General features: G+C 44.9%; 2 protein-coding genes across 4 annotated transcripts; both read right to left on the reverse strand.

Annotated features, from left to right (window-relative positions):
- Positions 1-6,598: 6,598 nt before the first annotated feature.
- LOC143810238 (adhesion G-protein coupled receptor F3-like) lies at positions 6,599-48,555 on the reverse strand. Of its 3 annotated transcripts, none has more exons than XM_077293105.1 (5): positions 47,163-48,555; positions 42,206-42,247; positions 29,757-29,810; positions 29,537-29,574; positions 6,599-7,112 (listed from the first exon to the last, which is right to left on the reverse strand). In XM_077293105.1, the coding sequence occupies exons 1-4, from the start codon at positions 48,459-48,461 to the stop codon at positions 29,551-29,553; spliced, it is 1,419 nt and encodes a 472-aa protein (XP_077149220.1). In that variant the 5' UTR covers positions 48,462-48,555; the 3' UTR covers positions 6,599-7,112; positions 29,537-29,550. The 3 variants fall into 3 exon arrangements, with proteins under 3 accessions (XP_077149220.1, XP_077149219.1, XP_077149221.1); XM_077293106.1 differs by lacking the exon at positions 6,599-7,112 and adding an exon at positions 7,616-7,674; XM_077293104.1 differs by lacking the exon at positions 29,537-29,574.
- A 415-nt stretch (positions 48,556-48,970) lies between these two features.
- On the reverse strand, positions 48,971-67,858 carry LOC143804089 (uncharacterized). The gene is made up of 9 exons (XM_077281826.1): positions 67,805-67,858; positions 67,610-67,756; positions 55,813-55,879; positions 53,000-53,146; positions 52,546-52,695; positions 50,392-50,694; positions 50,158-50,196; positions 49,526-49,599; positions 48,971-49,177 (listed from the first exon to the last, which is right to left on the reverse strand). Exons 1-9 carry the CDS (start codon positions 67,856-67,858, stop codon positions 48,971-48,973), a joined length of 1,188 nt encoding a protein of 395 aa, XP_077137941.1.
- Between the last annotated feature and the right edge of the window lie 76,321 nt (positions 67,859-144,179).

The following is a 144,179-nucleotide window of genomic DNA, read 5'->3' on the forward strand; positions in this document are numbered from 1 at the left end:
GGCCACCAGGGGGAGCGAAAGGTTCTATTTATTAGGCCACTCCTCACACTCGGGTAAAACTGGGGGTTGGATAGGAAGTTAGGGAGAAAGCTACCGGGGTTCGACCCAGAGAAGACCTGTCAGGCAGACAGGGGGAGAAGGAGGAACATCTGAGCTGTAGACAGAGGTCCTTGTCAGGGGTGAGATCCTGACAGAGACATAGCAAGAGATAGAACGTTACGGAGCTGCGCCTGCACCTCATTGCAGCAGCATCCTAAGAAAGGACACGAAGCGAAGTATATTGTGGAGAAGTGAGAAACGAGATCACAGCACAAGGAGATAACACCGGGAGGAGTTCTGCTGTAATAATTATAGGGGATAACTCAGGAGACTCTTTGCGTGGAATAAGACAACTACAGAACACAGTTTTATAAGTGGTAAAGTCTATATTATCACACGGTGATTCAAACAGGTGCAGAGAGAAACTCAAGTCCACAACACTTGGTGCAAATAATAAACGCAGCTTAGCAGTCTATAGGAAACTTCAGAGGGAAATGCAATCACGCAGAAAGTCTATGAAGCACAGTTATTCTTGAGGAAACTTGACACGAATAAATCCTTGACTTAGTCCAGACACAGATAGATATGCTTATAAGGCAGTTAAAATCATATCTTAGCTCAACCAGGGAGGCCTGGTTAATAGTCTCAGGTTATTGCAAAGCAGAAACAGCTTACATGTACAGCAAATGCAGATAAAGTGAACACGAGCAGCAGATGAAGGAGGATTACTGGAGACTTGTGTATGCAGCAGGAACTCAGAGCAGAGTAGCAGGATCACCACACAGGTCCACAGGAGCAGGTGCACAGCCAGGGAGCAATCAGAGGTCAGGAGCTGGATGCAAGGCAGAATAATCTAGCACAGACTGAAGGCTGGGGTGGAGTTTTATAGCAGGAAGACAAGTGCACATGAGACCAAAGACGCCATGTTGGAAAAGGGCAGTAATGCACAAAAGGTAAATGTTCAGAGTCCTGACACTGCCTTAAGATCGGCAACATCCTTCTGAGGCGCGTAGCTGGTGGCCGGAACACCGAGGGAGTAATAGGCTCTACACATTACTTCAAACAACGGCAGGATAGTTAATTCCAAGTTGGCTGCCCAACCTTTAACCTAATGAAGACAACGGAGGCAAATTGTGGGAGAGGGGCGTCTCTAGGGTCCCTATAAAATAGCTCCAGGCCTACCCCGTCATACGGGTCGTCCTATCCATACCATCTGGGGGACGGAGAGAGAGAAATAGAAACATACACGACAGTTGAGAGGACTATCCCATGGTGCTCAGCAGGGAGGTACTTCAACACACAGGCGCTAGTAGGAAGGCTACTGATTTCCACCTGCTAAGGGAACTCTGGATTTGCCTTCAGACCGGCCGGATTCAGCCAGCCCTGTGAACAGTGCTCTGGACTGTGGACGTTGAAGTCTTCAGTAAAAGATAAAGAGACTGCAACCTTTGTGTCCTCATTATTCATCGCGCCTTACAACGTCCACCATCACTACCTACATATCTGGGAAGCCCTGGGGACATACTTCACCTGTGGGAAGGTATACCATCTAGCTGCCATTCCATTACCCCAGCGGACCCCTAGCAGCGTCGGTCACCCTGACCGAACACCACAGGTGGCGTCACGAACACTTGACAAACTAACACCTTTAATTGGGCGCGCCTTAGCAGGGCCACGGACCGGGTCGGGCCACCGTGACATCCCCAGAACCGAGACAGAGGGACCCGGTACCAAGTACCCCACTGCCCTGCGCCTGGGGGCGATCCACTAACACCTCTCCATACTGTGCCGCCATTTCATGTTGCCCCTGTCCATATCCATTATGAGCCCCTTTTCACGCTATGCCCTCATACTGCTCACCACGCTGCCATCTTCAAACTGTAACCACTCCACACAGTGTCCCCCTAAACAGTATGATGGTCACCACAGCCACCCATATGGTATGATATCCACAACACCCCCCAAAATATAGTATGGTCACCACCACAGTATGATGTCCACCACAGACCCCCATAAATAGTATGATGTCCAAAATAGCCCTCATGTATACTATGATCCCACAACACCCCCAGTATAATGACCTTTACAGACCTACAGTATATACAGTATGGTCACCACAGCTCCTCATATAATTTGCTGTCCCTCTGCATAGCCCCTCATTTCATGGCCAAAACATACATCTCATTTCATGGCCTCCACACAGCCCCCTCATTGCATGGCCTCCTTGCAGTGCCTCTCATTTCATGCCCCCCCCTGCACAGCCCCACAGTTTATTCCCCCCATCTGCACAGCCCCTCAGTTTATTCCCCCATCTGCAAAGCCCCTCATTTTATTTGACCCCATCTGCACAGCCTTTCAGTTTATTCCCCTTATCTGAACTGAACAGCCCCCCAGCTTATTCTTCATATTTGAACAGCCCCTCAGCTTATTCCCCATCTGAACAGCCCCCACCTTATTCCACCATTTGATTAATCCCTCAGCTTTTTCTCTCTATCTGAACAGCCCCTCAGCTTTTTCTCTCTATCTGAACAGCCCCTCAGCTTATTTTCCCCATCTGAACAACCCCTGAGCTTATTCCCCCATCTGAACAACCCTTCAGCTTATTCCCCCATCTGAACAACCCCTCAGCTTATTCCCCCATCTGCACAACCCCTCAGCTTATTCCCCCCACCCGAAGAGCCCCTCAGCTTATTCCCATATCTGCACAACCCCTCAGTTTATTCCCCCATCTGAAGAGCTCCCCAGCTTATTCTCTCCATCTGAACAGCCTCTCAGTTTATTCTCCCTATCTGAACAGGCTCTCAGCTAATTCCCCCCATCTGCACAGCCCCTCAGCTTATTCCTCAATCTGCACAACCTCTCAGCTTATTCCCCTATCTGGACAGCACCTCAGCTTATCCTCTCCATCTGGACAGCACCTCAGCTTATCCTCTCCATCTGGACAGCCCCTCATCTTATTCCTCCATCTGAATAGCCCCTCAGTTTATTCCCCTCATCTGCACAACTCCTCATCTCATATAATTCCTCCCTCTGCATAGCCTCTTACCTCATTTAATCCCCCCATCTGCACAGTCACCACCTCATTTTTTTCCCCTGCACAGTAATATAAGAATTGAAAAAACAAAACAAAAACATGATACTCAAATAATTACAGCTCCCATCCACCATCTCCTCTTCTGTGAAGTGCAGCAATGGACGCTGGATGGTGCGATGTCGTCACTGCACCCGCCATCCAACATCCCCCGCGTGCTCCTTCTCTAACAGGGCATGGGCTGGAAGTGGCCTGCATCTTGCTGGAGATCCCGGTGGAGCAGGGGAGATCACTGCTGTCTGATGGATCGAATGCAATTGAGAGCAGGGAGGGAGCAATGGCCGAGGCACAGGACAGAGAGAGGGATGAGCGGTGTCGGTGACAGGAGGTAGCGCCTGAGGCAGGTGCCTACCCTGCCTACAGGCCATGATTATGCTTCTCATTTTATGCTCATCCCATGTGCAGTACCTTACCTCACCCTGGTGAGGGACCTCAGCTGTGCCAGGTCACTGTGACTGGACTCCTGGACTCAGGGGCCCTATTAACTGCCACACGTCTACATGTGCCAGTCCTGGGAAGGGGGTCAGAGTAAGGTGTATCCATGGATCCCATCGCCCAGGTAGACATACGCACAGACTGTGGTTCCGTGTCCCACCAAGTAGGAATTGTCGAGGACTTGTTTCATGCTTTTGTTTTTGGTTGAGATTTTCCTTTGTTCTGGGACTCATGGGCTGAAGCTGTAGCTCCCAGTAGTTTGGTATGTTGTCCAGAGTCGGCTATGGTAACAAAGGCACATGACATAACCGGTGAATTTCTGTTCAATGTACTGGCTGGAGAGGAGGATGAGGAAGGCTCCCCTGAAGCCAATATCCCTGACCTGGAGGAGTCTCAGGAGAAGTATGGGGCTGACCAGAGCCGGGACGTAACAGTAAAATACTCTGGAAAATGTAACTGTGTTAAATGATGTTCCCCATCAGCCAATAATTGTTTCCACATCTGGCCGGGAATAAAGATCTGTTGTGGTGAGGGACCAAAGTGAAAGGCAAGGTAAAAGAGCGCCTCTTCAAGGCACAAGAGGCACAATGCAGGGGATATAGGAAGCCCTTCCCGATGTATCATGGTCACATACTTAAATCCTGGATGGATAGGTGTTACGGAACCCCCCAGCACCCAGAATATGTTGTGCAGTTATATGTATGTATAATAGGTTCCATGTGAGATGCATGTCCCTAATGCGTCAGCCCACAGGCTGCGCCCCTGGGCAGAGGGGACAAGATATCCCCCTTCTGACCTCCCCCACCTTTGTAATTCCCACAGTAAATATCGGCAGGCTCTGGCCACCTGCGGCTATTGTAATGTATGTCTGGCCTACCGCTATTCAATTGGCCTGCCCTCTGTATCTGTGTGATATATTCTGTGTCCTGTGAGTAAAGTGTTGTCACACTGGAAATACGTGGAGAAGCAGTGATCTTTAATATGCACCCATGTAACCAAGCAATTCCAGCCAGCGTCCTTCATTCAGACTCCAGCCAAAGTGGAGTGGACCTCCTGAAACACGGGGTGGTACTGAAAGAGGTACTCCAGCACGGTAGACCCTGTTACAATAGGTATCGCTCAAAACCCCTTGCTTTTTGGCCCAGTCCGAAACCAACATTGCAGGTGTTAAAATGGCAGAAGATGTGCAGCCTTCCCATAAACAGTACGGCCAGAATCTGGTACACCATACTTGCCTGAAGTTTCTAGTATTGCTACCTATTTGCCTGCGGTTTCCCGCATTGCTACCCACTTTCCTATGGTTTCTAGAATTGCTATCTACCTGCCTACAGTTTCCATGAAGTTTTCCTGGCTATCTAAGGCTTCCAGTTCCAGTTACCCACCTGTTGTTCAGTAAATCTGTTATCTGTCTGTGATTCCAAGACTTCACAAAATTTTTAGTTTGTGTTCTATGTGTCTGCGTTCTGTGTGTTTCATTTGGCCGCTGCACAGACGCCCGTTGTCCATGTGCCCATCCGGTCTTTGGGCTTAGAGGATCCACTTCACTGAATGAGCCCGCTATTTGTAACAAGGAGGTAGTATCAAAGGAAGCGATACAGAACAGGCCACGCCCCCTTAAAAAAAAATAAACACAAGTCACAGCATTCCTGGGACTGGTAGGCTGCTACAGGAGGTTTGTCCCTAAGTTTGTTATAATAGCAGTGACTAACCGATCTCCAAAACGGTGCAAAACCAGCGATGGTTAAGTGGCCTGAGGAGACTGAGAACGCATTGCAAAAGTTTAAACTGGCCCTCTGCAACCAGTGTTGGTAGTGCACCGAATTTCTCCAAAGCAGCCAAGGGTGTGCTGTTTATGGATAGATGATTCCCATCACCCAGCTTTGGGCAGAGGGGGAGGGAATGTAGAAAAGCAGAAAAGCAGGAGCTAAGGTGCTGGATGGCCGGTTTGTGTCGGTAATATAAACTATGCCAGTAACACTAGGTTACTGAGTGGGTTTAATGTCCAGGATTCTTGATTAACCAAAAGAAAATGTTTGGGAAAAGTCGATCATACGATCCAGTACAGCGTTTACAGGCCTATTAATAACAGCAGAGTTTGCTCAGCACTGTGGATTGTGCTGAGACTGGAGAAAGACAGAGCTGATGGATAATCTGCTCTGTAAAATGAGGTGCGCTGGAGCCAAACAGATAGGTGTTTGTTTGGTGAACACGTTGAATACAAATGTGAGCTGCTGCTGGGAATATCGAGGTTGGTAAGGTTGCTGTTTATTTCTACCTGAAGGAAACAACTGTTTATGTTATCCAATGATGCTGAATGAAGGCTTTTTTCATTTTGGAGCTGTAAAGTTTATGATGGACAATTAACTGCTTGTTGTTTAGATATAAAACCCTGTTCCACGTGTATGTAAGTGGCTACCCGAGAGTGCGAACCCCTACAAGGGGCACTGTGTATGTCACTGTTATTATGGGGGCACATTGTGATATGACTAATTTTAGAATTTGTTCTAACTGCAGTCAGATTTTGTGTTTTGATGACTGTATGTTTCCCGGTCAGTCAGAGGACATGCATTGGGAATTGTGGTGTTTTTAGTGAAAAATCATCAGGTTCGATGTCATTTCTTTTCAGACCAGGGGCAGCTCCCGGCAGACACTGAACAAGCAGGAGATACTGAATACATTTTTAGTTTTGAATATTGTGTCCTCTTCCTTTAACAGTAAAATGCCAGATTTACAACTTTAGCAAAAAAGAAACTGGGAACAATTTTTAAGGAATTTCCCTTAAATTTGGCTGTATTGATATACAAAGTATCACTGTGAACTAGACAGAAGGTACCGGAGTTATTATTTTAGGTTTTTCCCTGTTATTTCTCCCTCCCCTCTGTGGATCCACAGTGTATGCACAGTCTGCTATGATTCGGGGTTTCGGTTTGCTGCACAATAATATTCTTCTGGCTTTATGTGCAGCTCATTGACATTGAGAACTTTCACAGAACAGGTTTATGTAATGAAAGGAGAAGTCGCATCGAGTCTGTATAGGTTTATTTACAGCAAAGAGGTCACAACCTGGAAATACGAGACAAGGAGAGAGGTGTCTTGCCCACTGAGCTTACAATCTACACTACAATATATAGCCAGAGATAAAAATAAGGCGTGAAGTGACCAAGGTTACAACGTGGAGCTTCCTACATTGTCAGGAAGGGTATGACAGTGCCCACTGAGTGTAGGAGGCACTGTAATGGCTGCTGTAGGTAAGCTGTTCCTCCCATGGTCCCCATCCCCTTATTGCGCTGTCCTGACCTCCTATGGGTAGGACACCAAAAGTAAGAGAAGGAACAAATCTGGAGTCACCCTAGTGCCCTTTAATCAGCCGGACAGGTGAATTTGTTGGGCTGCCCCTTCGCAGTATAGGTATGTAGCAGAGAGTGACCCTTGGACAAAATCGAGGTATAATCTATGAGAAGCATCTGGGTGGCAGCATGTAATCCTGAGGAATAGAGGTTGAGTCTGTGTTCTTGTAATGAGCTGTGGTCTGTGCACTCTGCAGAACCTGTGTCGGGGAAGAGAAAAAACAGTAAGACGGCTCATAATGTAAAACTGTCCAGTCAAGTCTAATCTAATCTGGTGTAAAAGGTAACTTTTCAGAATAAGTGGCCCTGTGTATATGAGAGAGCAGCAGCAGGAGTATGGAGGACAGCAGTACTGAGCAGGGTAGATGTGAATCCGTTAGGTAAAGACTTGTTAGAAAACTCAGCATTATCTTTCTATGTGTCCCTCTGCTTGTTTTCTCACTCTGCTCTCCTCTCCTCCTTGTAGAAAGGCTATGTAATCTGCCACCTCAAGTTCACGAGTCAAGTGGGGGAAGAAGTGTCTCACAGAAAGAAGCAGATTTAACTGATAAGATTTATTACAAAGATTCTTATATTCACCATTCCAACTGATTTATACAAAGTTTGTTTAATGTCCACTTCCCTTTCAATCAATCGGTCTTGCCTAATCTAGTGTAGTCCATTGTATTCAGCCCAGCCTGATTTAGTTTAAGTTTAATTGTTGAGTCTAATCTAATTCAGAGTAGTTTAGTGAAGTCTTCTCCAGTCATCCAATCTTCTTACCTGTAGTGGTCTAGTCTAAACAGTTTTATCCTACTCTAGTCTAAAATAATTTAATCCTCTCTTGTTGAGTGTAATCTATTCTAATTTTTGCTAGTCTAGACTAATCTATTCTAAGCTACTGTAGCCTAATCTACTCTATTCTATTAGAACCTATTCTGACCTTCTCTAGTCTAGACTAATCTAATCTTTTCTACAGTAGCATTATCTACTCTAGTCTAATCTATTCTAACCTACTGTAGACTAAACTATTCTAATTTACTCTAATCTAGTATAAGCTTGCCTAGACAACTCGAGTCTAGAGTAGTGTTGAGCATTCCGATACCGCAAGTATCGGGTATCGGCCGATACTAGCGGTATCGGAATTCCGATACCGGGATTCCGATACTTGGCGCGTATCGGATACCGGAATCGGAAGTTCCATGATTCAAAATTCAGAAATTCAGCCAATGAGAAAGATTCCAAGTGTGGGCACATCCTGTTTAGCATGGAGGGCATGAAAGTACTGGCAAGGCTGTGATTGGCTGCTGAAATGATGTCATGATGCAGTTTAAAAGTCGCTGGCGCCATTTTGCGATCACTCTGCTGTGAATTCAGTTAGTGACAGGACGCTGTTTGCTGACTGAGGGACAGTTTAGAGATAGCGATTTGCTTCTTTGTGCTTTCCAAAGGCTAATTTAGCAACCGCTGTGTTCACCTACTATTCACCTTGCTTTTGCCTTGTAGCGCTGTTTTCACAGCGATCTGCAAGGTCTCTCTGTGTGTGTGTGTGTGAGTGCAGCCCACTCTCTAGTCTGAGTGCAGCCACATAGGCCATCCATAGCTGGTTGTATTCAGTTCAGGGAGGGTGGTTCATTGCCTCATACTGTCCTTTTTTTTTTTTTTTTTTGAAGTAGTGCAGGCTGCTGCACATTTTTTCAAATAATTCCTATTAGTGTCTTTCCACCCGTCTCCATCTAATTTGTGGAAAAACACTACATAGGATAAAGTAGAGGAGGGTTTTTGGGCCTTGCAGCGCCGTTTACGGCTGTCTGCACGGTCTCCGTGTGACTGCAGCTCGCCCTGTAGTCTGTGAGCAGCCATAGCCTGGTTGTCTCCAGCTCAGGGTTGTTCACTGCGTCATACCGCCAAATCAATTTTAATTTTTTTTCAAGTACTGTAGTCTGCTGTTAATTAATTTAAAAAAATCCTATTAGTGTCTTTCCACCCGTCTCCAGCTAATTTGTGGAAAAACACTACATAGGATAAAGTAGAGGAGGGTTTTTGGGCCTTGCAGCGCCGTTTACGGCTGTCTGCACGGTCTCCGTGTGACTGCAGCTCGCCCTGTAGTCTGTGAGCAGCTATAGCCTGGTTGTCTGCAGCTCAGGGTTGTTCACTGCGTCATACCGCCAAATCAATTTTAATTTTTTTTCAAGTACTGTAGTCTGCTGCTAATTAATTTAAAAAAATCCTATTAGTGTCTTTCCACCCGTCTCCAGCTAATTTGTGGAAAAACACTACATAGGATAAAGTAGAGGAGGGTTTTTGGGCCTTGCAGCGCCGTTTACGGCTGTCTGCACGGTCTCCGTGTGACTGCAGCTCGCCCTGTAGTCTGTGAGCAGCCGTAGCTTGGTTGTCTCCAGCTCAGGGTTGTTAACTGCGTCATACCGCCAAATCAATTTTAATTTTTTTTCAAGTACTGTAGTCTGCTGCTAATTAATTTAAAAAAATCCTATTAGTGTCTTTCCACCCGTCTCCAGCTAATTTGTGGAAAAACACTACATAGGATAAAGTAGAGGAGGGTTTTTGGGCCTTACAGCGCCGTTAACGTCTGTCTGCACGGTCTCCGTGTGACTGCAGCTCTATCCGTTGTCAGTTCAGCCCCCAAAAAAGAAATAAATAATAAAGTTCACCAAACACACCAGTTACACCACTTTACATTTGTGTAGGCCACATTAACTCATATTAAAGTCTAGTCCACACTTTAGCTAATTAGTGTTTCTTATACCTGTTAGGAGGAGTTTTTCAGGAATAAGCACACAAAGCCGTTAGTACTTTTCTGCTTTTCTTTATCAGTCAACCACGATGAAGAAGGCAGTGAGTAAGGCACGTGGGCGTGGGCGCGGAGCAGGGAGGGGACGTGGGGATTCTGTGCCCGCTGCGGGCACCGGTGACTCATCAGCACCCACTTTCACGAGGGAACAGTCGTTCATGCGCAGCTTTGTCGCCGAGCGCCGTACACCGCTGCTGCGTGAAGACCAAATTGAAGCCGTTGTGGGATGGATGGCAGCTAATGCATCAACTTCCATTAGTGCCACATCCTCTCAGACACAGAGCACTGGAGAGCAGCCATCTGTCTCTTCACCACCTGCCAAATTGCCCAGGCAGACAGAGAGCCCAGGACAGGAGCCGTCTCTACTTCTGTTCTCTGAATCTCTTGGCTTGGAAACAGGGGGCCAGCCAAGCAGCATTGGAGAAATGGAAGAAGAGGCAGGGTGCAGTGATGCCCAACAGCTTTTTCTCTCTGAGTCTGAAGAGGCGGGTGGGCCAGTGGCTCCGTTCACCACATCGCAGGCCGCATCAGCTGATGATGACACTCAGGTGCCACTTACTGGTGCGTGCTCTGCTGCTGAGACTACCCGGGAGGAGCAGTTGGGGGCAGAGGGTAGTGTGGATGACGAGGTCCTTGACCCATCTTGGCGTCAGGGACAGGAAGGTGGTGGGAGCAGCTCTGAGGAAGAGATTCCCCGTACGGTCCAAAGAGGGAGAGGGAGGGGGAAGACTGCGGATCCTGCAGCCTCCGCTTTGGCACCCGTAAGGAGCATGTCTCTTCCAAAAGTCAAAAGGGGGGCTCCCAAGACTTGCAGTGCCTGGTCCTTTTTTGACACAGTTGCAGATGACATTTGCTATGTCAGATGCAAGGTGTGTCATCAAAAAATCAAAAGAGGTCAAAAAGTCGCCAACCTCAATACCTCCAACATGTGGAAACATGTGCGCAACAGGCACCCGGCGGAGTTAGACAAACACACTGAAGAGCTAGGCCAACCAACAGCGGCAGCTACCACCTCTTCAGCTCGTGTTGCCTCTTCCTCTAGCTCACACGCAGCTGGTTCGGCTTCCTCCCAGGATCGCCGTGGAAGAACCTCTGGCCCTGTTGTCCAGAGACCCGCTGTAATTCCACCCGCAGCACCACTTTCCCAGTCAACCACACACTCCCAGCCCAGTCTACAGCCATCGGTAGTACAGGCATGGGAGAAAAGGCGGCCTTTCTCGTCAAACCACCCACGAGCACAGGCTCTGACTGCAGGCATTGCCAAACTTCTGTCACTGGAAATGCTGTCATTCAGGCTGGTGGAGACTGACAGCTTCCGTGACTTGATGTCATTGGCAGTCCCACAGTACAGTGTGCCCAGCCGCTTTTACTTCAGCAGGCAAGCCGTCCCTGCCCTGCACAAGCATGTGGAGGGACACATAAAACACGCGCTACTGAACGCCGTCAGTAGCAAGGTCCACCTCACCACCGATGCGTGGACCAGTCAACATGGACAGGGGCGATACCTTTCCCTCACTGCCCATTGGGTTAATGTAGTTGAGCCGGGTACAGACCGTGCGAGTGGCGCAGGACGTGTCCTGCCCACTCCAAGGATTGCAGGAATCCATTCTGTACGCATTGACTCCTCCTCTTACACCAGTTCCTCAGAATCATCGCTGCAGGAGCCGTCACAGTCCACCTCCACATGGACCCGTGATGAACGTGTACCTGTTACGACCGACATGAGCACAGCCGTGGCCAAACGTCAACAGGCCGTCTTGAAATTAATTTTTTTGGGGAATCGTAGCCACACAGCGCAGGAGCTCTGGAATGCCATCAAGCAGGAGAGCGATGTGTGGTTTGAGCCAGCGAATCTCCAGCCAGGCATGGTAGTGTGTGATAATGGCCGAAATCTGGTGGCAGCCCTGGGCCTCGGCAACCTCACTCACATCCCATGTCTGGCACATGTGCTCAATTTGGTCGTGCAGAGTTTTTTGAGGGACTATCCGGATCTTGATGCACTGCTGCACAAGGTCCGCCTAGAGTGTGCTCACTTGCGGCGTTCCAGCACGGCAAAAGCGCGCATTGCGGCTCTGCAGCGCCGACACCGCCTGCCGGAACATCGCATCATATGTGACCTACCTACCAGGTGGAATTCCACGTTACATATGTTGGAGCGGTTGTGTGAGCAGCAGCAAGCTGTAATGGAGTACCAGCTGTATCAGGCGCACAAAAGTCGCAGTCAGCGCCGTACAGACTTCACAACCACAGAGTGGGCCACTATGAAGGATGTCTGCCAGGTTTTGCGTCCCTTCGATTATTCCACGCGGATGGCGAGTGCAGATGATGCACTAGTCAGCATGACTGTCCCCCTTATCTGCCTGCTTGAAAAATCACTGCAAGCGCTAAGGGATGATGTTGTGGAAGAGGTGGAGGATGAGGATTCACCACTTCCATCATCTTCTGGACAGTCAGCGCCACGTGGTTCCTCACAAACGCGTAGGCAGGGGACAGTTTGTGAGGAGGATGAGGAGGAGTCAATGGAGGAGGAAGACATCCGTCCAGAGGAGGGAGTTACACAATTGTCCAGTACTCAGTGTGTACAGCGAGGGTGGGGTGATGACGAGCGGGCAGAGATCACGCCTCCAGCTGGGGACAGCGTTTCTTGGGCAGTTGGCAGTCTGCAGCACATGGTGGATTACATGCTGCAGTGCCTGAGAAACGACCGCCGCATCGACCACATTCTCAACATGTCTGATTACTGGGTGTTCACCCTCCTCGATCCTCGCTACCGGGACAACGTAGAAAGCCTCATCACACCGTTGAACCGGGAGCGAAAAATGCGGGAGTACCAAGACACACTGGTCAGTTCCATCATCTTCTCCATTCCAACTGAGAGAAGTGCTGCTAGTGCATTCCAAAGCAGCTCAGTGCGTCCAGGCAGTGGTGGAGGCTCTGCACAAAGAGGGAGCAGAAGCAGTGCCTCTGCCCAAGGCAAGACCAGTATGGCCCAACTGTGGCACAGTTTTGTGTGCCCCCCACAAAAGTCTACACCATCACAGACGGCTCCAGTCAGCAGGAGGCAACGGTTCCGTCAGATGGTGACAGACTACATGTCTTGCCCTCTTGCTGTACTCCCAGACGGCTCTTCCCCTTTCAAGTTTTGGGTCTCAAAGCTGGATACATGGCCAGAGCTAAGCCAGTATGCATTGGAGGTGCTGTCTTGCCCTGCGGCCAGTGTATTATCGGAACGTGTCTTTAGTGCTGCAGGTGGTGTACTAACTGACCGTCGCATGCGACTATCCTCCGATAACGTTGACCGGCTTACTTTCCTGAAAATGAACAAGGCCTGGATCTCGCAGGAATTTGCCACTCCTCCTCCTGATTAAATAATTAGGTCACTGTATACGTTATCCAGGTCTCCTGTTGTGTTCATCTTTCAACCACCTGAACTTACATTCCTGGGCTCCAACAACGCCAGTTGAGGCTCAGAAGTGCCATCTGCACAGTCAAAACATACGACCCAGTGTTATTGGGTTTCAGTAACGTCAGCTGATCCCCAGCTGTGTAGCCGGCAATGTGTCCTGCGACCGCCACGCTGACACAACTGAAATGTAAGGGAACCTGTCCCCCCCCCCCCCCAAGGCGTTTGTTACTGAAAGAGCCACCTTGTGCAGCAGTAATGCTGCACAAGGAAAAGGTAGCTATTTTCATTATGCTCCTTGCACACGCAGAACTTAACACTTATAAAATGTGTCCACTGATACCGTAAAACCGTCCCGGAGGTGGGACTTTCCTTCGTAATATGACGCAGCACAGCTGTCATTCCTACCCCCTCGGCGCCGTGCCCCGGCTCCTCATCGTTGTTTGATTCCGTCCCGGAGCCTGCGCTGTTATGTTATCCCTTGGCCAGGCACACTTAGCGCTGCCCATCTTCTGACATCATTTGGTGTCAGGCTGGCTGCGCCTGTGCGGCCGCGCTGTCCGAGAGCCCGCCTCGCAGTGTGGTCTAATGTAATCCCACCGCGGGCCTGGGATCAGTGGCCATGCGCAGTGCATATCCTCGCCTCTCGCTCCACTCCCTACGGCTTCTTCAGACTGTGCGGTGCCAGCTGATCCGTAATAGCATGCCACGGCCGTGGCAGCGCACAGTCTGAAAAAGCCGTAGGGAGGGGAGCGAGAGGCGAGGATATGCACTGCGCATGGCCACTGATCCCAGGCCCGCGGTGGGATTACATTAGACCACACTGCGAGGCGGGCTCTCGGACAGCGCGGCCGCACAAGCGCAGCCAGCCTGACACCAAATGATGTCAGAAGATGGGCAGCGCTAAGTGTGCCTGGCCAAGGGATAACCTAACAGCGCAGGCTCCGGGACGGAATCAAACAACGATGAGGAGCCGGGGCACGGCGCCGAGGGGGTAGGAATGACAGCTGTGCTGCGTCATATTACGAAGGAAAGTCCCACCTCCGGGACAGTTTCACGGTTTCAGGGGACACATTTTATAAGTGTTTAGTTCTGTGCTTGCAAGGAGCATAATTAAAAGAGCCACCTTTTCCTTTTGCTTCTTTTGAGCTGCACAAGCTGGCTCTTTCAGCTACAAATGCCTTGGGGGGGGGGGTTAAAGGTTCCCTTTCTCCAATCAGGCTTCGGCCTACATTGTGTTCCTCTGCTTCTACTGCTGTCCCTGGGCTCCAACACCGCTAGTTGTTGCCTGGTAGTGCTGTACGCACAGTCAACAGTCGCTCCTCTGTTATTGGGGTTCAGTAACGTCAGCTGTTCCCCTGCTGTGTGTGTGGCAATCCCTCCAACCTCCTCCAACCTCATCCAAACTCCTCCTCCTCCACCTGTCCCTGGGCTCCAACACCGCTAGTTGCCGTCCAGAAGTGCTGTACGCACAGTCAACAGTCGCTCCTCTGTTATTGGGGTTCAGTAACGTCAGCTGTTCCCCTGCTGTGTGTGTGGCAATCCCTCCTACCTCCTCCAACCTCCTCCTACCTCCTCCTCCTCCACCTGTCCCTGGGCTCCAACACCGCCAGTTGCCGTCCAGAAGTGCTGTACGCACAGTCAACAGTCCCTCCTCTGTTATTGGGGTTCAGTAACGTCAGCTGTTCCCCTGCTGTGTGTGTGGCAATCCCTCCTACCTCCTCCAACCTCCTCCTACCTCCTCCTCCACCTGTCCCTGGGCTCCAACACCGCCAGTTGCCGTCCAGAAGTGCTGTACGCACAGTCAACAGTCCCTCCTCTGTTATTGGGGTTCAGTAACGTCAGCTGTTCCCCTGCTGTGTGTGTGGCAATCCCTCCTACCTCCTCCTTCCTCCTCCACCTGTCCCTGGGCTCCAACACCGCCAGTTGCCGTCCAGAAGTGCTGTACGCACAGTCAACAGTCCCTCCTCTGTTATTGGGGTTCAGTAACGTCAGCTGTTCCCCTGCTGTGTGTGTGGCAATCCCTCCTACCTCCTCCAACCTCCTCCAACCTCCTCCTCCTCCACCTGTCCCTGGGCTCCAACACCGCTAGTTGCCGTCCAGAAGTGCTGTACGCACAGTCAACAGTCGCTCCTCTGTTATTGGGGTTCAGTAACGTCAGCTGTTCCCCTGCTGTGTGTGTGGCAATCCCTCCTACCTCCTCCAACCTCCTCCTACCTCCTCCTCCTCCACCTGTCCCTGGGCTCCAACACCGCCAGTTGCCGTCCAGAAGTGCTGTACGCACAGTCAACAGTCCCTCCTCTGTTATTGGGGTTCAGTAACGTCAGCTGTTCCCCTGCTGTGTGTGTGGCAATCCCTCCTACCTCCTCCTACCTCCTCCACCTGTCCCTGGGCTCCAACACCGCCAGTTGCCGTCCAGAAGTGCTGTACGCACAGTCAACAGTCCCTCCTCTGTTATTGGGGTTCAGTAACGTCAGCTGTTCCCCTGCTGTGTGTGTGGCAATCCCTCCAACCTCCTCCAACCTCATCCAAACTCCTCCTCCTCCACCTGTCCCTGGGCTCCAACACCGCTAGTTGCCGTCCAGAAGTGCTGTACGCACAGTCAACAGTCGCTCCTCTGTTATTGGGGTTCAGTAACGTCAGCTGTTCCCCTGCTGTGTGTGTGGCAATCCCTCCTACCTCCTCCAACCTCCTCCTACCTCCTCCTCCTCCACCTGTCCCTGGGCTCCAACACCGCCAGTTGCCGTCCAGAAGTGCTGTACGCACAGTCAACAGTCCCTCCTCTGTTATTGGGGTTCAGTAACGTCAGCTGTTCCCCTGCTGTGTGTGTGGCAATCCCTCCTACCTCCTCCTACCTCCTCCACCTGTCCCTGGGCTCCAACACCGCCAGTTGCCGTCCAGAAGTGCTGTACGCACAGTCAACAGTCCCTCCTCTGTTATTGGGGTTCAGTAACGTCAGCTGTTCCCCTGCTGTGTGTGTGGCAATCCCTCCAACCTCCTCCAACCTCATCCAAACTCCTCCTCCTCCACCTGTCCCTGGGCTCCAACACCGCTAGTTGCCGTCCAGAAGTGCTGTACGCACAGTCAACAGTCGCTCCTCTGTTATTGGGGTTCAGTAACGTCAGCTGTTCCCCTGCTGTGTGTGTGGCAATCCCTCCTACCTCCTCCAACCTCCTCCTACCTCCTCCTCCTCCACCTGTCCCTGGGCTCCAACACCGCCAGTTGCCGTCCAGAAGTGCTGTACGCACAGTCAACAGTCCCTCCTCTGTTATTGGGGTTCAGTAACGTCAGCTGTTCCCCTGCTGTGTGTGTGGCAATCCCTCCTACCTCCTCCAACCTCCTCCTACCTCCTCCTCCACCTGTCCCTGGGCTCCAACACCGCCAGTTGCCGTCCAGAAGTGCTGTACGCACAGTCAACAGTCCCTCCTCTGTTATTGGGGTTCAGTAACGTCAGCTGTTCCCCTGCTGTGTGTGTGGCAATCCCTCCTACCTCCTCCTTCCTCCTCCACCTGTCCCTGGGCTCCAACACCGCCAGTTGCCGTCCAGAAGTGCTGTACGCACAGTCAACAGTCCCTCCTCTGTTATTGGGGTTCAGTAACGTCAGCTGTTCCCCTGCTGTGTGTGTGGCAATCCCTCCTACCTCCTCCAACCTCCTCCAACCTCCTCCTCCTCCACCTGTCCCTGGGCTCCAACACCGCTAGTTGCCGTCCAGAAGTGCTGTACGCACAGTCAACAGTCGCTCCTCTGTTATTGGGGTTCAGTAACGTCAGCTGTTCCCCTGCTGTGTGTGTGGCAATCCCTCCTACCTCCTCCAACCTCCTCCTACCTCCTCCTCCTCCACCTGTCCCTGGGCTCCAACACCGCCAGTTGCCGTCCAGAAGTGCTGTACGCACAGTCAACAGTCCCTCCTCTGTTATTGGGGTTCAGTAACGTCAGCTGTTCCCCTGCTGTGTGTGTGGCAATCCCTCCTACCTCCTCCTACCTCCTCCACCTGTCCCTGGGCTCCAACACCGCCAGTTGCCGTCCAGAAGTGCTGTACGCACAGTCAACAGTCCCTCCTCTGTTATTGGGGTTCAGTAACGTCAGCTGTTCCCCTGCTGTGTGTGTGGCAATCCCTCCAACCTCCTCCAACCTCATCCAAACTCCTCCTCCTCCACCTGTCCCTGGGCTCCAACACCGCTAGTTGCCGTCCAGAAGTGCTGTACGCACAGTCAACAGTCGCTCCTCTGTTATTGGGGTTCAGTAACGTCAGCTGTTCCCCTGCTGTGTGTGTGGCAATCCCTCCTACCTCCTCCAACCTCCTCCTACCTCCTCCTCCTCCACCTGTCCCTGGGCTCCAACACCGCCAGTTGCCGTCCAGAAGTGCTGTACGCACAGTCAACAGTCCCTCCTCTGTTATTGGGGTTCAGTAACGTCAGCTGTTCCCCTGCTGTGTGTGTGGCAATCCCTCCTACCTCCTCCTACCTCCTCCACCTGTCCCTGGGCTCCAACACCGCCAGTTGCCGTCCAGAAGTGCTGTACGCACAGTCAACAGTCCCTCCTCTGTTATTGGGGTTCAGTAACGTCAGCTGTTCCCCTGCTGTGTGTGTGGCAATCCCTCCAACCTCCTCCAACCTCATCCAAACTCCTCCTCCTCCACCTGTCCCTGGGCTCCAACACCGCTAGTTGCCGTCCAGAAGTGCTGTACGCACAGTCAACAGTCGCTCCTCTGTTATTGGGGTTCAGTAACGTCAGCTGTTCCCCTGCTGTGTGTGTGGCAATCCCTCCTACCTCCTCCAACCTCCTCCTACCTCCTCCTCCTCCACCTGTCCCTGGGCTCCAACACCGCCAGTTGCCGTCCAGAAGTGCTGTACGCACAGTCAACAGTCCCTCCTCTGTTATTGGGGTTCAGTAACGTCAGCTGTTCCCCTGCTGTGTGTGTGGCAATCCCTCCTACCTCCTCCTACCTCCTCCTCCTCCACCTGTCCCTGGGCTCCAACACCGCCAGTTGCCGTCCAGAAGTGCTGTACGCACAGTCAACAGTCCCTCCTCTGTTATTGGGGTTCAGTAACGTCAGCTGTTCCCCTGCTGTGTGTGTGGCAATCCCTCCTACCTCCTCCAACCTCCTCCAACCTCCTCCTCCTCCACCTGTCCCTGGGCTCCAACACCGCTAGTTGCCGTCCAGAAGTGCTGTACGCACAGTCAACAGTCGCTCCTCTGTTATTGGGGTTCAGTAACGTCAGCTGTTCCCCTGCTGTGTGTGTGGCAATCCCTCCTACCTCCTCCAACCTCCTCCTACCTCCTCCTCCTCCACCTGTCCCTGGGCTCCAACACCGCCAGTTGCCGTCCAGAAGTGCTGTACGCACAGTCAACAGTCCCTCCTCTGTTATTGGGGTTCAGTAACGTCAGCTGTTCCCCTGCTGTGTGTGTGGCAATCCCTCCTACCTCCTCCTACCTCCTCCTCCTCCACCTGTCCCTGGGCTCCAACACCGCCAGTTGCCGTCCAGAAGTGCTGTACGCACAGTCAACAGTCCCTCCTCTGTTATTGGGGTTCAGTAACGTCAGCTGTTCCCCTGCTGTGTGTGTGGCAATCCCTCCTACCTCCTCCAACCTCCTCCAACCTCCTCCTCCTCCACCTGTCCCTGGGCTCCAACACCGCTAGTTGCCGTCCAGAAGTGCTGTACGCACAGAGCCAAACACCTCGCCAATGTGTTAGTGGGGTTCAGCACCGCCAGCTGTTCCCCTGCTGTGTATACGGCAACGTGTACTGCGACCGCCACGCAGACACAACAAGTTAAATGTAAGGGAACCTGACCCCCCCCCCCCCCAGGCGTTTGTTACTGAAGGAGCCACCTTGTGCAGCAGTAATAATGCAAAGGGAAAAAGTGCCTCTTTTCGTGATGCTCCTTGCACATGCTGAACCTAACACTTATGAAATGTGTCCCCACACAGCGTTAAACCGTCCGGTAGGTGGAACTTTCCTTTGTCGTGTGACGCAGCACAGCCATCATTTTTACCCCCTTGGCGCCGTGCGCCCACTCCTCAGCGTTGTTTGAATCTGTCCCGGAGCCTGCGCTGTTAGGTTAGCCCTTGGCCATGCACACATGTTGCGCTGCCCGTCTTCTGACCTCATTTGGTGTCAGGCTGGCTGCGCCTGTGCGGGTGCGCTGGTCGAGATCCCGCCTCGCAGTGTCGTCTAATGTAATCCCACCGCGGGCCTGTGATCCGTGCCCGTGCGCAGTGCATATCCTCTCCTCTCACTCCCCTCCCTACGGCTTCTTCAGACTGTGCGATGTCAGCTGGTCCCTAATAGCATGCCACGGCCGTGACAACGCACAGTCTGAAAAAGCCGTAGGGAGGGGAGTGAGAGGACAGGATATGCACTGCGCACGGGCACGGATCACAGGCCCGCGGTGGGATTACATTAGACGACACTGCGAGGCGGGATCTCGGCCAGCGCACCCGCACAGGCGCAGCCAGCCTGACACCAAATGAGGTCAGAAGACGGGCAGCGCAACATGTGTGCATGGCCAAGGGCTAACCTAACAGCGCAGGCTCCGGGACAGATTCAAACAACGCTGAGGAGTGGGCGCACGGCGCCAAGGGGGTAAAAATGATGGCTGTGCTGCGTCACACGACAAAGGAAAGTTCCACCTACCGGACGGTTTAACGCTGTGAGGAGACACATTTCATAAATGTTTGGTTCCGCATGTACAAGGACCATAATTAAAAGAGCTAAGTTTACCTTTTCCAGCATTAGTGCTGTACACAATGGCTCTTTCAGCTACAAACGCCTGGGGGGGGGGGTGTTAAAGGTTTCCTTTCAACTTGCTCGAGTGCAGGCTTCGGCCTACACTCCGCTCCCCCTGCTCCTCCTGCTGACCCTGGGCTCTAACACCGCCAGTTTTTGCCCAGATGTGCTAGCTGCACAGAGAAAAACACCAGCCAATGTGTCAGTGGGGTTCAGCACCGCCAGCTGTTCCCCTGCTGTGTAGCCGGCAACGTGTCCTGCGACCGCCACGCAGACACAAGAACTGAAATTGAAGGGAACCTGTCCCCCCTCCCCCAGGTGTTTCTATGTTTTACAGCTACCTTGAACAGCAGTAATGCTGCATGTGTTCAAGGTGGCTCAGAAACTTATTCTCCTTGCCCATGTTGAAGTGAACACGTCTAAAATGTGTCCTCTGTGACCATTAAAACGTCCCTCAGGTGTGATTTGACTTTGTATTGACACACGCAACAAGCTCCTTGGTAGCGCTGCCCGTCTTCTGGCATCATTGTTTGGCTGGCTGCGCCTCTGCGGCCGCCCTGACCCACACAACGCCCCTCGGTGTCTTATTTATTGGGACTGCGAGGGTGTGATTGATGGGCAGGATCAGTGCATCAGTTCGCCTGTCCCTCCTCTCCTTCCGCCTTCTTCGGACTGTGCGGCTTCATGGCCGTGGCATGCGATAAGGGATCAGATGACGCCGCACAGTCTGAAGCGGGTGTAAGGACCCGAGTGTGAGAGGCCAACATATGTGCTGCGCCAGGCCCTGAATCCCAGCCCCGCAGTGTTTTAACAATGTTAAGACACTGCGGGGCTGGGATTCATGGGCATCGCGAACCGCACCGGCCGACATTACATGATGCCAGAAGATGGGCAGCGCTAACGGCGCTAGGCCAGGGGATAACACGACAGCGCAGACTCCTGTACAGCAAATAACAACGCTCAGGAGGCTGCACCCAGCACCAAGGTGGGATTCTTGACATCTGTGCTGCGTCTCATTACAAAGGGAACTCTCGCCTCCATTACACAGTTTGACTGTATAAAGGGCTAAATGTTATACGTGTTCCATTCAGCGTGTGCAAGGAGAAAAATTACAAGAGCAACCTTTGACTTGCGCAGCACTACTGCTGCATAAGCTGTGGCTCTTCTACTTTGTAACCCCTGAGGGGGGGTTAAAGGTGACTTTTGAAATCGGTTCAATTAGGCTTCGGCCTACACTCTGCTCCACCTGCAGAGCCCGGGCTCCAACAACGCTAGTTGCTGTCCGGAAGTGCTGGCTGCACAGAGCCAAACACCTCGCCAATGTGTCAGTGGGGTCCAGCACCGCCAGCTGTTCCCCTGCTGTGTAGCCGGCAACGTGTCCTGCAAAAGCCACGCAGACACAACACACCCAAAGCTGCCGCCTGTGCAGGCTTCGGCCTACACTCCCCTCCCCCTGCTCCTCCTCCTCCTGCTCCTCCTCCTGCTGTCCCTGGGCTCTAACACACCGCCAGTTTTTGCCCAGATGTGCTAGCTGCACAGAGAAAAACACCAGCCAATGTGTCAGTGGGGTCCAGCACCGCCAGCTGTTCCCCTGCTGTGCAGCCGGCAACGTGTCCTGCAAAAGCCACGCAGACACAAGAACTGAAATTGAAGGGAACCTGTCCCCCCTCCCCCAGGCGTTTTTACGTTATCCAGCCACCTTGTACAGCGGTAATGCTGCATGTGTGCAAGGTGGCTCATAAACGTATTCTCCTCGCACATGTGGAACTGAAAACACGTCTGAAATGTGTCCTCTGTGTGACCATTTAACCGTCCCGGGGGTGTGACTTTCCTTTGTAATGACACGCTGCAACCCCCTTGGTAGCGCTGCCCGTCTTCTGGCATCATTGTTTGGCTGGCTGCGCCTCTGCGGCCGCCCTGACCCACACAACGCCCCTCGGTGTCTTATTTATTGGGACTGCGAGGGTGTGATTGATGGGCAGGATCAGTGCATCAGTTCGCCTGTCCCTCCTCTCCTTCCGCCTTCTTCGGACTGTGCGGCTTCATGGCCGTGGCATGCGATAAGGGATCAGATGACGCCGCACAGTCTGAAGCGGGTGTAAGGACCCGCGTGTGAGAGGCGAACATATGTGCTGCGCCAGGCCCTGAATCCCAGCCCCGCAGTGTTTTAACAATGTTAAGACACTGCGGGGCTGGGATTCATGGTCATCGCGAACCGCAACGGCCGACATTAAATGATGTCAGAAGATGGGCAGCGCTAACGGCGCTAGGCCAGGGGATAACACGACAGCGCAGACTCCTGTACAGCAAATAACAACGCTCAGGAGGCTGCACCCAGCACCAAGGTGGGATTCTTGACATCTGTGCTGCGTCTCATTACAAAGGGAACTCTCGCCTCCATTACACAGTTTGACTGTATAAAGGGCTAAATGTTATACGTGTTCCATTCAGCGTGTGCAAGGAGAAAAATTACAAGAGCAACCTTTGACTTGCGCAGCACTACTGCTGCATAAGCTGTGGCTCTTCTACTTTCTAACCCCTGAGGGGGGGTTAAAGGTGACTTTTGAAATCGGTTCAATTAGGCTTCGGCCTACACTCTGCTCCACCTGCAGAGCCCGGGCTCCAACAACGCTAGTTGCTGTCCGGAAGTGCTGGCTGCACAGAGCCAAACACCTCGCCAATGTGTCAGTGGGGTCCAGCACCGCCAGCTGTTCCCCTGCTGTGTAGCCGGCAACGTGTCCTGCAAAAGCCACGCAGACACAACACACCCAAAGCTGCCGCCTGTGCAGGCTTCGGCCTACACTCCCCTCCCCCTGCTCCTCCTCCTCCTGCTCCTCCTCCTGCTGTCCCTGGGCTCTAACACACCGCCAGTTTTTGCCCAGATGTGCTAGCTGCACAGAGAAAAACACCAGCCAATGTGTCAGTGGGGTCCAGCACCGCCAGCTGTTCCCCTGCTGTGCAGCCGGCAACGTGTCCTGCAAAAGCCACGCAGACACAAGAACTGAAATTGAAGGGAACCTGTCCCCCCTCCCCCAGGCGTTTTTACGTTATCCAGCCACCTTGTACAGCGGTAATGCTGCATGTGTGCAAGGTGGCTCATAAACGTATTCTCCTCGCACATGTGGAACTGAAAACACGTCTGAAATGTGTCCTCTGTGTGACCATTTAACCGTCCCGGGGGTGTGACTTTCCTTTGTAATGACACGCTGCAACCCCCTTGGTAGCGCTGCCCGTCTTCTGGCATCATTGTTTGGCTGGCTGCGCCTCTGCGGCCGCCCTGACCCACACAACGCCCCTCGGTGTCTTATTTATTGGGACTGCGAGGGTGTGATTGATGGGCAGGATCAGTGCATCAGTTCGCCTGTCCCTCCTCTCCTTCCGCCTTCTTCGGACTGTGCGGCTTCATGGCCGTGGCATGCGATAAGGGATCAGATGACGCCGCACAGTCTGAAGCGGGTGTAAGGACCCGCGTGTGAGAGGCGAACATATGTGCTGCGCCAGGCCCTGAATCCCAGCCCCGCAGTGTTTTAACAATGTTAAGACACTGCGGGGCTGGGATTCATGGTCATCGCGAACCGCAACGGCCGACATTAAATGATGTCAGAAGATGGGCAGCGCTAACGGCGCTAGGCCAGGGGATAACACGACAGCGCAGACTCCTGTACAGCAAATAACAACGCTCAGGAGGCTGCACCCAGCACCAAGGTGGGATTCTTGACATCTGTGCTGCGTCTCATTACAAAGGGAACTCTCGCCTCCATTACACAGTTTGACTGTATAAAGGGCTAAATGTTATACGTGTTCCATTCAGCGTGTGCAAGGAGAAAAATTACAAGAGCAACCTTTGACTTGCGCAGCACTACTGCTGCATAAGCTGTGGCTCTTCTACTTTGTAACCCCTGAGGGGGGGTTAAAGGTGACTTTTGAAATCGGTTCAATTAGGCTTCGGCCTACACTCTGCTCCACCTGCAGAGCCCGGGCTCCAACAACGCTAGTTGCTGTCCGGAAGTGCTGGCTGCACAGAGCCAAACACCTCGCCAATGTGTCAGTGGGGTCCAGCACCGCCAGCTGTTCCCCTGCTGTGTAGCCGGCAACGTGTCCTGCAAAAGCCACGCAGACACAACACACCCAAAGCTGCCGCCTGTGCAGGCTTCGGCCTACACTCCCCTCCCCCTGCTCCTCCTCCTCCTGCTCCTCCTCCTGCTGTCCCTGGGCTCTAACACACCGCCAGTTTTTGCCCAGATGTGCTAGCTGCACAGAGAAAAACACCAGCCAATGTGTCAGTGGGGTCCAGCACCGCCAGCTGTTCCCCTGCTGTGCAGCCGGCAACGTGTCCTGCAAAAGCCACGCAGACACAAGAACTGAAATTGAAGGGAACCTGTCCCCCCTCCCCCAGGCGTTTTTACGTTATCCAGCCACCTTGTACAGCGGTAATGCTGCATGTGTGCAAGGTGGCTCATAAACGTATTCTCCTCGCACATGTGGAACTGAAAACACGTCTGAAATGTGTCCTCTGTGTGACCATTTAACCGTCCCGGGGGTGTGACTTTCCTTTGTAATGACACGCTGCAACCCCCTTGGTAGCGCTGCCCGTCTTCTGGCATCATTGTTTGGCTGGCTGCGCCTCTGCGGCCGCCCTGACCCACACAACGCCCCTCGGTGTCTTATTTATTGGGACTGCGAGGGTGTGATTGATGGGCAGGATCAGTGCATCAGTTCGCCTGTCCCTCCTCTCCTTCCGCCTTCTTCGGACTGTGCGGCTTCATGGCCGTGGCATGCGATAAGGGATCAGATGACGCCGCACAGTCTGAAGCGGGTGTAAGGACCCGCGTGTGAGAGGCGAACATATGTGCTGCGCCAGGCCCTGAATCCCAGCCCCGCAGTGTTTTAACAATGTTAAGACACTGCGGGGCTGGGATTCATGGTCATCGCGAACCGCAACGGCCGACATTAAATGATGTCAGAAGATGGGCAGCGCTAACGGCGCTAGGCCAGGGGATAACACGACAGCGCAGACTCCTGTACAGCAAATAACAACGCTCAGGAGGCTGCACCCAGCACCAAGGTGGGATTCTTGACATCTGTGCTGCGTCTCATTACAAAGGGAACTCTCGCCTCCATTACACAGTTTGACTGTATAAAGGGCTAAATGTTATACGTGTTCCATTCAGCGTGTGCAAGGAGAAAAATTACAAGAGCAACCTTTGACTTGCGCAGCACTACTGCTGCATAAGCTGTGGCTCTTCTACTTTCTAACCCCTGAGGGGGGGTTAAAGGTGACTTTTGAAATCGGTTCAATTAGGCTTCGGCCTACACTCTGCTCCACCTGCAGAGCCCGGGCTCCAACAACGCTAGTTGCTGTCCGGAAGTGCTGGCTGCACAGAGCCAAACACCTCGCCAATGTGTCAGTGGGGTCCAGCACCGCCAGCTGTTCCCCTGCTGTGTAGCCGGCAACGTGTCCTGCAAAAGCCACGCAGACACAACACACCCAAAGCTGCCGCCTGTGCAGGCTTCGGCCTACACTCCCCTCCCCCTGCTCCTCCTCCTCCTGCTCCTCCTCCTGCTGTCCCTGGGCTCTAACACACCGCCAGTTTTTGCCCAGATGTGCTAGCTGCACAGAGAAAAACACCAGCCAATGTGTCAGTGGGGTCCAGCACCGCCAGCTGTTCCCCTGCTGTGCAGCCGGCAACGTGTCCTGCAAAAGCCACGCAGACACAAGAACTGAAATTGAAGGGAACCTGTCCCCCCTCCCCCAGGCGTTTTTACGTTATCCAGCCACCTTGTACAGCGGTAATGCTGCATGTGTGCAAGGTGGCTCATAAACGTATTCTCCTCGCACATGTGGAACTGAAAACACGTCTGAAATGTGTCCTCTGTGTGACCATTTAACCGTCCCGGGGGTGTGACTTTCCTTTGTAATGACACGCTGCAACCCCCTTGGTAGCGCTGCCCGTCTTCTGGCATCATTGTTTGGCTGGCTGCGCCTCTGCGGCCGCCCTGACCCACACAACGCCCCTCGGTGTCTTATTTATTGGGACTGCGAGGGTGTGATTGATGGGCAGGATCAGTGCATCAGTTCGCCTGTCCCTCCTCTCCTTCCGCCTTCTTCGGACTGTGCGGCTTCATGGCCGTGGCATGCGATAAGGGATCAGATGACGCCGCACAGTCTGAAGCGGGTGTAAGGACCCGCGTGTGAGAGGCGAACATATGTGCTGCGCCAGGCCCTGAATCCCAGCCCCGCAGTGTTTTAACAATGTTAAGACACTGCGGGGCTGGGATTCATGGTCATCGCGAACCGCAACGGCCGACATTAAATGATGTCAGAAGATGGGCAGCGCTAACGGCGCTAGGCCAGGGGATAACACGACAGCGCAGACTCCTGTACAGCAAATAACAACGCTCAGGAGGCTGCACCCAGCACCAAGGTGGGATTCTTGACATCTGTGCTGCGTCTCATTACAAAGGGAACTCTCGCCTCCATTACACAGTTTGACTGTATAAAGGGCTAAATGTTATACGTGTTCCATTCAGCGTGTGCAAGGAGAAAAATTACAAGAGCAACCTTTGACTTGCGCAGCACTACTGCTGCATAAGCTGTGGCTCTTCTACTTTCTAACCCCTGAGGGGGGGTTAAAGGTTACCTTTGAAATTGGTTCAAGTAGGCTTCGGCCTACACTCTGCTCCCCCTGCAGAGCCCGGGCTACAACACCGCTCGTTGCTGTCCGGAAGTGCTGGCTGCACAGAGCCAAACACCTCGCCAATGTGTCAGTGGGGTCCAGCACCGCCAGCTGTTCCCCTGCTGTGTAGCCGGCAACGTGTCCTGCGACCGCCACGCAGACACAACACACCCAAAGCTGCCGCCAGTGCAGGCTTCGGCCTACACTCCCCTCCCCCTGCTCCTGCTCCTCCTCCTTCTCCTGCTGTCCCTGGGCTCTAACACACCGCCAGTTGGGGCCCAGATGTGCTAGCTGCACAGAGAAAAACACCAGCCAATGTGTCAGTGGGGTTCAGCACCGCCAGCTGTTCCCCTGCTGTGCAGCCGGCATCGTGTCCTGCAAAAGCCACGCAGACACTTGCTCTTGTACCTTCTGCTCCCCATCCTGGTTCCAGTACCGTCAGCTGGTTCCGGGCAGAGCCTTTGGCTTAGGTGCCTCCCTTTGGTATCCGAGTTCCACCAACGTCAGGTGGTCCTTGGTAGTGCTTTCAGGCACGGGTACCTCCTGCTTAGTAACCGGGTTCCAGTAACGTCAGCTGGTCCTCGGTAGTTCCATTGGCTCTTGGACCTTCGGCTACCCATCCGGGTTCCAGCACCGTCAGCTGGTTCTCGGCAGTGTCTTTTGCTCTTGTACCTTCTGCTCCCCATCCTGGTTCCAGTACCGTCAGCTGGTTCCGGGCAGAGCCTTTGGCTTAGGTGCCTCCCTCTGGGTATCTGAGTTCCACCAACGTCAGGTGGTCCTTGGTAGTGCTTTCAGCACGGGTACCTCCTGCTTAGTAACCGGGTTCCAGTAACGTCAGCTGGTCCTCGGTCGTTCCATTGGCTCTTGGACCTTCGGGTAGCCATCTGAGCTCCAGTTCCATCAGCTGGTTCTCGGCATTCTCTCAGCCTTCTTGTACCTTCTGCTGCATTTCCAAGTTCAAGAGACTAAACACGATGACCCGGAAGACCACCCCTAAGATGACGACGACACCAGAGACGACAACCACCGTGATGACGACGACCCTGGAGACGATGACCCTGAAGACCACCCCGATGACGACGACCCCGGAGACGACCCCGATGACGACGACCCCGGAGACGACGACCCTGGAGACGACGACGACCTGGAAGACCGAGAAGCAGAAGAACAAGAGGCTGCAGAACAAAGAGCAGAAGGACATTAAGCATAACACAAAATATCAGAGCAAAAAATATTATGTAAATTATAAGCAGAAGAAGACTAAGCAGTGTATGGGGGTGAGTCCGTTCCTCCTCGTGGTGCCCCTGGATAAAGCCTGATGCTGCAGGCCAAACTGAACGCGGACAAATGTAACTGTTTTGTGACAGGCAGAACGGAAGGTGTAATCTTCAAACTTTTATAGATAACAACTACGGGAATGCCTGTCACAAATAAGAATATGATGAAGAAGTAGAATATGATGAAGATAATAGTAAAATAAAAAGAATATGAACAATGTAACCCAAAAAATAATAGGTAGAAGATGAAGAAGAAGATGAAGAAGGTGAAGAAGTTGATGTCAAAGAAGCTGATGATGAGGATAATGAAGAAGAAAGCGTGGGAGAAGTAAAAAAGAAGGTGAAGGGCGTGGAAGTAGTGAAACATCAATATCTGACATAAAAAAAAAAAATAACATAGTCAAATTCTTTCTAACGCCGAACGTCATAAAAAAAAAAAAAAAATCCTGCTATTCTATTAGATTGGGCTAAACCTCTGTGCCTTTAATGTCTCCGCCACGTCCCCCAATACATCCTACATTATTCTTAGTTGTTTTCCTTCATGTAGAATGAACCTACAAGTGTATAAAGGGTTTATTTTAATTCCGATATTTTCGTCCCATTGACTTGCATTGGGATCGGGTATCGGTATCGGATTGGATTCCGATACTGTGACGGTATCGGCCGATACTTTCCGATTCCGATACTTTCCGATATCGGAAAGTATCGCTCAACACTAGTCTAGAGTAATTTAACCTTCTCTAGTTTAGTGTAATATATTCTAATCTAAGCAAGTCTATACTAATCTATTTAACCTACCCTAGTATAATGTATTCTAATTTACTCTAGTCTACTATATTCTAACCTACTCTAGTCTAGCCTAAGCAATTATATCATACTGTATCTTAATATATTCCAGTCTAATCTATTTTAATATACTTTAGTCAAGTCTAATCTACTCTAACCTATTTTAGTCTAGTCTAATCTATTCTAACTTATTGTAGTCTATCCTACTCTAGTTTAATCTATTCCAACTTACTCTAGTAGAGTATAAACTTGTTTAATCTAGTGTAGTCTAGACTAATCTATTCTAACCTACATTAGTCTAATCTAATTTCAGTTTAGTCTGTAGCCACTAAGCCTGACACCCCAATGTTTGCTCACTATGTCCTATATCAGTGATGGGGAAAGGAGCATCAAGTTCCTTATTTGGTAGATATGGGTCATATGGAAAAGAGAAGCGGACTTTGATTAAGAAATTTCCGACCTTTGATCACAGATATTGCGATATTAACAAATACTGGAAAGGACGACAGCTCACGGGTGGAGGGTCTTTTACTTTAGGGATTGGGATTTTAGATGGTGAAGGGGTGGGTGTTTTGCTGAATATAGACATATCATGGATTTTTATTTTAAGGTCTAACACCACCAAAAACCTCAGAAATAACTGCACTAACGAACCACCTGTCCTCACACTGTACTCATGGACTTCCAGGAAGCTGAGACACCAGGAGCTCTTTGTTAGGGCCCTCACACTACCGGCCCTTAGTTGGCCCTGTCCAGCCGGTGACATGGAGGAAACACTGAGGTCAATGTTCTAGTAAAATATCAATTCGGACCTTGAAGTTTCCTACAAATCACAGGCAACAACTGGTCTCCTGTACCTCAGCATCCTGGATGCCAACCACAGCTGGTCGCATCTCTGGATCTTTCTGGACGTCCACCTCTGCATTATTTTAGGGGGGTGGTATGCTGAGGTTCACTTACCATCTCCTGGATCCTTAATAGGAGCTGACGGTTGTAGCCTGGAGGAAAGTGTCACAAAAATATCAGTATGAGAAACAATATCAATACAAGCGCACCTCCAACCACCACTGGCGTGAAATGTGGCACTTGGCGGGAGGTGGGTGCACATCTATAATATTCACTCATTGCTATTTCTTTCGGAAGCCCCCCGGGTCTGACATTGTATCAGTATCTAGCTTACCGTGCTGCTGAATATGGGGGTCTTTGACATCCTCTTCTTTATCATATCCATCACCTGGAACATAAAATGCACATTACACTAAATATTTGTAATTCTAGTCTAGACTTAATCTACTCCAACATGAGCAAATCTAAGCTAAACTAATTAAATGAAGTCTAATTACATCTAGTGTAGTCTGGTTTAATGGTCTAGCCTAATCTAGCGTAAATGGGGATCTGGAAACCCCAAATACGACCAAAGATCCAGTCATGATTTGGATTAATAGTGTTATTGAACACTGATTGATATGATGCTGCTATATACCATTCTTTGTGCTCTATATCCTAATCTAGTATAGTCTGGTCTAATAGTCTAGTCTAATCTAGTGTAGTCTGATCTAATAGTCTAGTCTAATCTAGTATAGTCTGGTCTAATAGTCTAGTCTAATCTAGTGTAGTCTGATCCCCATAGAATGTAAGTCCGCAAGGACAGGGTCCTCTCCCCTCTGTACCAGTCTGTCATTGTAAATTTGTTTACTGTTAACGATATCTATAACCCTGTATGTAACCCCTTTCTCATGTACAGCACCATGAAATTAATGGTGCAATATAATCTAGTGTAGTCTGATCTAATAGTCTAGTCTAATCTAGTGTAGTCTGGTCTAATAGTCTAGTCTAATCTAGTGTAGTCTGATCTAATAGTCTACTCTAATATAGTGTAGTCTGGTCTAATAGTCTAATCTAGTATAGTCTGGTCTAATAGTCTAGTCTAATCTAGTATAGTCTGGTCTAATAGTCTAGTCTAATCTAGTGTAGTCTGATCTAATAGTCTAGTCTAATCTAGTGTAGTCTGATCTAATAGTCTAATCTAGTATAGTCTGGTCTAATAGTCTAATCTAGTATAGTCTGGTCTAATAGTCTAGTCTAATCTAGTATAGTCTGGTCTAATAGTCTAGTCTAATCTAGTGTAGTCTGATCTAATAGTCTAGTCTAATCTAGTGTAGTCTGATCTAATAGTCTACTCTAATATAGTGTAGTCTGGTCTAATAGTCTAATCTAGTATAGTCTGGTCTAATAGTCTAGTCTAATCTAGTGTAGTCTGATCTAATAGTCTACTCTAATATAGTGTAGTCTGGTCTAATAGTCTAATCTAGTATAGTCTGGTCTAATAGTCTAGTCTAATCTAGTATAGTCTGGTCTAATAGTCTAGTCTAATCTAGTGTAGTCTGATCTAATAGTCTAGTCTAATCTAGTGTAGTCTGATCTAATAGTCTACTCTAATATAGTGTAGTCTGGTCTAATAGTCTAATCTAGTATAGTCTGGTCTAATAGTCTAGTCTAATCTAGTATAGTCTGGTCTAATAGTCTAGTCTAATCTAGTGTAGTCTGATCTAATAGTCTAGTCTAATCTAGTATAGTCTGGTCTAATAGTCTACTCTAATATAGTGTAGTCTGGTCTAATAGTCTAATCTAGTATAGTCTGGTCTAATAGTCTAGTCTAATCTAGAGTAGTCTGATCCCCATAGAATGTAAGTCCGCAAGGACAGGGTCCTCTCCCCTCTGTACCAGTCTGTCATTGTAAATTTGTTTACTGTTAACGATATCTATAACCCTGTATGTAACCCCTTTCTCATGTACAGCACCATGAAATTAATGGTGCAATATAATCTAGTGTAGTCTGATCTAATAGTCTAGTCTAATCTAGTGTAGTCTGATCTAATAGTCTAGTCTAATCTGGTGTAGTCTGATCTAATAGTCTAGTCTAATCTAGTGTAGTCTGATCTAATAGTTTAGTCTAATCTAGTGCAGTCTGGTCTAATAGTCTAGTCTAATCTAGTGTAGTCTGATCTAATAGTCTAGTCTAATCTAGTGTAGTCTGATATAATAGTCTAGTCTAATCTGGTGTAGTCTAATCTAATAGTCTAGTCTAATCTAGTTTAGTCTGATCTAATAGTTTAGTCTAATCTAGTGCAGTCTGGTCTAATAGTCTAGTGTAATCTAGTGTAGTCTGATCTAATAGTCTAGTCTAATCTAGTGTAGTCTGATATAATAGTCTAGTCTAATCTAGTGTAGTCTGATCTAATAGTCTAGTCTAATCTAGTGCAGTCTGGTCTAATAGTCTAGTCTTATCTGGTTTAGTCTGATCTAATAGTCTAGTCTAATCTAGTGTATTCTGATCTAATAGTCTAGTCTAATCTAGTGTAGTCTGATCTAATAGTCTAGTCTAATCTAGTTTAGTCTAATCTAATAGTCTAGTCTAATTTAGTTTAGTCAGATCTAATAGTCTAATCTAGTGCAGTCTGGTCTAATAGTCTAGTGTAATCAGTGTAGTCTGATCTAATAGTCTAGTCTAATCTAGTGTAGTCTGATATAATAGTCTAGTCTAATCTAGTGTAGTCTGATCTAATAGTCTAGTCTAATCTAGTGCCGTCTGGTCTAATAGTCTAGTCTAATCTGGTTTAGTCTGATCTAATAGTCTAGTCTAATCTACTGTAGTTTGATCTAATAGTCTAGTCTAATCTAGTGTAGTCTGATCTAATAGTCTAGTCTAATATAGTTTAGTCTGATCTAATAGTCTAGTCTAATCTACTGTAGTTTGATCTAATAGTCTAGTCTAATCTAATGTGGTGTAATCTGATCCCCTATAGACTAGTCCAATCTAGTGCAGTCTAATCTAATATAATCTAGTCTCATCTAGTGTAGTCTGATCTAATAGTCTAGTCTAATCTAATGTGGTGTAGTCTGATCCCCTATAGACTAGTACAATCTAGTGCAGTCTAATCTAATATAATCTAGTCTCATCTAGTGCAGTTAAACAATCAGGTCTTGTATAATATGATCTAATATAGTCTAGTTTAATCTAATATAGCCTAATCTAGTGTAATCTAGTATAGCGCAGTTAAAACAATCAGGTCAAGTATGACATGATCTAGTGTATTCTAATCTAATATAGTCTCATCTAACTTAAGGTACCTTCACACGAAACGACGCTGCAGCGATAGCGACAACGATGCCGATCGCTGCAGCGTCGCTGTTTGATCGCTGGAGACCTGTCACACAGACCGCTCTCCAGCGACCAACGATGCCGACGTACCCGGGTAACCAGGGTAAACATCGGGTTGCTAAGCGCAGGGCCGCGCTTAGTAACCCGATGTTTACCCTGGTTACCAGCGTAAAATGTAAAAAAACAAACAGTACATACTTACATTCGCGTCCCCCGGCGTCCGCTTCCTGCAGTGACTGACTGACTGAGCGCCGGCAGTAGCAGGGCACAGCGGTGACGTCACCGCTATGCTGTGCTTTCACTTTCACTTTGCGGCGCTCAGTCAGTGTGGGAAGCAGACGCCGGGGGATGCGAATGTAAGTATGTACTGTTTGTTTTTTTTACATTTTACGCTGGTAACCAGGGTAAACATCGGGTTACTAAGCGCGGCCCTGCGCTTAGTAACCCGATGTTTACCCTGGTTACCAGTGTAAAATATCGCTGGTATCGTTGCTTTTGCTGTCAAACACAACGATACACGGCGATCGGACGACCACATAAAGTTCTGAACTTTATTCAGCGACCAGCGATATCACAGCAGGATCCTGATCGCTGCTGCATGTCAAACTAAACGATATCGCTAGCCAGGACGCTGCAACGTCACGGATCACTAGCGATATCGTTACAAAGTCGTTTCGTGTGGTGAAGGTACCTTAAGTCTAATAAATATAGTTTAGTCTAACTACTGTTGTCTAGTTTATTCTAATTTAAACTTTTACAAGCCAGTGTAATCTAGACCTGATTATTTAACTGAACTAAATTAGACTAGATTATATTAGACTAGAGTATATTGGATTAGATAAGAATACACTATATACTGTAATCTAATGTATTCTTATCTAATCCAATATACTCTAGTCTAATATAATCTAGTCTCATTTAGTTCAATTAAAATAAACATGTAAACATTTGTGCACCTCTGGTCAAAATTACTGTTAATGTGAACAGTTAAGCAAGTTGAAGATGAAATCATCTCTAAAAAGCCTAAAGTTAAAGATGACACATTTCTTTTGTATTTTAGTAAAAGAAAATAAATATATTTTCATCTTTTACATTTTAAAAATTACAAAAAAAGAAAATTATATAAGGATAAAAGGAAAAATATATTGCCTCCCCTCCTCCCGAGGGAGCCAATGCACAACGCGCGTCGGGGCTTTTGTTGATTCGCACAGGCACATCAACATACGATGTCATCATAATACATTTTTTGAACTGCCCTCATACTAACATCTCTCCATGGCCTGTGTCGCTGACTATTTTTCATTGTTATAATTGTACTGGGAGTTCCCCACATTAAAGACCATGGTCCTTCTTTCTGTCCTAAATTCTAACTATTTCTGCATAATTTAATAAAAGGTAGTCTAATCTAATCTAGTTTCATCTAAAATAGTCTAGTTTAATCTACTGTATTCTAGTCTAAATAAGTTTAATCTGAAATACTTTAGTTTAATGTGTTATAGCCTAGTTAAATCTATTATAGCCTAGAGATCAATTGATTGTAGTCTTGTCTTGTTTAAAATAGTATAAATAAAAAAGCTATATATATATATTATTGTCTAATCTAGCACAATCTAGTCTAAACTAATGTAGGCTACTATAATACAGGGTATTTAAAATAGTATGACCTAATGTAGTCTAGTTTTATTAAATATAGTGTAATCTACTTTAGTGAAATCTATTATTTTCTAATATAGTCTAGTCTGGACTATTGTAGTCTAGTCTACTTTACATAATCTGGTCTATTTTAGTGTAGACTAGGCTTATTTTATCAAGTGCAGTCAAGAATCAGATCTAGTCAAATATAATCTGATCTAGTACAGTCCAGTCTAATGTCATATAGTTGAGTCTAATGTCGTGTAGTATAACCTTCTTTTATCAAGTGTACACAAGATAATGATAACTAGTCTAGTGTAATCTTGCCTAATATAGTCGAATGTAATATAATATCATCCGATCTAATGTAGTCAAGATAACCAGATTTAGTGCATTTTAATATAGTCAAATCTAGTGTAGTCTAATATAATGTAATACAGACCAGTGTAGTCTAGTCTGGTCTACTCTAATAAAGTCTAGTATAATCTAGTGTAGTCGAAATAGCCAGATTTAGTCAGTTTTAATCTAGTCTAGTTTAGTTTAATATGGTCCAGTCTCATCTAGACTAATATAGTCTAGTGTAAACTATTATAATTTATCTTAATCTAGAGTAATTTAGTCTAGCCTAGGTAGTCCTGGTAGACATATATAAACTAATGTCATATATTTGCAAAGGTATTCACCCCACCTTACCGTTGTACCAATCTTGTTACATTACAACCTGTGTGTAAGTATCTTTGTGATTCAATTTCTGTGTGATGCATCAGCAGCACTAAATAGTTTGAGTTGGTGAAGTGAGAAAAATATAGACAAAAATTAAATGTATGGGATCAAATAGCTAAAAATTGGCATTTGCATATGTATTCACCCCTTTTGCAATGAAGTCTCTAAAAATTTCTGGATCAAGCAATTCCTTTCATAAGTCCCATGCTTAGTGACAGGACGCCCGTCTCCCTGTGTGCAATCTACGTGTCACATGGTCTGTCAATATATACACTTTTACCATTTCTGAAAGGCCTCAGAGTCTGTAAGGCTGGTTTCACACTTGCGTTTTTGTCTGCAGCGTTTTTTGCACAAAAAACGCATGCGTTTTTTTCCCCTATATTTAACATTGAAAACGCATGCGTTTTTTTGCACATGCGTTTGGTCGCGTTTTCAAACGCATGCGTTTTTTGTCTGCATGCGTTCATTTTCAAAAATGCTACCTGCAGTATTTTCTTGCGCGTTTTTTTGCCGCGAAAAAACGCATGCGTTTTTTCGCGGCAAAAAAATGCATTGCTGTCTATGTAAACGCATGCGTTTTTAAGCACATGCGTTTGTTTGCGTTAAAAACGCATGCGTTTTTATAGAAAAAAAACAGAAAACACACTGAAAAGCCACCCACCACCATCAAGGTGATAAAGGGATCCAAACCCTAACCCTAATCTACCCCTAACCTCACCCCTAACCGTTTAATGAACATTTTCTGACAGTCATTGCCACGTATTTAAGTGCCACGTATCATGTATTTCAGTGCCACGTGTGCCACGTGCCACGTATTTAAGTGCCATGTGCCACATATTTAAGTGCCACGTGCCACGTATTAAAGTGCCACGTGCCACGTATTTAAGTGCCACGTATTTAAGTACCACATATTTAAGTGCCACGTGCCACGTATTTAAGTGCCACGTATTTAAGTGCCACGTGCCACGTATTTAAGTGCCACGTGCCACGTATTTAAGTGCCACGTGCCACGTATTTAAGTGCCACGTATTTCAGTTGCACGTATTTCAGTGCCACGTATTTCAGTCACGTTTAGGGTTAGGGTTAGGGGTAGGGTTAGGGTTAGGGTTTTCTTGTGTTTTCTTGTGTTTTCTTGTGTTTTTCTATAAAAACGCATGCGTCTAAAAAACGCATGCGTTTTACCGCGTTTACATGCGTTTTTCACACATGCGTTTTTTTTAAAAACGCATGCAGATAAAAACGCAAGTGTGAAACCAGCCTAACACCATTAAGAAGAGGCACAACTAACCTAACCACACCATGAAAACCAAGGAGATCTGCAAACACCACCATGAAAACCAAGGAGATCTCCAAACACCACCATGAAAACCAAGGAGATCTATAAACAACACCACGAAGACCTAACAACACCATGAAGACCAACGAGATCTCCAAACAACACCAAGAAGATCAAGGAGATCACCAAACACCATCAAGAAGACTAAGGAGTTCTCCAAACGACACCATGAAGGCCAAGGCGATCTCCAAACAGCACCATGAAGACCAAGGAGATCTCCAAACAGCACCATGAAGACCAAGGAGATCTCCAAACAGCACCATGAAGACCATGGAGATCTCCAAACAGCACAATGAAGACCAAGGGGACCTCTAAACAGCACCACGAAGACCAATGAGATCTCCAAACAGAACCATGAAGACCAAGGAGCTCTCCAAACAAGGCAGGAACAAAGTTGTTGAGAAATACAAGTCAGGGTTTGGTTATAAAACATATCCCAATCTCTGATGATTCTCCAGAGCACCATCAAATCCTTTATCATCAAATGGAAAGAACATGGCACAACAACAAACCTGCCAAGAGTCCGGGCAAGGGGAGCATTAATCAGAGAGGCAGCACAGACACCAAAGGTAACCTAATCTAGGTTGAGTAGTTTTATTTAATAGTATCTGTCAGGAACATGAGGTATTTGATTGTGTATTATCGCGCACACTGAGATCTGATACATCCAAGAACAGAGAACCGACACGCTGTGGGCCAAAAAATAGTTTTCATATTCTAAGAAAAGGGGAGGTTTCTGCCCCTAAGTGATGTCACCGCAGGGGGAGTGCCTGGGTTTTAGGCTAAGAAACAAGTAGTGAAGCGAGCAGTTTTCTGGAGTCTTTTGTCTGGGGTGTAGCTGCTGGTCAGATGTATGATGTGCGGCGCCCCAGGGTCCTGGTCGTCGCAGTGGTATTGCTTTCCTCTCGGGGAGAGTGATGCTACGTTTGGAGGCAAAGAAGGATAACTGCATCCAGATATCACAAACATGCAACACATTTCACACTCCAGGCCACCAGGGGGAGCTTCTGCTCCTATTTATTAGGTCACTCCCCAGATAGGTAAAACTGGCCGCCTGTAGGGAAAGTTAGTCAGTTGCTGGCTGAGCTGAGCTCAGTTAGTTGGACCCTGACAGGGGTGGGATCCTGTCAGTGAACGAAGTAGAAAGGACACGGAGCTGTGCATGCTCTCAGAGCTGCAGCTCCTGGGAAGAGACATCGAAGGCAGAACTGTATTGCAGTGAGCATGAAGGAAGTCGTAGCAAAGGAGAGGATACCAGAAGGGGACCAGCCCTGCACAGGCTGCCTCCTTCTGAGGCACAGAACCCCGGTAGCTGGCACACCGAGGGAGTAACGACCTTTATGCCTTGTTCTAGAGACCGGCTGGACAGCTAATTGCAAGTTACCTGTCCGCCCTACACCCAGGAGGCACGGTGGCAACCAATGGAGGCCCTGTCATGCTAGAGTCCCTATAAACAGCCTCAAGCCACCAATCATAGGGGTTTGTCCTATCCTATATGGGGGACAGAGAGAAAGACACTAGATCTGTGAGGACATTATTATTATTATTATTATTTATTTACAAAGCACCATTGATTCCATGGTGCTGTACATGAGAAGGGGTTACATACAAGTTACAGATATCACTTACAGAAAACAAACTAACAATGACAGACTGATACAGAGGGGCGAGGACCCTGCCCTTGTGGGCTTACATTCTGCAGGATTAAGGGGAAGGAGACAGTAGGTTGGGGGTTTCAGGAGCTCCGGTGTTGGTGAGGCGGTAGCTTCGGTGGTGATGAGGAGGCAGCGGGGTCAGTGCAGGCTGTAGGCTTTCCTGAAGAGATGAGTTTTCAGGTTCCGTCTGAAGGATCCGAATGTGGTGGATAACCGGACGTGTTGGGGCAGAGAATTCCAGAGGATGGGGGATATTCGGGAGAAGTCTTGGAGGCGATTGGATGAGGAACGAATAAGTGTGGAGGAGAGAAGGAGGTCTTGGGAGGACCGGAGATTACGTGAGGGAAGATATATGGAGATTAGTTCAGAGATATATGGAGGAGACAGGTTATGGATGGCTTTGTAGGTCAGTATTAGTAATTTGAACTGGATACGCTGAGGGAATGGGAGCCAGTGAAGAGATTTGCAGAGGGGAGAAGTGGAGGAGTAGTGAGGAGAGAGATGGATTAGCCGGGCAGCAGAGTTAAGGATGGACTGGAGAGGTGCAAGGGTGTTAGCAGGGAGGCCGCAGAAAAGGATGTTGCAGTAGTCAAGGCGGGAGATGATGAGGGCATGCACAAGCATTTTAGTAGATTGAAGGTTGAGGAAAGGACGGATTCTTGAGATATTTTTGAGCTGGAGGCGACAGGAGGTGGAAAGCGCTTGGATGTGCGGTTTGAAGGACAGGGCAGAGTCGAAGGTTACTCCGAGGCAGCGGACTTCCGGTACGGGGGAAAGCATGATGTCATTGATTGCGATAGATAGGTCGGGTAAGGAAGATATGTGGGATGGAGGAAAGATGATGAGTTCGGATTTGTTCACATTGAGTTTGAGGAAGCGAGAGGAGAAGAAGGAGGATATGGCTGATAAGCACTCTGGGATTCTGGACAGCAGAGCGGTGACGTCTGGGCCAGAGAGGTAGATCTGGGTGTCATCAGCATAGAGGTGGTACTGGAATCCATGGGACTTTATGAGTTGTCCCAAGCCGTGTATAGATTGAGAAGAGTAGGGGTCCTAGAACAGAGCCTTGGGGGACTCCAACAGAGAGAGGGTGGGATGAGGAGGTAGTGTGGGAGTGGGAGACGCTGAAAGTGCGGTTGGAAAGGTACGAGGCGATCCAGGATAGGGCGAGATCTTTGATGCCAAAGGAAGAGAGGATCTGTAGTAGGAGGCAGTGGTCAACTGTGTCAAAAGCAGAGGACAGGTCTAGAAGGAGGAGTACAGAGTATTGTCCAGTAGCTTTGGCGGTAAGTAGGTCGTTAGTGATTTTGGTCAGGGCCGTCTCAGTTGAGTGGTGGGGGCGGAAACCAGATTGTAGATTGTCGAACAACAAGTTAGATGAGAGGTGGGAGGAAAGTTCAGCGTGGACGTGCTGCTCCAGGAGTTTGGAAGCGAATGGGAGCAGCGATATTGGGCGATAGCTGGACATGGCAGTTGGATCGAGGGTTGGCTTTTTAAGGATAGGCGTGATTGTGGCATGTTTGAACGCAGAAGGGAAGGTGCCAGAAGTTAGTGATAGGTTGAACAGGTGGGTTAGGGATGGGATAAGTGTGGTGGTGAGGTTGGGGAGGAGGTGGGATGGGATGGGGTCGAGCGCACAGGTGGTGAGGTGCGATTTGGAGAGGAGACAGTTAAGCCCCCGCTCAGTGATGTTGGATAGGGATGTTATGGGGTTTGGGCATTGGTCTGGTATACAAAGGGGTTGTGGTGGTTGAACAATGAAGACTTGTCTTGTTTGGTCGATCTTATTTTTAAATTGTGTGGCAAAGTCCTCAGCAGAGATGAGGGAGGTTGGAGGGGGCAGTGGGGGGCGAAGGAGGGAGTTAAAGGTTTTGAATAACTGTTTGGGGTTGTAGGATAGGGAAGATACGAGGGTTGTGAAGTAGGCCTGTTTAGCAGAGGTGAGAGCAGATTTAAAAGTGAGTGTTGCCTGTTTGAATGCAGTGAAATCGTCTTGCAAGTGTGTTTTCTTCCAATGCCGCTCCGCAACCCTGGACACTTGCCGGAGCTTTTTAGTGGTGTTATTGTGCCAAGGTTGTCTATAGATAAGTCGCACTCTGCCATGGACGAGAGGGGCAACCATGTCAATAGCTGACGTGAGAGTGGCATTGTGACACATTATATTCACATTATGTGAAGCCTTAGGCAGTAAGGAACTACAACACTGCAGCGCAAGGGAAGGCTACTGATTTCCACCTGGACAAGGGAACTCTGGACTTGCCTCCAAAGCGGCCGGACTCTGCCTGCCCTGTGATCTGTTGCCCTGGACTGTGGATGCTGAAGTCTTCAGTAAAGGCAAAGAGACTGCAAACATGTGTCCTTGTTCTTCTCTGTGCCTCTCACCATCCACCATCTACACACCGGGAAGCCCTGGGGATACACTTCACCTGTGGGAAGGTATACCATCTAGCTGCCATAACATCACCCCAGAGGACCCCTTAAAGCAGCGTCGGTCACCCTGACTGAATACCACAGGTGGTGTCACAAACATTCCCGTTAAAGACCTTTTCCCTTTTACACGGACGTCCCAGGGCCATGGACCAGGTCAGCCACCGTGACATCCCCCTGTGAACCGAAGGACCCGGTACCGAGTACCCCACAGCCCCATGGGGCGCTCCAGATGCATCTGGATATATGGTCATCCTTCTCCTCCACAGCCCATGGCCAGACATGAAATGAAATGATCTGAATGACCTGTAAGTGCTTTTTTCAACTTTAATCCCATTTTATTTGTAATTGTATGGTACACATGATTTGCCTTCTTTATAATATCTTTTTATACTTTGTAAACACTGCCTTCTTTTTTTTGGAATAAAATATAAAATTACTAGCTTGTCTCTCCTTGCTCTAAACAAACTGTCGCGTCCTCTGAAGTGAATTACGCTACTGATTTGGGTTGGCTCCTGACCCGTTAATCGGCGCTGGTGGCAGCATACTTTGTCCTGTGCAATCGGCCGTCTTTGCAGCGACCTGTGGCGTTGATAGTTATTGTTCCCGCCTGTGTGGGAGTAGTTATATCGCCCTCGCTGCAGCGTGCCCTATAGCCAGTACATAGCAGGCAGCGTTCCTGGCGACTAATTACCCTAGGTGCAGTACCTAATCTGACCTGAGGGTAAGGGGAAGCCAGAGAGCTGCAAGTTTCAAACCGGAACTGGGAAGCGGGATATAGATAAATCCCCTTCAGAAGGAACCAGGGGCAACCAGACAACCCCGGTTTGGGACAAATTGGTGTGAGTGGTGGGGATGATTAAGGTATCTTCCCACGTAAACCGTGACAGATTGGTGGTGATCCCGGTGGGATCCGTGACATATTGGTGGCAGCACGGTGGGATCCGTGACAATATCTATTCTTATTTCTATTTATTTAAATATTTCAGATCTCATCTAATCTAATTCAGTATGTTTTTTTTTTACTCAGTCCACTTCTGTTGGTCTCTAAACTAGTCTAATTGAATATAGTCTACTTTAGTTTAGTCTTGTCTGTAAATCTCATCTTGTCTATAAATATAGTCTAAACTGTTTTTTATTTTGCTTTGTTCTGGCCCAAGGTAATCCAGGGTGCTTTACTGAAATCTACTTCAGTCTAGATTAATACATTTTAATTTAGTTTTGTGTAATTGAACTAATCACAGCCTGATGTCTAATCTATTTTATACTAATAAATCTAGTGTAATCTAGTCTATTTTAGTCCAGTCTCATTTTTATTTCAAGTAGTGTAGTAAAAAAAAAAAGTTTAATGTCATATTTTTTAATCTAGTTTTGCCTAATTTAATCTAGTCTAATTGTATCTAGTGCAGTAAAGTTAGTCTGAATTACTTTGTAGTTTAGTCTAATCTGATTGGTCTTGTAATTGTTTAATCTAAATTATGGAGGAGAGACGATCAAGACCTTTGGTTAAACTCCAAAAATATAATTTGGAGAATGGGGAAGGAGGATGGAGAGAAGAAAAGGATGGACAGGTGAAGAATTGATGATCTTGGTAACGAATGACTATAGCATAAAACATAATACAACTGAAAATCAGTACAATATACAGCAAGTAAAATCAGAGGAGTAAAAGTAGACGACATAAGGCCACTTACCTTCTTATCAAGCAAACAGCCAAAAATAAATATGAAAAACCCCTGCGGGAGAGAAGAAGAGATCAGGACAACAGATCTCCATAAAGTCATGGACGTCTATAGTTACGATCAGTTACATTTGAAGATAAAATGGTGATGTATCTACAACTTAGGGTCAATCCATAACATACATATTAACTCTCGCTATGTTTTTAGCACAGATTTTAACTTGTTAATAAATAAATGAAAAAAACAAAAACAAACGACTTGGGGTCCCACTTATTTTTAATAACCAGCCAAGTGAAAGCCGGCAGCTGTGATCTGGTCTTATTATGCTGGGAAAAGGGCCAATATCTATTGATCTTCCCAGCCTATTAATATCAGCCCCCATCTGTCTGCTTTGCTGATTATTACATATGAAGTGGGGGAGGCCCAAAAAAAAAGGTCAGCTGGCGGCTGATATTAATAGGCTGGGAAGGTGCATGGATATTGGCCAGTTCACAGATGTCTGCTTTCCCTTGGCTGTTTATTAAAAATAGGGGGGGGCCTCACATTGTTTATTTCATTTATTTATTTATTTTACACTGTCACTCATTTGAACCACGTTGCCACCTGTGTTCCGGCGGTTATATAGGCTGGGTCACAGGTGGCGCTGGCCAATCACAGACACGCCAATACTTGGCATGTCTGTGATGGCACCAGAAGTGCCTACAGCTTAAAAGCTTGTTGATTGGCTGTGCTGCAGCCTTTCAACAAGCTTTATTAAGCATCCAAATTCCGAACAGTAACAAGGACTTCTGGGAGAAGTCCGTTTTTGGAGTTCTGCATTGGACACCAGGCGTCCGGTACAAACCCCGAACTTCACAGTTCGGGTTCGCTCATCTCTGTATAGGACACCCCTCACTGGTAATCACAGGTATCACAAGCTAGAGATATGGATTGATTGTAGATTGTAAAACTGGAGCTCGGACCATTAGGTAGACATATGACACATATTAAGAAACTAATCAGTAATTAATCAGAGTTAGAAACCAATATAACAATTCGGAGGATACAAGTTGTTACATAGTGGCATCATGCAAACATTGTAATCAGTAATATCTACCAACAGACGTCTAGAGTACAGTCACGGACAAAAGTTTTGAGACAGAAATTTTGGTTTTCACAAACTTTCCAGCTTCAATGTTTTTCCATGTTTTAATCAAATGTTTTTCGTGGTTTACTGAATATGCAAATTACCTCTTCATAGAGGAAGGGGACTTGACCTATAGTGCCACCTATTGGGGGCAGTAATCCTAAAAGTCAATATTGACCCTTTAAACGAGCCTTGCCACATGTCTAAAGGTACCTTCACACTCAACAACGTTACAACGAGAACGACAACGATCCGTGACGTTGCAGCGACCTGGATAGCGATCTCGTTGTGTTTGACACGCAGCAGCGATCTGGATCCCGCTGTGATATCGCTGGTCGGAGCTAGAAGTCCACAACTTTATTTCGTCGCTGATCACCCGCTGTCATCGCTGGATCAGCGTGTGTGACGCCGACCCAGCAATGTGTTCACTTATAACCAGGGTAAATATCGGGTTACTAAGCGCAGGGCCGCGCTTAGTAACCCGATATTTACCCTGGTTACCATTGTAAAAGTTAAAAAAAAAAATAAACACTACATACTCACATTCTGATGGCGCGCTGCTGCCGAGAGCTTCCCTGCACTGAAGGTGTCAGCGCCAGCCGTAAAGCAGAGCACAGCGGTGACGTCACCGCTGTTACTGCCGGCAATGACACATTCAGTGCAGGGAAGCTCTCGGCAGCAGCGCGCCATCAGAATGTGAGTATGTAGTGTTTTTTTTTACTTTTACAATGGTAACCAGGGTAAATATTGGGTTACTAAGCGCAGCCCTGCACTTAGTAACCCGATGTTTACCCTGGTTACCCGAGTGCTGCAGGGGGACTTCAGCATCGTTGGTCGCTGGAGAGCTGACTGTGTGACAGCTCCCCAGCGACCACACAACAACTTACCAACGATCACGGCCAGGTCGTATCGCTGGTCGTGATCGTTGGTAAGTCGTTTAGTGTAACGGTACCTTTAGGATAACCAGAAACCAGAAACTCCATTTGCAAATACCTGATTTGGGAAGTTTCCCCTTCTGAGCACAAAACAAGAGATCCAATTTGGCTGTATGAGAGGCGTCTGATTGGAGACTGCCAAGCTGGTTTAAGTAGGAACATAGGCCATGCGTTACTCCCAAGGAAAATCAGTCTGAAGAGGCTTCATCACAGAAAACAACTTTGCTGGAAGTGCAGGAATTGGCCTACAGGGGACGGAGGTAAAATTGTTTTCTTTGATGAATCCCCTCAGACTGTTTGGGACGTCTGGAAGAATGATCATCTGGAGAAGGAAAGGTGACACTACCATAAGTCCTGTGTCAGCCAGCAGTAAAGCCTAAAGGTACCGTCACACTAAACGATATCGCTAGCGATCCGTGACGTTGCAGCGTCCTCGCTAGCGATATCGTTTAGTTTGACACGCAGCAGCGATCAGGATCCTGCTGTGATGTCGCTGGTCGCTGAATAAAGTCCAGAACTTTATTTGGTCGTCCGATCGCCGTGTATCGTCGTGTTTGACACCAAAAGCAACGATACCAGCGATGTTTTACACTGGTAACCAGGGTAAACATCGGGTTACTAAGCGCAGGGCCGCGCTTAGTAACCCGATGTTTACCCTGGTTACCAGCGTAAAAGTAAAAAAAACAAACAGTACATGCTCACCTGCGCGTCCCCCAGGGTCTGCTTCCTGCTCTGACTGAGCTCCGGCCCTAAAGTGAAAGTGAAAGCACAGGCTGTTAGGGCCGGAGCTCAGTCAGTGTCAGGAAGCGGACGCCGGGGGACGCGCAGGTGAGCATGTACTGTTTGTTTTTTTTACTTTTACGCTGGTAACCAGGGTAAACATCGGGTTACTAAGCGCGGCCCTGCGCTTAGCAACCCGATGTTTACCCTGGTTACCCGGGGACCTCGGCATCGTTGGTCGCTGGAGAGCGGTCTGTGTGACAGCTCTCCAGCGATCAAACAGCGACGCTGCAGCGATCGGCATCGTTGTCGCTATCGCTGCAGCGTCGCTTAATGTGACGGTACCTTAAGACCATTCATGTGTGGGGACTTCTCATCCATGGTGGGGGCTTACAATTTTACCTAAGAACACCGCCATGAAAATAAAAAATGGGATCTATTCTTCCAAGAGTGACTTATCCAGGACAACGTGGTGATGGTGTTTTTTCCAGCATGATATAGACCAGGTCACAAGGCAAAAGTGAGAACTAATTGGTTCGATGAACAAAACATTAACATTTTAGGTCAACGGCAAGAAAACTCCCCAAATCTCAGTCTAATTGAGAACCTGAGGTCAATCCTCCCCTCAAAAAAACAGAAATTGTGATAACCTCTGAGCATTGATGTGACAAGAACAAGAGGCCAACTGTCAGGGTCTGCCCAGAAGCTGATATCCAACTGCCGGGGCGAAGGAGGAGAAGTCTGGAAACTAAAGGGCAGCCTGGGAATATTGAAATTTGACAGAAACTTCATGGATTTGTCAATAAAAGTGTAGCAACGTACGGAATGTTTATAATTGTTTATCAGTAACCATAGAAACGTCCGACTAATAGAGTGAAAACACTGAGGAGGCAAAATGTGATTACCAAAACTTGTGGTCAATCTCAAGACTTTTGGCCAGGACTTTACATGATCAGCTTCATATGATAAGTTGGTTGGGTGGATGTAGGTATAACTTTGGACGAAATAGATTAGATATGTTTTTCTTATCCCACTGATTCCCATCAACAATAGTCTAAGGATCCTTAGTCAATATTCTAAGGAGCATAGTTCATATTGGTTAGATCAGGATGCATTTTAGGATCTATATTGCAACTATAACACTTGGATCCCTCTTTTCGGTTCTACAGAACAGAAATGAACCAAGTAAACCGGAAATTATATTTGTTACATGAATCCTAAAATGTCGTCAAATCACTACATTTCCAACAGCTGCTGTCTTTTACAAGGGAAAGTGGAGCAACCACTGATAACCTTCAGGTCTACTGACTTGGGTTCATTCCAGACTCACATTTGACTTTTTTTTAACCAATGCCAAACCCCATCTCTGTAGAACCTTCTCAATCCATCCAGAATGGATCAGTTGGGTGTTTCTCACCATCTAACTCTCGAACTAGGAGGCATCGACTCCATATCAATCATTACTACACAATCCAAATATCCACAAATTCTCAGCTTTGCCTCTTTCTTCACTCCACTATCTTCCCATGCCTTCCATTTTACCAATGACCCAAGACCCTTCTAGGTCTTCTGTAAATATCCTGACATCTGTAATACTCTTCCTGTGCTATACCTGAATTTTAGAATGCTCGTTCTTGGTCAGTCAGAATGACATCTAATATTTGAATCTTTGAACATTGGTCTTTCCAAACCTTCACTAAGGGTACCGTCACACAGTGCAATTTTGATCGCTACAACGGCACGATTCGTGACGTTCCAGCGATGCATTTACGATATCGCTGTGTCTGACACGCTACTGCGATCCGGATCCCCGCTGAGAATCGTACGTCGTAGCAGATCGTTTGAAACTTTCTTTCGTCGTCTAGTGTCCCGCTGTGGCGGCATGATTGCATTGTGTGACACAGGTTGTATACGATGTGCGCACAGTAACCAATGGCTTCTACATCGCAAATACGTCATGAAATTATCGCTCCAGCGCCGTGTATTGCAACGTGTGACCGCAGTATACGACGCTGGAGCGATACTTATACGACGCTGCAACGTCACAAATCGTGCCGTCGTAGCGATGAAAATGGCACTGTGTGACGGTACCCTAATGTCTTCACTTCTTATTCTTCCTGTTCTTCTCTGCACCAATTGAGACACATGTCTAATCTAATTTCAAGAAAGCAAATTGGCAAACACTGACCTGAAGTGGATTGAGAACAACAAACAAATAGTGTAACGCCACACAGCTCCCATCTGACAATAATGGGATTCCAATAGCCCAGGTCAATCCAAACTGAGGTGTACAGAAGACTACAGCCTTCACCAGTTTCTTGATGACCTCTTCATCCTCATTGCAGCCTTCTGAGATGGACGGTCTGAGAAGTTTACGAATTACTACAAGAAGGACAAGGAAGTTTCCAGACAGAATAATGATGGTTGGGATGTTAAAAGCCATTGAAGCCCCTGAATCAGAGTCCAGCCAGCATACAGTGTCCCTCCTATAATCATTGGTAGGAGAGTAGTACAAGAAGGTTCCCACGGCAATGAGGCTGGGACATACGTAACCAAGACCAATAGAAAGACTCATAAATTCCTTCTTTGTGATATGATGGAACACAAACACCAAGCGGCAAAAAAGAAACAGACTTTGGACTAAGGTCCAGCAAAAGAAAGCTAGGAGTGAAAAATGGGTGCAGAAGGTTAGCCCTACACAAAGCCGGAGATATCGCTTAGGTGTGATATAGCTGGCGGCAATAAATGAGATGTAGCTTAGAAGAAGAAAGATGGAAGCGTTGAGTATGGCGGTATGTCTGTAATAAGCTACAAGGTTCATGGGAAACTTTAGAAGGTACACCTGGAATGTGATACACAAAATAAGAGAGAGAATGGAGATAACAAGACCTGCCATGGTGATGTAGTCAAGTGCCGAGTTGTTCTTCAGGGCATTGGGGATGTATTTTGCCATCAACACAGAAAATGATGTGAGATGATGGCAGTAACAGTGGGTTTCTCCATCATCAATTTCAGTTGTGCACCCCTCTGAAGACCAAATGCTCGTGGTGAAGTTCCAAAAAGCACAAATAGTCGTAGGGTCACAGTAATTTCCATTGGAACATTGGAAGGTCAAATTGATATTCGGGTTGTGGAAAGTTTTATCATGGACTCGTAAGACGTTGGTCATGATGTTACTCTCTACTTGGTAAACAGATTCCTCTTCTGCTTCATATTGACCCGGGAAGTCCATATTCAGGGTCGCGCAGGACAATAACAAAATGTTGACCAAACAAGTTGGATGAAAGGTTTGCTGACTGTCCTCCTGGGCCAGAGCTAAACTGATATGAGGATTAATACTTAGGGCATTCTCGTTACTCATGTTCACGCAAGGGGCCACTAAGCAATAGAACTCGATGTTTTCATAGGACACATTATAAGACGTGTTCACCAACTCCATACTTTCTAGGAGATTTTCAAAGCAGCGTAAAAGTGTTAGGCTGAGCATGGTGGATGCTTGTCTCCAAGACGTTTCATTGAGGATTTCATTGACAATGTACAGGATGTCCTAGAAAGGAGAAACCAAAAAATCAATGAGTAAGAATGGCCAACGATTATTAACATCCGTGTTATATAGAACTCAAGTATCTACTATTGGCAACATCTACAAGGTGAGCAGATCTTTAATGGATTGCTATCACAGTGGTAAGAATAGATTCCTGTAGACCTGTTGCACAATAACATATTGTTTTTCCATCTTAGACATGAAGTTCTCTTCACACCATCAGTGGTGGACAAGACATTTTCCATCCTTAGACCTCCATGTTCTTCTGCCCAGATTTCAGAGGTGGAGCACCATATCGATTGTCCATATGTTCCTGAGACCTCCTTGTTGTTCTGTCCAGATTTCAGTGGTGGAGCACCATATCCATTGTCCATATGTGGTCGCATCTTTTTGATATTTCACATTGTCTACGATTTTGGCCCAGCAGCTTCTGAGCACCTTTAGAAAATATTCTATTTGTTTCTCTTGGGAATTTCATTACTCACCATTACAGCGCCTACAGGAAAGCTCAGATTAGACTGGGCAACATTTTCTGTTATGTTCCCTAGAATATACACAATTAATTCCTTCTCATTTTTCTGAAATCCAGAAGGACCAATGGAAAAGACGTATTTCTGTAAATCTGGAATGATGCCCAATCCCATTTCTGTAGACATGTTCTGTAAGACCAAGAGACAAAAGTATTCAGAATTGTGGTGGCTCCTGAAGAACATCTGATGATATAAGAACGAAAGCTCGAACAGCTGCTATTACATGACTGTATCATTCAGTAAGGAATACAATGGGAACCCAGACAAAAAAAGGGGTGATTTACAAAGACCAGTCGATGGTACACCACCTATATTTATGCCATAGAGCACCCGTCCTTATCCTGTTTCTTGAAATAAACTCTTTCAAAAAGTTGTCTTAGCTGGAGGTGACTTGAATAAATATGCCCAAAGTCTGCAGGTATTTGAGAAGTTTCAAATTGCAAATTTTAAACAGTTTTGGCCCCATTGACAACTCACCGTAGTCGTGTGATTTAACCACTCCATCAGCTGTCTCAGGTCACTGGAATTGTAGGAGGAGGATCCGGTGGAGCCTAAATATTATGGTACATTAGTTAAACCTAATCTTAGATGTCATAGAAAATTCTAAAAATCCTTGAAGTCACTCATATCCCCCATCCCGCCCTTTTCCTCCCCTCTCTCATTTGCCATAAGGAAACAAGAGCTAGCACTCAAAGCTGCCATTATGTAAAATTGCAGTGCACAAAGAAATGTGAACCATCTTAATTAGCACGCAAGGAGTCCTCTTTATGCCCAGGTGACTGAAGGAAGATGTGTATTGTGCACAGACCAATAGCTCTACAATAGACAGGTCATTGAGGCAGGAGAAGTCCTTTTCAGGGAGTTGGACAACAAAACGATGCGGGTATTTACACATAAATAGCAAAGTGAAGGAAACCATAGGTTAGAGAGTTGTAATCTGTAGTCGCGGAGTGAAATATGCAATATGTCATCCTTGCCTTTGTCCTAAAACGTGTTTTAACTCCTTCCCATTATCTCAGGAAGGTCACATTTGGATGAGACCCTTCTGGGTTTCGAACAATTGCATAAAAATCTGTCCGCTTGGGAGGTGAGTATATAACGTCACTTACCTTCTGGCTGATCTGAATTCGCTGTCGCCAATGTCATACCTGCATTAAAGAAAGTAAAAAAAAAATTAAAATATCCCCCAAATCCCCCAAAAGATGACCTGTTCTCCGGGCCTCACCCCATTCATAATGTAGCCATATAGAGCGGCATAGAGTGTTTCAGGAGAGGACCGTCCTGAGCTTGTTGAAGGCTGTAACCACTCCACACATGGTGAATGGATGAAGGACATCTCTTACCGGAGGATCCCCCTGTGCTCCTGGTGTCTGTGGACTCCCAGTCTTGGGAGGTGCTTGAGGTGGGCCATGGACTGGAACTCTGCAGTGTTGTCTGGGCAGTGGTTGGACTTGTTTTCAGGGCTGGTGATGTTGATTTCGAGACATCCTGGTGGGTCGCGCTCAGGGTGGTCTCAGGTGAGTCTGTGGTTGTGTCCAAATCTGCAGTAGCCAGGGTGGCCGGCTCAGTGGCCTCAGGACTCGTTTCTGCCAGGATGCCTGGTCCAACGGTATCAGACGCTATGGTTGCAGTGGATAACTTGAAATCTTGAAAGGAATGTAAAAGAAAGGTCAGGAAGATAGGTAGCCATCTGTAAAGGGCTCCGAGCCGAGGAGTCGCATTGCTACACTTTATTCTTATAGATAATAATTAGTTATTTTGTATTTCTGAAATACAACGTAAATCATCTTCCCCTCCGGCCTCGTTTTCTGCAGCTCCTCGACTGCCGCTGATTGTCAGCGGCAATGTCTACAGCGGCAGAAAGTCATTATTTCTTGTAAATGCATAGACAACAAAGGGTTAATCTATGAGCGAAATATCCGGAAATCACCGCCAGTTCTTCTGACCATCCAACAGCGATGCCGAGACTATACAGGAGAAAGGAAGAAGAAAAGAACAGAGAAGGGAGGACAAAAATGAGAGGAGGGAGAAGGAGGAAGAAGGAAGAAAAGAAGGATGGAGAAAGAAGACATGAAGAAGGAGAGAGAGATATAAAAATGAAAGGTAAAAGAGAGAAACAGTATTAAAAAGGAAAGTGAAATAAAGGAGGAAAAAAATGAAGTGTAGAAGAAAATAGAATGAAAAGAAAGTAGAAAGGAAAGATTAGGAAAGAAAGACAGAAAGACAAAGTAGAAAAAGAGAAGAAGGAAAAAAAGAGAAAAGGAGAAAAAGAAAAAACAGAAAGAAAATGTAAGAAAGAAAGTGAAATAAAGGTGGAAAAAATGAAGTGTAGCTGAAAACAGACTGAAAAAGGTAGATGAAAGAAAGAAAGAAAGAAAGAAAAAGAAAGAAAGACAGAAAGAAAGAAAGAAAGAAAGAAAGATGGAAAGAAGGAGAAAAAGAAAGAGAAAAAAGAAATAAAAAAAACAGAGAGGGAAATAAAGAAATAAAGAAATAGACAAAGAAAAAAAAGAATGATATTTAAAGAAAAAAAGACAAAGAATGAGAGAGAGGAATAAGGTAATAGAGGAGTAAAAGGCAAGAGATTGAGAAAGGAAAAAATATAAGAAGAAAGAAAAAAGAAAAAGGCAGAAAGAAAGGAGGAAGGAATAAGCGAATAGAAGGCAAGGATAGAAACAAAAGAACTGAGAAGAAAAATATAGAGGAAGGAAGAAAAATATAGAGGAAGGAAGGAAGAAAAATATAGAGGAAGGAAGGAAGAAAAATATAGAGGAAGGAAGGAAGAAAAATATAGAGGAAGGAAGGAAGAAAAATAAGAGTGAAGAAGAAAGTATTGGATGAAAAGGGACAGAAAAAAGGAAGGGAGGTGGCAAGGAAGGAAATAAGGAAGGAAGGAGAAAGGTAGGGATTGGGGAAAAAGAAAGGCAGGATGGAAATAAGGAAAATGGAAAAATAAGTGAGAAAGGAAGAAAAAAGAAGAGAGGGAAAAATAGAATAAGATGAACGCTGGCTAAATGTAAATAGCAAGAGAGGAAAAGTAAAGAAAGGGTTAAAGAGAGTAAAGAGGAGAACAAGACTGAAAAGAGGGAAAGTATGAGGAAGTGGAGAAAGAGAAAAGGAATAAGAATAAAAGTACAAGAGGATGCAATGAGAAGGAAAAAAAGAAAAGATAAAGAAATAAAATGAAGGAAAGTAAAAAGGAAACTTGTAAAAGAAAGGAGAAAGAAAACATAACATATAATGGATGAAAAATGGGGGGAAAAAAAGAAGAAATTATAGAAAGATAACAGACGGGAGTACAGAGATAAAAGAAGAAAAAACAAATGTGAAATGAAAGAGAAGTTTTGATTAAATGGAGAAATGAAGGATAAAAGAAGAAGGAAGGAAGTGAAGAAGGAAGGCTCATGTAACGTAAGCGCTAATCATGAAGTCGGCTTTGACGGTTCTATCCAGGCCGGTAGCATCTGATCTTTAGAATCTGCTCGGCTACACTGTACCGACTTCCAGGCAGTAGATGGCTTTGCCGTCCCGGTCATAGTTGGCGGTAGTGGAGCACCAGGTGTACCCCTTGATGTCCAGGACGCACTGTGTCCACTGCGCCCCATTATACAGAAAAGGAAATACACAGGCTAAGTAGCTGCTGGTTCCTGCAAGACACAAAGATGATGATGACGCCAAGATCCAGAGTCGAACATTCATAGACCTCAGATCTAAGAAGCGCGGACGTTCCGCTGATCAATCCCATCAACTATGGATACATCAGGCTTACTATATTATAAATAGTATGTGAACCCCGGCATTATTCCCTCTATGCACAGACATGATCACATTAGAAAACAAGAGTCAAGGGGTGCACTGGCGGGAATCGGTAAGTAACCGTCAACCGCATGTAAGTGACCACAGCACATTGGATCCTAGGAAAGCACATTGCAATCTACAGACGTGTCTCACCCGGGCCGGTGCACCAGCTCCAGTTCCCATCTCTGTCGTAGTTTTCTGTGGTGGAGCACCAGTAGCTGCGGGTCTGACCCTCCATAGTGCACTCACTGAAGGAGTCTCCATTAGCAATAAACGGGAAGTAACAAGCAGGAGCCTTTGCTGAAAATAAAAAAAAAAGTTTTCATTTTTGTTGGTGATTATTTGGAAAGACAAATAATGTGAAGATTCCACCCATACTGGTATATCATAGATGTCTCTGAACATAAAAGTGTTTGGGAGGGTTGTTAGAATACAGTCTCAGATGTTTCCCAACCCAAGGAGACCACAGGGGGCTGTCAACAGCATTTGGTAGCAGCAAAAAAATTCTTCCCTAGCACTCTAATCTCATGTGGAAATTTCCATAATGGAATGGTTGATAGTTTTAATGACTAATGGACTCCATCGATGTGATCTTCCCAAAGACATGGACTTCCTCAATGGGATCTTCTCACAGGTCATGGACTCCAGTGATCTCATAATTCACAGTCTCCAATCATGTGATCTTCTCACAAGTCATGGATTCCTGTGATCCTATAATCTATAGACACCAGTGATGTGATCTTTCACCAGTGATGTGATCTTCTCACAAGTCATGGACTCCAATGATCTCATAATCTATAGACTTCAGTGATGTGATTTTCAGACAAAACATGGACTCCAGTGATGTGATCTCACAAGTCATAGACTGCAGTGATCTTCTCACAATTTATAGACTCCGGTGATGTGATCTTTTCTCAAGTCATGATTTGCAGTGATGTAGCCTTCTCTAAATTTATGGACTCCAGAGATCCTTTCCAAAGTCATGGACTCCAGAGATCCTTTCTAAAGTCATGGACTTTTGTGATCTTCTCTAAATTTATGGACTCCAGTGATCTTCTCTAAAGTTATGGACTCCAGTGATCTTCTCTAAATATATTGACTCCAGTGATCTTCTCTAAAGTTATGGACTCCAGAGATCCTTTCTAAAGTCATAGACTCTAGTGATCTTCCCTAAAGTAGTGAACTCCACTGAAGCCCAACATTGATGACCTTCAAAACCTTCATTGTGTTGTCACTTTTCTTCGATATATTGCAACATGAACAAGTTTGATCCTTCTCATTTGAAGATGATCATTACTAGACAGTTTTAGACCATCATGTAATATCACATTTGCCACTTGCTCTGCAGGACTAGCCTGGTGACTTGGATATCTGTTCTTCAATTTTAATGTCCGTCTTTACCTAACAGAAAACAATGTGAATGCCTGCACAGGAGACAGAACCTGGTCTGCAGCTGCAGTATTGTTCACTGCTTCCCTGGGAGATATGTAATTAAAATAATTGTGTGCCTAAAAACTGGACAAGCCATCCCAGAGGCTGCAGACATAGTCCTGAGCTCTGCCCCAGGTGGAGATAATACAGTCATGGCCGAAAGTGTTGTCACCCTTGAAATTGTTCCAGTTATTTCTCCTGGATAATTATCACAATCCCCCATGTTTTGTTATACATGTTTATACTTCATTTTATGGAACAATTTCAAGGGTGCCAACACTTTTGGCCATGACTGTATGTCTTCTCTTTTGTTCTCTTTGCACAGTTCTTTGCCGCTAGTCTAATTACTAAAGAAGGAAAGTGACCCATACTCCCCTTCCCACCTGCAGACGGGGCCGGCCTTATTTTGTGCCTATGCATAGATTTATTGTGTCACTGGCAATAATGTAACATCTGTCATAAAAAGCTGCATGTCGCACCCCAGTGTTAATATGTATTTTCCTGGGACAAGTAGAATTCTGTCTCCAATCTCACCAGGGGGTCCTGCTGGAAGCCAAGAAGAAAGGTAACATTTGGCACCTCTTAGCTCTTGCAAGAGAAATGTTAATTACGGCCTGATAGTATCTCTGTGAGAATGTTTACACAAAGGATCTCAGGAGAAAATAATATATTCATTGGGGGGCGCGGCTGTGGTCCAGTCAAAAACCAAGCAATTATGATATTAACCTGAGGGGCTGGTCTAGAAACCTGAACTCCAGACCAAAGCTATAAATTAGCGCTGTATACAGAGAATGGTGTTCACATGTGAGGGCGGCCTGAGACGTTTATGTGCTCCACCAACTCCATTCACCCCCCTCAGGGAGAAAAAGCAAACTACCAGTTAGATGATTTCCGTAAGTTTCTTCTGTTATTTTATACTGTTTTGCATAAGTTGTATGTCTTTTTATTATCATATCTTTATACCTTTTCTTACTGTAAGCACTGAACCTTTTGTTATTAAAGTATAAAACTTTAACAAGTTGAACCTTGAATGTTCTAAAAAAATCCATAGCCTAAGGTGTGTGAGCCTTATGAGTGGTAGACATTATTAGTATTAATATTTCTGGGACTCATCGCCTGTGTATTTGGTGAGTGGTGGCAGCGTGTATGAGCGGGTGTGTGGCCTGGGTCAGTGTATGATTTATGCTCCCATTACAGCATAGGACAGAGGTTGAATGCTGGACTGAGAGAGGGGAGATAGATTAACCCTTGCACGCACAACCCAAGTTACATGCTGAGAGCGGGGACGTGATAAATTAGTTACACCACGGAGTAGGGATCCGTGACACAGTTCATAAGTAGTAGTGCCACATAATGCCAAACAGTGCTCCAAAAATACAATGTAGAAGTAATACAGCCATAAAGTAAAAAGTGTGGGTGATCACACGCCTTGGACGCCAGGTCATCTGAGGCTCCCCCAACCTCCTAGATGCACACTTGTACGGTCGACCCCGGCCCGTAGACTCTACTATGATGCAATCGGGATGTGCACTTACCAGAGGCAGCTCTCTGACTCCGCTGCTGGAAATCCCAGGGGGGTTTCATTAATAAACTGAAATTGTCCTATAAGATAAAGACGAGAAAGAATGAATATTATAAATAATAATCACCCTCATCAGGTCTGAAAATTACCAGCTGGGAGTAGAGGTGGTTTGTTGGGTTTTCCAAGATGAGGTTACAATTAGGGATGAGCGAGCAGTAAAATGCTCGGGTGCTCTTTGATCAAACGGAGGAATTCCTAACACTTGCATGTTCGTTTCAAGTAACGAGTGTAATGGGAATCAATGGGAAAGACAAGCTTCTTACCGGCAGACCCTAAAAAGAGGTCTGAGGACAGTGAAAATGTTCGATAGATGGAAAAAGTGCTGGATGGAAGGAGAACAGGATGGGGAAGACCCCTAGAACCATCTCGGACTCCCAGATCACCGCTAAGAACAATGGTGTTACACTTTTACTCCTTTCCAACATTGGGCATAATAGTATGCTGATGTCGGACTCCCTCTGTTTGGTGTGGGCTCCGGAGCTGGGCGTACCTTTACCAGACACATTGGCAGATCTGGCTATGTTTTCAGAAACCGCAGAACTACCAAGTTGAGCACATGTGCTAAGCATGCTAAGTGTGTGAGATTGCCAAGCTTCACAGCCGCCACCAGGTTACACCCATTATCACACACGACCATGCCTGGTTGGAGGTTCAGAGGCAAAAACCACAAATTTGTTTGGTCGGTTATTCCTTCATGTAAGTTTGCTGCAGTGTGTGGTTTGTCTCCTAGACAAATTAGTTTCAGCAGAGCCTGTTGGCACTTCGTTGATTCAGTGCTGCAGAGCTTCCAGCTTCTGGCTGACATGAACTGAGACACCACATCGGAGATGGAGGATCAGGAGGAGCAGGAGGGGATGCAGGAAGGAGGTGGAGGAAACCCTAATAGAAGTAGGGCCAGCAATCCTCGGCATCAATAGCACATGTGCCGTGCCAGGGTGGGACTCGGCCCCAGCCTCCACAATGTTCACCTAGTGTGCCGTTAGGGAAATGTAGCATCCCTGGCCACAAGCGCTTATCCACGTGTCGGTCGTTAAGTGGACAATGCCAGTAAGTGCGTTGGTAAATGCACGGGTGATGTTCCTGGACATGTGCTGGTACAAGGGGAGAGACACCACAACAGGAGAAAAAGTGGCATTTGGGGACCGAGTATCGAGGGACGGCTGCTGCTATCAGTTGGCGGAAATTCTACGTGTCTGCCAGACTAAATGGTAATATTTCTATGCAAGCAGCCTGGAAATATGCCCATTTAGCATTTGGGCCTATGGGTGGTTGGCTGGGAACTTTCTTTTACATTCCAAGCCCTGCAGTAGGGACATCTAAACACTGTGCTGGGACAAGGTTTGGGAAGTGCCTGATGATGGTGTTTCAAAATGTGCAAGGACAGGCGCAGGGCGGGAGGCATCTGCACCAGTGTCATCGACAGGGGATTGGCAAGCTCCTAGCCCAGGGGAAGTGGCAGTCCTTTCAGTCGTCCAGCCCACCGAGTCAGGTGCTTAGATGACATGTGCTTGATCAGGCTGGTGGTGGTGAGGTTCTTAGTTGTCAGGACCCAGCTGATCTTGGCATGGTACATGTTGCAATGGCAATTTTGTTTGTCTCAGAACTCTGCAAAACAATTTTCCACCTTCTCCCTCTGGTCACCCCACTGCCTCTTCCTCTGCCTCTGTTTTGGTGCTGCCGATACCTCTCTGCCCCTCAGCGCTGCTGTCCTCGCACTGCATGCCAGCTTCTCAGGTTGGGTCGGTGACTTCATCATCTACCACCTCGTTTTCCACCACCGCACCCCTGGTACTTCTGACTTTGTGACTTGACAACAAGACTTAGAGGCAAATATGTGTCATCATTATCTTCCGTCTTATCCCAAATCTGCCGTTACCCATCATCATGTTCTTATGGCAGGGGCAGCTGTACGTTTTGTGCATCACTAAACAGCATGTCCTCCTGTCCCTCTTGGAGCATGCAGGTCGAGCATCTGCAATCAACACATGATGTTGTAAACAGCTCCTCAGAGTGTCCTTATGTGGGATCACCAGTCTCCTGGGACTCAACATGGTGGGAGGAAGGAGGATCAGGGTGAGCATTAAGTGACCCAGACTTTAGGCTGGTGAGACTGGACAGTGTGGAAGACTGGGTGGTGCTGCCAAGCTGGAAGCATTTGCTGTCCTACTGACCACCTGTTCTCACTGATCTGGCTTCAGAAGTGGTGTCCCGTGAATCCCTTCAAAGTGAGACAGGAACCTACGTGTCACGGATGGGTGTGCTTCATGTGCTACAGCAAAAGGGGTAACCGTATCTGCGTGCACCATCATCAGCACTTCCATTTCCCTGTCCCTTAATGCATTCCTTACGCATTTTGTAATTGCTAGGTCTCTTGAAACCAAGTTTATTTTTAATGCAACGAAAAAATTGGTCACCTGCGGCAATCAATGCAGTTTTTGTGGGTTTGTGCCACTGTAATGTAAAAGAAAGAGTGCAAAGGTGTATGGATGACAATCAAATTCAATCCAGAAAAAATGTTTCAATGCCTTTTTCAGTTTTAAAGATAACAGAAGAAATGTTCATAGACCACATACGTCTGAAAAATAGAAGCCTACAAAATTTTTAAAAGCTTTATTTCAGTTTTAGAGAACACAGAAATGTACTCCCCACTACATAATAGTGTATGGTTGAGAAATGTAGCCCAGGAAAATGTTACAACGATTTTTATATAACACAAGAAAGGACCGCAAAGTGCATAATACTTGATGGATCAAAATATATTACATTTTTCCAGCCCCCACAAAAAAGCTGCAGCTATATATTTGTAAAAGTACTGCACAGGTGTAATCTCTGTCTACAGACTGGATTCTGTCACTGCTCCTGCGACTCTCTCTCCCTCCCTAGGATAAATGCAGATTGTATGTGATACAAACGATTAGCCCTTAGAAGGGCTGTTAGTCTGATGGCTCAGCTTCAGCACCAGTATCTACACTACAGGCCTCTGATTCGTTATACTGTGCACACACGCAGGGCCGCCATCAGGGCATTGCTGCGGACCCGCAATGCAATAGTTAAAAGCTGCTGGCCATTCAGAGGCTGGCAGCTGATGTCAGAGTGCACATCCCCGACGTATGACGTCATTGTCATTTGCTGGCGAGTACGCGCTTGAAATGCATGGAAGGTACGTCACCACTGGACCGTGGCCAAATAAGGAGTACGTGGGTTTTTTTTAATTGAAAGTGGCAAGGCACAATATGTTTTGGGCAGCAGGATGGAGACACATGAGGCAGAATGGAGACAGATGGAGCAGGATGGAGACAGATAGAGCAGGATCATGGGGCAGGACGGAGTCAGATGGGGCATTATCATGGGTCAGGATGGAGACACATGGGGCACAATGGAGACAGATGAGCAGGATCATGGGGCAGGATGGAGACAGATGGAGCAGAATGTAGACAGATGGTGCAGGATCATGGGACAGTTGGGGCAGGAAGGGAGAACATATGTCTGGAGCCAGGAATGAGACACAAGGGGACCTGGATGGGGGATTTTATTACTGCAGTGAAGTACAGTATTTTATTTTTGAGGATTTTGTTGTGGATGGTGGATCCTGTGTTATCTGCTGTATATAGAGGTGTTATCAGTAATTGTACAGGAGGAGGTGAGCTGTGACATCACCTATTGTGAGTGATGGATCCTGTGTTATCTACTGTATATAGAGTTGTTATCAGTCATTGTACAGGAGGAGGAGGTGAGCTGTGACATCACCTATTGTGAATGGTGGATCCTGTGTTATCTACTGTATATAGAGGTGTTATCAGTCATTGTACAGGAGGAGGAGGTGAGCTGTGACATCACCTATTGTGAATGGTGGATCCTGTGTTATCTACTGTATATAGAGTTGTTATCAGTCATTGTACAGGAGGAGGAGGTGAGCTGTGACATCACCTATTGTGAATGGTGGATCCTGTGTTATCTACTGTATATAGAGGTGTTATCAGTCATTGTACAGGAGGAGGAGGTGAGCTGTGACATCACCTATTGTGAATGGTGGATCCTGTGTTATCTACTGTATATAGAGGTGTTATCAGTCATTGTACAGGAGGAGGAGGTGAGCTGTGACATCACCTATTGTGAATGGTGGATCCTGTGTTATCTACTGTATATAGAGGTGCCATCAGTCATTGTACAGGAGGAGGAGGAGGTGAGCTGTGACATCACCTATTGTGAATGGCGGATCCTGTGTTATCTACTGTATATAGAGATGTTATCAGTCATTGTACAGGAGGAGGAGGTGAGCTGTGACATCACCTATTGTGAATGGTGGCTCCTGTGTTATCTACTGTATATAGAGATGTTATCAGTCATTATACAGGAGGAGGTGAGCTGTGACATCACCTATTGTGAATGGTGGATCCTGTGTTATCTACTGTATATAGAGATGTTATCAGTCATTATACAGGAGGAGGTGAGCTGTGACATCACCTATTGTGAATGGTGGATCCTGTGTTATCTACTGTATATAGAGGTGTTATCAGTCATTGTACAGGAGGAGGAGGAGAGCTGTGACATCAGCTATTGTGAATGGTGGATCCTGTGTTATCTACTGTATATAGAGGTGTTATCAGTCATTGTACAGGAGAGGGAGGTGAGCTGTGACATCACCTATTGTGAATGGTGGATCCTGTGTTATCTACTGTATATAGAGATGTTATCAGTCATTGTACAGGAGGAGGAGGAGAGCTGTGACATCAGCTATTGTGAATGGTGGATCCTGTGTTATCTACTGTATATAGAGGTGTTATCAGTCATTGTACAGGAGAGGGAGGTGAGCTGTGACATCACCTATTGTGAATGGTGGATCCTGTGTTATCTACTGTATATAGAGATGTTATCAGTCATTATACAGGAGGAGGTGAGCTGTGACATCACCTATTGTGAATGGTGGATCCTGTGTTATCTACTGTATATAGAGGTGTTATCAGTCATTGTACAGGAGGAGGAGGAGAGCTGTGACATCAGCTATTGTGAATGGTGGATCCTGTGTTATCTACTGTATATAGAGGTGTTATCAGTCATTGTACAGGAGAGGGAGGTGAGCTGTGACATCACCTATTGTGAATGGTGGATCCTGTGTTATCTACTGTATATAGAGATGTTATCAGTCATTGTACAGGAGGAGGAGGTGAGCTGTGACATCACCTATTGTGAATGGTGGATCCTGTGCTATCTACTGTATATAGAGGTGTTATCAGTCATTGTACAGGAGGAGGAGAGCTGTGACATCAGCTATTGTGAATGGTGGATCCTGTGTTATCTACTGTATATAGAGGTGTTATCAGTCATTGTACAGGAGGAGGTGAGCTATGACATCACCTATTGTGAATGGTGGATCCTGTGTTATCTACTGTATATAGAGGTGTTATCAGTCATTGTACAGGAGGAGGTGAGCTGTGACATCACCTATTGTCAATGGTGGATCCTGTGTTATCTAGTGTATATAGAGGTGTTATCAGTCATTGTACAGGAGGAGGTGAGCTGTGGCATCACCTATTGCGAATGGCAGATCCTGTGTTATCTTCTGTATATAGAGGTGTTATCAGTCATTATACAGGATGAGGAGGTGAGCTGTGACATCACCTATTGTGAATGGTGGATCCTGTGTTATCTACTGTATATAGAGGTGTTATCAGTCATTGTACAGGAGGAGGAGGTGAGCTGTGACATCACCTATTGTGAATAGCAGATCCTCTGTTATCTCCTGTATATAGAGGTGTTATCAGTCATTGTACAGGAGGAGGAGGTGAGCTGTGACATCACCTATTGTGAATGGTGGATCCTGTGTTATCTACTGTGTATAGAGGTGTTATCAGTCATTGTACAGGAGGAGGAGGTGAGCTGTGACATCACCTACTGTGAATGGTGGATCCTGTGTTATCTACTGTATATAGAGGTGTTATCAGTCATTGTACAGGAGGAGGAGGAGGTGAGCTGTGATATCACCTATTGTGAATGGTGGATCCTGTGTTATCTACTGTATATAGAGGTGTTATCAGTCATTGTACAGGAGGAGGAGGTGAGCTGTGACATCACCTATTGTGAATGGTGGATCCTGTGTTATCTACTGTATATAGAGGTGTTATCAGTCATTGTACAGGAGGAGGAGGTGAGCTGTGACATCACCTATTGTGAATGGTGGATCCTGTGTTATCTACTGTATATAGAGGTGTTATCAGTCATTGTACAGGAGGGGGAGGTGAGCTGTGACATCACCTATTGTGAATAGCAGATCCTCTGTTATCTCCTGTATATAGAGATGTTATCAGTCATTATACAGGAGGAGGAGGTGAGCTGTGACATCACCTATTGTGAATGGTGGATCCTGTGTTATCTACTGTATATAGAGGTGTCATCAGTCATTGTACAGGAGGAGGAGGAGGTGAGCTGTGACATCACCTATTGTGAATGGCGGATCCTGTGTTATCTACTGTATATAGAGATGTTATCAGTCATTGTACAGGATGAGGAGGTGAGCTGTGACATCACCTATTGTGAATGGTGGATCCTGTGTTATCTCCGTTATATAGAGGTGTTATCAGTCATTATACAGGAGGAGGTAAGCTGTGACATCACCTATTGTCAATGGTGGATCCTGTGTTATCTACTGTATATAGAGGTGTTATCAGTCATTGTACAGGAGGAGGTGAGCTGTGGCATCACCTATTGCGAATGGCAGATCCTGTGTTATCTACTGTATATAGAGGTGTTATCAGTCATTATACAGGATGAGGAGGTGAGCTGTGACATCACCTTCTGTGAATGGTGGATCCTGTGTTATCTACTGTGTATAGAGGTGTTATCAGTCATTGTACAGGAGGAGGAGGTGAGCTGTGACATCACCTATTGTGAATGGTGGATCCTGTGTTATCTACTGTATATAGAGGTGTTATCAGTCATTGTACAGGAGGAGGAGGTGAACTGTGACATCACCTATTGTGAATGGTGGATCCTGTGTTATCTACTGTATATAGAGGTGTTATCAGTCATTGTACAGGAGGAGGAGGTGAGCTGTGACATCACCTACTGTGAATGGTGGATCCTGTGTTATCTACTGTATATAGAGGTGTTATCAGTCATTGTACAGGAGGAGGAGGAGGTGAGCTGTGACATCACCTATTGTGGATGGTAGATCCTGTGTTATCTACTGTATATAGAGGTGTTATCAGTCATTGTACAGGAGGAGGAGGTGAGCTGTGACATCACCTATTGTGAATAGTAGATCCTGTGTTATCTTCTGTATATAGAGGTGTTATCAGTCATTATACAGGAGGAGGAGGTGAGCTGTGACATCACCTATTGTGAATGGTGGATCCTGTGTTATCTACTGTATATAGAGGTGTTATCAGTCATTGTACAGGAGGAGGAGGTGAGCTGTGACATCACCTATTGTGAATGATGGATGCTGTGTTATCTACTGTATATAGAGGTGTCATCAGTCATTGTACAGGAGGAGGAGGAGGTGAGCTGTGACATCACCTATTGTGAATGGTGGATCCTGTGTTATATACTGTATATAGAGGTGGTATCAGTCATTGTACAGGAGGAGGAGGTGAGCTGTGACATCACCTATTGTGAATGGTGGATCCTGTGTTATCTACTGTATATAGAGGTGTTATCAGTCATTGTACAGGAGGAGGTGAGCTGTGGCATCACCTATTGTGAATGGCGGATCCTGTGTTATCTACTATATATAGAGGTGTTATCAGTCATTGTACAGGAGGAGGAGGTGAGCTGTGACATCACCTATTGTCAATGGTGGATCCTGTGTTATCTACTGTGTATAGAGGTGTTATCAGTCATTATACAGGATGAGGAGGTGAGCTGTGACATCACCTACTGTGAATGGTGGATCCTGTGTTATCTACTGTGTATAGAGGTGTTATCAGTCATTGTACAGGAGAAGGAGGTGAGCTGTGACATCACCTATTGTGAATGGTGGATCCTGTGTTATCTACTGTATATAGAAGTGATATCAGTCATTGTACAGGAGGAGGTGAGCTGTGATATCACCTATTGTGAATGGTGGGTCCTGTGTTATCTCCAGTATATAGAGGTGTTATCAGTCATTGTACAGGAGGAGGAGGTGAGCTGTGACATCACCTATTGTGAATGGTGGATCCTGTGTTATCTACTGTATATAGAGATGTTATCAGTCATTGTACAGGAGGAGAAGGTGAGCTGTGACATCATCTATTGTGAATGGTGGATCCTGTGTTATCTACTGTATATAGAGGTGTTATCAGTCATTGTACAGGAGGAGGAGGTGAGCTGTGACATCACCTATTGTGAATGGTGGATCCTGCGTTATCTACTGTATATAGAGGTGTTATCAGTCATTGTACAGGAGAGGGAGGTGAGCTGTGACATCACCTATTGTGAATGGTGGATCCTGTGTTATCTACTGTATATAGAGGTGTTATCAGTCATTGTACAGGAGGAGGAGGTGAGCTGTGACATCATCTATTGTGAATGGTGGATCCTGTGTTATCTACTGTATATAGAGGTGTTATCAGTCATTGTACAGGAGGAGGTGAGCTGTGATATCACCTATTGTGAATGGTGGATCCTGTGTTATCTACTGTATATAGAGGTGTTATTAGTCATTGTACAGGAGGAGGAGGTGAGCTGTGACATCACCTATTGTGAATGGTGGATCCTGTGTTATCTACTGTATATAGAGGTGTTATCAGTCATTGTACAGGAGGAGGAGGTGAGCTGTGACATCACCTATTGTGAATTGTGGATCCTGTGTTATCTACTGTATATAGAGGTGTTATCAGTCATTGTACAGGAGGAGGAGGTGAGCTGTGACATCATCTATTGTAAATGGTGGATCCTGTGCTATCAGTCACTGTAATGCTGTCTGTGATGATAATGAGAATACTGAAATGTCTTCTAAACTGCACACCATACAGTGCTAACCACTGAGCCACCATACAGTGCTAACCACTAAGCCACCACAGTGTGAATCACTGAGCCACCATATAGTGCTAACCACTGAGCCACCATACAATGCTAACCACTGAACCACCATACAGTGCTAACCACCAAGCCACCATACAGTGCTAACCACTGAGCCACCATACAGTGCCATCTACGAGTCACCCTATAGCACCGAGCCAGCATACAGTGCTATCCACCGAGCCAGCATACAGTACTAACCACTGAGCCACCATACAGTGCTAACCACTGAGCCACCATACAGTGCTAACTACTGAGCCACTATGCTGCCCCAATTTTTTTTTTTTTTTTTTTAGAGCATTCACTGTTTCTCAGGGTTTTTAAAAAATGTAGTTGAGACTTCTTTGCTATGACAGAGTATTGTGTGTGGGAATGAACACAGACATGATAATGTGCAGTTCCCGTAATATCAGTACAATATGCACCATGATAATGACACTGAATCTTCTGTTACATCATTACAGCCGATCCCATGTGTAAATGTTGCGAAGCCCAAACCCTCCATCCGCCCTCATCAGGCTGTACCCACCTGAGATTGTGCCCCCTCCTGGTGCTGGAGACACATGATGATGAGCAGACAAAGGAGAACAATCGCTGTCACCGGCCAATTCATCATTCATCACAGCTGTGAACTGTCCGCTGTCAGCATCAGTCTCCAGGTGCAGGAGCATCATGCAAATGTGCAGCAGCATCACGGTCTCCTCTATATACAGGTGCTCCTCACTACATTAGAATTTTTTAATTTCATTTCTTCTATACAAAAAGTGAATCTCCTATATTCTATAGAGTAATTACACACAGAGTCATCTATTCCACGTGTTTATTTCTGTTAATGTTGATGATTATGGCTTACAGCCAATGAAAACCCAAAAGTCATTATCTCAGTAAATTAGAATAATTAACAATAAACACCTGCAAAGGCTCCTAAGTGTTTCCAGGACATGGGCTACAAGTGTCACATTCCTTGTGTCCGGCCACTCATGACCAATAGACAATGCCAGAAGCATCTTACCTGGGCCAAGGAGAAGAAGAACCGGACTGTTGTCAGTGGTCCAAGGTGTTGTGTTCAGATGAAAGTAAATGTTGCATTTCATTTGGAAATCAAGGACCCAGAGTCTGGAGGAAGAGTGGAGAGGCCACAATCCAAGCTGCTGGAGGTCTGGTGTGAAGTCTCCACAATCAGTGATGGTTTGGGGAGCCATGTCATCTGCTGGTGTAGGTCCACTGTGCTTTATCAAGACCAAAGTCAGCGCAGCCGTCTACCAGGACATTATAGAGCCCTTCATGCTTCCCTCTGCCGACAAGCTTTTTGGAGATGGAAATGTCATTCTCCAGCAGGACTTGGCCCCTGTCCACACTGCCAAAAGTACCATACCTGGTGTAAAAACAACAGTATCACTGGGCTTGATTGGCAGCAAACTTGCCTGACCTTAACCCCATAGAGAATCTGTGGAGTATTGTCAAGAGGAAGATGAGAGACACCAGACCCAACAATGCAGACGAGGTGAAGGCTGCTATCAAAGCAACCTGGGCTTCCATAACCCCTCAGCAGTGCCACAGGCTGATCGCCTCCATGCCACACCGCATTGATGCAGTAATTGATGCAAAAGGAGCCTGACCAAGTATTGAGTGCATTTACTGAACATACATTTCAGTAGGGAACATCTCAGATTTTGCAATCATTTTTCAATCTGGTGTTATAAAGTATTCTAATTTACTGAGATAATGACTTTTGGGTTTTCATTAGCTGTAAGCCATAATCATCAACATTAACAGAAATAAACACGTGGAATAGATCACTCTGTTTGTAATGACTCTATAGAATATAGGAGATTCACTTTTTGTATTGAAGATCTGAAATAAATTAACTTTTTGATTATGTTCTAATTTTGTGGGAACCACCTGTACATAGAAAATCACTTCATGCTACTACTGTGGCACAATACTTTAATAACATTGCCATGTACCATGTAATTTTACAAGTTATGGATTATTAAATGTATACAGGATCAGAATCAATAACAACACAAGATTACATCACTAGAACCACAATTAGTACAGGAAAACATCAACAGAACCACCCATCAGTACAGAAATACATCAACAGCACCACCACCCTCAATACCCACACCCATACCCACTCAATATATCACCACAACACCCATTAGTACAGAATTACATCACTAGAACCTCCGTTAGTTCATGAGTAAATCACCAGAGTCACCATCAGTATAGAAATACATCATTAGAACTACTGTCAGTACAGGAATACATCACAAAAGCTACCATCAGTACAGAAATATAGGATCACAACCCCCTTCCAAGAAGAAAAACAGCATCACAACCCCTATCAGTGCAGGAATACATCACAATAACCACCATCAGTACATAAATACATGACCTGAACCACAATAGTACAGAAATACACCACCACAACCAAGATCAGTACATGAATACATAACCTTAACCACCATCAGTACATGAATACATTACCTGAACCACAATCAATATAGAAATATATTACCAGAACCACCATCAGTACAGAAATACACCATAAGAATTACCATCAGTACAGAAATACAGGACCAGAATCACTATCAGTACAGGAATACATAATTAGAATCACCATCAGTTCAGGATTACGTAATCAGAACCAACTTCATTACATAAATACATAAAAAGAGCCACAATCATTACAGGTATGCATCACCAGAACCACCATCAGTACATGAATACAGCACCAAACTTACTACAGCCATCAACTGTAATGTCAGGTCAGCTCCATATACAATTGTATTGCATGATCCTACAATTCCCAGTTTTTCCTGGACAATAATAAGTAGATGCTTGCTGTTATCAGTCATTATCAGACTATGGACCGTACAAGAACCATAAAACTGATGAGACACAGGCAGTATCACAAATAAACATTTACATCCAGGTACCTTAGAGGTGACATCTTTTCTGTTTGGAGTCAGTCTCCTTATTTTCTTGTCCATCATGTCCAGACATCATGATGACTTTTCACATCCACTGCAGACGTCCATCTTCTTCGGTCTTGTGTAGTGCATCCCCGTACAATACCATGAAAAATAACAGCGCCAGCCCTCTATATACATATATATATCTACACTGCTCAAAAAAATAAATGGAACACTAAAATCCCACATCCTACTTATCTCTGAATGAAATATTCCTGTTGTAAATCTTTACTCATTACATAGTGGAATGTGTTGACAACAGTAAAACCTAAAAATTATCAACGTAAAACACAACTAATATCCCACGGAGGTCTGTAGTTGGAATGATGCTCAAAATCAAAGTGGAAAATCAAATTGCAGGCTGATCCAACTTTAGTGGAAATGCCTCATGACAAGGAAAAGATGCTCAGTATTGTGTGTGGCCTCCACGTGCCTGTATGACCTCCCTACAACGCCTGGGCATGCTTCTGATAAGGCAGCTAATGGTCTCCTGAGGGATCTCCTCCCAGACCTCGACTAAAGCATCCGCCAACTCCTGGACAGTCTGTGGTGCAACGTGATATTGATGGATGGTGCGAGACATGATGTCCCATATGTGCTCAATCGGATTCAGGTCTGGGGAACGGGCGGCCAGTCCATAGCTTCAATGCCTTCATCTTGCAGGAACTGCTGACACACTCCAGCCACATGAGATCTGGCATTGTCCTGCATTAGGAGGAACCCAGGGCCAACCGCACCAGCATATGGTCTCACAAGGGGTGTTTTGTCTCCTGTTATGGTTCTCAATGGCAAGAGAACATAGCCCAGCATACATAGGAACTAGCTCTTGGAAGGATGGAAACTTAAACTGACCATGAACTAAACCTGCCGCACAACTAACAGTAGCCGGGTAGCGCAGCCCGCGTTTCATCCCTAGACGCCCAGCGCCGGCCGGAGGACCAACCAATCCCGGCAGAGGAAAATATAGTCCTGGCTCACCTCTAGAGAAATTTCCCCGAAAGGCAGACAGAGGCCCCCACATATATTGGCGGTGATTTAAGATGAAAATGACAAACGTAGTATGAAAATAGGTTTAGCAAAATCGAGGTCCGCTTACTAGATAGCAGGAAGACAGAAAGGGTACTTTCATGGTCAGCTGAAAACCCTATCAATACACCATCCTGAAATTACTTTAAGACTCTAGTATTAACTCATAACATCAGAGTGGCAATTTCAGATCACAAGAGCTTTCCAGACACAGAAACGAAACTGCAGCTGTGAACTGGAACAAAATGCAAAAAACAAACAAGGACAAAAGTCCGACTTAGCTGGAAGTTGTCTGGTAGCAGGAACATGCACAGAAAGGCTTCTGATTACAATGTTGACCGGCATGGAAGTGACAGAGGAGCAAGGTTAAATAGCGACTCCCACATCCTGATGGGAACAGGTGAACAGAGGGGATGATGCACACAAGTTCAATTCCACCAGTGGCCACCGGGGGAGCCCAAAATCCAATTTCACAACAGTACCCCCCCCTCAAGGAGGGGGCACCGAACCCTCACCAGAACCACCAGGGCGATCAGGATGAGCCCTATGAAAGGCACGGACCAGATCGGAGGCATGAACATCAGAGGCAGTCACCCAAGAATTATCCTCCTGACCGTATCCCTTCCATTTGACCAGATACTGGAGTTTCCGTCTGGAAACACGGGAGTCCAAGATTTTTTCCACAACGTACTCCAACTCGCCCTCAACCAACACCGGAGCAGGAGGCTCAACGGAAGGCACAACCGGTACCTCATACCTGCGCAACAATGACCGATGAAAAACATTATGAATAGAAAAAGATGCAGGGAGGTCCAAACGGAAGGACACAGGGTTAAGAATCTCCAATATCTTGTACGGGCCGATGAACCGAGGCTTAAACTTGGGAGAAGAAACCCTCATAGGGACAAAACGAGAAGACAACCACACCAAGTCCCCGACACAAAGCCGAGGACCAACCCGACGCCGGCGGTTGGCAAAAAGCTGAGTCTTCTCCTGGGACAACTTCAAATTGTCCACCACCTGCCCCCAAATCTGATGCAACCTCTCCACCACAGCATCCACTCCAGGACAATCCGAAGATTCCACCTGACCGGAGGAAAATCGAGGATGAAACCCCGAATTACAGAAAAAAGGAGACACCAAGGTGGCAGAGCTGGCCCGATTATTGAGGGCAAACTCCGCTAAAGGCAAAAAAGCAACCCAATCATCCTGATCTGCAGACACAAAACACCTCAAATATGTCTCCAAAGTCTGATTCGTCCGCTCGGTCTGGCCATTAGTCTGAGGATGGAAAGCAGACGAGAAAGACAAATCTATGCCCATCCTAGCACAGAATGCCCGCCAAAATCTAGACACGAATTGGGTTCCTCTGTCAGAAACGATATTCTCCGGAATACCATGCAAACGAACCACATTTTGAAAAAACAGAGGAACCAACTCGGAAGAAGAAGGCAACTTAGGCAGGGGAACCAAATGGACCATCTTAGAGAAACGGTCACACACCACCCAGATGACAGACATCTTCTGAGAAACAGGAAGATCCGAAATAAAATCCATCGAGATGTGCGTCCAAGGCCTCCTCGGGATAGGCAAGGGCAACAACAATCCACTAGCCCGAGAACAACAAGGCTTGGCCCGAGCACAAACGTCACAAGACTGCACGAAGCCTCGCACATCTCGAGACAGGGAAGGCCACCAGAAGGACCTTGCCACCAAATCCCTGGTACCAAAGATTCCAGGATGACCTGCCAACGCAGAAGAATGAACCTCAGAAATGACTTTACTGGTCCAATCATCAGGAACAAACAGTCTACCAGGTGGGCAACGATCAGGTCTATCCGCCTGAAAATCCTGCAAGGCCCGCCGCAGGTCTGGAGAAACGGCAGACAATATCACTCCATCCTTAAGGATACCTGTAGGTTCAGAATTACCAGGGGAGTCAGGCTCAAAACTCCTAGAAAGGGCATCCGCCTTAACATTCTTAGAACCCGGTAGGTATGACACCACAAAATTAAACCGAGAGAAAAACAACGACCAGCGCGCCTGTCTAGGATTCAGGCGTCTGGCGGACTCAAGATAAATTAAATTTTTGTGGTCGGTCAATACCACCACCTGATGTCTAGCCCCCTCAAGCCAATGACGCCACTCCTCAAAAGCCCACTTCATGGCCAAAAGCTCCCGATTCCCAATATCATAATTCCGCTCGGCGGGCGAAAATTTACGAGAAAAAAAAGCACAAGGTTTCATCACGGAGCAGTCGGAACTTCTTTGCGACAAAACCGCCCCAGCTCCGATTTCAGAAGCGTCGACCTCAACCTGAAAAGGAAGAGCAACATCAGGCTGACGCAACACAGGGGCGGAAGAAAAGCGGCGCTTAAGCTCCCGAAAGGCCTCCACAGCAGCAGGGGACCAATCAGCAACATCTGCACCCTTCTTAGTCAAATCAGTCAATGGTTTAACAACATCAGAAAAACCAGCAATAAATCGACGATAAAAGTTAGCAAAGCCCAAAAATTTCTGAAGACTCTTAAGAGAAGAGGGTTGCGTCCAATCACAAATAGCCCGAACCTTGACAGGATCCATCTCGATGGAAGAGGGGGAAAAAATGTATCCCAAGAAGGAAATCTTTTGAACCCCAAAAACGCACTTAGAACCCTTCACACACAAGGAATTAGACCGCAAAACCTGAAAAACCCTCCTGACCTGCTGGACATGAGAGTCCCAGTCATCCGAAAAAATCAGAATATCATCCAGATACACGATCATAAATTTATCCAAATAATCACGGAAAATGTCATGCATAAAGGACTGAAAGACTGAAGGGGCATTTGAAAGGCCAAAAGGCATCACCAAATACTCAAAGTGGCCCTCGGGCGTATTAAATGCGGTTTTCCACTCATCCCCCTGCTTAATTCGCACCAAATTATACGCCCCACGGAGATCTATCTTAGAGAACCACTTGGCCCCCTTTATGCGAGCAAACAAATCAGTCAGCAGTGGCAACGGATATTGATATTTAACCGTGATTTTATTCAAAAGCCGATAATCAATACACGGCCTCAAAGAGCCATCTTTCTTAGACACAAAGAAAAAACCGGCTCCTAAGGGAGATGACGAAGGACGAATATGTCCCTTTTCCAAGGACTCCTTTATATATTCTCGCATAGCAGCATGTTCAGGCACAGACAGATTAAATAAACGACCCTTAGGGTATTTACTACCCGGAATCAAATCTATGGCACAATCGCACTCCCGGTGCGGAGGTAATGAACCAAGCTTAGGTTCTTCAAAAACGTCACGATAGTCAGACAAGAATTCAGGAATCTCAGAGGGAATAGATGATGAAATGGAAACCAAAGGTACGTCCCCATGCATCCCCTTACATCCCCAGCTTAACACAGACATAGCGTTCCAGTCGAGGACTGGGTTATGAGATTGCAGCCATGGCAATCCAAGCACCAACACATCATGTAGATTATACAGCACAAGAAAGCGAATAATCTCCTGATGATCCGGATTAACACGCATAGTTACTTGTGTCCAGTATTGTGGTTTATTACTAGCCAATGGGGTGGAGTCAATCCCCTTCAGAGGTATAGGAGTTTCAAGAGGCTCTAAATCATACCCACAGCGTTTGGCAAAGGACCAATCCATAAGACTCAAAGCGGCGCCAGAGTCGACATAGGCATCCGCGGTAATAGATGATAAAGAACAAATCAGGGTCACAGATAGAATAAACTTAGACTGAAAAGTGCCAATTGAAACTGACTTATCAAGCTTCTTAGTACGCTTAGAGCATGCTGATATAACATGAGTTGAATCACCGCAATAGAAGCACAACCCATTTTTTCGTCTAAAATTCTGCCGTTCGCTTCTGGACAGAATTCTATCACATTGCATATTCTCTGGCGTCTTCTCAGTAGACACCGCCAAATGGTGCACAGGTTTGCGCTCCCGCAGACGTCTATCGATCTGGATAGCCATTGTCATGGACTCATTCAGACCCGCAGGCACAGGGAACCCCACCATAACATCCTTAACGGCATCAGAGAGACCCTCTCTGAAATTCGCCGCCAGGGCGCACTCATTCCACTGAGTAAGCACAGACCATTTACGGAATTTTTGGCAGTATATTTCAACTTCATCTTGCCCCTGAGATAGGGACATCAAGGCTTTTTCCGCCTGAAGTTCTAACTGAGGTTCCTCATAAAGCAACCCCAAGGCCAGAAAAAACGCATCCACATTGAGCAACGCAGGATCCCCTGGAGCCAATGCAAAAGCCCAATCTTGAGGGTCGCCCCGGAGCAAGGAAATCACAATCCTGACCTGCTGAGCAGGATCTCCAGCAGAGCGAGATTTCAGGGACAAAAACAACTTGCAATTATTTTTGAAATTTTGAAAGCAAGATCTATTCCCCGAGAAAAATTCAGGCAAAGGAATTCTAGGTTCAGATATAGGAACATGAACAACAAAATCTTGTAAATTTTGAACTTTCGTGGTGAGATTATTCAAACCTGCAGCTAAACTCTGAATATCCATTTTAAACAGGTGAACACAGAGCCATTCCAGGATTAGAAGGAGAGAGAGAGAGGAAGGCTGCAATATAGGCAGACTTGCAAGTGATTCAATTGAAAGCACACTCAGAACTGAAGGAAAAAAAAAACTGTTATGGTTCTCAATGGCAAGAGAACATAGCCCAGCATACATAGGAACTAGCTCTTGGAAGGATGGAAACTTAAACTGACCATGAACTAAACCTGCCGCACAACTAACAGTAGCCGGGTAGCGCAGCCCGCGTTTCATCCCTAGACGCCCAGCGCCGGCCGGAGGACCAACCAATCCCGGCAGAGGAAAATATAGTCCTGGCTCACCTCTAGAGAAATTTCCCCGAAAGGCAGACAGAGGCCCCCACATATATTGGCGGTGATTTAAGATGAAAATGACAAACGTAGTATGAAAATAGGTTTAGCAAAATCGAGGTCCGCTTACTAGATAGCAGGAAGACAGAAAGGGCACTTTCATGGTCAGCTGAAAACCCTATCAATACACCATCCTGAAATTACTTTAAGACTCTAGTATTAACTCATAACATCAGAGTGGCAATTTCAGATCACAAGAGCTTTCCAGACACAGAAACGAAACTGCAGCTGTGAACTGGAACAAAATGCAAAAAACAAACAAGGACAAAAGTCCGACTTAGCTGGAAGTTGTCTGGTAGCAGGAACATGCACAGAAAGGCTTCTGATTACAATGTTGACCGGCATGGAAGTGACAGAGGAGCAAGGTTAAATAGCGACTCCCACATCCTGATGGGAACAGGTGAACAGAGGGGATGATGCACACAAGTTCAATTCCACCAGTGGCCACCGGGGGAGCCCAAAATCCAATTTCACAACAGTCTCCGCCATCTAAATTGTTACCTCCATTATCTGTTTGTATAATTTGCAGTTTCTCAGCCAGTATACAGGACTTGATATATTCATACCTTTATCTGTAGTGTTTTGGCTCCCTCTAGCGGTCAGAGATATGTTGACTGTTCTATTTTTCTGCTATGTATTTTTTATGTCTGATCCTCCTTTGCAATGCATTATGGTAGCTCAGCCCACATTTCCCTCCAGTTTTCATTCACTTCCTCTAGTTTGCCTTCCAGGGAAGACGCTTACACTTCATTCCCCTTGCGATTGCATTGACGGTATGTCTTTATGTTTTTCTCTAGATATTTCTGCTCTATATTAGCCTAGCTTAACCAGTTGCACTCCTAGTTCAGTTACTAGCCTTCTAAATGTCATGCATAACGTTTATCATGTGTAATATGCATTTGTTCTATACCATGTACTGATTCTACTGATTCTATGTATATCATTGTTCACAGTTTCACCGCATCAATATACCAATACGTTTAATAAAGCACAGACTCAACCACAGTCTCCTTATTGGACCCGGTATAGCGGTTTAGCTGACTGGATAGCTACTTGGGCCTGTCTCATTTAGTGAGGACAGAACAGTGAAACGGCAGCCATCCAACTAGTGGGATTCAAGTCACCGGCTACTCAGAGACTAAATACAGCTACAGCAATCTCTGCACAGCCAAGCACTTTCCCAAGACATCATGTCTCACAAATCGCATAGAACAAGATCTGTTACTTCTGCCTCCTCAAAGACAACATCCATCAGCAGCGCGGTCGCCATTGCACGCGCAAATGCTGAAGCCGCCAAAATACGAGCGAGCTTTGCTGACCAAGAGATGCAACTTAAATTAGAAAAAGCACGCCTAGATGATGAAGAGAGAAGGACACAGTTAGAGAAGGCACGTGTGGATGCCGCCTTAGAAAGCCTAGCAGCAAAAAGGGAAGCTGCCGCAGCCCTCGCTGATGCGGAATCGCTAGAAGCCGCGCAAAGCCCCAAGCTGCATAGCCAAAGCAGTACGTCGAGTCTGGAGTTTCCACTACAAGACACACCACAACGCACATCTCAGTATGTTAATGAACTTCCTGATCCAAACTATAACCCTGAATCAGTACCAAAACAAGAATACGACGTCTCCAGCGAAGTGAGCGAGAGTCATCACGAGGCTCAGCTCCAGGACAGAAACAAACTCGAAAACGTGAGACAAAACGACTCTGCTAATGACTACCTTGCCCCTCACCAGGTAACCAATGTGGATCACCCTGCTGACACACCATACGTCAGACCGAAGCAATACGACACCGGCTGGCGCCACCCTGAGGACACTAACAGGTATGAACGCACCTCACATCACTATCAGGGCGATCCATCACCAGTGTACTCCACCGACAACCGGTTCACAACAGAATTTGCCAAGTTCTTCACACGACGTGAACTGGTTGCCAAGGGACTCATGAAATTCACTGACCAAGCTGAAGGTTACAGAGCTTGGAAAGCTTCCTTCCAAAATGTCATTAGAGACTTGGGGCTACAACACAGGGAAGAGATAGACCTGTTAGTCAAATACCTGGGAGGAGAGTCAGTCAAACACGCAGTAAGGATCAGAGACATTAATATAAACCGCCCTGAGACCGGCCTCAAAGAGATCTGGAAGAGGCTGGATGAGTGTTACGGCTCAGCAGAAGTAATAGAAAGAGCCTTGTTCAAAAGAATCGATGACTTTCCTAAAATTTCTAGCAAAGGTCTCCAGAAACTTAGAGAGCTAAGCGACCTACTAAAGGAAGTCCAAGTTGCCAAATACGAGGACGACCTACAGGGACTTGCATTTCTCGACACAGCCAGAGGTGTTAACCCTATAGTCCAGAAGTTGCCCTACAATCTACAGGAGAGGTGGCTCACACATGGTTCCACGTACAAATACAAACACAGTGTTCCATTTCCTCCCTTCTCCGTTTTTGTAGACTTTATACACCAACAAGCGAGAATTAGAAACGATCCCAGCTTTGACTTTGCAATACCATATGCCACACCGTCACCACCTGCAAATCCACGCAGAACATCTGTGGCAGTACACAAGACTTATGTTTCTCCAGGTTCTAATTACAGGTCTGCTGGCTGCTCCCAATCAGACACAAAGGTGCAGGACCCTGACAAGCAGTGCCCACTTCATCAGAAGCCTCATCCTCTCCTGAAATGCAGAGCCTTCAGAGGAAAATCTATGCCAGACCGCAGAAGCTTCCTGAAAGAGAACGGTATCTGCTACAAGTGCTGCTCATCCACAACTCATCTCGCCAAGGATTGCAAGGTCAGTGTAAAATGCACGGAATGTGGCACCACAGACCATAACACTGCTCTACACCCTGGCCCGGCTCCATGGAGTGCACAAAACACGCCAGCTGACAGTGAGCATGGCGGGGAGGAAAGGAACACTGATACAGCTATGCCAGAGATCACTTCACAATGTACCGAGGTCTGCAAAGGGACAATAGACAGTAGGTCCTGTTCAAAAATATGCCTCGTCAGAGTATACCCGAAGGGCCATAGAGACCAAGCTGTGAGACTGTATGCTATCTTGGATGATCAATGTAATCGATCCTTGGCTAGATCAACTTTCTTTGACCTATTCAACATCAAAGGGCCAAGCACTCCCTACTCATTAAAGACATGTGCAGGTACTGTGACAACAGCGGGCAGGAAAGCTACAGACTACCAAATCGAGTCATTAGACGGACAATTCTGCCTACCACTACCTACGATCATCGAATGTAACCAGATCTCAGACAACAGATCTGAAATCCCTACACCAGATGTAGCAATCCATCACGCTCACTTAAAACGAATAGCACACCTTATACCGGAACTCGACCAACAGGCCCAGATAATTCTGCTGTTAGGGAGAGATATCCTGCAGGTTCATAAAGTGAGACGTCATATCAATGGACTCCACAATGCTCCTTATGCCCAAAAGCTAGACCTAGGATGGGTCATAATTGGCAACGTATGCTTAGGACGCATGCACGCCCCATCTTCCATGACAAGTATGCTGACAAATACATTGGAGAAAGGACGACCATCTCTGTTTCAACCTTGTAACAATGAGTTCCATGTCAGGGAACTGCCACACAGCATCCAACTGCCCAATCATTTAATAGACTTTACTCACGACAGCAGCATAGTGTCGGGAAGCTATGAGGATCAGTTAGGGTGCACAGTCTTCCAGAGAACTAAACAGGACAACCAAGTGGCAATGTCGGTAGAGGACAAGTTGTTCTTAGAGGTAATGGACAAGGGACTCGTTAAAGATGAGACCAACAGCTGGGTCGCACCCCTTCCCTTCAAAACCCACAGACCACGTCTACCGAACAACAGAAATCAGGCATTACAACGTTTCTCCTCTCTCAAGCGTAATCTGCAAAAGAAACCAGAGATGAAAGATCACTTCTTCTCCTTCATGTCAAAGATTTTTGAAAACTGTCACGCAGAACTAGCTCCCACTCTCAAAGACTCTGAAGAATGCTGGTTCCTACCCATGTTCGGAGTATACCACCCTAAGAAACCAGGCCAGATCAGAGTCGTGTTCGATTCCAGTGCCAAATTCAATGATGTCTCCCTGAATGACGTTCTACTGACAGGACCAGACCTCAATAACAAACTGCTGGGAGTACTTATGCGCTTCCGTAAGGATTCCATTGCCTTCATCGCTGACATCCAGCAAATGTTCCATTGTTTCCTTGTGAGAGAGAGAGACAGGAACTTCCTAAGATTCTTCTGGTACAGAGACAATGATCCCTATAAAGAAGTCACAGAGTATCGCATGAGAGTGCACATCTTTGGCAACAGTCCTTCCCCTGCAGTCGCCATTTATGGACTCAAAAGGTCGGCTCAGGAAGGAGAAGCAGAATACGGAGCAGATGTCAGACAATTCATAGAAAAGGACTTTTATGTCGACGACTGTCTAAAAGCCATGCCTTCAAATGAGACTGCCATCAGTCTTCTCAGGAGAGCCCAGGACATGCTTGCCTGCTCGAACCTTAGGCTTCATAAAATAGCCTCAAACAGCCAAGAACTCATGGAGGCATTCCCTTCTCAGGACCTATGTAATGGTCTCAGAGACCTGGACCTGGGGTCAGACCCCGCACCAATGCAACGCAGCCTTGGGCTTCTCTGGAATCTACAGTCAGACACTTTCACCTTTCAGGTCAACCAGGAAGAAAGGCCTTTCACACGTAGAGGCGTCCTGTCTACCATCAACAGTCTGTACGATCCCTTGGGTTTCGCAGCTCCTGTTACTATACAAGGCAAGGCCCTACTAAGAGACTTAACTAGGGAAACATCTGACTGGGATGCACCTCTGCCACCTGATAAGAGGATCCAGTGGGAAGAGTGGAAGAACTCGTTAGCGGCACTCTCCAACCTGAATGTGCCAAGACCATACGCCCCTGTGCCATCTACTGAAATACAAAGCCAAAGACTGTACGTATTTGCAGATGCCTCTGTCAAAGCGATTGCCGCTGTTGCCTACCTGAGAACTGTAGACTCCAAAGGTCAGTGCCACATTGGTTTCATTATGGGAAAGGCCAAACTCGCACCACAACCAGAGCACACTATACCCAGGTTAGAGCTTTGTGCCGCAGTCCTAGCCATTGAGTTAGCAGAGTTCATCACATCCGAAATGGATATCGACCTGACACAGGCCAAGTTCTACTCAGACAGCAAAGTAGTCCTGGGATATATCCACAACGAAACCAGGCGATTCTATGTTTATGTCAATAACAGAGTGCTACGAATCAGGAGATCAGTTCATCCAAAGCAGTGGCATTACTGTTGTGAAATTGGATTCTGGGCTCCCCCGGTGGCCACTTGTGGAATTGTACTTGTGTGCATCATCCCCTCTGTTCACCTGCTCCTATCAAGATGTGGGAGTCGCTATATAACCTTGCTCCTCTGTCAGTTTCATGCCGGTCAACAATGTAATCAGAAGCCTTCTGTGCATGTTCCTGCTACTAGACAACTCCTAGCTAAGTTGGACTTTTGTCCTTGTGTGTTTTTGCATTTTGTTCCTGTTCACAGCTGCTGTTTTGTTACTGTGTCTGGAAAGCTCTTGTGAGCGGAAATTGCCACTCTGGTGTTATGAGTTAATGCTAGAGTCTTAAAGTAATTTCTGGATGGTGTTTTGATAGGGTTTTCTGCTGACCATGAAAGTGCCCTTTCTGTCTTCATGCTATCTAGTAAGCGGACCTCGATTTTGCTAGACCTATTTTCATACTACGTTTGTCATTTCATCTAAAATCACCGCCAATATATGTGGGGGCCTCTGTCTGCCTTTTGGGAAAATTTCTCTAGAGGTGAGCCAGGACTGTCTTTTCCTCTGCTAGGATTAGGTAGTTCTCCGGCTGGCGCTGGGCATCTAGGGATAAAAAACGTAGGCATGCTATCCGGCCACTTCTAGTTGTGCGGCAGGTTTAGTTCATGGTCAGTATAGTTTCCATCTTCCAAGAGCTAGTTCTCATATATGCTGGGCTATGTTCTCTCGCCATTGAGAATCATGACACATTACATACCCACAGACCAGAATCCTGCAGATCATGCAACTAGAGCAGTTGACGCAAGTCGACTAGGAAGCACAACGTGGCTGTCAGGACCAAAACTATTGTACATTGAGGAATGTTTTCCAGACACCTTTGAACTAGTAGGAGAGGACTCAGATGCTGAAATCCGCCCTCAGGTGTCTACACTTCATACAATGACCTCTGTTATCCAGCTTGGATCTTGCAGGTTCGACAGATTCTCAAGTTGGAAGTCACTTACTCGAGCTATTACCTGCCTGACTCATATAGCTCGCTCATTCAAGACCACCAGAACTTGTGGCACAGAAAAATGTAAAGGTTGGCATCTTTGTAAAAATACCTATGTTACCTCCGACTTAGAGTTCTCTAGAAATCACATCATCCTCACTGTTCAAAGAGAAACCTACTTTGCAGAAATCCAATGTCTTATCAACAAAGCTCCAATACCAGTGAGCAGCGTATTGAGAAAACTCGACCCATTCATCGACAACAGTGGCCTACTGAGAGTAGGAGGCCGACTCAAAGAAGCTGAGATGGGGTTTGTGGAGAAATTCCCTCTTATACTTCCCGGAAAATGTCATGTTGCCTACCTAATCGTACAACATTACCACAATCTGGTCAAGCACCAAGGAAGACTATTTACTGAAGGAGCCATCAGGTCTGCCGGTGTGTGGATCGTTGGTGCAAAGAGACTCATCAGTAGTGTCATCTACAAATGTATTACCTGCAGTAAGCTTCGTGGTTCGACTCAAACGCAAAAGATGGCTGACCTACCAGCAGATAGACTCAGCCCAGACCCTCCCTTTACCAGTGTTGGTCTCGATGTGTTTGGGCCTTGGTCAGTTGTTACACGTCGTACTAGAGGCGGCCAAGCCAATAGTAAATGTTGGGCAGTCATGTTCACTTGCATGTCAATCAGAGCCGTCCACATAGAGGTCATTGAGTCCCTCAACACGTCAAGCTTCATCAATGCCTTAAGACGCTTTATTGCCATCCGTGGTCCTATCAAGCACATACGCTCAGACAGAGGTACCAACTTCGTCGGTGCAGCAAAGGAATTGGGAATACAATCAAATCTAGACTATAAGACTCTTGAGAGGTTCCTCAGTGACCAAAGTTGCACATGGTCATTCAACCCACCTCACTCTTCACATATGGGAGGATCTTGGGAGCGAATGATTGGTCTAGTACGGAGGATTCTTGACTCCACTCTTCTTCAAGAAGGAACAGCGAGGCTCACCCATGAAAGCCTCATCACCTTCATGGCAGAAGCTGCAGCTATAATTAACGCAAGACCCCTGGTTCCAGTTCCTAACGACCCTGAGGAGCCCTTGCTATTGACTCCAGCTACTCTACTTACCCAGAAAACGGGACTGTCCAGTGCCCCTCCAGGAGGATTCGACGCTAAGGACCTCTACAAGCGCCAATGGAGACAGGTACAAAGTCTTGCAAATACTTTCTGGGACAGGTGGCGCAAACAATATTTGTCTACCCTGCAGCCACGTACGAAGTGGCAATCTACTAAACCTAATCTGAACGTAGGTGACCTTGTTCTTGTGAAGGACTGTCAAATTCACCGGAACCAGTGGCCACTTGGTCTAGTTACCGCAACGTTCCCCAGCAAGGATGGCAATGTCCGCAAAGTTGAACTAAGGATGACCAAAGGGAATGAACCTAAGACATTTTCCAGACCGGTATCTGAACTGGTCCTATTGTTGCCTTCGGAAGAAAGGAGTAGTGACATCCGTTGATGTCAGACGGGGAGTGTTCTGTCTCCGCCATCTAAATTGTTACCTCCATTATCTGTTTGTATAATTTGCAGTTTCTCAGCCAGTATACAGGACTTGATATATTCATACCTTTATCTGTAGTGTTTTGGCTCCCTCTAGCGGTCAGAGATATGTTGACTGTTCTATTTTTCTGCTATGTATTTTTTATGTCTGATCCTCCTTTGCAATGCATTATGGTAGCTCAGCCCACATTTCCCTCCAGTTTTCATTCACTTCCTCTAGTTTGCCTTCCAGGGAAGATGCTTACACTTCATTCCCCTTGCGATTGCATTGCCGGTATGTCTTTATGTTTTTCTCTAGATATTTCTGCTCTATATTAGCCTAGCTTAACCAGTTGCACTCCTAGTTCAGTTACTAGCCTTCTAAATGTCATGCATAACGTTTATCATGTGTAATATGCATTTGTTCTATACCATGTACTGATTCTATGTATATCATTGTTCACAGTTTCACCGCATCAATATACCAATACGTTTAATAAAGCACAGACTCAACCACAGTCTCCTTATTGGACCCCGGTATAGCGGTTTAGCTGACTGGATAGCTACTTGGGCCTGTCTCATTTAGTGAGGACAGAACAAGGGGTCTGAGGATCTCATCTCGGTACCTAATGGCAGTCAGGCTACCTCTGGAGAGCACATGGAGGGCTGTGCGGCCCTCCAAAGAAATGCCACCCCACACCATTACTGACCCACTGCCTAACCGGTCATGCTGAAGGATGTTGCAGGCAGCAGATCGCTCTCCATGGCGTCTCCAGACTCTGTCACGTCTGTCACATGTGCTCAGTGTGAACCTGCTTTCATCTGTGAAGAGCACAGGGCGTCAGTGGTGAATTTGCCAATCCTGATGTTCTGTGGCAAATGCCAAGCATCCTGCACGGTGTTGGGCTGTGAGCACAACCCCCATCTGTGGACGTTGGGCACTCAGACCATCCTCATGGAGTCAATTTCTAACTGTAGACACATTTGTGGCCTGCTGGAGGTCATTTTGCAGGGCTCTGGCAGTGATCCTCCTGTTTGTACTTGCACAAAGGCTGAGGTAGCGGTCCTGCCGCTGGGTTGTTGCCCCCCTACGGCCTCCTGGTGTACTGGCCTGTCTCGTGGTAGCGCCTCCAGCCTCTGGACACTATGCTGACAGACACAGCAAACCTTCTTGCCACAGCTCGCATTGATGTGCCATCCTGGATGAGCTGCACTACCTGAGCCACTTGTGTGGGTTGTAGAGTCCGTCTCATGCTACCACGAGTGTGAAAGCACAACCAACATTCAAAAGTGACCAAAATATCTGCCAGAAAGCATTGGTACTGAGATGTGGTCTGTGGTCCCCACCTGCAGAACCACTCCTTTATTGAAGGCATCTTGATAATTGCCAATAATTTCCATCTGTTGTCTATGTCATTTGCACAACAGCATGTGAAATTGATTGTCGATCAGTGTTGTTCCTAAGTGGACAGTTTGATTTCACAGAAGTTTGATTCACTTGGAGTTAGATTCTGTTGTTTAAGTGTTCCCTTTATTTTTTTGTGCAGTGTAGAGTTATATGTTTTCCACGTTGCACTTCTCACCTTACTTTGAGTCTGTTTTTTTAATTTTATTTATTAAAAGTTATATTTTATAAGGGTTGTTTGTTAGTAACCCTCACTGTGCTCCTTGCAAAATATATGAACCCCACACATTGTATCTCTTGTAGTACGTGCCCTCCATGCTGCTCTTTCCTTTCCATGCAGGGCCACCTCTTCAAACTGTCCTCTCACCCTGTGTCCCAACTATACTGCCCCTTCTCTATAATGGACCCCCTCATTATACTGCCCCTCCTCGGCATCCTATCCCCTTCTTGTTGTGCCCTCACAGTGCCCCCCATGCTGCCCATTCTCTATACTGGACCCCCTCATTATACTGCCCCTCCTCGGCATCCTATCCCCTTCTTGCTGTGCCTTCACAATGCCCCCCATGTTGCCCGCTCTCTATAGTGGACCCCCTCATTGTACTGCCCTTCCTTGGCATCCTATCCCCTTCTTGCTGTGCCCTCACAGTGTCACCACTCTCTATGGTTGCCCACCCCCATGCTTTATACTGCAGCACTTTTGTCTGCTGTGTATTAGCTCAGAATGTCGGGGTAGTATAAGAGCTTCGCCATCACTCCCCTCTCTTTACAGGGTGCGATGAGTCTCTCAATCTTCATCCCTGGACTGTTTCACTTATCAGGAAGTCACTTCTATTTTTAGAGGAGAAATCTCAGGGTTTAGTCAGGAAAACCCCCACAAAAGTCTGTGCTTCCCGGGGAAAGTTCTGCTGTCATCGCATAATGTTGTCCCTCAAGAAGAATCTGCAAGGCATTACAAAAGCCAAGCCCAAGGTGTCCAGTCCTGGGACAGTCTCCTCCAAGGATCTCCTCTTCTGCCTCTTCTTTACGATGACGTACATTAACATTTATCTGACTTTGATACCTATTTTTGATCTGCCTCTCAATGCTCTTTTTGCTTCTGATTTTCTTCTAACTTCTTATTATATCTCACTTTTTTCACTTCTTTCTCTTCTTGCTACTCACAATCTTCTCCTTCCTTTTTCATTTTGCTTTTCATTGTTTTCCTCTTCATCTTGTTGTCTTCTTTTTCTTTCTCCTACCTATTCCTCTTTTTTTCATCTCATTTACATGTTCAGTTCCCATTTCTCTCCTTCATTGCCTTTCCTATTATTACATTATTTTTACTCTTTTGTCTTCCTCCTCTACTTCTAGCGAGAGGTGAGTGAACAGTCCGAAGAACCTTTATTACATTCAAACCGAAAGGTCCATAAAGCAATCCAGCACACAGAGGACAAAATAGTCCAGGAACACGGATACAGTCCAGGAAGACGGATACAGTCCAGGAACACGGATACAGTCCAGGAACACGGATACAGTCCAGGAACATGACAGTACAGTAACACGGATACAGTCCAGTAACAGGATAAATGTCCAGGGAGATAAGTGTCACAATCCTCCACTTAGAGATCGATATGGCGGTGCGGCTCCAGATACTTCTCTGTGTAGGCTCCTCCAGTATTTCCAGGGTAATCAGGGTTTCTCCAAGTCTCTCTGGTGTGCTAGCCTTAGCATCAGCATCCCACAAAGGATCTATCTTAGTAGTCTCATGTCCTCCTCAGGCCCCCTCTTTATATCAAGGGGTAGGCCGACAGGTTGGACAATTTTCATGCCCCTCCCAGACCTGGAAAAGATGCCTCAGAAATGAAGGCACTGCAGGGAGTGATTTGTGGCATTTGGAGAGCAGAGGGGTCATAAATGGACAGTAAGGGAATGTCACCAGGGGTTCAACAAGAGGCATGGGCACATTCAGGCTTCAGATGGTACTTGAGCTAATTCAATTATTGAACCTTGTGTAAGGTAATTAAGGCTTTCGACAAGAAGGGGAATACACAGAAGGATATAGGGCAGCAAGACAGCACTACCAACATCAGTAACAATATGAACATAGACACCTGTAGGATGGACTACTTGCTAGAGATGGGTTGCATCTTACAAAAAATGGAAAACGCCAATTTGGTAGATGCCTTGCTAGAGTCATCAGGAGAGCTTTAAACTATAGCAGTATGGATGGGAAATATACGGCCAAGTATGCAGCTAATGAATTCTTTTGAGAACCCTGCTAAGATAAGTGGAAAGGAAGAACAAAAACATCAAACTCTGAATGAAAATAGAGGAGCAAGAGAAACTGAGTGCAAACTAAAATATGTCTATAGAAATACACAGAGCATAGGAAACAAACAAGGACAATTGGAGCAGCTAAGACAGGAAGAGAGATATGATGTCATAGGCATCACTGAATCCTGGTGGGATGATACACATGCTTGGAATACAAACCTTGAAGAATACAACTGATTTATTAGAAGCAGGATTAACAAGGAGGGAGAAAGTGTTGCATTGCATGTTAGGAAAACTTATATCTCCACAGAGATCCAAGCTTCAGAGACTGGTAGCTCTGTAGAAACTGTTTGGGTAAGAAGTCAAGAAGAGAGGAACAGAAAATATACCATTGTAGGTGCTTACTATAGGTCACCTGGGAACACTGAAGATATGGATGAACTCTTTACATCAGAAGTATATGCTCTAAAAAAAGTAAGACCTAGTGATCATTGGAGATTGTAACTATCTAGGCAGGGGCCCACTCACCATCGAGTAGACCAGCGCTCTATGGGGGCCTGGTTCCTGTGCTAGTGTGGGCGCCCGCTAATGGGTTCCCCGGCTTGTTCAGGGCCCTGGGACTTGCCAAAATTACCTCTCCCTGTTCCTCTGTGGCATCTTCCGTGTCTCATGACTGTAATGTTTAGGTCAGAGGGCACAATGACGTCACATCTGCCTGAACAGTCACATTGTAGAGAGCCAGAAGACGGCGATGCTGAGGAGTCCAAAGCAGAGCTGTGGCCAGCGAGGAGAGGTGAGTGTTTCATTTTTTTAATGTTTGGAGCAGTGTATGGGGCCCATCATACACTGGAGCATCATACATGGGGCCCATTATTCTATATGGAGGACTATGAAGTGCTTATAATACTGTGTGGAGCAATATATGGGCCCATTATTCTGTATGGAGCAATATATGGGGCTCATTATACTGTTTGGAGCATTATATGGGGTCCATTATGTTAGGTGTCGAGTTCCCGCTGCTTCACTGGGGAAATCTCGAACCCTGTCTGCTGCAGTCTTCCATTCTCCTCCAGCCGCAGTGGAACCTGCTCAGCGGAGATGTCAGTTGCAGCATCTGGCTCAGCCTGATACTGTGCAAATGGTTACTGCTGCCTTTCCAGGCTCTGCCTTTGTAACCAGTACTGGTCAGCGGCGAGCAGGCTTTTCTGGGACTAAGTCCTGCTTTTCATGCACTGAGCATGCCCACGGGAGGACCACTCATTGGAGGTTGCGGGTCACATGCTCAGGCCCTGTAGCAGCTCCTATTGGTCCACCAGGAAGGTCCTGAAGAGCTGCAACTTTCAAAGGTTCGCATGGCCGTGCGGCCATGCGCTAGTATCAAATGTGTTTGGCTTATGCCAGTGGACACTATACCACTCTATACATATGTGGTGTGAGGCTGTAGCTTTGGGACTGTACACTCAGCCAGGCAGCTAGCGTCAGTGGGGGCAATTAGCCTTGGCTTAGCATCTGGTTTCTTCATGTGCGCGATTAGCACAGAAGAGTTCCAGAGCAAGCACAACCCTAGTTAGGGTAATAGTTTTGTGTACAGCGCGACTCTGTGAGGCAACAGAGATCACTTCCAGTTCACACGGGGTGAAGCTCAGAGTTTATCCGCCGTTACTTTGCAGCAGATATCTCTGCAAGGTGGACCCCGGGCTGCGAATGCACCTTGTAGGTACCTATGTATACTCGGTGCGTTCCACTAGCCCTAACAGTATACTAGCGCCAGGGTCTGGCTAAGTAATGGCAGACAAACAGTGACTGCAGGGGTACAGCCAGCAGCTGGAGGGCAGGTTGGTGGCTCTCTCAGCTGTGGATGTTACCACAATAGCTGTTCAGGCTGCTAGCATAGCTGCAGCAACTATAACCACTGCCACCCCTGTTCGACCTTATCCCATCTCCTGCTGCCAGAGAAATACTCTGGTGACAGTAAATCATGTAGGGGTTTCGTGAGCCAGTGCGCAATACATCTCGATCTCCTGGCTGCACGTTTTCCCATAGAGCGGGCAAAGGTGGGATTCATTATTTCTCTTCTGTCGGACAGGGCGTTGGAGTGGGTATGCGGCTTTGGGAGCGCGACGATCATATGGTGCAGAGTGCTCTTCGGTTTTTGAGTACTCTGAAACAGGTCTTTTTAGGACCTCGAGTCACCCATTATACGGCGCTCCAACTGCTGGCATTGACAGGGTTCGCCCATGGTCAGCCATTTTGCCATCCACTTCCGTACCCTAGCATCCGAGCTGGAGTGGCCGGATAAAGCCCTCATACCGGTATTTTGGAGGGGGCTGGCTGACCATGTGAAGGACGCTTTCGCCACTAGGGAGATTCCCGCCACAATAGAGGAGCTCATAGCAGTATCAACTCACATTGACCTTCGTTTTAACGAGCGAAGGTTGGAGCGAGCCCAGTGTAGGCAGAGGTTTCGGCTGGCTTTCACCTTTGCCAAACCTTTGGAATCTCCGGTCCAGGCGTCTGAGTCACATGAGGTCATGGAGGTGTCACAAGCGGGATCTAAGTCCCGGACCGCTCGTGCACCTATGGTCTGTCATGTTTGCCGGCAGTCAGGACACCTTGCTTCCAGGTGTTTTCAGCGGTCGGGAAAATGTCAGCTTCTAGTGGTAGCTGGAGGAGGTAAACTAGACATGGTGGCGTTTTCCTCCAAATTGTCCTTCAAGGGGACAATTACCATAGGCCCATCCACTCTTATGTTAGAGCTTTGCGTGGACTCCGGGGCAGAGGGCAATTTTATGTTATCTGCTTTCACCCAACGACACGCAATACCCGTAGTGATGCTCACCAAACCTGTCACCGTTCGAGTGGTAAATGGGTCGACACTACCCTCACAGATTACACATCAAACCATTCCATTCACCCTTTCCATGTCTCCATCTCATCACGAGATTATTTCCCTACTAGTCATTCCCGAGGGAATTGATGAGGTCCTGTTGGGGATACCATGGCTACGCTACCACTCTCCTGGGATTCTGGAATGGAGTAAATCCTGTGAGGGTAGATGTCAGAGGGAGTGTGTTCAGGTTGCTACAACTGAGGTACCCGCAGATCTTTCCTCTCTCCCCAAGCACCATTGGCCCTATGCGGACGTTTTCTCCAAAAGGGCTGCGGAGACCCTTCCGCCTCACTGCCCCTATGACTGTCCTATTGACCTCTTGCCTGTTGCAGAGCCTCCCCAGGGTCGGGTCTATCCATTATCTCTTCTGGAGACGGAGGCAATGTACCAGTACATCCGAGAGAATCTGGCAAGAGGATTCATTAGGAAGTCAGTGTCACCTGCAGGGGCTGGGTTCTTTTTCGTGCAGAAGAATAGTTGAGAACAACATCCATGCATAGACTACAGGGGTCTTAACGCCATCACTGTTAAGAATAAGTACCCACTACCCCTGATATCTGAGCTCTTTGATAGGCTACGGGGAGCAAGGGTATTTACTAAATTAGATCTGTGGGGTGCTTATGCAGCGCCCCCACTGCCGCAGGGCCGAGGGGTACCCGGTACCGGGCCTCTGAGTCTCTGCTCTGGGGTTGTCATGGTGGCTAGGCCCCGGTCCGTGACCCTGCCGAGGGGAGCACAGTATCTGATGATAGATGGATGTGGATGGTGGTAGTGCGGTGTTGCGGCGCAGCGCCGGTCGCAGTAAATAACCAGGACACCAGGTTGCAGTCTCTTTACCTCTTTACTGAAGATCTCTGGGTCCTCAGTCCGGAATACGGTTCACCAGGCTGCGCAAGTCCGGCCGGTCCAATGGCACCTCCAGAGTTCTCTTTGCAGGTGGAAATCTGTGCCTTCCTGCTAGCGCTATGTGTTGTGGTCCTTCCCTGCTGTGCTTACGGAAAGTCCCCACAACTGTTGTGTCTGTTTCTTAAGTTCCCTCACAACTCGATTAGATGATGTTCTGCTAATCCTCCGTCCCTCCCTGATGTTACGGTTAGGACGGCACCCGTTTGACGGGTAGGCTCGGAGCTCTTCCGGGACCCTAGAGTCGCCCCTCTCCACAAGTTGCCCCCCAAGACTGCATAGGTGATTTAGGTGAGACAGCCCGCCTGAGACTGACTGTCCTGCCGTAGGTTTGAAGTATTGCCTGAAGCTGTATATAGAAATACTTCCTCGGCGTTCCGGCCACCGGTGGTTTGCGCCTCAGTAGGATGTTGCCTCGGTCTTACAGCACGACTCCTACTGGTATTCTCCTTGTTGCTTTGATCTCGTTTCTCACTCAGCACAATCTATCTCGCTTCTAATCCTTCCTTGGGCACCGCCGCTATACTGAGCAGGCACGGTCCCGTTACGCTCTTTCCTGTAGCCAGGCCTCTGTCAGGATCCCACCCCTACCCTACCGAATCTTCTCCCACAACACGCTCTGCCACAAGGTGTTGCCTGGTTCCAACCCAGTCAGCTTTCTCCGTAACTTCCTGCCTGACCCCCAGTTTTACCAGTATGTGAGGAGTGGCCTAATGAATAGAACCCTTAGCTCCCCCTGGAGGCCCGGCTGTGAAATGTATTGGTGTCTGTGATACCTGGTCAGATGAACTCCTTCAGTGCCATCAGACGTACCATAGCTCCCCTTAGTGGCGGAGCCACAGTACTGCAACGACCAGGACTCTGGGGCGCTGCACTTACAACCTGATTCACATCCGTGAGGGGAATGAATGGAAGACGGCTTTTAACACCAGGGATGGGCACTATGAGTATCTGGTGATGCCCTTCGGCCTCTGTAATGCCCCAGCCATTTTCCAAGACTTTGTGAACAACATCTTCCGGGAGATGCTCACCACCTCGGTCGTAGTCTATCTGGATGATATTCTCATCTACTCTCCAGATATTGACTCCCACCGGAGAGATGTTTGCAAAGTCTTCGACCTCTTACGGGCAAACTACCTCTACGCCAAGTTGGAGAAGTATGTGTTTGAGCAGGAGTCCTTGCCTTTCCTAGGCTATATCATCTCTGCCCAGGGATTGGCTATGGATCCTGCCAAGCTACAGGCTGTAATGGACTGGCAGGAACCCCACTCTCTTAAAGCGGTGCATTGCTTTATGGGGTTCATTAATTACTATCTCCAGTTCATTCCCCACTTCTTAACTTTGGTAGCTCCCTTGGTTGCCCTCACCAAGAAGGGAGCAAACCCCAATTTGTGGTCGGAGGAGGTCTCCAAGGCCTTTCTCACTATTAAGTCACACTTTGCTAGCGCTCCCATTCTACATCGCCCGTTTATTATGGAGGTGGATGCCTCATCCGTTGGTGCTGGAGCAGTCATCTTCCAAAAGGATGCTCAAGGTCGGAAGCATCCTTGCTTCTTCTTTTCCAAGACCTTCACACCTGCAGACAGGAATTATTCAATCGGAGACAGGGAGTTGCTAGCCATGAAGTTGGCTTTCTCAGAGTGGAGACACCTCCTGGTGGGGACTCGCTTTCCCTTCCAAGTTCTTACAGACCACAAAAATTTGGTGTACTTACAGACAGCCCAGCGGCTAAATTCTCGCCAGGCCAGATGGTCCCTGTTCTTCTCCCGGTTCCATTTCACCCTCCATTTTCTCTCGGGGAGAATATTCGTGCCAACGCTCTCTCCCGCTCCGTAGTGTCATCAGGGGAGGAGGAGGAAGAGCCTCGGCTTATTGTCTCTTCTGAGAACCTGAGAACCATGGCTCTGGTTTCGCTAGAGTCTGTGCCCCTGGGCAAGACTTTTTACCATCTAATTTGTGACCGGAGGTTCTCTCTTGGGCTCATTCGTCCAGGGTGGGTGGACATCGGGGATTATATTCGGACGAGGACATACTGGTGGGCACATATGGCTCGTGACGTCGGGGATTATATTCGGGCATGTGTCTCCTGCGCCAAGAATCGGTCTCCTCGGCAATGGCCTGCTGGGCTACTTTACGCCCTGCCGGTGGCAGACAGGCCCTGGGAGATGGTCGGGATGGACTTCGTGGTGGGCTTACCAAAGTCTCGTAGCTGCACCATTATCTGGGTAGTCACCGATCTTTTTTCTAAAATGGTGCACTTGGTGCCGTTTCCGCGGTTATCTTCTGCACGGACCTTGGCGGCGTTGTTCATTAAACATATTTTCTGTTTACATGGCATGCCTGACAAAATTGTCAGTGACCGGGGTCCCCAGTTCGCGTCTCGGTTTTGGAGAGAGCTCTGTCATTTACTCTGCATTGAGCTGAATCTCTCTTCTGCATACCATCCCGAGACGAATGGGTTGGTAGAGAGGGCCACCCAGACTCTGGTGACATACCTGCGACATTTTATCTCTGCTAGGCAGGATGACTGGGCATCCTTGCTACCTTGGGCGGAATTTGCTTTGAACAACGCCGTAGCCGACTCCACTGGGCAGACTCTATTTCTCCTTAATTACGGCCAGGATCCACGTGTTTCTGTGCCCATGCCCGTGTCATCCACTGATTCCAGAGTGGCAGACTGGGCAGTGGAGGCACGTGACATTTGGGACCGTACACAGGATGCCATCCGGGCCTCCAAGGAGAGAATGAGGGTTTCTGCTGATGCACACCAGCGCCCCGCTCCGACCTTCGCTCCTGGCGATGTAGTGTGGCTCTCCGCCCGTAACATCAGGCTGCGAGTTGAGTCCACTAAGTTTGCGCCTTGTTACATTGGTCCTTTCAAGGTTCCTGAACAGGTTAACCCTGTGGTCTACCGTTTATGGATGTATATATTGTTGTGCACTTATTTATCACTAATTTTATTCACTATTATTAGTATTATTATTAATTAGTGACACATTTTGATATAGCTTTCACTTTGCCTTGATTCTGCCATTAGTAGCTCTATATTATGAGCTATTTTTTAGCAGTTTCAGATAATTGCACTTTTATTATATATTTTTTTTATACGTGATGTATAGATTTACTATGTCACATTATTAATAATATTGGGTATATTTATTATTTTTTACACATATTTATTTGTTTATTTCATTATAGCCTATAATAGGCCCTATGGTTGTCTGTCTTTTTTTCTTTATTTATTTATGTATCTATTTTTTGTTCTTTTAATTTTTGGTTTGGGGTTATTTACTTTCATATATAGTGATCCACATGGCTTGTGTATCCTTTATAGCCCCCGTTTTTTGATATACACAAGTGCCATTATGTCCATTTGGGTTGCAGCCGCTTTTATCTAGGTTTGTGTATTTGATTCACTTTGATTCTCCTCTTTCTGCCTTTGTTAAATACCTGTTAATTCTGCAGCCTCTGCATGTGGTTTGCGCATGCGCTGGTCAGTAACGTCGCGGTGATTTCCTGCTCCGTACATACAGGAAGGCGAAGCGTTCCACGCTCGCGTTCCAAGCGCAGAGTTCCGGAAGTCACTTTTACTCAGTGACGTCCGAAGATCAGCGCATGCGCTATACGATGCCAATCATGCCGGCGCGCATAACAGCTGAGGTTGTTAGATAAAAAGGCAGAGTAGCTAGCTATAAACACTTACGCCCCCTATTTGAAGAAGCCAGTCAGGCAAAACGGCGCTGTCGGGGTCGCTGTGGAACACTTCTTGTCAGAAACATACACTCATGTAAGTTTCATTATTTAGGCATTAGCTTTAAGCACGGTTCACCTTTATAGCACCGTACACTTTTGTTCAGCCCAATATGTTATTGGGAGGCTATTCGCACTTGCGTGTATATGGAGCGCCCCCGCACCGCCGCAGGGCCGAGGGGTACCCGGAGCCGGGCCCCTGAGAGTCTCTGTTCAGTTCTGGGGTTGTCACGGTGGCTAGACCCGGTCCGTGGCCCTGTCTGTCAGTGGGGGACGTCCGGTGCAATAAGTGGTGGTGTAACGGTGCAGTTGTGAGGTGCAGGTCGCGGTAAATAACGAGGACGCCAGGTTGCAGTCTCTTTACCTCTTTACTGAAGATCTCTGAGTCCTCAGTCCAGAATACGGTTCACCAGGCTGCGCAAGTCCGGCCGGTCCAATGGCACCTCCAGAGTCCACTTCACAGGTGGAAATCTGTGCCTTCCCCCTAGTGCTATGTGTTGTAGTCCTTCCCTGCTGTGCTTACGGAAAGTACCCCACAACTGTTGTGTCTGTTTCTTAAGTTCCCTCACAACTCGACTAGATGATGTTCTGCTAATCCTCCGTCCCTCCCTGAGGTTCGGGTAGGAACGGCACCCGTTTGACGGGTAGGCTCGGAGCTCTTCCGGGACCCTAGAGACGCCCCTCTCCACAAGTTGCCCCCCAAGACTTCATAGGTGATTTGAGTTAGACAGCCCGCCTAAGACTGACTGTCCTGCCGCTGTTTGGAGTATTGCTTGAAGCTGAATGTTATTCTACTCCCTCGGCGTTCCGGCCACCGGTAGTGCACCTCAGTAGGATGTTGCCTCGGTCTTACAGCACGACTCCTACTGGTATTTCTCCTTTGCGTGATCCCGTTTCTCACTCAGCACAATCTATCTCTCTTCTAATCCTTTCTTGGGCACCACCGCTACCCGGAGCAGGCACGGTCCCGTTACGTTCGTTCTCGTTGCCAAGCCTCTGTCAGGATCCCACCCCTGACAGAGACCCTACTGTATCTTCCCCTACAACACCCTCTGCCACAAGGTGTTGCCTGGTTCCAACCCAGTCAGCTTTCTCCCACTAACTTCCTGCCTGACCCCCAGTTTACCCACTATGGTGGGGAGTGGCCTAATGAATAGCACCCTTAGCTCCCCCCGGAGGCCCGGCTGTGAAATCTATTGGTGACTGTGATACCTGATTAGATGAACTCCTTCAGTGCCATCAGACGCGCCATAGCTCCCCATAGTGGCGGAGCCACAGTACTGCAACGACCAGGACTCTGGGGCGCTGCACTCCCCCCTGGTTAAACACAGTACTCCGGGACTGGGAAGAAAAACAACAATACAAGTTAGCAAAAAGACATACAGTTTTGTTTGAGTGCAATAACAATAAGTATACTTGAACAGGCTTCCCTTTATGGGAGGTAAGGACACTTAAACGTTACAAACATGGTTAAATAACATAGCAACATGCTATAAATAATTCTTCTTACCCAACCGGGTATTTTACTAAGTGCAAAAATTGTTGAACAGTACTTTAACGTTGCCTTTAAGGACATACACTCTGAATCCACTAAAGACCTTCCTATAATCACATTATAAGGTAAATTAACTTTTTCATTCTCCTTCTTTAAATCTGCAGGACCGCCTGTCCTATCGGCACCAGACCTACTGCCTCTCCTTTCTGTTACAGGACCGCCCCGTTCAGCCAGGGCCTACTGCCTTTTCAACTTCTATACACAGTATAGATCCTAACATTCTTTCAATTTAGGACCACTGAGCCATCTTCGTATGGCTCCTAGGAGGACTCACTAACTAACCCCTACGGGCTCACTTTCTGTCCTTTGTAACACATTATTAACTCTTTTCCTAAAATGACTAACTTCCTATGGAGGACTCAGGGTTTACCTTCTATCCCCCTTTTCTATCAACATTATCAAATATCAAACTTCCATCTTTACTCTTCTTACTACCGACTATGCAGGACACTCTGTCTACCCCTACGGGCCTACTGCATCTTTCTTCTAAAAACATCATCTGCTTTTCTTTTACAACTTAACTAATCAGATACATATAACTTTTACATGTAAAGATTGTCATCACTTTCGTCCATCAAGACATTATTGCTATCCATCAATCTTAAAGCAATACAGTTCTGTGAATGTAAAACATGGAGGTCCCCTTTAAGGGAGGGGACCAAGTCTTTAAGGGGTAACATTTCTTCTCTGGCTACCAGTCTTTACTCAGCAAAGGCTCCGGTGCAGTATCTTCGCAAAGAGTCTTTAAATAAAACCAGTAGGAAGCGCCTTTAAGAAGGTGCAAACTATTTACAAAAAAAGTTTGTATCACGCACGGTCCATGATTACAACAGTTCTTTCAACTTTTGTGCAAACTCGAAGGAAAATAAACAAACAGGGATCCTGGGTCAACAAAGGGATCCATTGAAGAATTAACCCTGGACGGGTTTAGCAGCAAACAGTCACCAAACAGTTTAAGAGAGAACTATTTACATTTTCAGGTTTCCGAGGTTTATCCTTATTCAGGTGGCCTTGGCCCCTGGCCCCCGACTACTGTGGCACGAATACCAGCCGCAGGCCCCGCAGGGACCACCAGGTCACCCGGTGTCTGAATTTGAAGACTGACCCTGCTGGCAAGTTCGGGAGCTACTACAAAGCGTACCGTGGTGACAGTAATGAGATCTGGCAAACCTGGGTCAACCATGATTGGGGCCACAGGTGACACTCCCTCAGGCTCACATCGCTGAACATTCCGGGTACGCCATCCTTGTGCGTTCCAATGACGGGTGTACGTCACCTGATCCCCCTCTCGTAGTGGTTCGCCATCCCGGTCACAGCAGGGAGTTTTCACGTCGTAACTAGCAACAAAGACGTTAGTCGATAGACCCGGTTCCTGTATGGAGCCCCATCCTTTCCTTGGGTGGAAGGCCGACACAGTTCCCCGCTTTACCACGTCCTTCCCACCATGTACAAACTTCTTGCGTTGCGTCTCCCGTTGTTCAACTTCATCTCGCCGTTTCCAGTGCTGGAGCACGCATTGATTGTACTGGTCCCAGGTAAGTATTGCAATGGTGAGACCATCCCCCGGGGTCCCATCTGGCTCAACCCAGGGGGTGTCCCACCGGAGCATCACCCCGTCTGGGCCCACATCTATGGGCTCTCCCCTCTTGGTCGGTAGCGGCGGTATCAACTTCCCCATCGCGCTGGGGGTGAGGACCACCCGCTCGACTGTGAACGAATGGTTACTCTTGTGGGGAGGATCGGTCGCGAGAGCGGGACCGGGCAGGGGAGCAGGGGCGCCGTCCATACCTGCGCCTGATGTAGTTCCACCGATGTCGATCCAGTCCGTTGACAAGGACGCTGGAGTCGGCTGCAGCCCGGACCGCGGCTCCTCCAATGCGGTCTCCGGAGGCGACTCCGCCTTCTGCGACTCCTCCTCCGTTGGCTCCGAGGTCGGGATGGGTAGGTTCAGCTCCGCTGCCGGTTCCAAGGACTTCGGGTTCTCCCGTTGCAGTGGACGTGGGTCTGTCTCCGGTGAATGAGGGCAAGCCGGGACCGTTCCTCCCTCGTTCTGGCACTTGCTGTTCATTGTCAGGGTCCGATAATCGGTGGCAGTGCATGCATCGGACTCCGCCATTTCTCCAGGGCCGAGCTTCTCCGTCACCTGCTTCCCGCCGTTCCAGGTCAGGGGGTGGTCCTCTGCTTCGAGGCAGGTCACCGCTTTGCAACAAGAGGTGCAGGGGGCGGTCGCCGCTTCTGGCGCCACTTTGGTAGTCTCCTCCCATGGCACTCCCTCCTTCTTCTCTGGCGTAGCAATGGCGGCGACTTTTGGCGGGAACTTTTGGCGGTAAATGGCGCAGCACAGTCTTTGCAATAAAGTACAGTCCAAGCACAATAAATCACAGTTCCTAGGCACACATGACCTGATTCTTCAGGCTTAAGTAGATCCTGTTCGTGACGCCAAGTTGGAGCGCCCCCACACCGCCGCAGGGCCGAGGGGTACCCGGAGCCGGGCCTCTGAGAGTCTCTGTTCAGTTCTGGGGTTGTCACGGTGGCTAGACCCGGTCCGTGGCTCTGTCTGTCAGTGGGGGACGTCCGGTGCAATAAGTGGTGGTGTAACGGTGCAGTTGTGAGGTGCAGGTCGCGGTAAATAACGAGGACGCCAGGTTGCAGTCTCTTTACCTCTTTACTGAAGATCTCTGAGTCCTCAGTCCAGAATACGGTTCACCAGGCTGCGCAAGTCCGGCCGGTCCAATGGCACTTCCAGAGTTCTCTTCACAGGAGGAAATCTGTGCCTTCCCCCTAGCGCTATGTGTTGCAGTCCTTCCCTGCTGTGCTTACGGAAAATCCCCACAACTGTTGTGTCTGTTTCTTAAGTTCCCTCACAACTCGACTAGATGATGTTCTGCTAATCCTCCGTCCCTCCCTGAGGTTCGGGTAGGAACGGCACCCGTTTAACGGGTAGGCCTGGAGTTCTTCCGGGACCCTAGAGACGCCCCTCTCCACAAGTTGCTCCCCAAGACTTCATAGGTGATTTGAGTTAGACAGCCCGCCTAAGACTGACTGTCCTGCCGCTGTTTGGAGTATTGCTTGAAGCTGAATGTTATTCTACTCCCTCGGCGTTCCGGCCACCGGTTGTGCGCCTCAGTAGGATGTTGCCTCGGTCTTACAGCACGACTCCTACTGGTATTTCTCCTTTGCGTGATCCCGTTTCTCACTCAGCACAATCTATCTCTCTTCTAATCCTTTCTTGGGCACCCCATCTACCCGGAGCAGGCACGGTCCCGTTACGTTCGTTCTCGTTGCCAAGCCTCTGTCAGGATCCCACCCCTGACAGAGACCCTACTGTATCTTCCCCTACAACACCCTCTGCCACAAGGTGTTGCCTGGTTCCAACCCAGTCAGCTTTCTCCCACTAACTTCCTGCCTGACCCCCAGTTTACCCACTATGGTGGGGAGTGGCCTAATGAATAGCACCCTTAGCTCCCCCCGGAGGCCCGGCTGTGAAATCTATTGGTGACTGTGATACCTGATTAGATGAACTCCTTCAGTGCCATCAGACGCGCCATAGCTCCCCATAGTGGCGGAGCCACAGTACTGCAACGACCAGGACTCTGGGGCGCTGCATATAGCCCTTATTGTGGACATAGGAATTTTGTTTCCATGGTAAATTTTGCTCATTATATATTCCACATAGTGAATTAATTTGGAGTAGGAGATATGGAGCATTAGTGCATTTTTTACTATACTGTGACCGTTATGCCTTACTATATATTTTTACTACATTGAGTTTTTTTCCTGCTTGGATGTTGTTTCCAGTAATTTTATGAAGAGGAATTCCTGTTGAATATTACTGTTTTTTAACTATTTCTTATTAAAAATATATTTTTATGATATTTGTAACTTTTTGCCTAAGCCTCTTTTTCCTGTATAATTTATGTATGGGGAGTTTTGTTTGACATGACTATTGTGAAGTGTGCACAACACTATCTATGGACATATGATAAAACGAATGCTAGCGTAGCTGCAGCAACTTTAACCACTGCCACCCCTGTTCCGACCTTATCTCATTTCCCGCTGCCAGAGAAATACTCTGGTGACAGTAAATCATGTAGGGGTTTCAAGAGCCAGTGCGCAATACATCTCGAGCTCCTGGCTGCACGTTTTCCCATAGAGCGGGCAAAGGTGGGATTCATCATTTCTCTGCTGTCGGACAGGGCGTTGGAGTGGGTATGCCGCTTTGGGAGCGCGACGATCATATGGTGCAGAGTGCTCTTTGGTTTTTGAGCTCTCTGAAACAGGTCTTTTTAGGACCTTGAGTCACCCATTATACGGCGCTCCAACTGCTGGCATTGACCCAGGGTTCGTCCATGGTCAGCCATTTTGCCGTCCACTTCCGTACCCTAGCATCCGAGCTGGAGTGGCCAGATAAAGCCCTCATCCCGGGAATTTTGGAGGGGGCTGGCTGACCATGTGAAGGATGCTTTGGCCACTAGGGAGATTCCCGCCACAATGGAGGAGCTCATAGCAGTATCAACTCGCATTGACCTTCGTTTTAACGAGCGAAGGTTGGAGCGAGCCCAGTGTAGGCAGAGGTTTCGGCTGGCTCCCACCTTCACCGAACCTCTGGAATCTCCGGTCCAGGCGTCTGAGTCACATGAGGCCATGGAAGTGTCACAAGCGGGATCTAAGTCCCGGATCGCTCGTGCACCTATGGTCTGTCATGTTTGCCGGCAGTCAGGACATCTTGCCTCCAGGTGTTCTCAGCGGTCGGGAAAACGTCAGCGTCTAGTGGTATTCGGAGGAGGTAAACTAGACATGGCGGCGTTTTCCTCCAAATTGTCCTTCAAGGGGACAATTACCATAGGCCCATCCACTCTTATGGTAAAGCTTTGCGTGGACTCTGGGGTGGAGGGCAATTTTATGTTATCTGCTTACGCCCAACGACACGCAATACCCCTGGTGATGCTCGCAAAACCTGTGACAGTTCGAGTGGTAAATGGGTCGACACTGCCCTCACAGATTACACATCAAACCATTCCATTCACCCTTTCCATGTCTCCATCTCATCAGGAGATTATTTCCCTACTAGTCATTCCCGAGGGAATTGATGAGGTCCTGTTGGGGATACCATGGCTACGCTACCACTCTCCTCATATAGAGTGGTCCTCAGGGAGAATTCTGGGATGGAGTAAATCCTGTGAGGGTAGATGTCAGCGAGAGTGCGTTCAGGTTGCTACAACTGAGGTACCCACAGATATTTCCTCTCTCCCTAAGCACTATTGGCCCTATGCGGACGTTTTCTCCAAAAAGGCTGCGGAGACCCTTTCGCCTCACTGCCCCTATGACTGTCCTATTGACCTCTTGCCTGGTGCAGAGCCTCCCCGGGGTCGAGTCTATCCGTTATCTCTTCCGGTGACGGAGGCAATGTCCCAGTACATCCGAGAGAATCTGGCAAGAGGATTCATTAGGAAGTCAGTGTCACCTGCAGGGGCTGGGTTCTTCTTCGTGCAGAAGAATAGTGGAGAACAACGTCCATGCATAGACTACAGGGGTCTTAACGCCATCACCGTTAAGAACAAGTACCCATTACCCCTGATATCTGAGCTCTTTGATAGGCTACGGGGAGCAAGGGTATTTACTAAATCAGATCTGCGGGGTGCTTACAACCTGATTCCCATCTGTGAGGGGGATGAACGGAAGATGGCTTTTAACACCAGGGATGGGCACTATGAATATCTTTTGATGCCCTTCGGGCTCTGTAATGCCCCAGCCATTTTCCAAGACTTTGTGAATGATATCTTCCGGGAGTTGCTCACCACCTCGGTCGTAGTCTATCTGGATGATATTCTCATCTACTCTACAGAGATTGCCTCCCACCGGAGATATGTTTGCAAAGTCTTCAACCTCTTACGGGCAAACTCCCTCTACGCCAAGTTGGAGAAGTGTGTGTTTGAGCAGGAGTCCTTGCCTTTCCTAGGCTATATCATCTCTGCCCAGGGATTGGCTATGGATCCTGCCAAACTATAGGCTGTGATGGACTGGCAGGAACCCCACTCTCTTAAAGGGGTGCAGCGCTTTATGGGGTTCATTAATTACTATCGCCAGTTCATTCCCCACTTCTCAACTTTGGTAGCTCCCTTGGTTGCCCTCACCAAGAAGGGAGCAAACCCCAATTTGTGGTCGGAGGAGGTCTCCGAGGCCTTTCTCGCTATTAAGTCACACTTCGCTAGCACTCCCATTCTACATCGCCCTATGTAGATAAGCCGTTTATTATGGAGGTGGATGCCTCATCCGTTGGTGCTGGAGCAGTCATCTTCCAAAAGGATGCTCAAGGTCGGAAGCATCCTTGCTTCTTCTTTTCCAAGACCTTCACACCTGCGGAGAGGAATTATTCCATCGGGGATAGGGAGTTGTTAGCGATGAAGTTGGCTGTCTCAGAGTGGAGACACCTCCTGGAGGGGGCTCGCTTTCCCTTCCAAGTTCTTACAGACCACAAAAATTTGGTGTACTTACAGACAGCCCAGCGGCTAAATTCTCGCCAGGCCAGATAGTCCCTGTTCTTCTCCCGGTTCCATTTCACCCTCCATTTTCTCTCGGGGAGAAGAACATTCGTGCCGACGCTCTCTCCCGCTCCGTAGTGTCATCAGAGGAGGAGGAGGAAGAGCCTCGGCTTATTGTCTCTTCTGAGAACCGTGACTCCGGTTTTGCTAGAGTCTGTGTCCCAAGGCAAGACTTTTGTACCATCTAATTTGTGACCGGAAGTTCTCTCTTGGGCTCATTCGTCCAGGGTGGGTGGACATTTTGGTATCAAGAGGACATTTGAGCTTCTGGCGAGGACATACTGGTTGCCGCATATGGCTCGTGACGTCGGGGATTATATTCGGGCGTGTCTCCTGCACCAAGAATCGGTCTCCTCGGCAACGGCCTGCTGGGCTACTTTACCCCCTGCCGGTGGCAGACAGGCCCTGGGAGATGGTCAGGATGGACTTCGTGGTGGGCTTAACTAAGTCTCGTAGCTGCACCATTATCTGGGTAGTCACCGATCATTTTTCTAAAATGGTGCCGCTTCCACGGATACCTTCTGCACGGGCCTTGGTGGCATTGTTCAGAAAACATATCTTCTGTGTACATGGCATGCCTGACAAAATTGTCAGTGACCGGGGTCCCCAGTTCACGTCTCGGTTTTGGACAGAGCTCTGTCGTTTACTCTGCATTGAGCTGAATCTCTCTTCTGCATACAATCCCGAGATGAATGGGTTGGTAGAGAGGGCCAACCAGACTCTGGTGACATACCTGCGACATTTTGTCTCTGCTAGGCAGGATGACTGGGCATCTTTGCTACCTTGGGCGGAATTTGCTTTGAACAACGCCATAGCCGACTCCACTGGGCAGACTCCATTTCTCCTTAATTACGGCCAGCATCCGTGTGTCCCTGTGCCCATGCCGTGTCATCCACTGATTCCAGGGTGGCAGACTGGGCAGTGGACATTTGGGACCGCAGACAGGATGCCATTCGGGCCTCCAAGGAGAGAATGAGGGTTTCTGCTGATGCACACCGGCGCCCCGCTCTGACCTTCGCTCCTGGCAGCTTAGTGTGGCTCTCCGCCCGTAACATCAGGCTGCGAGTTGAGTCCACTAAGTTTTCACCTCATTACATTGGTCCTTTCAAGGTTCTGGAACAGGTTAACCCTGTGGTCTACCCTTATTCTGCTATTCCTCCGCACCTTGGTATCACCGACATCTTTCATGTTTCCCTCTTAAAGCCCGTCTATATGTCCCGGTTTTCCAAGTCATCTGCCGGGACATCGGGTTCATCCACGAATGTGTACGAGGTGAACTCTATCTTGGGGTGCAAGGTGGTACGTGGCAAGAAATACTATCTGGTGGACTGGAAGGGTCATGGCCCAGACAACAGAACCTAGGAACCTGTGGAGCACATTCGGGCTCTGCTGCTCATTGCAGCCTTTGAGTGTAGCGAGGCTCAAGGAGGAGCGGGCCCTAGCACTGGTCAGCGGCGAGCAGGCTTTTCTGGAACTAATTCCTGCTTTTCACGCACTGAGCATGCCTCTCATTGGAGGTTGGGGGTCACATGCTCAGGCCCTGTAGCAGCTCCTATTGGTCCACCAGGAAGGTCCTGAAGAGCTGCAACTATAAAAGGTTTGCATGGCCGCACGGCCATGCGCTAGTATCAAATGTGTTTGGCTTATACCAGTGGATACTATACCACTCTATACATATGTGGTGTGAGGCTGTAGCGCTGGGACTGTACACTTATTCAGGCAGCTAGCGTCAGTGGGGGCAATTAGCCTTGGCTTAGCATCTGGCTTCTTCATGTGTGCGGTTAGCACAGAAGAGTTCCAGAGCAAGCACAACCCTAGTTAGGGTAATAGTTTTGTGTACAGTGCGACTCTGTGAGGCAACAGAGATCGCTTCCAGTTCACACGGGGTGAAGCTCAGAGTTTATCCGCCATTACTTTGCAGCAGATATCTATGCATGGTGGACCCCGGGCTGCAAACGCACCTTGTAGCTACCTATCTATACTCGGTGCATTCCGCTAGCCCTAACACATTATTCTGTAAGGAGCATTATATGGGGCTCATTATTCTGTATGGAGCAATATGTGGGATTCATTATTATGTATAGAGCAATATAAGTGGCTCATTATTCTGTATGGAACATATGGGGCTCATTATTCTGTATGGAGCAATATATGGGGCTCATTATTCTGTATAGAGCAATATATGGGGCTCATAATTCTGTATGGAACAATATATGGGGCTCATTATTCTGTATGGAGCATTATAGTGGGCTCATTATTCTGTATGGAGCAATATATGGGGTTCATTATTCTGTATGGATCATTATACACTATGTTCCAAATTATTATGCAAATTACATTTTTATCAGATTTTCCTAAATGGTCGGTGCAAATGACAGTCAGTCTAATAAAAGTCATCACCCGTTAGATTATACATCGATACATTTTATTGAAGAAACCTCCCAATGATAACACTATAATCTCCAAAATGAATAAAAACTCAAAATGCCCTGCTCCAAATTATTAGGCACAGTAGAATTTCTAACCATTTGGTATTTGTTTTAAAAAACTGAAAAGTCTCATTTGTGGAATTTGCAGCATTAGGAGGTCACATTCACTGAACAAAAAAGCTATTTAACGCCAAAACCTCCTAACAGGCCAAGTTACATGTTAACATAGGACCCTTCTTTGATGTCACCTTCACAATTCTTGTATCCATTGAACTTGTGAGTTTTTGGAGAGTTTCTGCTTGTATTTCTTCCCTCCCAGAGCTGCTGTTTTGATGTGAACGGCCTCCCACCCTCATAGATATTTTGCTTGATGATCCTCTAAAGGTTCTCTATAGGGTTGAGGTCAGGGGAAGATGGTGGCCACACCATGAGTTTATCTCCTTTTATGCCCATAGCAGCCAATGACTCAGAGGTTTCTTTGCAGCATGAGATGGGGCATTGTCAGCATGAAGATGATTTTGCTCCTGAAGGCACATTTCTGCTTTTTAGACCATAGAAGAAAGTTGTCAGTCAGAAACTCTATATACTTTGCTGAGGTCATTTTCACACCTTCAGGAACCTTAAAGGGCCCTACCAGCTGTTTCCCATGATTCTGGACAAAACATGACTCCTCCACCTCCTCACTGACATTACAGCCTTGTTGGGACATGGTGGCCATCCACCAACCATCCACTACACCATCCATCTGGACCATCCAGGGTTGCTGTTGTGAATTTGCTTTTTGCTCCCTCTAGTGGTTACTAGTTTTTTGACTCTGGTTTTTCTGTCATTCCTTTTATCCGCACCTGGGTCGTTAGTTAGGGGTGTTGCTATATAAGCTCCCTGGACCTTCAGTTCTATGCCTGGCAACGTAGTTATCAGAGCTAGTCTGCTGTGCTCTTGTCTACTGATCCTGGTTCCAGTTATATCAGCTAAGTCTGCCTTTTGCTTTTTGCTATTTGTTTTGGTTTTGTATTTTTGTCCAGCTTGTTCCAAATCTATATCCTGACCTTTGCTGGAAGCTCAAGGGGGCTGGTGTTCTCCCCCCGGACCGTTAGACGGTTCGGGGGTTCTTGAATTTCCAGTGTGGATTTTGATAGGGTTTTTGTTGACCATATAAGTTACCTTTCTTTATTCTGCTATCAGTAAGCGGGCCTCTCTGTGCTAAACCTTGTTCATTTCTGTGTTTGTCATTTCCTCTTACCTCACCGTCATTATTTGTGGGGGGCTTCTATCCAGCTTTGGGGTCCCCTTCTCTGGAGGCAAGAAAGGTCTTTGTTTTCCTCTACTAGGGGTAGCTAGATTCTCCGGCTGGCGCGTGTCATCTAGAATCAACGTAGGAATGATCCCCGGCTACTTCTAGTGTTGGCGTTAGGAGTAGATATATGGTCAACCCAGTTACCACTGCCCTATGAGCTGGATTTTTGTATTCTGCAGACTTCCACGTTCCTCTGAGACCCTCGCCATTGGGGTCATAACAGGTTGCTCAACACTTATCAGTAAACAAGACTCTTTGGAAATTAGTCTTCATGTATGTGTGGGCCCACTGCAACCATTTCCGCTTGTGAACACTGTTTAAGGGTGGCCGAATAGTAGGTTTATGCACCACGGCAAGCCTTTGAAGGAGCCTACACCTTGAGGTTCGAGGGACTCCAGAGGCACCAGCAGCTTCAAATATCTGTTTGCTGCTTTGTAATGGCTTTTTAGCAGCTGCTCTCTTAATCTGATGAACTTGCCTGGCAGAAATCTTCCTCATTATGCCTTTATCAGCACAAACACATTTGTGCTCAGATACAGCCACAAATCTATTCACAGTACGATGATCACGCTTATGTTTTTGGAAAATTTCTAATGTTTTCATCCCTTCACCAAGGCATTGCACTATTTGATGCTTTTCAGCAGCAGAGAGATCCTTTTTCTTTCCCACGTTACTTGAAAACTGTGACCTGCTTAATAATGTGGAACATCATTTTTAAGTAGTTTTCCTTTAATTACAATCACCTGCAAAAACCAATTATCACATGTGTTTAAGATTGATTTCAGTGATCCATTGAGCCCTGAGACTCAATACCAACCACGAGTTTATTTGAAAAACAAAACAATTAAATCTTTATGACACTTAAATCCAATTTGCATAATAATTTGGAACACAGTGTATGGGGCTCATTATTCTGTATGGAGAAATATATGGGGTTCATTATTCTGTATGGAGGACTATGTGGTGCCCATTATACTGTATGGAGCAATATATGGGGCTCATTATACTGTATGGAGGACTATACTGTCTGTTTTTTCAGCTATTGTAGAATTTACAATAGATATCACTCATGTAATGTAGGAAGTAAGTGAAATTTTTGGCATTGTACTCTACCTATATATCTCGGCCATACCAGTACATCATGAATTGTGATATGTGTTAAAGGGACCCACTGAGCTTCTTTTACCCGGGGTCCACGAAAACCTGGAGCCAGCCCTGATGCTATCCTCAAATTTTGGATTACAAGAGGAGGAAGACCAGCAAAGACTCAGACTTTAAGGTTGGACTTTAGAAAGGCTAATTTTTATGGACACAGAAAGAGGGTACTAAAGGTCCAATAGCCGATGTTCTGAAGGACAGAAATGTCCAAGAAAGATGGGAGATTTTGCTAAATAAAATTCTCATTGTACAATCAGTAACAATACCGAAAAGAAGGAAGAATTGGAAGTATTTAACCAGACCATGGTGGATGAACACACAACTTAATCACTTGTTAAAAAGGAAATAAAGAAATGTATATCAGATGGAAAGACGTTGGGCATTGGGAATATCTAAAGAAGAATTTTTATGCTGTCTGCAGGGAATGTGGGGCACGAGTTAGAAGAGCTAAAGCCAGTAATGAAGTGAGGCTTGCAAGGGAGACCAAAAGCAGCAAATAAGGATTTTGGGTGTATGTCAAAAGCAAAAGGAAAGTCAAAGATGCTATAGGTTTTTTACAGGATGAAAAGGGTGAAGTGGCCAAAAATGATGCTGAGAAGGACACACTTTTATATTCCTATTTTTCATCTGGGTTCTCTAAGAAAGCAAATGTAACATCAACTGATCGTCACGGTACCATCGAAGGAATAAAATAATCCACTCTATCCATAAACAGAGAGATGGTGAGGGAACACTCATCTAATTTACATCTCCTGGGCCAGACAAATTACATCCTAGGGTACTGAAAGAGTTATCAGAGGAAATTGCAGAACCACTAGCCAGAATCTTTGAAAAATACTGGAGAACAGGAGAAGTCGCAGAAGATTGGAGAAGGGCAAATGTTGTCCCTATCTTCAAAAAAGGGAAGAAGACGGAGCCAGGAAATTACAGACCAGTGAGCCTTACTTCCATACCAGGAAACATCTTTGAACATATTTTTAAACCGCATGTATGTAAGTACCTGGATAAGAATACAGTAATGAACCAGAGCCAGCATGGGTTTGTAGCAAACAAGTCATGCCAGACTAATCTAATTTCCTTCTATGGTGGAATCACTGACTGGGTGTATTAGGGAAATGCGGTAGATATAGTATATTTCGACTTGAGCATAGCATTTGATAAAGTATCTCTTATTATCCTTATTGAAAAAATGACCAAGTATGGGATTGACAAGGCTACGATTAGGTGGATTCATAACTGTTTCAGTAATCGAACTCAAAGAGTGGTAATAAATAGTTGCACTTCCAACTGGAAGAGTGTTTCACGTGGGGTACCACAAAGCTCTATAAATGATCTAGATAAGGGAACTGAAGGTAAACTGAGCAAGTTTGCAGACCATGCAAAGGTAGGATGGATAGTTAACACTGGAGAAGTTCAGAGGAGAACTACCAGGATGGTGAGCGGACTGCAAAATTTGTCCCACCAGGAAATGTTTAGCTTGTAAAAAAGAAGGCTAAGAGGAGATTTAATAGTTGTCTACAAATATCTCAAGGGCTGTGACAGTGTAGAGGGAACATTATTATTCTCATTTGCACATGGAAACACGGGAAGCAATGGAATGAAACTGAAGAGGAGGAGACACAGATTAGATATTAGAAAAAAACGTTTTGACAGTGAGGGCGATCAATGAGTGGAACAGGCGGCCACGTGAGGTGGGGAGTTCTTCAATGGAAGTCTTCAGACAGAGGCTGGACAGACATCAGTCTGAGATGGTTTAGTGACTCCTGCATTGAGCAGGGGGTTGGACACGATGACCCTGGAGGTCCCTTCCAACTCTACCATTCTAGGATTCTATGCGAATGATACTGCACGCACCATGTCACACCACTGACACCAGTACAACATTCTCCATTTACTTCGGAATTCATGCAATATTTTCATCTTCTTCAACTTTTGTCTCTCATTGTGTTACTTTGTGACACATGTTTGCACCTATATAAAATTATAGCACACTTCAGGCCACGCTCTTTTCATTCTAAGCCATGGCACGTGCAATGTACAGTGACTACTAGAACAGATCTTGACCACTTGGCTGCATAAAGAAGGCATATTGGGAAGGAAGTTGGCAATTCTCAGTATAGATGGATACAGTTTTATTTGTAGCAAAAATACAGAGGAGACTTTACATGTGATTCCCAAAAACAGAATCTTCATAAACACTGAACCTTCGTGACACAATGAGACATGGGATAAACACAGGGAACAAACATAGGAGCTGCCGCTGTGGACTCAGCAAATACAGGTTGCATGACGCCTGCTGCTCATTTCCCTCCTGCCTGGAGTGCTCTATACACAGCGAAAACCACCGAGATGAATAAACAAAGCAGATCTATTCACATAAAAACCGAACGGAGGAAATACAATCTCCTGAATAATAAGACACATTTAATGTGATATTAGGTCAGAGTACAAATATTACACTATAATACTGCTCCCTATGTACAAGAATATAACTACTATAATAGTGCCCTCTATGTACAAATATATAACTAATATAATGCTGCTCCTATGTACATGAATATAACTACTATAATACTGCTCCTATGTACAAGAATATAACTATATTAATACTGCACCTACGTAAAAGAATATAACTACTATAATACTGCTCCCTATGTACAAGAATATAACTACTATAATACTGCCCCTATGTACAAGAATATAACTAATATAATGCTGCTCCTATGTACATGAATATAACTACTATAATACTGCTCCTATGTACAAGAATATAACTACTATAATACTGCACCTACGTAAAAGAATATAACTACTATAATACTGCCCCTATGTACAAGAATATAACTACTATAATACTGCCCCTATGTACAAGAATATATCTACTATAATACTGCCCCTATGTACAAGAATATAACTACTATAATACTGCTCCTATGTACAAGAATATAACTACTATAATACTGCTCCTATGTACAAGAATATAACTACTATAATACTGCCCCTATGTACAAGAATATAACTACTATAATACTGCCCCTATGTACAAGAATATAACTACTATAATACTGCACCTATGTACAAGAGTATAACTGCTATAATACTGCCTCCTATGTACAAGAATATAACTACTATAATACTGCCTCCTATGTACAAGAATATAACTACTATAATACTGCTCCTATGTACAAGAGTATAACTGCTATAATACTGCCTCCTATGTACAAGAATATAACTACTATAATACTGCCTCCTATGTACAAGAATATAACTACTATAATACTGCTCCTATGTACAAGAATATAACTACTATAATACTGCCTCCTATGTACAAGAATATAACTACTATAATACTGCTCCTATGTACAAGAATATAACTACTATAATACTGCTCCTATGTACAAGAATATAACTACTATAATACTGCCCCTATGTACAAGAATATAACTACTATAATACTGCCCCTATGTACAAGAATATAACTACTATAATACCGCTCCTATGTACAAGAATATAACTACTATAATACCGCCCCTATGTACAAGAATATAACTACTATAATACTGCTCCTATGTACAAGAATATAACTACTATAATACTGCTCCTATGTACAAGAATATAACTACTATAATACTGCCCCCTATGTACAAGAATATAACTACTATAATACTGCCCCCTATGTACAAGAATATAACTACTATAATACTGCTCCTATGTACAAGAATATAACTACTATAATACTGCTCCTATGTACAAGAATATAACTACTATAATACTGCCCCTATGTACAAGAATATATCTACTATAATACTGCTCCTATGTACAAGAATATAACTACTATAATACTGCTCCTATGTACAAGAATATAACTACTATAATACTGCTCCTATGTACAAGAATATAACTACTATAATACTGCCCCTATGTACAAGAATATAACTACTATAATACTGCCCCTATGTACAAGAATATAACTACTATAATACTGCTCCTATGTACAAGAATATAACTACTATAATACTGCTCCTATGTACAAGAATATAACTACTATAATACTACCCCATGTGCAAGAATATAACTACTATAATACTGCTCCTATGTACAAGAATATAACTACTATAATACTGCTCCTATGTACAAGAATATAACTACTATAATACTGCCCCTATGTACAAGAATATAACTACTATAATACTGCCCCATGTGCAAGAATATAACTACTATAATACTGCTCCTATGTACAAGAATATAACTACTATAATACTGCTCCTATGTACAAGAATATAACTACTATAATACTGCTTCTATGTACAAGAATATAACTACTATAATACTGCTCCTATGTACAAGAATATAACTACTATAATACTGCTCCTATGTACAAGAATATAACTACTATAATACTGCTCCTATGTACAAGAATATAACTACTATAGTACTGCTCCTATGTACAAGAATATAACTACTATAATACTGCTCCTATGTACAAGAATATAACTACTATAATACTACCCCATGTGCAAGAATATAACTACTATAATACTGCTCCTATGTACAAGAATATAACTACTATAATACTGCTCCTATGTACAAGAATATAACTACTATAATACTGCCCCTATGTACAAGAATATAACTACTATAATACTGCCCCATGTGCAAGAATATAACTACTATAATACTGCTCCTATGAACAAGAATATAACTACTATAATACTGCTCCTATGTACAAGAATATAACTACTATAATACTGCCCCTATGTACAAGAATATAACTACTATAATACTGCCCCATGTGCAAGAATATAACTACTATAATACTGCTCCTATGTACAAGAATATAACTACTATAATACTGCTCCTATGTACAAGAATATAACTACTATAATACTGCTCCTATGTACAAGAATATAGCTACTATAATACTGCTCCCTATGTACAAGAATATAACTACTATAATACTGCCCCTATGTACAAGAATATAACTACTATAATACTGCCCACTATGTACAAGAATATAACTACTATAATACTGCCCACTATGTACAAGAATATAACTACTATAATACTGCCCCTATGTACAAGAATATAACTACTATAATACTGCCCACTATGTACAAGAATATAACTACTATAATACTGCCCACTATGTACAAGAATATAACTACTATAATACTGCCCACTATGTACAAGAATATAACTACTATAATACTGCTCCTATGTACAAGAATATAGCTACTATAATACTGCTCCCTATGTACAAGAATATAACTACTATAACACTGCTCTTATGTAGAAGGATATAACTATTATAATACTGCCCCTATGTACAAGAATATAACTACTATAATACTGCTCCCATGTACAAGAATATAACTACTATATTACTGCTCCCATGTACAAGAATATAACTACTATAATACTGCTCCCATGTACAAGAATATAACTACTATAATACTGCCCCTATGTACAGGAATATAACTACTATAATACTGCCCCTATGTACAAGAATATAACTACTATAATACTGCTCCTATGTACAAGAATATAACTACTATAATACTGTCCCTATGTACAAGAATATAACTACTATAATACTGCCCCTATGTACAAGAATATAACTACTATAATACTGCTCCTATGTACAAGAATATAACTACTATAATACTGCTCCTATGTACAAGAATATAACTACTATAATACTGCTCCCATGTACAAGAATATAACTACTATATTACTGCTCCCATGTACAAGAATATAACTACTATAATACTGCTCCCATGTACAAGAATATAACTACTATAATACTGCCCCTATGTACAAGAATATAACTACTATATTACTGCTCCCATGTACAAGAATATAACTACTATAATACTGCTCCCATGTACAAGAATATAACTACTATAATACTGCCCCTATGTACAAGAATATAACTACTATAATACTGCCCACTATGTACAAGAATATAACTACTATAATACTGCCCCTATGTACAAGAATATAACTACTATAATACTGCCCACTATGTACAAGAATATAACTACTATAATACTGCCCACTATGTACAAGAATATAACTACTATAATACTGCTCCTATGTACAAGAATATAGCTACTATAATACTGCTCCCTATGTACAAGAATATAACTACTATAATACTGCTCTTATGTAGAAGGATATAACTATTATAATACTGCCCCTATGTACAAGAATATAACTACTATAATACTGCTCCCATGTACAAGAATATAACTACTATATTACTGCTCCCATGTACAAGAATATAACTACTATAATACTGCTCCCATGTACAAGAATATAACTACTATAATACTGCTCCTATGTACAAGAATATAACTAATATAATACTGCTCCCATGTACAAGAATATAACTAATATAATACTGCTCCCATGTACAAGAATATAACTACTATATTACTGCTCCCATGTACAAGAATATAACTACTATAATACCGCTCCTATGTACAAGAATATAACTACTATAATACCGCCCCTATGTACAAGAATATAACTACTATAATACTGCTCCTATGTACAAGAATATAACTACTATAATACTGCTCCTATGTACAAGAATATAACTACTATAATACTGCCCCCTATGTACAAGAATATAACTACTATAATACTGCCCCCTATGTACAAGAATATAACTACTATAATACTGCTCCTATGTACAAGAATATAACTACTATAATACTGCTCCTATGTACAAGAATATAACTACTATAATACTGCCCCTATGTACAAGAATATATCTACTATAATACTGCTCCTATGTACAAGAATATAACTACTATAATACTGCTCCTATGTACAAGAATATAACTACTATAATACTGCTCCTATGTACAAGAATATAACTACTATAATACTGCCCCTATGTACAAGAATATAACTACTATAATACTGCCCCTATGTACAAGAATATAACTACTATAATACTGCTCCTATGTACAAGAATATAACTACTATAATACTGCTCCTATGTACAAGAATATAACTACTATAATACTACCCCATGTGCAAGAATATAACTACTATAATACTGCTCCTATGTACAAGAATATAACTACTATAATACTGCTCCTATGTACAAGAATATAACTACTATAATACTGCCCCTATGTACAAGAATATAACTACTATAATACTGCCCCATGTGCAAGAATATAACTACTATAATACTGCTCCTATGTACAAGAATATAACTACTATAATACTGCTCCTATGTACAAGAATATAACTACTATAATACTGCTTCTATGTACAAGAATATAACTACTATAATACTGCTCCTATGTACAAGAATATAACTACTATAATACTGCTCCTATGTACAAGAATATAACTACTATAATACTGCTCCTATGTACAAGAATATAACTACTATAGTACTGCTCCTATGTACAAGAATATAACTACTATAATACTGCTCCTATGTACAAGAATATAACTACTATAATACTACCCCATGTGCAAGAATATAACTACTATAATACTGCTCCTATGTACAAGAATATAACTACTATAATACTGCTCCTATGTACAAGAATATAACTACTATAATACTGCCCCTATGTACAAGAATATAACTACTATAATACTGCCCCATGTGCAAGAATATAACTACTATAATACTGCTCCTATGTACAAGAATATAACTACTATAATACTGCTCCTATGTACAAGAATATAACTACTATAATACTGCCCCTATGTACAAGAATATAACTACTATAATACTGCCCCATGTGCAAGAATATAACTACTATAATACTGCTCCTATGTACAAGAATATAACTACTATAATACTGCTCCTATGTACAAGAATATAACTACTATAATACTGCTCCTATGTACAAGAATATAGCTACTATAATACTGCTCCCTATGTACAAGAATATAACTACTATAATACTGCCCCTATGTACAAGAATATAACTACTATAATACTGCCCACTATGTACAAGAATATAACTACTATAATACTGCCCACTATGTACAAGAATATGACTACTATAATACTGCCCCTATGTACAAGAATATAACTACTATAATACTGCCCACTATGTACAAGAATATAACTACTATAATACTGCCCACTATGTACAAGAATATAACTACTATAATACTGCCCACTATGTACAAGAATATAACTACTATAATACTGCTCCTATGTACAAGAATATAGCTACTATAATACTGCTCCCTATGTACAAGAATATAACTACTATAATACTGCTCTTATGTAGAAGGATATAACTATTATAATACTGCCCCTATGTACAAGAATATAACTACTATAATACTGCTCCCATGTACAAGAATATAACTACTATATTACTGCTCCCATGTACAAGAATATAACTACTATAATACTGCTCCCATGTACAAGAATATAACTACTATAATACTGCCCCTATGTACAGGAATATAACTACTATAATACTGCCCCTATGTACAAGAATATAACTACTATAATACTGCTCCTATGTACAAGAATATAACTACTATAATACTGTCCCTATGTACAAGAATATAACTACTATAATACTGCCCCTATGTACAAGAATATAACTACTATAATACTGCTCCTATGTACAAGAATATAACTACTATAATACTGCTCCTATGTACAAGAATATAACTACTATAATACTGCTCCCATGTACAAGAATATAACTACTATATTACTGCTCCCATGTACAAGAATATAACTACTATAATACTGCTCCCATGTACAAGAATATAACTACTATAATACTGCCCCTATGTACAAGAATATAACTACTATATTACTGCTCCCATGTACAAGAATATAACTACTATAATACTGCTCCCATGTACAAGAATATAACTACTATAATACTGCCCCTATGTACAAGAATATAACTACTATAATACTGCCCACTATGTACAAGAATATAACTACTATAATACTGCTCCCATGTACAAGAATATAACTACTATAATACTGCCCCTATGTACAAGAATATAACTACTATAATACTGCCCACTATGTACAAGAATATAACTACTATAATACTGCCCCTATGTACAAGAATATAACTACTATAATACTGCTCCTATGTACAAGAATATAACTACTATAATACTGTCCCTATGTACAAGAATATAACTACTATAATACTGCCCCTATGTACAAGAATATAACTACTATAATACTGCTCCTATGTACAAGAATATAACTACTATAATACTGCTCCTATGTACAAGAATATAACTACTATAATACTGCTCCCATGTACAAGAATATAACTACTATATTACTGCTCCCATGTACAAGAATATAACTACTATAATACTGCTCCCATGTACAAGAATATAACTACTATAATACTGCCCCTATGTACAAGAATATAACTACTATATTACTGCTCCCATGTACAAGAATATAACTACTATAATACTGCTCCCATGTACAAGAATATAACTACTATAATACTGCCCCTATGTACAAGAATATAACTACTATAATACTGCCCACTATGTACAAGAATATAACTACTATAATACTGCCCCTATGTACAAGAATATAACTACTATAATACTGCCCACTATGTACAAGAATATAACTACTATAATACTGCCCACTATGTACAAGAATATAACTACTATAATACTGCTCCTATGTACAAGAATATAGCTACTATAATACTGCTCCCTATGTACAAGAATATAACTACTATAATACTGCTCTTATGTAGAAGGATATAACTATTATAATACTGCCCCTATGTACAAGAATATAACTACTATAATACTGCTCCCATGTACAAGAATATAACTACTATATTACTGCTCCCATGTACAAGAATATAACTACTATAATACTGCTCCCATGTACAAGAATATAACTACTATAATACTGCTCCTATGTACAAGAATATAACTAATATAATACTGCTCCCATGTACAAGAATATAACTACTATATAACTGCTCCCATGTACAAGAATATAACTACTATAATACTGCTCCCATGTACAAGAATATAACTACTATAATACTGCCCCTATGTACAAGAATATAACTACTATAATACTGCCCCTATGTACAAGAATATAACTACTATAATACTGCTCCTATGTACAAGAATATAACTACTATAATACTGTCCCTATGTACAAGAATATAACTACTATAATACTGCCCCTATGTACAAGAATATAACTACTATAATACTGCTCCTATGTACAAGAATATAACTACTATAATACTGTCCCTATGTACAAGAATATAACTACTATAATACTGCCCCTATGTACAAGAATATAACTACTATAATACTGCCCCTATGTACAAGAATATAACTACTATAATACTGCCCCTATGTACAAGAATATAACTACTATAATACTGCCCCTATGTACGAGAATATAACTACTATAATACTGCTCCTATGTACAAGAATATAACTACTATAATACTGCTCCTATGTACAAGAATATAATTACTATACTACTGCCCCCTATGTACAAGAATATAACTACTATAATACTGCTCCTATGTACAAGAATATAACTACTATAGTACTGCCCCCTATGTACAAGAATATAACTACTATAATACTGCTCCTATGTACAAGAATATAACTACTATAATACTGCTCCTATGTACAAGAATATAACTACTATAATACTGCCCCTATGTACAAGAATATATCTACTATAATACTGCTCCTATGTACAAGAATATAACTACTATAATACTGCTCCTATGTACAAGAATATAACTACTATAATACTGCCCCCTATGTACAAGAATATAACTACTATAATACTGCTCCTATGTACAAGAATATAACTACTATAATACTGCTCCTATGTACAAGAATATAACTACTATAATACTGCCCCTATGTACAAGAATATAACTACTATAATAGTGCCTCCTATGTATAAGAATATAACTACTATAATACTGCTCCTATGTACAAGAATATAACTACTATAATACTGCCCCCTATGTACAAGAATATAACTACTATAATACTGCTCCTATGTACAAGAATATAACTACTATAATACTGCTCCTATGTACAAGAATATAACTACTATAATACTGCCCCTATGTACAAGAATATAACTACTATAATACTGCCTCCTATGTATAAGAATATAACTACTATAATACTGCTCCTATGTACAAGAATATAACTACTATAATACTGCCCCCTATGTACAAGAATATAACTACTATAATACTGCCCCCTATGTACAAGTATATAACTACTATAATACTTCCCCAATGTACAAGAATATAACTACTATAATACTGCCCCTATGTACAAGAATATAACTACTATAATACTTCCCCAATGTACAAGAATATAACTACTATAATACTGCCCCCATGTACAAGAATATAACTACTATAATACTGCCCCCATGTACAAGAATATAACTACTATAATACTGCCCCTATGTACAAGAATATAACTACTATAATACTGCTCCCATGTACAAGAATATAACTACTATAATACTGCCCCTATGTACAAGAATATAACTACTATAATACTGCCCCTATGTACAAGAATATAACTACTATAATACTGCTCCTATGTACAAGAATATAACTACTATAATACTGTCCCTATGTACAAGAATATAACTACTATAATACTGCCCCTATGTACAAGAATATAACTACTATAATACTGCTCCTATGTACAAGAATATAACTACTATAATACTGTCCCTATGTACAAGAATATAACTACTATAATACTGCCCCTATGTACGAGAATATAACTACTATAATACTGCTCCTATGTACAAGAATATAACTACTATAATACTGCTCCTATGTACAAGAATATAATTACTATACTACTGCCCCCTATGTACAAGAATATAACTACTATAATACTGCTCCTATGTACAAGAATATAACTACTATAATACTGCCCCCTATGTACAAGAATATAACTACTATAATACTGCTCCTATGTACAAGAATATAACTACTATAATACTGCTCCTATGTACAAGAATATAACTACTATAATACTGCCCCTATGTACAAGAATATATCTACTATAATACTGCTCCTATGTACAAGAATATAACTACTATAATACTGCTCCTATGTACAAGAATATAACTACTATAATACTGCCCCCTATGTACAAGAATATAACTACTATAATACTGCTCCTATGTACAAGAATATAACTACTATAATACTGCTCCTATGTACAAGAATATAACTACTATAATACTGCCCCTATGTACAAGAATATAACTACTATAATACTGCCTCCTATGTATAAGAATATAACTACTATAATACTGCTCCTATGTACAAGAATATAACTACTATAATACTGCCCCCTATGTACAAGAATATAACTACTATAATACTGCTCCTATGTACAAGAATATAACTACTATAATACTGCTTCTATGTACAAGAATATAACTACTATAATACTGCCCCTATGTACAAGAATATAACTACTATAATACTGCCTCCTATGTATAAGAATATAACTACTATAATACTGCTCCTATGTACAAGAATATAACTACTATAATACTGCCCCCTATGTACAAGAATATAACTACTATAATACTGCCCCCTATGTACAAGTATATAACTACTATAATACTTCCCCAATGTACAAGAATATAACTACTATAATACTGCCCCTATGTACAAGAATATAACTACTATAATACTTCCCCAATGTACAAGAATATAACTACTATAATACTGCCCCCATGTACAAGAATATAACTACTATAATACTGCCCCCATGTACAAGAATATAACTACTATAATACTGCTCCCATGTACAAGAATATAACTACTATAATACTGCCCCTATGTACAAGAATATAACTACTATAATACTGCCCACTATGTACAAGAATATAACTACTATAATACTGCCCCTATGTACAAGAATATAACTACTATAATACTGCCCACTATGTACAAGAATATAACTACTATAATACTGCCCACTATGTACAAGAATATAACTACTATAATACTGCTCCTATGTACAAGAATATAGCTACTATAATACTGCTCCCTATGTACAAGAATATAACTACTATAATACTGCTCTTATGTAGAAGGATATAACTATTATAATACTGCCCCTATGTACAAGAATATAACTACTATAATACTGCTCCCATGTACAAGAATATAACTACTATATTACTGCTCCCATGTACAAGAATATAACTACTATAATACTGCTCCCATGTACAAGAATATAACTACTATAATACTGCTCCTATGTACAAGAATATAACTACTATAATACTGCTCCCATGTACAAGAATATAACTACTATATTACTGCTCCCATGTACAAGAATATAACTACTATAATACTGCTCCCATGTACAAGAATATAACTACTATAATACTGCCCCTATGTACAAGAATATAACTACTATAATACTGCCCCTATGTACAAGAATATAACTACTATAATACTGCTCCTATGTACAAGAATATAACTACTATAATACTGTCCCTATGTACAAGAATATAACTACTATAATACTGCCCCTATGTACAAGAATATAACTACTATAATACTGCTCCTATGTACAAGAATATAACTACTATAATACTGTCCCTATGTACAAGAATATAACTACTATAATACTGCCCCTATGTACAAGAATATAACTACTATAATACTGCCCCTATGTACAAGAATATAACTACTATAATACTGCCCCTATGTACAAGAATATAACTACTATAATACTGCCCCTATGTACGAGAATATAACTACTATAATACTGCTCCTATGTACAAGAATATAACTACTATAATACTGCTCCTATGTACAAGAATATAATTACTATACTACTGCCCCCTATGTACAAGAATATAACTACTATAATACTGCTCCTATGTACAAGAATATAACTACTATAATACTGCCCCCTATGTACAAGAATATAACTACTATAATACTGCTCCTATGTACAAGAATATAACTACTATAATACTGCTCCTATGTACAAGAATATAACTACTATAATACTGCCCCTATGTACAAGAATATATCTACTATAATACTGCTCCTATGTACAAGAATATAACTACTATAATACTGCTCCTATGTACAAGAATATAACTACTATAATACTGCCCCCTATGTACAAGTATATAACTACTATAATACTGCTCCTATGTACAAGAATATAACTACTATAATACTGCTCCTATGTACAAGAATATAACTACTATAATACTGCCCCTATGTACAAGAATATAACTACTATAATACTGCCTCCTATGTATAAGAATATAACTACTATAATACTGCCCCTATGTACAAGAATATAACTACTATAATACTGCCCCTATGTACAAGAATATAACTACTATAATACTGCTCCTATGTACAAGAATATAACTACTATAATACTGCTCCTATGTACAAGAATATAACTACTATAATACTGCCCCTATGTACAAGAATATAACTACTATAATACTGCCCCTATGTACAAGAATATAACTACTATAATACTGCCCCTATGTACAAGAATATAACTACTATAATACTGCTCCTATGTACAAGAATATAACTACTATAATACTGCCCCTATGTACAAGAATATAACTACTATAATACTGCCCCTATGTACAAGAATATAACTACTATAATACTGCCCCTATGTACAAGGATATAACTACTATAATACTGCCCCTATGTAGAAGGATATCTAATATATAAAGCTGTATGTATGTATGTGTGTATGTCCGGGATTGGCATCTGAACCGTCGCAGCTACAGCCACAAAATTTTGCACAGTCACACGTCTGGACCCCGAGAGCATCATAGGCTATGTTGTGAGGTGAAATTTTAACCCCGCGTTTTCCAATTCATCAAACAATTTTGCCCCTATCTACATAATGGGGAAAAAATGAAAGGAAAAGTGTTGGAGGCAAATTAACAGCTGCCAGATGTGAACAAGGGGGACTTAAAGAATGAGAGCGATGGCGCCAAAGAGTATATACTGTACAGTTGCTAAGGTGGGGCCCCGACATGGGATAATCACCACACCACCACGGGGATATGAACACAAACACAAAATGCGCCACACACTACCACGTGCTCGAACACATATACCACCCTCAGCGCACATTTCACCACACATACACCAACCTCGCTACATCAAAGTCGAAACACAAAAGTCGCCGCTCAAAACTCGCCCCGCGCAAAACTCTCCACATGCAAAACTCGCCACATGGAAAACTCGCCACACGCAAAACTTGCATACGCGGAAAAATTGCCACATGCACAAAAGTTGCACATACTCAAAAGGCACCACACATAAAACTCGCCACGCGCAAAACTAGCTGCACACAACTTGCTACACTAACCTGTCACATGCAACTCGACACACAAAAAGTTGCTACACGCATGTCGCCACACAAAACTCATCTCACAAAAGTCGCTACATGCATGTCGCCACACGCAACTCAACACACAACTTGACACATGAAACTCGCCCTAAAACACACACAAGTCTGGTATTATCCTTCAAAAATAAAAATCTGATTAATAAGCTGACAAACTACAAGAGCAACAAATGTACCATATAGGAATCCGGCAGCTCTCAGTCACATGACCTGTCTATTATGTGTATGTGTGAGCTAATATATACTGCCAAGGGGGAGGGCTTACTGTTGGCTGGGGATTTATCAGGCTGCCAATAGCAACTAATCACAGCTCAGCTTCTATTTTGCTACAGTTAATTAATCTGAGCTCTGATTGGTTAATATAGGCAACAAAGACATTCTCAGTATAACAAAGCTAATATATGTTGTGAAATTCTTCTATTAGCTTAGTTTTTGCCTTTTAATAATTACATTTCTATCTATTTGTTTTGTGGTTTTTGTGTGCAGAATAAATTTTTGTTAACACATTCTATTTTGCTAACAGCAGTCATTAACCCGGGCGAAGCCGGGTAGTACAGCTAGTAACTATTATAATACTGCTCCTATGTACAAGAATATAACTACTATAATACTGCCCCTATGTACAAGAATATAACTACTATAATACTGCCTCCTATGTACAAGAATATAACTACTATAATACTGCTCCTATGTACAAGAATATAACTACTATAATACTGCCCCCTATGTACAATAATATAACTACTATAATACTGCCCCTATGTACAAGAATATAACTACTATAATACTGCCTCCTATATACAAGAATATAACTACTATAGTACTGCTCCTATGTACAAGAATATAACTACTATAATACTGCCCCTATGTACAAGAATATAACTACAATACAGCCCCTATGTACAAGAATATAACTACTATAATACTGCTCCTATGTACAAGAATATAACTACTATAATACTGCTCCTATGTACAAGAATATAACTACTATAATACTGCCCCATGTGCAAGAATATAACTACTATAATACTGCTCCTATGTACAAGAATATAACTACTATAATACTGCTCCTATGTACAAGAATATAACTACTATAATACTGCCCCTATGTACAAGAATATAACTACTATAATACTGCCCCATGTGCAAGAATATAACTACTATAATACTGCTCCTATGTACAAGAATATAACTACTATAATACTGCTCCTATGTACAAGAATATAACTACTATAATACTGCCCCTATGTACAAGAATATAACTACTATAATACTGCCCCATGTGCAAGAATATAACTACTATAATACTGCTCCTATGTACAAGAATATAACTACTATAATACTGCTCCTATGTACAAGAATATAACTACTATAATACTGCTCCTATGTACAAGAGTATAGCTACTATAATACTGCTCCCTATGTACAAGAATATAACTACTATAATACTGCCCCTATGTACAAGAATATAACTACTATAATACTGCTCCTATGTACAAGAATATAGCTACTATAATACTGCTCCCTATGTACAAGAATATAACTACTATAATACTGCTCTTATGTAGAAGGATATAACTATTATAATACTGCCCCTATGTACAAGAATATAACTACTATAATACTGCTCCCATGTACAAGAATATAACTACTATATTACTGCTCCCATGTACAAGAATATAACTACTATAATACTGCTCCCATGTACAAGAATATAACTACTATAATACTGCCCCTATGTACAAGAATATAACTACTATAATACTGCCCCTATGTACAAGAATATAACTACTATAATACTGCCCCTATGTACAAGAATATAACTACTATAATACTGCTCCTATGTACAAGAATATAACTACTATAATACTGTCCCTATGTACAAGAATATAACTACTATAATACTGCCCCTATGTACAAGAATATAACTACTATAATACTGCTCCTATGTACAAGAATATAACTACTATAATACTGTCCCTATGTACAAGAATATAACTACTATAATACTGCCCCTATGTACAAGAATATAACTACTATAATACTGCCCCTATGTACAAGAATATAACTACTATAATACTGCCCCTATGTACAAGAATATAACTACTATAATACTGCCCCTATGTACGAGAATATAACTACTATAATACTGCCCCTATGTACGAGAATATAACTACTATAATACTGCTCCTATGTACATGAATATAACTACTATAATACTGTCCCTATGTACAAGAATATAACTACTATAATACTGCCCCTATGTACAAGAATATAAGTACTATAATACTGCCCCTATGTACGAGAATATAACTACTATAATACTGCTCCTATGTACGAGAATATAACTACTATAATACTGTCCCTATGTACAAGAATATAACTACTATAATACTGCCCCTATGTACAAGAATATAACTACTATAATACTGCCCCTATGTACAAGAATATAACTACTATAATACTGCCCCTATGTACAAGAATATAACTACTATAATACTGCCCCTATGTACGAGAATATAACTACTATAATACTGCCCCTATGTACGAGAATATAACTACTATAATACTGCTCCTATGTACATGAATATAACTACTATAATACTGTCCCTATGTACAAGAATATAACTACTATAATACTGCCCCTATGTACAAGAATATAACTACTATAATACTGCCCCTATGTACGAGAATATAACTACTATAATACTGCTCCTATGTACGAGAATATAACTACTATAATACTGTCCCTATGTACAAGAATATAACTACTATAATACTGCCCCTATGTACAAGAATATAACTACTATAATACTGCCCCCTATGTACAAGAATATAACTACTATAATACTGCTCCTATGTACAAGAATATAACTACTATAATACTGCTCTTATGTACAAGAATATAACTACTATAATACTGCCCCTATGTACAAGAATATAACTACTATAATACTGCTCCTATGTACAAGAATATAACTACTATAGTACTGCCCCTATGTACAAGAATATAACTACTATAATTGTTATGACCCCAGTGGACAGGGTCTCAGAGGAACGTGTAAGTCTGCAAGATACAAAAATCCAGCTCATAGGGCTGTGGTAACTGGGTTGACCAAATAGCTACTCCTAACGCCAACACTAGAAGTAGCCGGGGATCATGCCTACGGTGATAGCTAGATGACTCGCGCCAGCCGGAGAATCTAACTACCCCTAGGAGAAGAAAACAAAGACCTCTCTTGCCTCCAGAGAAAGGGACCCCAAAGCAAGATACAAACCCCCCACAAATAATTACGGTGAGGTAAGAGGAAATGACAAACACAGAAATGAACCAGGTTCAGCAAAGAGAGGCCAGCTTACTAATAGCAGAATATAGCAAGATAACTTATCTGGTCAACAAAAACCCTATAAAAATCCACGCTGGAGATTCAAGAACCCCCGAACCGTCTAACGGTCCGGGGGGAGAACACCAGCCCCCTAGAGCTTCCAGCAAAGGTCAGGATACAGATAGGAACAAGCTGGACAAAAATACCAAACAAAACAAAAGCAAAAAGCAAAGAAGCAGACTTAGCTTGAAAAACAGGAACCAGGATCAGAGGACAAGAGCACAACAGATTAGCTCTGATTTCAACGATGCCAGGCATTGAACTGAAGGTCCAGGGAGCTTATATAGCAACGCCCCTGAACTAACGGCCCAGGTGAGGATATAGGAAAAGACAGACGCTCCAGAGTCAAATCACTAATGACCACTAGAGGGAGCAAAAAGCAAAATCACAACAGTACCCCCCCCTTAGTGAGGGGTCACCGAACCCTCACCACGACCACCAGGGCGATCAGGATGAGCGGCGTGGAAGGCACGAACTAAATCGGCCGCATGAACATCAGAGGCGACCACCCAGGAATTATCTTCCTGACCATAGCCCTTCCACTTGACCAGGTACTGAAGCCTCCGCCTGGAGAGACGAGAATCCAAGATCTTCTCCACCACGTACTCCAACTCGCCCTCAACCAACACCGGAGCAGGAGGCTCAGCAGAAGGAACCACAGGCACAACGTACTGCCGCAACAAGGACCTATGAAACACGTTGTGGATAGCAAACGACACAGGTAGATCCAGGCGAAAGGATACAGGATTAAGAATTTCCAATATCTTGTAAGGACCAATAAAACGAGGTTTAAATTTGGGAGAGGAAACCTTCATAGGAACAAAGCGGGAAGAAAGCCACACCAAATCCCCAACACGTAGTCGGGGACCCACACCGCGGCGGCGGTTGGCAAAGCGCTGAGCCCTCTCCTGTGACAACTTCAAGTTGTCCACCACAAGATTCCAGATCCGCTGCAACCTATCCACCACAGAATCCACCCCAGGGCAGTCAGAAGGTTCCACATGACCCGAAGAAAAACGAGGGTGGAAACCAGAGTTGCAGAAAAACGGCGAAACCAAGGTGGCGGAACTAGCCCGATTATTAAGGGCAAACTCAGCTAACGGCAAGAAGGTCACCCAATCGTCCTGATCAGCAGAGACAAAACACCTCAAATAAGCCTCCAAAGTCTGATTAGTTCGCTCCGTCTGTCCATTAGTCTGAGGATGGAAAGCAGACGAAAACGACAAGTCAATGCCCATCCTACTACAAAAGGATCGCCAGAATCTGGAAACGAACTGGGATCCTCTGTCTGACACAATATTCTCAGGGATGCCGTGCAAACGAACCACGTTCTGGAAAAACACAGGAACCAGATCGGAAGAGGAAGGCAGTTTAGGCAAAGGAACCAAATGGACCATCTTGGAGAAGCGATCACATATCACCCAGATAACAGACATGCCCTGAGACACCGGAAGATCAGAAATGAAATCCATGGAGATATGTGTCCAAGGTCTCTTAGGGACAGGCAAGGGCAAGAGCAACCCGCTGGCACGAGAACAGCAAGGCTTAGCTCGAGCACAAGTCCCACAGGACTGTACAAATGACCGCACATCCCTAGACAAGGAAGGCCACCAAAAGGATCTGGCCACCAGATCTCTGGTGCCAAAAATTCCTGGGTGACCTGCCAACACCGAGGAATGAACCTCGGAAATGACTCTGCTGGTCCACTTATCAGGCACAAACAGTCTGTCAGGTGGACAAGAATCAGGCCTATCAGCCTGAAATCTCTGCAACACACGTCGCAGATCAGGAGAAATAGCTGACAAGATAATACCATCCTTAAGAATACCAACAGGTTCAGCGACTCCAGGAGCATCAGGCACAAAGCTCCTGGAAAGAGCATCGGCCTTCACATTCTTTGAACCTGGTAAATACGAGACAACAAAGTCAAAACGGGAGAAAAACAATGACCAGCGGGCCTGTCTAGGATTCAGGCGTTTAGCAGACTCGAGATACATCAGATTTTTGTGATCAGTCAAGACCACCACACGATGCTTAGCACCCTCGAGCCAATGACGCCACTCCTCAAATGCCCATTTCATGGCCAACAACTCCCGATTGCCCACATCATAATTTCGCTCCGCAGGCGAAAACTTCCTAGAAAAAAAGGCGCAAGGTCTCATAACAGAGCAACCAGGGCCTCTCTGCGACAAAACGGCCCCTGCTCCAATCTCTGAAGCATCCACCTCAACTTGAAAGGGAAGCGAGACATCAGGCTGGCACAAAACAGGCGCCGAAGTAAACCGACGTTTCAACTCCTGGAAAGCCTCCATGGCAGCAGGAGCCCAATTAACCACATCGGAGCCCTTCTTGGTCATATCCGTCAAAGGTTTCACAATGCTAGAAAAGTTAGCGATAAAACGACGGTAGAAGTTAGCGAAACCCAAGAACTTCTGAAGACTCTTAACTGACGAGGGCTGAGTCCAATCAAGAATAGCTCGGACCTTGACTGGGTCCATCTCCACAGCAGAAGGGGAAAAAATGAACCCCAAAAAGGGAACCTTCTGTACACCAAAAAGACACTTTGAGCCCTTGACAAACAAAGAATTTTCACGCAAAATTTTAAAGACCATCCTGACCTGCTCCACATGCGAGTCCCAATTATCAGAAAAAAACAGAATATCATCCAGATAAACGATCAGAAATTTATCCAGATAGTTCCGGAAAATGTCATGCATAAAGGACTGAAAAACTGAAGGGGCATTAGAGAGCCCAAAAGGCATCACCAAGTACTCAAAATGACCTTCGGGCGTATTGAATGCGGTTTTCCATTCATCCCCTTGCTTAATGCGCACAAGGTTGTACGCACCACGAAGGTCTATCTTGGTAAACCACTTGGCACCTTTAATCCGGGCAAACAAGTCAGACAACAGCGGCAAAGGATACTGAAATTTGACAGTGATCTTATTTAAAAGCCGATAGTCAATACAAGGCCTCAAAGATCCGTCCTTTTTAGCCACAAAAAAGAATCCCGCACCAAGAGGGGAAGAAGACGGACGGATGTGTCCTTTCTCCAGAGACTCCTTGATATATGAACGCATAGCGGTATGTTCAGGTATCGACAGATTAAACAGTCTTCCCTTAGGAAATTTACTGCCAGGAATCAAATCTATTGCACAGTCACATTCCCTATGAGGAGGCAGAGCACTGGACCTGGACTCGCTAAAGACATCCTGATAATCAGACAAGTACTCCGGAACTTCCGAAGGCGTAGAAGAAGCAATAGACACAGGCAGGGAATCCTCATGAATACCACGACAGCCCCAACTAGACACTGACATAGCCTTCCAGTCCAGGACTGGATTATGGGTCTGTAACCATGGCAGCCCCAAAACAACCAAATCATGCATTTTATGTAGAACGAGAAAACGTATCACCTCGCGGTGTTCAGGAGTCATGCACATGGTAACCTGAGTCCAATACTGCGGTTTATTTTCTGCTAATGGCGTAGCATCAATACCCCTAAGAGGGATAGGATTTTCTAATGGTTCAAGAATAAAACCACAGCGCTTAGCAAATGAGAGATCCATAAGACTCAGGGCAGCACCTGAATCTACAAACGCCATGACAGGATAAGATGACAGTGAGCAAATCAAAGTTACAGACAGAATAAACTTAGGATGCAAATTACCAACGGTGACAGGACTAACAACCTTAGATATACGTTTAGAGCATGCTGAGATAACATGTGTAGAATCACCACAGTAGTAGCACAAGCCATTCCGGCGTCTATGAATTTTCCTCTCATTTCTAGTCAGGATTCTATCACATTGCATCAAATCAGGTGTCCGTTCAGACAACACCATGAGGGAATTTGCGGTTTTTCTATCACATTGCATCACATCAGGTGTCTGTTCAGACAACAACATGAGGGAATTTGCGGTTTTGCGCTCCCGCAACCGCCAGTCAATTTGAATAGCCAGGGACATGGTATCATTCAGACCTGTGGGAATGGGAAAACCCACCATAACATTCTTAATGGCCTCAGAAAGGCCATTTCTAAAATTAGCGGCCAGTGCACACTCGTTCCAATGTGTCAGCACGGACCATTTCCGAAATTTTTGGCAATACACCTCAGCCTCGTCCTGGCCCTGAGACATAGCCAGCAAAGCAAAACGCATCAATATCAGCCAATGCCGGATCTCCTGGCGCCAACGAAAAAGCCCAATCCTGAGGGTCACCCCGTAAGAATGAAATAACAATTTTTACTTGTTGAGCAGAGTCTCCAGACGAACAAGGTTTCAGGGACAAAAATAATTTACAATTATTCCTGAAATTCCTAAACTTAAATCGGTCTCCTGAAAACAGTTCAGGAATCGGAATCTTGGGTTCAGACCTAGGATTTCTGGTAACATAATCTTGTATACCCTGCACACGAGCGGCAAGCTGGTCCACACTTGTAATCAAGGTCTGGACATTCATGTCTGCAGCAAGCTTAAGCCACTCTGAGGTAAAGGGGAAAAGAAAAAAAAAAATGAGAGAGGGAAAAAAAAAACTCAAAATTTTCTTTCTTATAATCCCACTTCTGCAATGCATTAAACATTTAATACTGGCCTGGCATACTGTTATGACCCCAGTGGACAGGGTCTCAGAGGAACGTGTAAGTCTGCAAGATACAAAAATCCAGCTCATAGGGCTGTGGTAACTGGGTTGACCAAATAGTTACTCCTAACGCCAACACTAGAAGTAGCCGGGGATCATGCCTACGGTGATAGCTAGATGACTCGCGCCAGCCGGAGAATCTAACTACCCCTAGGAGAAGAAAACAAAGACCTCTCTTGCCTCCAGAGAAAGGGACCCCAAAGCAAGATACAAACCCCCCACAAATAATTACGGTGAGGTAAGAGGAAATGACAAACACAGAAATGAACCAGGTTCAGCAAAGAGAGGCCAGCTTACTAATAGCAGAATATAGCAAGATAACTTATCTGGTCAACAAAAACCCTATAAAAATCCACGCTGGAGATTCAAGAACCCCCGAACCGTCTAACGGTCCGGGGGGAGAACACCAGCCCCCTAGAGCTTCCAGCAAAGGTCAGGATACAGATTGGAACAAGCTGGACAAAAATACCAAACAAAACAAAAGCAAAAAGCTAAGAAGCAGACTTAGCTTGAAAAACAGGAACCAGGATCAGAGGACAAGAGCACAACAGATTAGCTCTGATTTCAACGATGCCAGGCATTGAACTGAAGGTCCAGGGAGCTTATATAGCAACGCCCCTGAACTAACGGCCCAGGTGAGGATATAGGAAAAGACAGACGCTCCAGAGTCAAATCACTAATGACCACTAGAGGGAGCAAAAAGCAAAATCGCAACATATAATACTGCCCCTATGTACAAGAATATAACTACCATAATACTGACCCCATGTACAAGAATATAACTACTATAGTACTGCCCCTATGTACAAGAATATAACTACTATAATACTGCTCCTATGTAGAAGGATATAACTACTATAATACTGCCCCTATATACAAGAATATAACTACTATAATACTGCCCCTATGTACAAGAATATAACTACTATAATACTGCTTCTATATACAAGAATATAACTACTATAATACTGCCCCTATGTACAAGAATATAACTACTATAATACTGCCCCTATGTACAAGAATATAACTACTATAATACTGCTTCTATATACAAGAATATAACTACTATAATACTGCCCCTATGTACAGGAATATAACTACTATAATACTGCTCCTATGTACAAGAATATAACTGGTATAATACTGCTCCTATGTACAAGAATATAACTACTATAATACTGCCCCTATGTATAAGAATATAACTACTATAATACTGCTTCTATATACAAGAATATAACTACTATAATACTGTCCCCTATGTACAAGAATATAACTACTATAATACTGCTCCTATGTACAAGAATATAACTGGTATAATACTGCCCCTATGTACAAGAATATAACTACTATAATACTGCCCCTATGTATAAGAATATAACTACTATAATACTGCTTCTATATACAAGAATATAACTACTATAATACTGTCCCCTATGTACAAGAATATAACTACTATAATACTGCTCCTATGTAGAAGGATATAACTACTATAATACTGCCCCTATTATAGCCCTACATTACTTTGGTACTGTTGCTGTAGTTCTGTCCTCATCCTGGTCACTATTACTTTGGAACGAGTTTTCTGATTATTCTTTGTGGAGTTCTAGATTCAGTGATGATGGAATCTGATTGTAGAACAGTCAAGGTCGCCCGTCTCCGTGTTTGGGATCCTCAGGAATTGGATGTTCTTATTCATCCCATAAGTCATTGTGTTGTCAGATCTTCTTTTATATAATGATCTGTCCGGCCTTGAATCTTTTCCTATTTCCCTTCTGTAATTTACTGCTCAGATCTGGTCCATTGTCAGGAACAGCCGGGAATAATTAATTAAAAAGAAAAAAATCCAGTGTGTTGTTAGTACCACGTGATGATCTTTACAGTGTGTACGGTGTGCAGTGTATGTATGACATGAATGTGTATGAGGTGCACAGTATGTATCAGGGGAACAATACAGCGGTGCTTGAACGTTTCTGATTCTTTCAGATTTTTCTACATTTCTTTACAGAATTTGATCTAAACCTCTATCAGATAAGTCCTATAAAAAGATAAATAGATCCAAATCAAACAATGGAGTCAAACATTTTATAAATGAGCAAACTGATCCCATATTACACGTCTATAAGTAATGAAAGAGACCTCATAGCAGAAGTCCTATTTGGACCTCTGCACAAGAAATCTATAGATATAATATTCAGGGGGCTCATAGAAGAGCGCATCTCACAACTTGTCAGCCCTTACAAAGTAATGTTTCCCTTATTGAAGCCACTTAGTCTTCCCACTCTGTAATATGCGGTTCCCTTCCCATAGCCCAGTAAGTACGATGCCAACAAAAGTGCCCCTCATACACAGTATGATACCCCCACAGTGAATTCCTCCTCAGTACCCACCACACACATAGTATAGTATGAAGACCCTACAGTACCCCCAGCAAAGTATCATGCTGCCACAGTGACCCCTATATATTATGATACCCCCACAGTGAATTCCTCCTCAGTACCCACCACGCACATAGTATGAAGACCCTACAGTACCCCCAGCAAAGTATCATGCTGCCACAGTGACCCCAATATAATGATACCCCACAGTGAATTCCTCCTCAGTACCCACCACGCACATAGTATGAAGACCCTACAGTACCCCCAGCAAAGTATCATGCTGCCACAGTGACCCCAATATAATATGATACCCCCACAGTGAATTCCTCCTCAGTACCCACCACACACATAGTATGAAGACCCTACAGTACCCCCAGCAAAGTATCATGCTGCCACAGTGACCCCAATATAGTATGATACCCCCACAGTGAATTCCTCCTCAGTACCCACCACACACATAGTATGAAGACCCTACAGTACCCCTGAAAAGTATCATACTGCCACAGTGACCCCAATATAATGATACCCCACAGTGAATTCCTCCTCAGTACCCACCACACACATAGTATGAAGACCCTACAGTACCCCCAGCAAAGTATCATGCTGCCACAGTGACCCCTATATAGTATGATACCCCCACAGTGAATTCCTCCTCAGTACCCACCACACACATAGTATGAAGACCCTACAGTACCCCCAGCAAAGTATCATGCTGCCACAGTGACCCCAATATAATATGATACCCCCACAGTGAATTCCTCCTCAGTACCCACCACACATAGTATAGTATGAAGACCCTACAGTACCCCCAGCAAAGTATCATGCTGCCACAGTGACCCCAATATAGTATGATACCCCCACAGTGAATTCCTCCTCAGTACCCACCACACACATAGTATGAAGACCCTACAGTACCCCCAGCAAAGTATCATGCTGCCACAGTGACCCCTCTATAGTATGATACCCCCACAATGAATTCCTCCTCAGTACCCACCACACACATAGTATGAAGACCCTACAGAACCCCTGAAAAGTATCATACTGCCACAGTGACCCCAATATAATGATACCCCACAGTGAATTCCTCCTCAGTACCCACCACACACATAGTATCTAGACCCTACAGAACTCCTGAAAAGTATCATACTGCCACAGTGACCCCAATATAATGATACCCCACAGTGAATTCCTGCTCAGTACCCACCACACACATAGTATGAAGACCCTGCAGTACCCCCAGCAAAGTATCATGCTGCCACAGTGACCCCTATATAGTATAATACCCCACAGTGAATTCCTCCTCAGTACCCACCACACACATAGTATGAAGACCCTACAGTACCCCCAGCAATGTATCATGCTGCCACAGTGACCCCTATATAGTATGATACCCCCACAGTGAATTCCTCCTCAGTACCCACCACGCACATTGTATGAAGACCCTACAGAACCCCTGAAAAGTATCATACTGCCACAGTGACCCCAATATAATGATACCCCACAGTGAATTCCTGCTCAGTACCCACCACACACATAGTTTGAAGACCCTACAGTACCCCCAGCAATGTATCATGCTGCCACATTGACCCCAATATAATATGATACCCCACAGTGAATTCCTCCTCAGTACCCACCACACACATAGTATGAAGACCCTACAGTACCCCCAGCAAAGTATCATGCTGCCACAGTGACCCCAATATAATGATACCCCACAGTGAATTCCTGCTCAGTACCCACCACACACATAGTTTGAAGACCCTACAGTACCCCCAGCAATGTATCATGCTGCCACATTGACCCCTATATAGTATGATACACCCACAGTGAATTCCTCCTCAGTACCCACCACGCACATTGTATGAAGACCCTACAGAACCCCTGAAAAGTATCATACTGCCACAGTGACCCCAATATAATGATACCCCACAGTGAATTCCTGCTCAGTACCCACCACACACATAGTTTGAAGACCCTACAGTACCCCCAGCAATGTATCATGCTGCCACATTGACCCCAATATAATATGATACCCCACAGTGAATTCCTCCTCAGTACCCACCACACACATAGTATGAAGACCCTACAGTACCCCCAGCAAAGTATCATGCTGCCACAGTGACCCCAATATAATGATACCCCACAGTGAATTCCTGCTCAGTACCCACCACACACATAGTTTGAAGACCCTACAGTACCCCCAGCAATGTATCATGCTGCCACATTGACCCCTATATAGTATGATACACCCACAGTGAATTCCTCCTCAGTACCCACCACACATATAGTATGAAGACCCTACAGAACCCCTGAAAAGTATCATACTGCCACAGTGACCCCAATATAATGATACCCCACAGTGAATTCCTGCTCAGTACCCACCACACACATAGTATGAAGACCCTACAGTACCCCCAGCAAAGTATCATGCTACCACAGTGACCCCAATATAATATGATACCCCACAGTGAATTCCTCCTCAGCTTTTGGCTCCCTGTTCCATTATTTTTGTCAACTCTATCAGCTTCCAAGATTCAGATACAAGTGAATGTGTAACGCCGGATATGGGGGAGGAGGCAATGCCAGCGATGGTAACAGGCTTCCCTCGACTCAAAGGTCTCTTGGTCTACCGTTATTAGCAGTAAGGCACTGTCCAAGAGCAAGGTGACTAATAATCTGAAAGGTCACAAAGGAACCCAAGGTCACTTCTAAGCATCTAAAGGTACCGTCACATTAAGCGACGCTGCAGCGATAGCGACAACGATGCCGATCGCTGCAGCGTCGCTGTTTGATCGCTGGAGAGCTGTCACACAGACCGCTCTCCAGCGACCAACGATGCCGAGGTCCCCGGGTAACCAGGGTAAACATCGGGTTGCTAAGCGCAGGGCCGCGCTTAGTAACCCGATGTTTACCCTGGTTACCAGCGTAAAAGTAAAAAAAAACAAACAGTACATGCTCACCTGCGCGTCTCCCAGCGTCTGCTTCCTGACACTGACTGAGCTCCGGCCCTAACAGCAGAGCGGTGACGTCACCGCTGTGCTTTCACTTTCACTTTAGGGCCGGATCTCAGTCAGAGCAGGAAGCAGACGCTGGGGGACGCGCAGGTGAGCATGTACTGTTTGTTTTTTTTACTTTTACGCTGGTAACCAGGGTAAACATCGGGTTACTAAGCGCGGCCCTGCGCTTAGTAACCCGATGTTTACCCTGGTTACCAGTGTAAAACATCGCTGGTATCGTTGCTTTTGGTGTCAAACACAACGATACACGGCGATCGGACGACCAAATAAAGTTCTGGACTTTATTCAGCGACCAGCGACATCACAGCAGGATCCTGATCGCTGCTGCGTGTCAAACTAAACGATATCGCTAGCGAGGACGCTGCAACGTCACGGATCGCTAGCGATATCGTTTAGTGTGACGGTACCTTAAAGGTCTCTCTCACATTAGATAATGTTAGTCTACACTATCAGGAGGAGACTGAACAACAATAGTGTGCATGGCTGGATTGCAAGGACAAAGGCATTGATCTCCATAAAAAACATTGCTGCCCATCTTTAGGTTACTGAAGATCATCTGGACAAGCCGGAAGGCTACTGGAACAATGTTTCATGGATGAGACCAAAATAGTTGTTGGTATAAATGAGATTACGTTATATTTGGAGAAAGAAAATCTGAACCTCACTAATCTGTGGTCACAGTGATGGTAGTATCATGAATTTGGCTGTTGTGCTGAATCTGAGCCAGGACGGCTGCCATCAGTGATGGAACAATGTATTATGAATTATATCAGCAAATTGTAAAGGTCAGGCAACCAGATAACGACCCAAAGAACATGTCATTCAATATAAGAAGGATTACAGAAGAAAGATAAAATTACAGTCCTGCCCCTAATCCTATGGAAGTGCTGTTATGTAGAAGGACCTGGCGCAAGCTGTTCATGGAGAAAACCACCAACATCACAAAGAAGCTGGTTTGTAGGGAGGAATGGGCTAAAATTGCTTCAATGTGCAGGAATAATCAGCAATTACCAGAAATGTTTGGATGCAGCTATCGCTGCACAAGGGGTCACACCAGTTACTGAGAGCAAAGGGTGACTTGCTTTTATCACTCACCGATGTGTGATATTGGATCATATGCCTCATTAAAAAGCGACAAACTCTAATATTTGGCCTCATTTGTTTCATTTGGTTTCTTCATCTGCTCTTAGGACTTGTGTGAAAATCTGAAGTTTTAGGTCAAATTTATGCAGAAATATGGAAAATTCTGAAGAGTTCACAAAGTTTTCATAACCACTGTATCCGTTAAACAGTACATGTGAGATATGAAAGTGTGTGCGTCACAACCGACTGCATTACAAAGTGTGCTCCTCACAACTGACTGCATTACAAAGTGTGTGCGTCACAACTGACTGCATTACAAAGTGTGCTCGTCACAACTGACTGCCTCATAAAGTGTGAGCGTCACAACTGACTGCATTACAAAGTGTGCTCGTCACAACTGACTGCATTACAAAGTGTGTGCGTCACAACTGACTGCCTCACAAAGTGTGTGCATCACATCTGACTGCATTACAAAGTGTGCTCGTCACAACACACTGCCTCACAAAGTGTGAGCATCACAATCAACTGCCTCACAAAGTGTGCTCGTCACAACACACTGCCTCACAAAGTGTGAGCATCACAATCAACTGCCTCACAAAGTGTACTTGTCACAACCATCTGCATTACAAAGTGTGCATGTCACATCTCACTGCCTCACAAAGTGTGCGTGTCACATCCGACTGCGTCACAAAGTGTGTGCGTCACAACTGACTGCCTCACAAAGTGTGTGCGTCACAACTGACTGCCTCACAAAGTGTGCACGTCACAAACTATTGTTTTTTTTTAACTTCTTTTATACTAGTTTAATTGGAGCCCAATACACACCACACCATTACTGCAGCCTGTTGCTGCTGTTTGTTTTTATCTTGCACCTACCATTTTTTGTCTCTCCTTTTTGGAAAAAAATTAACAAGTTAATTTTAGCATATAATGAAAAATGTATAGTGAAGGAAAAAGTGGGAAAGGCAACAGATGGGAAAGTGTAAGAGGAAAAAACACACCACTGCATCTGGCAGTAAAAAATGTGTGAGCTGCAGCAGCAGGACTGACAGCCGCCATCCAGGCAGTAGTACTACCAACTCACCAACATAAAAGCAATCCTGAACATTTTTGTTTTTCTTGCCCAGATGTAGAATCTTGCATTTCTCCCTGATAAATACCATTCTACTAATCGCTGCCCATTGTTCAAGCTTCTCTAGAGCCTTCTGAATCCTTTGTCTCTCTTCTCAAGTGTTAGCTATCCCTCCTAGCTTTGCATCATCTGCAAGATTGGTTGATTTACATTCAGTTCCCTTATCTAGATCATTTATAAAAATGTTGAACAACACTGGGGCCAGGACAGAGCCTTGTGGTCCCCACTTGTAACACTGGGGCCAGGACAGAGCCTTGTGGTCCCCACTTATAACACTGGGGCCAGGACAGAGCCTTGTGGTCCCCACTTATAACACTGGGGCCAGGACAGAACCTTGTGGTCCCCACTTGTAACACTGGGGCCAGGACAGAACCTTGTGGTCCCCACTTGTAACACTGGGCCCAGGACAGAACCTTGTGGTCCCCACTTGTAACACTGGGGCAAGGACAGAGCCTTGTGGTCCCCACTTGTAACACTGGGGCAAGGACAGAGCCTTGTGGTCCCCACTTGTAACACTGGGGCCAGGACAGAGCCTTGTGGTCCCCACTTGTAATACTGGGGCCAGGACAGAACCTTGTGGTCCCCACTTGTAACACTGGGGCCAGGACAGAGCCTTGTGGTCCCCACTTGTAACACTGGGGCAAGGACAGAGCCTTGTGGTCCCCACTTGTAACACTGGGGCCAGGACAGAGCCTTGTGGTCCCCACTTGTAACACTGGGGCCAGGACAGAACCTTGTGGTCCCCACTTGTAACACTGGGCCCAGGACAGAACCTTGTGGTCCCCACTTGTAACACTGGGGCAAGGACAGAGCCTTGTGGTCCTCACTTGTTCTGTATGATTTTGTGTGTTGGTGGTTCAATAAATTATTACCATACTGTTTTACTCTCACCCTTTGTTGTCTCAGTAGTGTTCTGCCCACGGGGAGAGAGAGCGGGTGTTTAGTGTTATGAGTCCTGGTCCATGCGGTCTTTCTAAAGATAGCCCACTCAGTGGACGAGAGCACCCACTGACTCAGTGTCTCCACACTATATCTACCCCATTTCCCTGATCCACCCTGTCAGTGATTCCACCATAGAAGGAAATTAGATTAGTCTGGCATGAGACGTTTGCTACAAACCCATGCTGGCTCTGGATCATTACTGTATTCTTATCCAAGTACTTACATACATGATGTTTAATAATTTGTTCACAGATCTTTCCTGGTATAGAAGTAAGGCTCACTGGCCTGTAATTTCCTGGCTCCATCTTCTTTCCTTTTTTGAAGACAGGGACAACATTTGCTCTTCTCCAATTTTCTGGGACTTCTGTTTTGCAGGATTTTTCAAAGATTCTGGCTAGTGGTTCTGCAATTTCCTCTGCTAACTCTTTCAGTTCCCTAGGATGTAATTCATCTGGACCAGGAGATGTAAATTCATGTAAATTAAGTGTTCCCTCACCATCTCTCTGTTTATGGATTGTGTGGATTCTTTTATTCCTTCGATGGCACCGTGAAGATCAGTTGATGATACATTTGTTTTAATACAGAGAATACAGATACAAATTAGGAATTTTAAAAGTTCGTGCTTCTCAGCATCATTATTGACCACTTCAACCTTTTCATCCTGTAAAAATCCTATATTACCCTGTCCCCAACCGGGCAGATTGTTGCCTCCACTTCCCGCCCTCAGTCTTTTTGTATCTTCCAATCTGTTTTACAGCCTGTGAGTTTGGACAACATAAACCATACAAAGAATTGCTCCTCTACATCAAGCAACAAATCGGATGGGGGTTCGCTTGGTGAACGTCCTAAAAAAATGCAAATTGTTTAAAAAGAAAAATACCCGCTTGATCAAGAATGTAACAGAAGATGGAGGAAGAACATAAACCTCTATTGCTTCATCATCACGCTAGTATGGTTAGGGACCCCAAGAGGCAATGTGACATGCAACAGTTTGTGGAGGAGGAAGAGCAGCAGCAGGAGGTGGATGTGAAAGGGGACGCCGAGTTATCGCCGCCACATTTGGATCCTCACTATTAAAACAGAATGGGAGAATTTTTTGGGGGGGGCTTGCAAAATTAATGATTTACTAAGATGAGCAGTGTTACCTGCTCTGCAAAGATTCCACCGAGCAGACACCTGCATTCCGCATGTCTAATGCATTGCATGAGTCGCACCATCTGAACAGTCAGTGATACTTGTACTGTGCGCTCTCTCCGGCAGATATCCTGAGCTCTGATTTAATGGACCCTGGCAGGGTCAGCAGATTGGACCAGGCTATGGGCATGCTGTCTTGCCACTATCCAGTCTCGTTGTCCCCAAGGTTGCAAAACCTTACATTTTGTCGAAATGAATCAGGCATAGATCAGTGAGGACTGTCATGCACCTGTGGCTAATGCCAATGATTAGATTGGTCCTAGCATCTGCCGCTCCATTATTTCTGTTACTTACCTTTCCCAGCTACAGCGTCGGGCTTTGCTTTCATCACCTAAGGCAAGCTCCCTCGGAGATAGTCCATGATCGGTTACTTTGGTAGCCAGGAAAGCACCTCTGAAGGCATCATCCAAGGACTTTTAAGGCCGGCTCAGGCAACTGTGCACCATCTGAGTATTCAAGTAGTAGTAGTGCACACTGCACCCTTGAATCAAGCTACACTTTCCACTTGGCTCTGCTTCAATCAGGTCTCTGATTATCTGTTTGGTTGCTCCAGGATGCTATCGCACAACCAGTTACTATTACCAGCTCAGTACCGCAGCGGTTTCAGCACCCTCAACTCTGCTGAACCAAGATACCTGATAATCTCATCTCTGCTATTCCTGTGTACTCCTGAAACAAGATCCCAGATTGCCAACGTTGATGTTTCATTCTGCTACCGCACCTCACCAAGCGAGCCCATGACACTATCTATACTGTGCTGCTGCCAGTGCTGGCCCTACACAGCTGGTCATCTCCTGCCTGTCCATCATGTTCTATACTGACCTCTTTCTGCCACTACGACTGCCGATACTGATAGGCAGCCACATGTTTCCTGCATGGCCATTATGTTTTATATCTATACTGTGCTGCTGCCAGTGCTGGCCCTACACAGCCGGACATCTCCTGCCTGTCCATCATGTTCTATACTGAGCTTTCGATGCCGCAGACGATAGAACAGTCATATCTTCTGCCTGTCCTGCAGAACAGACAGGACGGCAACCACATTGGTGTCACACAACTCTTCTAGAGCTAGATAAAGTTACAAATGAGCATTTTCTAGATACTTAGCAGAAAATGAGAACATCTAAGGGTTTTGTTATTGTTACTGGATTTTTTTTGGCTCTTTTCACTCTTAGGCCACATGAAAGCGTCTTGTTTGAGATTCTTTGAATACCCATTCTGCGGCTGTGCCTTGATCCTGATGTAATCCGGCTGGAGAATGCACGGTTTAGAGCAACAGATTCCGCACACTCTGGACAGGAATCACAACATGAAAGCCATGTCTATGGCTCATGACTGGGTCATGTCAGAGGAGGACTGACACTATATAAAATGGGAACAGCGATTCCCGAGGTATGTTCTTCCCATCTTGACTCATCACCAACATCATTGCCGACCTCAACCCCCTCCAACACCTAATTGTGTGCCCGGGCTCAGCACCAGCTTCAGTGTCCGATGTCAACTCAATCCTACATCAGACCATAAGTCCGGGCTCATTACTAACATCAGTGTCTGCCTCAACTCCGGCCAACAACTGTGTGCCGAACTCAACCCCCTCCAACCCCTAATTGTGTGCCCAGGCTCATCACCAGCTTCAGTGTCCGATGTCAACTCCATCCAACATCAGACCATAAGTCCGGGCTCATTACTAACATCAGTGTCTGCCTCAACTCCGGCCAACAACTGTGTGCGGAACTCAACCCCCTCCAACACCTAATTGTGTGCCCAGGCTCATCACCAGCATCAGTGCCCGATCTCAACTCCATCCAACATCAGACCATAAGTCCGGGCTCATTACTAACATCAGTGTCTGCCTCAACTCCGGCCAACAACTGTGTGCCGAACTCAACCCCCTCCAACCCCTAATTGTGTGCCCAGGCTCATCACCAGCATCAGTGCCCGATCTCAACTCCATCCAACATCAGGCCATGAGCTCAGGCTTGGAACTAACACCAGTGTCAGCCTCAACTCCCTCTAACACCTAAATGTGTGCCCAGGCGCACCAATAAAATTGTTTCTTAACCTTAACCACCTCAGACACCTGTGTGCCCATGCTAATCATCACCACCATCAGTGCCTGACCTCAAATCATCCAACATCTAACTGTGTGCTGCCTTTATTACCAACATCAAAAACCGACCTCCAACACCTGCACTACATCTGTGTTCCTGTGCTAATCACTAGTATCAATGCCAACCTCACCTCCCTCCAACACCTAACTGTGCCCATTCTCATCACAAGCATCAGTGACCGACATCAACTTTTTCCAACACTAGACCGTGCGCTTGGGCTCATCACTAGCATTAGTTACATAGTTACATAGTTATTAAGGTTGAAGGAAGACTGTAAGTCCATCTAGTTCAACCCATAGCCTAACCTAACATGCCCTAACATGTTGATCCAGAGGAAGGCAAAAAACCCCATGTGGCAAAGAGTAACTCCACCATGGGGAAAAAAATTCCTTCCCGCCTCCACATACGGCAATCAGACTAGATCCCTGGATCAACGCCTTATCAAGGAATCTAGTGTATATACCCTGTAACATTATACTTTTCCAGAAAGGCATCCAGTCCCCTCTTAAATTTAATTAATGAATCACTCATTACAACATCATACGGCAGAGAGTTCCATAGTCTCACTGCTCTTACAGTAAAGAATCCGCGTCTGTTATTATGCTTAAACCTTCTTTCCTCCAGACGTAGAGGATGCCCCCTTGTCCCTGTCTCAGGTCTATGATTAAAAAGATCATCAGAAAGGTCTTTGTACTGTCCCCTCATATATTTATACATTAACATAAGATCACCCCTTAGCCTTCGTTTTTCCAAACTAAATAGCCCCAAGTGTAATAACCTATCTTGGTATTGCAGACCCCCCAGTCCTCTAATAACCTTGGTCGCTCTTCTCTGCACCCGCTCTAGTTCAGCTATGTCTTTCTTATACACCGGAGACCAGAACTGTGCACAGTATTCTAAGTGTGGTCGAACTAGTGACTTGTATAGAGGTAAAATTATGTTCTCCTCATGAGCATCTATGCCTCTTTTAATGCATCCCATTATTTTATTTGCCTTTGTAGCAGCTGCCTGACACTGGCCACTGAATATGAGTTTGTCATCCACCCATACACCCAGGTCTTTTTCATTGACGGTTTTGCCCAGAGTTTTAGAATTAAGCACATAGTTATACATCTTATTACTTCTACCCAAGTGCATGACCTTACATTTATCCCCATTAAAGCTCATTTGCCATTTATCAGCCCAAGCTTCTAGTTTACATAAATCATCCTGTAATATAAAATTGTCCTCCCCTGTATTGATTACCCTGCAGAGTTTAGTGTCATCTGCAAATATTGAAATTCTACTCTGAATGCCCCCTACAAGGTCATTAATAAATATGTTAAAAAGAAGAGGGCCCAATACTGACCCCTGTGGTACCCCACTGCTAACCGCAACCCAGTCCGAGTGTGCTCCATTAATAACCACCCTTTGTTTCCTATCCCTGAGCCAGCTCTCAACCCACTTGCACATATTTTCCCCTATCCCCATTATTCTCATTTTATGTATCAACCTTTTGTGTGGCACCGTATCAAAAGCTTTGGAAAAGTCCATATACACTACATCTACCGGGTTCCCTTGGTCCAGTCCGGAACTTACCTCTTCATAGAAGCTGATCAGATTAGTCTGACATGAGCGGTCCCTAGTAAACCCGTGCTGATACTGGGTCATGAGGTTATTCCTCTTCAGATACTCCAGCATAGCATCCCTTAGAATGCCCTCCAGGATTTTACCCACAGTAGAGGTTAAGCTTACTGGCCTATAATTTCCGAGTTCAGTTTTTGCCCCTTTTTTGAATATTGGCACCACATTTGCTATACGCCAGTCCTGTGGTACAGACCCTGTTATTATGGACTCTTTAAAGATTAAAAATAATGGTCTATCAATGACTGTACTTAGTTCCTGCAGTACTCGGGGGTGTATCCCATCCGGGCCCGGAGATTTGTCAATTTTAGTGATTTTTAGACGCCGCTGTACTTCCTGCTTGGTTAAGCAGGTGACATTTAATGGGGAATTTTTGTTATCACTGATCATATTGGCTGCCATGGGATTTTCTTTTGTAAATACTGATGAAAAAAAGTCATTTAGCATATTGGCTTTTTCCTCATCCTCATCCACCATTTCACCCAGACTATTTTTAAGGGGGCCAACACTGTCATTTTTTAGTTTCTTACTATTTACGTAGTTAAAGAATATTTTGGGATTATTTTTCCTCTCTCTGGCAATGAGTCTCTCTGTCTTAATCTTTGCTGCCTTGATTTGCTTTTTACAGAATTTATTTAATTTTCTGTATTTATTTAATGCCTCCTCACTCCCTACTTCCTTTAATTCTCTAAATGCTTTCTTTTTGTCCCTTATTGCGCCCCTTACAGCTCTATTTAGCCATATTGGTTTCCTCCTATTTCTAGTATGTTTATTCCCATACGGTATATACTGTGCACAGGTCCTATCCAGGATGCTAATAAACGTCTCCCATTTTCTTTGTGTATTTTTGTGTCTCAGGATATCGTCCCAGTTAATTGCACCAAGATCCTCTCTCATCCGTTGGAAATTTGCCCTCCTGAAGTTTAGTGTCCTTGTCACCCCTCTACTACACATCTTATTAAAGGAGACATGAAAACGTATTATTTTGTGATCACTATTCCCCAAGTGACCCCCAACCCTTATATTTGATATGCGGTCTGGCCTGTTGGTTAATATTAGGTCTAGCAGTGCCTCCTTCTTGTTGGGTCCTGAACCAGTTGTCAGAGGTAATTGTCTCTCATAGTTGTCAGACCCCGATCACCTTTGCTGGAACTGCAGGTTTCTGTTCCCCAATCTATTTCAGGGTAGTTGAAGTCCCCCATAATAATGACTTCTCCTTGAGTCGCAGCTTCATCTATTTGCTTTACGAGGATATTCTCCATTGCTTCCATTATTTTTGGAGATTTATAACAAATCCCTATCAGTAATTTATTATTTTTTCCCCCTCCCCTTATCTCCACCCACAGGGACTCTACATTTTCATTAGATTCACCTGTATTATCACGCAGGATGGGTTTTAAGGACGATTTTACATATAGACACACCCCTCC

The sequence above is a fragment of the Ranitomeya variabilis genome, chromosome 2, assembly GCF_051348905.1.
Source record: "Ranitomeya variabilis isolate aRanVar5 chromosome 2, aRanVar5.hap1, whole genome shotgun sequence".
NCBI lineage: Eukaryota > Metazoa > Chordata > Amphibia > Anura > Dendrobatidae > Ranitomeya > Ranitomeya variabilis.

Excerpts from the sequence above, each read along its gene's own strand:
- LOC143810238 (XM_077293104.1), bottom strand. The coding sequence starts at position 48,461 with ATGCTCAGCCTAACACTTTTACGCTGCTTTGAAAATCTCCTAGAAAGT. Across the intron at positions 29,811-42,205 it reads GCTGTTTGCTTGATAAGAAG|GTGATGGATATGATAAAGAA; the intron begins GTAAGTGGCCTT and ends TTTATGTTCCAG. Across the intron at positions 7,113-29,756 it reads CCCCCATATTCAGCAGCACG|GTTCTGCAGAGTGCACAGAC; the intron begins GTAAGCTAGATA and ends TCCCCGACACAG.
- LOC143804089 (XM_077281826.1), bottom strand. The coding sequence starts at position 67,858 with ATGGACAAGAAAATAAGGAGACTGACTCCAAACAGAAAAGATGTCACC. Across the intron at positions 52,696-52,999 it reads GAGCTGGTGCACCGGCCCGG|GAACCAGCAGCTACTTAGCC; the intron begins GTGAGACACGTC and ends TGTGTCTTGCAG. Across the intron at positions 50,695-52,545 it reads CATCTACTGCCTGGAAGTCG|ATTTCAAGTTATCCACTGCA; the intron begins GTACAGTGTAGC and ends ATTCCTTTCAAG.